Consider the following 144179-nt stretch of genomic DNA (forward strand, 5'->3'; position numbering starts at 1 on the left):
ATCCCACTGCAGAATTTAAAAACTGTCTGAGACCCCTGTAGTCACTCTTACGAAAGCAAAAGCCATTCCCTTTAGCCTTGATGGTAGTTACATCTTTAAGTAATTCCCATAATTGAACTATGATGCTACTAAAACACTGACTGAAATCGATAAAATGCTTTTATTAAACAAAAAATATAAAAATAAAATAAAAATACACATACTGACAGTATGTGTATTTTTATATGGCATTTTATTCTTGTTATATTGTTATATAACAAGAATAAAATGCCATATAATATACGCTAAAAAGATGTTTAAAATCACTAAAAACCACTAAAACTGGAGCTTTCGGCAGCAGTGGCCGCCTTCATCAGCAATAATGGTTGCAGGTTATCCGACAATCTATGTATGTACACATATATTTGTACGCCCCGACAGGTCCGCGACTCGAACTATGACACCTGCGCACGGTACATTTCTCGTGCTTTGGAACCGGAAATGGGACAAACCACTCTAAACCGTTCGTCTCTCGTTAGGATAAGGGCTTCAAAAAGTGGATGAATGCGACAGCCCTTATCCCTATCAAGACTATAGTGTTCAGACAAACATATCCTTAATCTCTCTCTGCCATTTCCGGTTCCTAAAGCCATGCGCTCTATCCATATAAGCTTTTGGAACGGGAAATGGCTAGAGAGGATGCCAAGTGCGTCGTATGTAATTAAATATTAGCAAACTGTTCTTTGGCTCCAGCTAAACTTGTTTCGTAAATATGTTGTGAGATGAAAAGTGTTCAGTGACTAAAAAGGTTTGGGAAACTTTTTTTAAAGGTTTCCCAACCCTTTTTAGTGTTATTGTTCCGTTCTCCATTGGCGCTGTAGGATATTGCTTATTTTGCCTATTCAGTATGGCAAAATACAGTAAGTTTTCCTTAAAACTCGGGTGTCCAGCAATCCTAGTCTAGTAGCATTTTGGGATTAGGTTAAACTGCGAGTTAGCATTTTCGGTCGCTAGGGGTGTTAATAGTGTGATGTTTGACTGTTGTGATGGAAATATAGAGGGATGAGATCGTAATTTTTTTTTTGCCATACTCCGTGTTGTTAACGATTATGCTATTTTCCTGTGGCCTTGTATGTTATTTTAATTTAAGGAAAAGTTAAACGAAGTTAATTGCGTAGGATATGAGTGATATTTAAAGAATGCTACTTATCATGTTTTGAAGAATGCAGTGGACAATGTGTATGAGGTTGTGCTTAGGTATAATCTTTGCCACCATGCCAGTGAAATGAATAATTAATATTTGTTGGTGGTTAAGGAAAAGAAAACAGCAGCAGGGAAAAACATGCTCTTTCATAAGAAATTGGCATTTCGGCCATTTGTCATATTTAGTAAACTCTTGGACCGTTCGTTTAGGTAAGCTTTCGAAAATATGATTGGGACTTGGGGGCCCTAAGAAAAGTTAAGTTTTTCGATTCTCACTTTTCTGTATAAATATGAAAATCTGGTACATCAGACAAATTTTTTGTCCCCTCAAAGCTTTTTGTTTTTTTCAACGTGTGGAGGCCCCAAGCACACGAATTGCGGTCGGTGAGAAGACACTCATCTCACTAATTGTAATAGGTAACACTACCACTCATCTCACTAATTGTAATAGGTAAGTTTTAGACTTTTAATTTGAGGGATACAATGCTAAAGGAATCAAAAGCGGTCCATGGCTGAAAAAATGTTTGTGTGATACTGCCCTAGGCCAAAGAATGCAGAGGCACCTCAGAATATGGATTTATAGATTTCCTCACAAATGCAAACAGTGAGCCATGGCTTGTGTCTAAATTTGGCACTGAGTTTATCATTGGTATTGCTAAGTATAATAAAGTTTAGTATAAATTTTTCCAAGGAGGGAAGCTTATACTGTACCCAGTCTTTTGTACCAACTTAGTCCTTATATAATACATGAGAACTAAGCTCTGCCACTCATTTGGAGAGATCTAGGTTTGATTGCTAGATCTCCACTGAAGAGACCTAGTCCACTTCAGTGGAGTGTTAGCTGTGTGTGGAAGGTCTTTTTTTTTTTGTTTTACTATTGATTTGTTTACTCAGTTATATGAGATAATTAGTAATAAAGAGAAGTGCCCTCAAACCTCTGATACCCACTTACGCTACCTGACTGCATGCGTCAGGTATCTAAATCAGAATTTTCCAGTATCTAAATCAGAATTTTCCTGGTACAGAGGGCGTTGTGATTTCCCTCAGTCCTGATAGAACCTAATTATGTTGGCAAGCCCGTGTCTGAGGCTATGAATAATTACAAACAATTATAATACCTTTGAAACAACTTTAATATATGTCATAATATATACAAGTACCCTATAATACATATTATAAATTTCATAAGTATAATATCTACAATTTCTTCTCAAAGTGAAGACAGTTCAAACACTATACCAGCAGATTCTAATCTGGTTTTAATATTGGGTTTACCTTCTCTTTGTGAACAACATAGGCATACTTTAACAATTCCACTATTTATTCTTGCCCTATAACATCACAGGTTAGGCTACCTTACCTAATATACATATAATTCATTCTGACATTATGGGAATCTTCTACTCTTGAAGCCATTTCAGTTCAGTTTAATACAAAATCCACTTATTCTATTTCTAAATACCCTTAAGATATTGGCTAGATGTGTGTAACAAGCTGTGATCTACTTTAATTTCTACCTTCGGTACAAAATACATTCTATAAGTGTCAGGTTTCTTAATTTATGTAAAATTTCCCTTTTATAAAGTATTAACTGTCTCTGCTCTCCCTAATGTTTGTCGCAACTTTACCTGATCCTTTTAATTAACACAAATTCATCGGGTTATGCTCAGATGCCTGACATAACCGTCTTCTTTTGTGTAAACCTGGCTTTAATCGTTTCTCTTAACATCTCATTCACTTAAGCACTCAATCTATTACTCAGGGATACAAGAGCTTTAATATATGCATATATATATATAACCATAAAAGTACCTTAGTTCTAGTACATTCACTTATGCTGTCTTACAATTTCCATTTTCGCTGCCACACTCCTTTTTTTTCTATACTGCCCAATTTCAGGCCCACACACGTGTGTGTATATATATATACATGTCCCGGAATTTACTTTATGGCTTATATAGCATGAAAGTAACAGTCCACTTACTGTATTTCTATCTTGCTATTTCCTTGTCCTAAGTTAGTGTTTCCATTGGGTATTCACTTCTGCTGCTTCCACCTTTCCAAAGAACCTCTGGTGATTGACAGTTATTTCATCTAAGAGATGGCCTTCATTTCAGTTTAGTAGGCTGTACTGCTGGCAGATTGTGGTAGACAAATAAGGGCTGGCTCCTCACTTCTCCCATAGATTCGACCTCTCCATAGGGATATCTCTTTACTTGTTGATTCTTTCTCACTGTAAGGCACATGATCATCTTAACTTTACACTCACTAACATTATTTTCTTTTACTTCTCTCACATCACCGATCTTGTTCCGACCTACACTCAAGACTACGACTTTGATTGTGCTCCAACATCTCTGTCTCACCCTCTCTCTTTTTCCCCCAAAATCACATGCTAATTTCTCTCTCATCTATTCATTCGTCATTCCTCGCCTGATCTCTTCCACCAATCACGTCAAATTCCTTTTTCTTAAATTTTATTTCCTGCCTATTTTCTTAATAAGAATAGCGTGTTCTTTATTACTATTTCTTATTGTTTTTAAATTTCCTTCCCTACAACCCTCCCAGAGAATCGCTTACAGTTAGCCCTCTTCCACAATTTGTCATGGGCTTTCACTGATTCGGTGTGACCACTAAGCCTTTCCTGTTGCTTGGTTTATGCCAGCCTCCTTACTTGCTCTTATTTCTGGTGTGGTGTCCCTTTGTCAATTTTAAGTGAACCTTTTAGTCACCATTATCTATGCCCAAGCTCTTAATTGCCCCTTTTGTCACTTAGAACACTTAAATTTATACTAACATTTTCGTTGATGCTAAATTAAACCTTCTTTAATTACACTTTCACTCGCCGAGACTCAAATACACCTGACCATGTAAGATCCACTCTTACATAGCCAATCTTAAGCTGGGAGAGTAGTTTTCTTCCCATATCTTATTCAGTGTGCACAATGTGAAAATTGGCCCAGAACATGCATTTTTTACAGACAAAAACATGTGCAGATATAAGCACGTGCACACACTTTTCCTTACTTTGATTTCTGATAATTTGTCCATTCCACTTAATTTATTGAGGAATAACATTCCTGGCTTATTTTGGAAAATGACTGTCGCTACCTTAAAACCCCTCATACTTTGGATCTTCAACTTGTCTCTCAGGCAGGGGAAGTATCCTAAGCACTTTAAACAGGTCAATATAGTTCCATTTTTCAAGAAAGGTGATAAAAACGTTGCAACTGATTACATATCGTTGCAAAACAGTCTGGCTAAACTCTTCGACACAGCAGCACACAAACATCTCTTCAAATTCTTCAGGCCTTTTATTGATTAGAACCAACATGGTTTCTGCAGTGGCAAGTCTGTAGTCACAAACATTCTTCCTTTCTTGCAATATACCTCTGAAGTTCTTGATAACTACCTTCAAGTTGATGCAGTCCACACGGATATATCTAAAGCATTTTATAAAGTACTGCACGAACAACTTCTGGAAAAACTTAAGCTATATGGTATCTGTGCCCTTTGCTCTCATGCCTATGCAGCTATATTATGCTCGTTCCTTGAGCGTTATCATTAATCAAGTGAACTCGTTGGACGTTTTATACCACTAAGTAGAGTACCTCAAGAATCTCCCTTAGGTCCTTTACTTTTCATTGTTTTCATAAATGATCTTCCTTTTTTCATCTGCACCTCCAATATTCAAGTTTCTCTCTATGCAGATGATCTTAAGATCTACTCAGCAGTGAAGGAGATAACTGTTTCTAAACAGCTTTAATGCACCCTCAATAAATTCTCTCAGTGGCTATCTCTGAATGAATTGTCTGCTAACCCCTCAAAGTGCAAAGTAATCTCTTTCTCATCCTGCAGATCTACACAACTAATAAATACGGAGTACACTATTAACTCTGCGATCATTGAAAGGTGTGACCAAGTTAACGACTTGGGAATTCTCTTCTTCAGCAGTGCGAAATTTGATGCCCATGTCCTTAAAATCACCAGCAAAGCATTCAAAGCACTGGAATTTATCAAACGGAACACCTACAAGTTCAAAAACTACAGATATGCTGTCATCCTTTATAAAACTATAGTTCTCCCAATCCTTGAATTCAGCTCACCCATCTGGAATCCTCACACGAAAACTTTAATTAAGAAAATTGAAGCAGTCCAAAAAAATTGTCTATTAACCTTACGTTCCGCAATCCTCTGTTTTATCACAGTGTACTATGCATCGCTGTGTGATTACTTTCATCTGAGGCCTCTGTGTAGTAGAAGAGTTATTGCTGACATCACCCTTCTAGACAAAGTAATCACTGGAACTTATGAAGCATCTGATATCTTTAGCAAAATCAACTTCGATGCTCCTTGTAGCCAAGTCAGTAACCTTACACCGTTTCGCCTTGACTATGCCACCACAGACTTTAAAGTTCAGTCCACTGAACAGAATCAACAAATGACTCTCTCATCTTTGACAACTTCCAATCACTGATGAGCTCCATCCACAAGTACGCCTGTTCCCTTGAACTACAAAATGACTAGCTCTCATTTGTTTATGTAGTTTACTATTATTATTTGTTTTATTATTTTTCTATTCTCTAACTAATTAATTTATTATTTGTTTTACCAGTAACTTAACTTAATGCAATCCGCTTTTGTACACATGATTTTAATTTTTAAATCTATATCAATTTATCTTCCTGTTGGATTTCATATAATTGTTAATCATATTAATGTTATCAAGCGTGCTCAACCCTTGAATGGGTTGAGCACACTGAATTCTGATGGGATCCTTCCACTTGTTCAGATTATGAACCTAGGGGGGCATAAATTCAAATTAAGAAAAGACAGATGTAGAATAGATGTGCTGAAATTTGCCTTTAGCCAGCGAGTGGTTAATTGCTGGAACAAACTTCCATCTGTCGTTGTGGAAGTTGTTAGGTTAAATAAATTTAAGGAGGAACTGGACAGGCATTTGGAGGGAATGGTGTGATTTTTTTGGCTGATGCTGCATAAGTCATACACTTGCTTTCTTGCATCACATGCCACTAATACTACTAATTGTGTTCATTGTTCTGCTCTCAGATATACCGTTAATGGTCACCTGTTGTGTATCTTGTTGTTAATAAATAAAATTTGCACTATCTACTTCTATAACTAAGCAGACTTTATTCCAACGATGAATTACCCACTGGCTGAAGACAAATTACTACATGTCTGTGCTGTCTGTCTTTTGCTTACCATTAATAACTTGGATGTCATTCCTCACCTTCCTCTTCCTGATTATTATGTGGGCTGACTTTGAATTGTTTGGTTGGAATCTAGCTGATTGTAATTGTCAATTAGCTGTTGAATTGGTATGCAGATTTCATTATCAGTTGCTTGAATTTGTTTTGAAAAGTGAAGAATTTTAGATCATCAGCATAGGAACTGAAGCTTGGATTTATTGCAAGGAATAGTTCTAGTAGAACTTCAAAGAGAGTGATCAGTATCATCCCACAATGGGGCATACCTCTCATTGTACAGATGGTTTTCTGGTGAGATATATTAGTATAATTAACTTTCTCTGCTGTAACAGCAGAGAAAGTTAGTTATACTCCAGGGTGCTGACTACTGGATATGATGGTTAGCATTAGTGGAGGCATTTGATGCAAGAAAGCAAGCTTATGCAGCATCAGCCAAAAAAAAAAAATAAAAATAAATAAATAAAAAATAACCACTTCCACTTCACCCCTCTGTTCGTTCGAAATACCTGTCCAGCTGAGCCTTAAACTTATTTAGGCTATCAACTTCCATGACAAGGGATGGAAGTCTGTTCCACCAACCAACCACCCGCTGGCTAAAGGCAAATTTCCTCACGTCTATCGTACATCTGTCCTTCCTCAATTTGAATTTATGCCCTCTCAGGTGATTATTCTGAGCAAGAGGAAGAATCCCATCAGCATTGAGCATGCTCAAATCATTCAAGGCTTTATACACCTCTATCAGATCACCTCGCTGGTGCCTAGTCTCCAGACACTGTAATTTTTTAAAACTTAAGCCTTTCTTCGTAAGAGCACCCCTTTGTTCTATTCACTAATCTTGTTGCCCTTCTCTGTACTCATTCCAGCATCTCTACATCCTTCTTGAAATGAGGCCTCCAGACCTGTATACAGTACTCTAGGTGTGGCCTGACCATTGCCTTATACAATGGAATAATCACCTCCTTATCCCTGCTGGAAAAATTCCTGTATATTATTGACAATACTCCATGGGCTACTCTTGCAGCCCGTCTGCACTGCTCAGAGAACTTCATATCTTCCTGCACAACCACCCCCAGGTCCCTTTCATTCTCTACCACTGTCAGTGTAGTACCACAGAGTTGATACGTTGCTCTGGGGTTGCTGTTTCCCATATGTAGTACTTTACATTTGTCAATGTTAAACTTCGTTTGCCACCTCTCAGCCCATCTGCTCAACCTTTCCAGATCCTGTTGCAGTAGCATAGTGTCAGCAGTGTCCTTGACAACCCTGCCAACCTTTGTATGGTCTGCAAACTTGGACATTAAGCTTGATATACCATCATCAATATCATTTATAAATACAGAAAACAATAATGGACCCAATACTGAACTCTGAGGGACTCCACTAATAACATTAGTCCACGATGAGCAGTGTCCATTGATCACCACTCTGTCTTCTCCCCCTCAACCACCCCTTTATTCATAGCAGCAATTTGCCTCCAATGCCACACTGCTCCAATTTGTGCGGCAGTCTTCCATGTGCAACAGTATCAAAAGCCTTTCTAAGATCCAAGTATATAATATCAAAGTTATTCCCTGCATCCAGTTCTTTTGTGACTGCATCATAGTATCCAATCAAATTGGTCAGGCAAGACTTCCCCTTAACAAAACCATGCTGTGTCTGAGCTATAACTGTGGTTTGAAGTATTCTCTTAAGACATACTGTGCTGCCAGTTTATTAGGTACACCTACCTAGTAGCGTGTTGAGCCTCCTTTAGCCTTCGAAACAGCCTGAATTTGTCTAGGCATGGATTGAACATGATGCTGAAAATGTTGTGCAGGAATGGAGTACCATGTGGACATGAGTCTGTCACGCAGTTCCTTGAGATTCAACAGAGGTGTAGGCTTGCAGCAAACAGCCCTTTCCAACTCATCCCAAAGACGTTCAATAGGACTGAGATCCAATGACTGAGTCGGCCACTGCAGCAAAGAAAAGGCATTGTCATGTTCCTGGAACCATTCCATAGTGATTCGGGCTTTGTGCACGCGCATTATCTTGCTGGAAGTAACCATCTGACTGAGGATAAACTGTCAACATGAATGGATGCACTTGGTCAGTAACGATGTTTAGGTACGATGTGGCATTCAGACGTGAATCTATGGGTATCTATGGGTATCCAATGTGTGCCAAGAAAGCACTCCCCACACCATAACATGTGGGTAAAGTGCCTGCCTGGCAACCCAAAGGTCGCGTGTTCGAATCCCGCCTCAGGCTTGGATCAAAGTACTGCAAAAACCTTGGGCAGTGCATTATTGCCACAGAAGCTGATGCGCCAACAACTACAAAAAAAAAAAAAAAAAACACCATAACATTGCCCCCACCACCTTGCACAGTAGTCGTCGGGACATGACGGGTCCGTGGATTCATGTTGTTTTCGCCAAATTCTGAGCCTTCCATCAACATGATGCATCAGGAACTTCAACTCTTCAGACCAAGCAACTGTTTTCCAATCCTTGATAGTCCAGTGCTGGTGTTGCTGTGCCCACAGGAGACGTGCTCTCTTGTTCTTCATCGATAACAAAGGTACACGATGTGGCTGTTGTAGCCCATTCGCGACAAAGTGCGACTAGTGGTCCGTTGTGATATTTTGTTCTGTGCGCCAAGGTTGTATTCTGACGTGAAGTGCAACATTGTGGCCCGTCTGTTTGCTTGCACAATTTAGCCATCCTCCTCTGACCTCTCTCATCAACAAGCAATTTTCTTCCGCAGGAGTGCCATTGAGAGGATGTTTTCTGTTTGTTGCACCATTCTCGATACACCCTTGAAACTGTGGTATGTGAAAAGTTCAGGAGAACTGCTGTTTCAGAGATGCTTTGTCCAGCATGTCTTGCACTTACTACCATGCCATGTTCGAAGTCCGTTAGAACACTCCTTTTCTCCATTCTTGCTGCAGTTTGTACGCTTAACTGATACTAGAAAGGTTGTTCTGCTGCATTTATATCCACAACTGTGGTCATGTGACTTGCAACATTGTGGGACAAACCATTTGTGTGCACAGCAGGGGTGTACCTAATAAAGTGGCAGCACAGTGTATATAAGAGTAGGAATGGAGACATTACCATTAGAGCAGATTTAATGTTGGAAAAGATATCTAGTTGAGCTCTGCCGTTTAAGGGTTTTGTGCTCTAAATAGGGAATCCACAAGATTTGAGATCATGGACCTGTGCTGCAGGACATTGTGGAAGTACAGTTGCTGCTGAGAAAAACAGTATTGAATAATTTCTGGATGAATAAATTTTTCAGACATTTTCAATAAGGAGCTTCCCATGAAGATTGGACAGAAGACATTATGAATCTTGGTTTCCAATTTTGGGGACTGGTTTAATGTAATAAGATCTCCAGAGTTTCAAGTATGATACCTATCTTCCAGCTGTTTATGGATACCCAGTATCTATAAGCATCTGGAAGCCATCTAGTCTGATTGTAATCCTATTGGGCAGGTTGTTTATCACATCTATTAGCCGTTGTTTAGATATTGTTGTATCTTCAGAACATTCATAGTTTCCTGAGCTCCACTAGGCAGGGTTGTAGATGTGATGGTTGCTTCATGATATGTGGGCCACCCATCAAATAGCTTTTCTTCCATGATAAAGTGATCATTGCAATTCAAGAATTTGCTCAGTAATTCTTACTTGTTTAGATGCAGTGATTATCGCTATACTTCCCAACTGTTCAGCTAGGGATTGAGTTGTTTTTTTTATGATAAAGCTAAATTATTCCAGTTAATGGAAAAGAGATGATTTATATCAGGTTTTGAGAATTTAATAGAGAATATTAGTTCAGAGTGGGAATCCAAATTGCAATTTACAATTAGCTTTCTTGATGCTATTGGAATAGAAAAGACACAGGGTGAAATGGGTGAGATCTGATAATGATGACACAGATGATAGGATCTGACAAAAATGAAAGAGTTGGGTAGGTTATTAGCATTGGAAAAGTTGTGGAAAACAACATCTGAATCATGACCTGCCCTCATCAGCAGTGTAATATGCCTTGTGAAGTCCAAAGAATTCAGGATTTAGTTAAATTTTGCAGAGTTGTTGAAATACCTAAAATACCTATATAAAAAAAAAAAAAAAAAATTCTGTTTATACTCCAGCACGACAACCAAGTCAGTGGAGTTTACAATAAATCGTCAATACATATATTTATCGTATTTAGTAATCACGGGTATGAACCCCGAGCCGCTCAAGGAACGCGTACAATGCACTCTCGCTCCTGACCACTGGGCTACGTCAGGCCAATATCATTAATAAATATCAAAAACTTTAAGAGGCTGGTGTCAAACTCTGTGTGGATCCCCCCCCCCAACTTATAATATTAGTCAATGAAGAACAGTAGCCATTTATGACTACTCTTTGTTTCCTACTACTGAACCTTCCCTTTGCACTATTATAATAATTATTCCAATGTCATATTGATCCAGTTTACTTAACAGTAATTTATTTTTGAGACAGGCTCACTTTTATGTAACATTGATTTCGTATGCATTACTATGCTATTGTCAATGTTGTATTTCTGATATGGATGGTATGTAGACTGCTGACACATAAGGGAGTGGAAGGTTATTTTTACAACATTGGATTTCATAAAAGGAAATTGGCTAAGGTAAAGAAAGCCAACATGAGAACGATGAGAAACGTCGGGTAACTTATGTGGAAAATTAGTTTCCCAACACCGGACTCTAGCGCTGCTTGCTCAGTAAACGGACGGTAGGTGTTATTGGTCTAGAGCCGAAATCGAGAAGGATATATTGATTGACAGGTGGGCGTGGCAAACGATGAAATGATTGGTGGTGGGCGCAACAGAGGACAAGCTACTGTGTAGTCATTGGTTGGCATTATAATGTGTATTTATGAGTAAAGAACGGTAAACAGGTAATAGTAGCGATGAATCTTTTAAAGATGGAAGAAATTTGTAAGGAAAATAAAATGTTGGTTGATTTTTTGATGAAAACTAAATTAATAAAAGCTATGTTCTGTTCATTTTTATGTTCTTCATTATGTTTTTTTCTCATTAAAAGCAGATTTGTGGAGTTCATGAGTGTTTTTACTATACTGTTGATTTAGGTTTGGTTACGAAAAAAGGAAAAGGTTTCTTTATTTTTCGTTATATTTCATAACCTGACCTTAAATGGTAGGTTAGGAAATAATAGAAACAATTTCCTTATATTTAGTGACCTAACTTTAAATGTTGGGTTAGAAAATAATATAAGAAAAGAGATTCTATATATGTATGTATAGTGAATAGGTGTTGATTGACGTTATGATACGCCGACCGGGCTAGCCAGGTGGGTAAAGTGCCTGCCTGGCAACCCAATGGTTGTGGGTTCGAATCCCGCCTCGGGCTTGGATCAGGGTAAAATGCAAAAGCTTTGGGAGGTGCATTATGGCCACAGAAGCCAATGTGCCAACAACTAAAAAAAAAAAAAAAAAAACGTTATAATATGTGTGTATCCACACAAGTGTCTTTAAAATTAAAAGTACATTAATAAAAAAATAATATATTGTTAATAAACAATTTATGCGCTAGTCCACATGATTCTAAAGATAAAATGTTAGGTTACCCCTCCATTTTGGGAGGGGGTAGAAGCTCTCATGGGATTCAAATGGAGGTAACCTGACCTTTTTTCACCATTAGGGCATATTGAACAAGAAAATAAAAAAAATGTATTTTTTTTATGAATGTATTTCTAAATATGACTGTGATTCTAAAGAAAAAAGGATAGTTTACCCCCTCCACTTCGGGAGGAGTACAAGCTCCCATGGGATTCAAGTGGAGGTAACCTGACCTTTTTTCACCATTGTGGAAAGCGTTCATTAGGGCAAGTTACCATTAGTGCTTCTGAGTGCTACTAAAATGATACCCAATATTATTGTGTGTTGCATTCACGCACCAATCAGCACATTGTTTGCCACGCCTACCTGTCAGTCAATGTATTGTTCTTGACTTTGCTCCAGACCGATAACACCTACCGTCTGTTTAACGAGTGAGCAGCGCTAGGGTGCCATGTCGGGGAAACTAATTTTCCGTGTAAGTTATCCGACGTTTCTCGTTGTTCTCATGTTGGCTTTCTTTACCTTCTCCAGGAAATTTTATGAATTTTTATTAATATCTGACTTTATTAAAAGTCAGAATATGTTAGGAATACTGTTTGATATTAATATAATCAATAAGTTTGTCACCAACAGGTAGCCCTCGTTTTTCACCAGTCTGATTTACGCTGATTTGCAATAGCACTGGTCACTTACCACAAGGCCATTTTTATTTATTTATTTTTTTGCAATTTTTTTTTATAAATTGAAAGTTTAAAATCATCAGACAATTTATCAGCATTGTACTGTACTATGTATAAATGCACTGTTCATGCGATCAAGAACAATCTGAGCCAGTTAGCATGTCCGTATCATTGCAAAACAGCGGGCAAGAAAGCTTCCCTCGTTCAAAGTAGCCTCTCATGAATGCAGTGGTAAAGGTCCACGTAGTGAAGCATTCAGTTGGTTTTTGTTTACGTCATTTACACGTATTGTAAATTTATTATGCTAACATTTTTTATTAATTGTGCTATTAATAAAATAAATAATAATTAATAATAGTGATTGCTGTGTGCCATTTTTGCCAATAGTTTTATAAAGTTTTTAATTTAATAGAATAAAGAGACACCATGTCTGGTAAAAGAAATTCAACGAATCCTAGTGCAAATGAAAGCATGAAAAAGGCACGTCAATCTATCACATTGGAAAATAAGATGGAGGTTATTCGGAGAATGGAAGCTGAAAGCTGCCCTGATGTGTGTAGCGCTATGAATATGCTTCCATCAACTATTACTACAGTTATGAAGAATGCTGATAAAATAAAACAATCGATGCAAAGTGCTACCAGAGTAAGTGCTACACAAGTTAGTTACAACATAAGTAAGCTTTTAGAAAAAATGGAGCAATTGCTGACACTTTGGGTTGATGATTTGAACCAAAAAAGGATTTTTTTTATTAAAATTTTATTATAAAATCACAGGTTTTGGTCACCATAATTAAAATTTCTGGTGCCTGGAACCTAACCCTGTGGTTTCTCATTGAATCTGTGATATAATGGGTTCCATTTGCACCTGTCCTCCCCAGGAACCTAATCCCAGTGTAAATTGAAGGCCACCTGTATTCATTATGCTTACTGATATTTATTGATCTAGCTTGTATAACTTGTAACATGTATGACTCTGAGAATACTATAAAGAGAAGTAAAAATGTGAAAAAAAATAGTTTTATGAATGACAGAGTTAAAAGGAATGGTGAAAGATGTGATGGGCAACTATAGACTAGTGAATTTGATTTCAGCAGTTGGAAATTATCATAAAGTCTGGGGTTAAAGACAATACAAAGCCATCTGGATAGGAATAGTATCTTTAATGGTCACAGCATGGATTCACGAAGGGGGAGACTTGGCTGACTAATCTTGACTTCTGTAAAGCTTTGGTACATTTCTCCACGAAAGGCTGTTATATAAACTGGAGAAAATTGGTATTAATGGCAAGATTACTCAAATGGACATACCACAGAGTGAACCACTGTAGCAAGTGGATTCCCCTCGGGATCACTATTACAGCAGGCCCTCGTTATAATGTGGTTCACTTTACACTGATTCACTATAACGCTATTCTTATATTATAACTTGTATCTGACTATAACACTGTCACAAATCCCTATAATGCTCTTTTACAGATTGCATTTTTGGCATATTTAACAAAATCGTTTCATTTGAAGGAGTTGATAGCTTGAAAATTAATAGCAAAACAGCATTAAAATGTTTCCCATGCCGACTTGAGAAATTTTCCCATGCTCAGTGAAATTTTCTCGCATGCTAATTTAATTGCAGTACAGTGACTTGTTACGTAGTTCTGAGATCAAAATTTAAAAAAATAATCAAGTATATTGCTTGTAATATTTGCGTTATATGCATTTATCCAAAGTCTAGTCATCACTCAGTACAGTATTAGACATTGTGCGTAACGGACAGTTTACTCAAACATCGTATCATAATTAATGCAACCAACACAGTTACATTTCCGAAGAGTTAATAATGGCGGATAAGAATGAAAAAGCAACAAAGTCTGGATGCAGTATGAATACTACAAATGTAAGAAAAAGACTGAATTTGAAAATTAAATGAGAGAGAGAGAGAGATTAGCCTATATGATGATTTGAAGAAAACTCACCTAAAAAAAAAAAAAAAAAAATGTGGAACCATTTAAAACTAGTAAGGGCTGGTTGAATAAATTTAAAATCCACCGAGAAGCTGCAAGTGCAGATCAAGGAGCCGAAACTTTCAAAAAAAGAACTTGTTAAAATTATTGAAGAGTGGCGTTATGTGTTATACTTCTCAACAAGTTTTTAACATAAATGAAGCAGGACTTTTTTGGAAACGAATGCCTAAAAGAATTTTCATATTGAAAGAAGAATAAAACAAAGCGACGAAGGATCGGATGACTTTATTGTTGGGTGGTAACACTGCAGGGGATTTAAAATTAAAACCCCTTTCAGTTTACCAGGAAGAGGGCCAAAGTACAACCCAAAATCGACACATTTTTCATGATTAAATTCATCAATTAAATTAAATCAATTAAATTTATGATTTTAATTGGAATTTTAAGTTTAATTTTGTTACGCAAGTAGTTACCACATAATTATATACTTATATTACAGAATATTTTATATGTACAAATATTTGAATATTAAATATTCTGACCGACATTTGTGCATCTTTTCACTACTGTTTGTTATTGATTAGGAAACATCCTATGGCACCCACCCCAACTCACAAATACATATGTTATCTTATGGGAATTCAGCGCTTGCTTAGCACGGATTCACTTAGTGCTCTGTTTTTCCGGAATGAATTATCAGTGTTAAGCGGGGGGTCACCTGTGTAGTCACTTGATATTTTGATGTGCAAAGAAAATATACTATGTCTATACTAAAAACAAATTCTCATTATGTTATTAATTTGAATCATTTTTTTTCTGGTCTGCAGACTAATTATTTTTTTTTTAATTATTTTTTTTATACTGAAGGTAAATGAACAAAATAAAGTTATATTTAAATTTTGCATATGTACTCTGTCCATGAAAATTATATCCATCCTCATGTTTTAGTGATCAGCCCTTCCTCCCCTCCGGTGGGTACATATCGTGGTGAGAAATGGTAAATGTGATATTGCAGGCTCCATGGCATGTTGGCCTTACAAAAGTACTTTGTCGATGTGATAGATGGATTTGATTTGAGAGACTTTGAAAAAGGGATGTTGTTGGGTACCATTTGAAGGGTGGTAGCGTTACAGAAACTGCAGATTTTGTGAGCTACTCATGGAGTGCTGTAGTTAAGGTGTTCCAAGAGTGGACAGAGCAGCAGTTACTGGGCCAGTGGCAGACCCCCCCCCACTCCTCATTAGTGGTTATGATAAACATCATCATCATCATCAGCCATTTTCAATCCACTGCAGGATGAAGGCCTCTCCAGCAACTTTCCAGTTCCTTCTGTTTTGAGCACTGGCCATCCATTTACTACTCGAAAACTCATGAATTTCATCTATCCATCTCCGCCTTTGTCTTCCAGGTTTTCTTCTAGCTCCTCTTGGGTACCATTCTGTTATTTTCTTAGTCCATCTGTCATCATGTCTTCGAGCTATGTGTCCTGCCCAAGACCATTTTAGTTCTTTAGTTTTAATAAGAATGTCCTTTACTTGAGTTTGCTGCCTAATCCATGTGTTTCTCTTCTTATCTAACAGTCTGATTCCCAATATGATTCGTTCCATTCTTCGCTGTGTAGTTCTCAGCGTCTCTTCCATTCTTTTGGTGAGTGCCCAAGTCTCACTTCCATAAGTCATGGTGGGGAGTATACATTGATTCATTATTTTACGTTTCAGACAAACTGGGATATTGCTCTTCAGTATGTGACTATATTTCCTGAATGCTATCCATCCAAAATTTATTCTTCTCTTGACTTCCAGCCATTTATCATTATTACAGCTAATAACTTGTCCCAGATAAGTATATGACTCCACCTTTTCAATTACTGCTCCTTCAATCATTATTTCCCTTTCCGTGGCATACTTGTTCATCATTACTTTTGTTTTAGCCATATTCATCTTTAGTCCAAAATCCTTACTAACTGTGCATAACTGATTAAGATTTTCCTCTAATTCTTTGGGATCGTGGCTTATGACCACAATGTCATCTGCAAATCGTAAATGGTTTAGGTACTCTCCGTTCACATTGACTCCTTTCTGCGACCAGTCTAATCTTCTGAAAGCTTCCTCAAGGGCAGCAGTAAACAGCTTCGGAGATATTATGTCTCCTTGTCGAACTCCTTTCTCGATTTTAAATTTGCTACTGTCTTTGTCTAGTCTAATAAAGGATGTAGCACTCTCATATATTTTCTTCAAAATCATAATATATGGAGTATCTCTGCCTTGTCTTTCCAGTGCCCGAAACATTGCCTTATGCTGTATGGAGTCAAATGCCTTTTCATAATCCACAAATGCCAGGCATAATGGTGTTTTATATTCATTTGCTTTCTCCATTAGCTGTGATATTACGTGAAGGTGATCCATAGTTGAGAATCCTGTCCTAAAGCCAGCTTGCTCTTTCGGTTGATTCTCATCAAGTATTCTTTCTAATCTGTTAGTAATGACCCTTGTGAACAACTTGTAGATATGGGATAACAAGCTAATTGGTCTATAATTTCCAATTTCTGATTTATCTCCTTTCTTATGCAGCAAAACTATGATTGCATTATTCCACTGCTTAGGCATCACACCTTTTCTAATGCACTTTGTGAAGAGCCTTGCCAGTTTTTGTGTTATGTCTCTTCCTCCCAATTTTAACAACTCTACAGTAACTTCATCTTCCCCCGGGGCTTTCCGATTCTTCATTTTCTTCAATGCATGTTCTACCTCATCAGGAAGAATATCGGGTATGTCGTATGTGTTGCTACTTTGCAATCCATCTTCCCCACTGCTGGTATCATTCCCTCGCTCCTTGTATAATTCTCTATAGTAGTCTTCTGCTATTTGAATTATGCCTTCTCTACTGTTTATAAGTACACCATCGCTATTCTTCAGTTTCAGTATCATTTGTCTTTCTGTATTACTGCTCATGGCTGCTGATTTAAATCCTTTGTTTTCCCTTAATGCTTGTTCTACTTTTCTTGTGTTAAATCTTCTTATGTCCTCTCTGAGTCTCTTTCTAATGGCTTTGCATAACTCAGTATACTCAATTTTCTCCCTGTCAGTGTTTTTCTTGCTCTTCATTTGTCGTCTTTGGTTCATCATGACAAGTGTTTCTTGACTAATTTTTTTTTCTTCTTTGGATTTCTGTTTCCCTATAGGTTTCTTGGGCTTTATCACTTTCAGAAAGTTGTAATATTCCTCCTCGATATCTTGGTCCCGAGCAGTCTGCAGAAGCTCAAACTTGTTCTTAAGTTCCAGTACATACTGCTTTTTCTCCTCCTCTGTTATTTCAAAGACCTTTGTATTATTTACTCGAGTCAGTTTTTTCCTTTCCTTTCCTACATCTATATCAAGTGTACATCTTACCATTCTGTGATCACTTCCAACATTTACCTTATTCAGGACGGTAACATCATTCATAATATATCTTCTGTTAGTGAGGATGAAGTCGATTTCATTAGTTGTTAATCCATTTGGACTCTTCCATGTCCACTTTCTGTTCACCCTTTTCTTGAAAAAAGTGTTCATTACTGACATTCCTTGAGATTCTGCAAATTCCACAAGTCTTTCACCTCTTTTATTTCTTTCACCAATTCCAAAATTTCCTATAGTTCCTCTTTCTGAGCTGTTTTGCCTTTTTCCAACCTTAGCATTGAAGTCCCCCATGATAATAGTGTAGTGGGTTTTCTGCTCATCTACAAGACTCTCAATTTCAGTGTACATTTCTTCAACCTCTTCATCATCATGGCTCGATGTTGGTGCATAAATCATTATAATCTTTAGCTTGTACCTCTTAGAAATCTTGAGTATTAGTCTTGACACCCTTGGTGATGTACTTTTGAATTCCAAAATGTTGTTTTTAAAATCTTTATGGACCAGAAACCCAACTCCACCTTCACTCCTTTCACTGTTTCCATTGGTGTACAGCAGATTTCCACTTGATAAACTTATAAGTGATTCATTTCTTCTTCTTGTTTCAGCCAAACCGATGATATTCCAATTCACATTTTCTAATTCCTTTTCCAGTTCTAATATCCTGTCTTCACCGATGAGTGATCGTACGTTATAACAGGCCAAGTTCAATTTCCGTGCATGGCAGCCTGGTCGTACCCAGAGATTCTTAGCACCCTCTGCTTCCACTCTGATCCTCTCGCTGCCGTAAGAGGGAGAGTTAAAGCTGCTGGGTACTGAGGGCCATTTGTATTGTTGTGCTCTCATTGCTGGAGGGTTTGGTCTTTTCCTCTTCACGCTGACCAGGCGTCTTGAAGAGAACCACTCTACACGTTCGTTGCCACCTAAGTGACGTAACAGGGCTTACCATCGAGAAGGTGTGCATGAGTGGATTTTAGGGAGGCAGGCCAACCGGACTTCTCCTAAATCTTCTGTAATAGAGAGATATTGGATCCATCAGTGTTTTAGGCTGAGTGTCTGATAACACACAGGATACCTGTTCCCCTCTAATATGGGACAACCCGGGACAGCCCGGGACTCGGACAAGATGGGACAGCCTATGATAAACATAGGCTGTCCCATCTTGTCCGAGCTAATAGAAAATGGTGGAATGGCTGATCATGGTCTTTAACCAGAGGTATTTCCAAGACCACAATTCAATGAACTCTTCTCTGTGTGCGTTAATGGAGTAGGCACTTGGTCAAGGTACTCATGCTTATATCCACCCATTGCCAGTGATGCCTAAAGTTTGCATCTGAATGTTCATTAGGCCTCTGATGACTAGAAGAAAGTTGCCTTTTCCGATGAATCATGTGTCTTGTTATGCCATGTGAACGGTAGATGGAGGGTATGGTGACAAATTGTAGAGCAGAATCACTTCAATTCCTCTCTGCAGTTTGTCGTTATATGTCAGAGAAATGAATACTTTTGATCTGATTATCAGTAGTGATTCTTCATGCATTAAGAATCTGCAGATAAAGGAACCACTAGGTGGCAGTGATCACAGTGTGCTGATGTGGGATTTACTCAAAGATGTAACTACCATCAGGGGTAAAGGGAAGGGATTTGCTTTCGTAAAGGTGACTACGGTGGTCTGAGAAAGTTTTTAAATTCTATACAGTGGGACTGACTGATGATTTTACCAAATGGGAAGCATTCAAAGAATTAATCTTGGACGCTACTAGGCTTTTCATACCAACTAAAAGTTTTTGTTCAAGGTTTAGGCATAAATCGATGTCAGATGAACTAATGAGACTTATGGCAGAGAAGAAAAACGCATGGAATGCATATAAATTTTCATTTGACACAGAAGCCTATATAAGTTGGTCTGTAATCAAGTCAGAGGAGGTTAGGCAGGAAAAGGTAGATTACTAGAAATCTCTGGCAAAGGGTGCAAAGAAGAACAGCAAAGAGTTCTTTACTTATGTAAACTCTAGAAGGAAGGGGATGAATCAGATTGGTCCACTTGATATCGATGGGTCGACTGTTGATGATCCTGCTTAGGTAACTGACAAACTGAATGAGTATTTTGAATATACATTCACACATGAGGAGTTATTCAGGGAGGGGATGCCAGAAATTTATCAAACTCTGGCAGGGAACTAAATGATTTTGTAATAACTGAGAGCAAAGTGGATGAGAAATTGTTGACATTAAACATAAAAAGAGGCACCTGGGGTGGATGGGATCTATCCAGTTATATTGAAGGAGGCAGCAAAGGAAGTAAGCAAACTCTTAGCCATAATTACGAGAGCTTCCTTGGGCTCAGGTAAGGCTCTCATGGACTGAAGATGTGCAAATATGATCCCAATATACAAAGGAGGATAAAAGGGTAACACAAGTAATTACAGACCTGTTAGTTTAACTTCTGTTCCGGGGAAATTAATGGAGGCACTGGCTAAAGAAGCACTGCAGAATCATCTAGACAAGACTGCAGGTATAGTTCAAACACAGGTTTGTTAAGGGGAAGTCTTGTCTGACCAATTTGATTGGATACTATGATGTGGTCACAAAGGAACTGGATGCAAAAAATAATTTTGATATCATATACTTGGATTTTAGGAAAGCTTTTGATACTGTTGCACTTGGGAGTAGTATGTCATTAAGGGTGAATTGTTGCTATGGATAAAGGGATGGTTGAGTGGGGGAAGACAGAGTGGTAATCAGTTGACCCTGCTCTTTGTGGACTAATGTTATTAGTGCAGTCTCCCAGGTTTCGGTGTTGGGTCCATTGTTGTTTTCTGTATTTATTAATGATATTGATGACCGTATATCAGGCTTAATGTCCAAGTTTATAGTCGATGCAAAGGTTGGCATGGTTGTTAATGACAGTACACTATTTGAACAGCAACCTTTACACTGACGATCTCTCTATTTCTTGCCATTCTCAGAACATGAGATCCATTGAACGGCAATTGCAGATATCCCTGAATGAAGTCTAAAGATGGGTGGTGTGCAATGACTATCATCTGTCATTCCAGAAAACTGTTGCAATCCACTTTTGCAATTACATATAGATCCTGAACTTCAGGTGTCAAACTTTACGATTCTAATGACTAACAACATCATATTCTTAGGATTAATCCTTGATAGGAAGTTAAATTTCTTTGAGCACATTAAATTTGTGCATACTACCTGCCTCAAAAAACTGAACGTACTAAAGGCTTTATCTGCCTTGTCTTGGGGAGCTCATCATTATTATTAGTGGTTTTTTTTGCTGATTCTAGGGTTCCCCCCCCCCATTTGTCACTTTATCATCTTGTGGTGAGGCAAGCACCATCGCCGGCTGTTTGTGTGTAGTGTTGGAATATGTCGTGTGATGGGTTTTTTTTTTTTTTTTTTATGTTATGGTGAGTGGCCGAATTTAGGCAATTTAGCATCCACGGGGTAACAAACATGAATTTGATTACCCCCTGTCTTACATCTCTAGCTGTGCAGAGGCAGGCCAGATTCATCTTTTAGCTCCTGCTGGGTGTCCCCAGAACTGATGGTATAGGGAAGCCCATGGAAATATAGGAAAGGAGAGTGAATGTATAGCAGGGAGAAGATGGGGAAGGAGGGACTGGGGGGAATATAGTGATAGAAAGATGGAGATGATAGTTAGAGGCATCCCCATAGAAGTAGGAAGGAGGAGTTGTTAGTTAAAGTGATAGGGTAGAGCACTAGACAGTAGGTTCAGGAATCCCACCCCTGAGTAGGGGCCAGCAGTGAATACCCCACCCCCAGGTGGTGGTCAGTAGCAAAAATCCCACCCCTCAGTAGGGGTCAGCAGGTAGCAAAGATTCCACCCCAGGTGAGGGTCAGCAACAAAGATCCCACTCTCAGTAGGGATCAGCAGGCAGTAATGCTGCTCTTGTATAGAGCATTGATCAGATCCTGTGTGGATTATGGTTCTCCAATCTATGATTCTGCCTGAAAGAGTACACTACACTGGCTGGATCCTATACATCATAGTGCATTGCATATTGCACTTGGTGCTTTCAGGACACATCCAACCCATAGTTTATATATTGAAGCTCACGAGCCTTCGCTTTGCCTCCGCAGAAAAACACTGCTTCTTAAGTATGCAGCCCAAATTCAAGGTTGCTGGCAGCATCCTATTAAGCCATATCTCTTTCATCGATCACTACAAAATCTATAGAAATAAACCCAGTAAAATAGGACCAGCAATCTTATGCCTTATTGAATTAACACAGAGTTGGAATGTTCCTATTTTCAATAGGCAACAAGCATTGAATTACTCTCAACTAAACTACCTTGGACTCACCCTCCTCAGTTAACCTGCAATACTTATCTTCATAAATGGGGGAAGGATCACCTACTAATAATCAACGTGAAACAACTCCATGCAACCCTTATTCAGAAATATGCCATTTTTTGCCAATATATACTACTTACTTTTGCCAATATATATATGATGGCTCCAAATCACATTCAGTCATTGCAGTATTTCGGCAGTATTTTCTTCTAATATCATTTCGGCTGTCCTTCCACCTGAGTATAGCAGCTTGTCAGCAGAACTGCTTGCAGTAAAATTAGCTCTAGAAAACCTGAATCACTACCCATTTCTAAAATACACAGTATACACAGACCCTCTCAGCTCATTACAGCAATGCAAAACTCCTCCTACAAGGTTCACCCTGTGTTAAATCAAATCGGAAGTCTCCTATTGCAAATTGAAGAACATTGTCAATCAGTGACTTTTTTGCTGAATCCCAGCATATTCGGGGATAAAGGGATACGAGCTCACTGACAAAACTGCTAAAAATCCATTAACTTTTGATTTAACCTCCATCCTGGTTCCAGAATCTGACTACAATCACATCGTATAAACAGCATGTCTTGCACAGTGGAAAGAGCTATGGCACACCCAAACCAATAATAAACCCTACCAGTTGAAACAGGAAACAAAGCTGTGGCACTCTAGCACCAAAACAGTGTGAAGAGAAGAAGTGGTACTTGCATGGGCATGAATAGGACATACGTGTTTGACTCACCTCCATCTACTCACATGAGAGGACTCTCCTCAGTGTCTGCACTGTTCAGCACATTTAACAGTGAAACATATCCTGATTGACTGCCCTTACTATTAACAGGACAGGACATCTGTCTTGTTTTCCCTGACAAATCTGCAAGAACTGATGACCTTAAAACATATTATTGGCAATGATGCAAATATCAATATATCTTTCTCTTATCTGAAAAAAATTGGAATGTATCATAAATCCTAAAAGATCTTCGTAATAAAAATGATGTTGTTACAACTGAATTTTGTTTTTTAACGTTTCCCTAAGAATAGATGCACTATAGCCCCAGCAGTTATGTGCCGTTAAACCTCCATAATAAACAAACTGCAACAGAATCTAGAAAAGTTGAGCAGATTGGTCTGAGAGGTGGCAGCTGAAGTTGCCACATTGACAAATTTTTTTGTCAAAGTTTGACAAAACGATTGACAAACTTTATATTGACAAATGTAAAGTACTGCATATGGGTAGCAGTAACCCCAGAGTAATGTATCAACTGTGTGGTACCACACTCAGAGTGGTAGAGAATGAAAAAGACCTGGTGGTAATTGTGCAGTCATATATCAAGTTTTCTGAGCAGTGCAGTCTGCAAAAGTAGCTCATGTTGTCATATACAGGAATTTTTCTTGCAAGGATAAGGTGATTATCCCTTTGTATAAGGCAATGCTCAGGCTACACCTTGAGTACTGTATACAGGCTGGAGGTCTCATTTTAGGAAGGATATAGAGCTTGAACGAGTACAGAGAAGGGTAACAAGATTGGTGAATGGAACAAAGGGTTGCTCTTACAAAGACCCTGCTGATGCTATTGAGGCAGTGTTAGGTGGGTCAGAAAACTGATAGCTTAGAGGGGGATACAAGGACTAATAGATTAATAGTAGCCACTGGCAGAAGTGAAAGTGATTCTTGCACTGCTATTGGAATGAGCAGCAGCCTAGAAAACAAGATGCAGAGTATTTCAGATACTGCTGGTAGTCATTGCGGTACAAGTAAACATATGGTTTGTGTTAAGGTAGCTAAGAATAGGAACAGGTGCATGTATACTTGCGTGTACACCAATTCTAGGAGTTTGGTAAATAAATTTGATGAATTTGAGGTATTGCTCAAAACATCAAAGGCAGATATTGTCAGGATATCAGAGATGTGGTGTCACACAGATATAAGGAATGCAGAACTCTAATTTGGGGTGAACAATGTGTACAGAAAGGATAGACAGGATAGGAATGGAGTAGGGGTTATGATATTAGTTAAGAAACACATAAAATCCAAGGAAGTGAAGCCAGTTGACATTGCTGGACAGTGCAGTGTTGAGTCAGTTTGGTTTGACACAAGCATTGGGAGATCAAAATTGAGAGTAGGAGTGTGCTATAGGCCTAATGACTCTGATGAGTATAATAAGAAACTGTACAGGGAAATAGTGGGCCAGTAAATCAGAGAGTCTTATAATGGGGGATTTTAATTTCCCAGATATTAACTGGAATTTGTGGGTTGGTCACTCACACATTAGCAAGGCTTTTGTGGATTTATTGGATGATTGTTTTCTACATCAGCATATTCAGGAGGCAACTACATGGAGTAATACTCTTGATCTGATTATCAGTAGTGATTCTTCATACATTAAGAATCTGCAGATAAAGGAACCACTAGGTGGCAGTGATAACAGTGTGCTGAAGTGGGATTTACTCAATTGGTTACAGACCAGCCAGGTAACTACCATCAGGGGTAAAAGGGTTTTTGCTTTCGTAAAGGCGACTACAATGGTCTGAGACAGTATTTAAATTCTATACAGTGGGACTAACTGATGATGTTACCAACAACAAATTCAAAATGGGAAGCATTCAAAGAATTTATCTTGGAAGCTACTAGGCTTTACATACCAGCTAAGAAATATGTTCAAGGTTTAGACATAAATGGATGTCAGATGAACTAATGAGACATATGGCAGAGAAGAAAAAATGCATGGGATACATATTAATTAATGGGTGACATGGAAGCCTATGATAGATATAAGCTGGTCTGTAACCAAGTCACAAAGGAGATTAGGCAGGCAAAGGCAGATTAAGAGAAATCCTTGGCAAAGGATGCAAAGAAAAACAGAAGAGTCCTTTACCTATGTAAACTCTAGAAGGAAAGGGATGAATCAGATTGGTCCACTGGATATTGATGGTTCAACTGTTGGTGATCCTGCTCAGGTGGCTAACAAACTGAGTATTTTGCATCTCCATTCACAAATGAGGAGTTATTCAGGAAGAGGAATGCCAGAGGTGAAGTGAACTCTGGCAGTGAACTAGATGATTTTGTAATAACTGAGAGGAAAGTGGAGGATAAACATAAAAAAGGCACCCATGGTGGATGGGATCTATCCAGTTATATTAAAGGAGGCAGCAAAGGAAGTAAGCAAACCCTTAGCCATAATTATGAGAGCTTTTTGGACTCAGGGGAGGTACGCATAGACTGGAGATGTGCAAATGTAACCCCAATTCATAAAGGAGGATCAAAGGCTGACACAAGTAATTATAACTTCTTCTTATAACTTCCTGTGAGTTAACTTCTGTTCCAGGAAAATTAATGGAGGCACTGGTTAAAGAAGCACTGCAGGATCATCTAGACAAGACTTCAGTTATAGCTTGGACACAGCATGGTTTTTGTTAAGGGGAACTCTTGCCTGACCAATTTGATTGGATACTCTGATGCAGTCCCAAAAGAACTGGATGCAGGGAATAACTTTGATATTATATATTTGGATCTTAGAAAGGATTTTGATACTGTTGCACATGGAAGACTGATGCACAAATTGGAGCAGTGTGGCATTGGAGGCAAATTGCTGCTATGGATAAAGGGATGGTTCAGGGGGAGAAGACGGAGAGTGGTAATCAATGGACACTGCTCATCGTGGACTAATGTTATTAGTGGAGTCCCTCAGGGTTTAGTGTTGGGTCCATTGTTGTTTTCTGTATTTATAAATGATATTGATGATGGTATATCAAGCTTAATGTTCAAGTTTGCAGATGATACAAATGTTAAGGACACTACTGATAGTATGCTGCTGCAACAGGATGTGGAAAGGTTGAGCAGATGGGCTGAAAGGTGGCAAATGAAGTTTAACATTGACAAATGTAAAGTACTACATATGGGAAACAGTAACCACAGAGTAACATATCAACTCTGTGGCAGTGACAGTGGTAGAGAATGGAAAGATCCTGGGGGTAATTGTGCAAGCAGATATGAAGTTTTCTGACAGTGCAAACAGGCTGCAAGAGTAGCTCATGGTGTCTTGTCGGTGATATACAGGAATTTTTCTAGCAAGGATAAGGAGGTGATTATTCCCTTGTATAATGGTCAGGCCACACCTTGAGTACTGTATACAGGTCTGGAGGCCTCATTTCAAGAAGGATGTAGAGCTGGTGGAATGAGTACAGAGAAGAGCAACAAGATTAGTGAATGGAACAAAGGGCTGCTCTTACGAAGAAAGGCTTAAGTTTTGCAAATTACAGTGTCTGGAGGCTAGGCACTTGTGAGGTGATCTGATTGAGGTGCATAAAGCCTTGAATGGTTTGAGCATGCTCAATGCTGATGGGATTCTTCCTCTTTCTCAGAATAATCACCTGAGAGGGCATAAATTCAAATTGAGGAAAGACAGATGTAGCATAAATGTGTGGAAGTTTGCCTTTAGCCAGTGTGTAGTTGGTTGGTGGAACAGACTTCTATCTTTGTTGTGGAAGTTGATAGCCTAAATAAATTTAAGCTTGAGCTGGACAAGTATTTGGAACGAATAGAGGGGTGAAATGGGAGCGTTTTTTTTTGGCTGATGCCGCATAAACTTGCTTTCTTGTATCATATGCCTCTATTAATGCTAACCTAGGTGCCTAGTCTCCAGACACAGCAGTTTGCAGTGTCTGGAGACTAGGCACCTGCGAGCTGATCTGATTGAGGTGTATAAGGCCTTGAATGATTTCAGCAAGCTTAATGCCAATAGGATTCTTTCTCTTGCCCAGATTAATTGCCTGAGGGGACATAAATTAAAATTGAGGAAGACAGTTGTAGAATAGATGTGTTGAAATTTGTCTTTAGCCAATGGATTGTTGGAACAAACTGCTATCTGTCATTGTAGAAGTTGACAGCTTAAATAAATTCGAGGCAGAACTAGACAAACGTTTGTACTGAATGGATGGGTGAAATGGGAAGCGTTTTTTTTTTTTTCTGATGCTGTTATAAGTTTGCTTTCCTGCATCAGCTTCTACTAATGCTACTGTCTGCAGCACGTTTGATGTCCTGGTTTACAGAAACAGGCAACAATTTGCAGCGTTTTAGTATGGGAGATGTTTTCCTGGTAATCTCTTGGTGCCCTCCTACCCCTAGACTGCACTCTCAAACACTAAAAACTACCTATTCATTGTGGCTAATCAGGTACAGTCCTTGATTGTGGCTGTCTTTTCAAATTGCACCAACACTAGTTACACATAGAGTAAAGAGCCCTGCCACATTGCCAGTATTGTTTGAGAGTGGTTTGCCAAACACAATAGTGACTTCTTGACAAACACAATAGTGACTGCTATCCTGGCCACTGAATTTACTGGATATGAATACCATAGAATATCTGTGAGATTATGTGGATCAACAGATCTGTTATATGGATCCTCCACTACAGATTATCACAAATCTACAGGGTGCAATCCTGGAAACACTGTACAATGTACCTACTGCAGCATTTAGAGGCCTTGTAGTGTCGATGCCTCACCATGTTGTAGTGGTACCGGCAGCAATTGGAAGGTATACCCACTATTAAGTAAGTGGTCATGATGTTTTTACTGGAAAGTGCACATTGTGGTGTTCTGTCAATTTTCTTTTACCAATTCCAGTGTTCGGTCATTTAAAAAAAGATTGGAAAACACTAACTTAAAACTTTGTCAGTGAACTCATTGTTCTTTGTTTTTAATGTGGAACCTCTGTGGAGTATAACTCTAGATCTATATTTTTTAAGATTATTTCAAATAACATACCCTTTTATATATGAAATGCCATGAAATTTTTCTTCTGTGTTGCTATCATCAGTTAGCTTGTTTCCACTAATATTAGACACAACTTTAATAGATGGCATCATGAAAATAGCTTTGAAAATAGGAGGATGAGGACATTACATCTGATTTTGGTATACAAAAGCTTAAAATTCTCTGGAACTGAGATCCGGAAGTTATGAAATTTGATTACATGATATATGAGTGATGGATGCAGAGGATGTTGTTGTTGCTTCTAAGAAGTAACAATAAGGTTCTTTTCCAATTTTTTTTTAAATTCTGGTTTAAATTTTGACAATTTTATTTTAGTGTTGGGCAGTCAAGCCAGAATAAGAAATTAATATTTAAAAGCATTTATGCAAGAAGTTTTCATTTTCGAAAAACTTCAAAATTTCATTACAAAACACTCTACAGAGCCCATCCACTATTGAAAACCCACTACAGGAATTCCGACTGTTTGGGGAAACTTGTGAAAGGTTGAAACAATAATGAACTTAATCAAGAATTATTTGGCAGCATATTATCAACTCATTTTAGGATGGAAGGTTCACAGAATTAAATGCAATTGTTATGCTTTTTTCACTCATTTGTGGAAGGAGTAAGACTTGAATTTTTGTCAACTGATGTGTGTATTGAGTGTTTTCTGTTGTATGTTAGATTTAAACTTGAGATTCTGGAGTTGTGAAGCGAATTTTTTGAAACAGAACTTTAATGAGATTATAATTAAATTTGAACTGTCACAAGGGTTTTTATTGTACTAATAAAACATTTTCATATTTGTAGCAGTATCAACAATGAAGTATTGAATAAAAAAAAGAGAGCTGACCACCTGTTCTTGACAGTTAGCAGTTTTAGGCAGTTGGTAAGAAGAACATTTCTCCTTTTTATTTTTTTAGTCACACACTTATAATCATGATCTATTTGACATATCTTTCAGTTAAGAATAATTATCAAGGCAGGTCTACCTATGTACACCACCAGCAGAATGATCTAGGCCAGTGGTGTGCAAACTTATTTCATTTGCGACCCCCTTTATTAAATATAAAATTGACGCGACCCCTCAATGTAAACCCTGAGGGAGAGTGACAAGATTTTTAGAGGAGAAAAATGGTATTTTATAAATTATGTAGTAGAAAATTGAGTAAAAAAAATATTTCCTTTTTAATTTACACATTAAAATAATTGTTTAATATTTTAATTGAATATAGCAAAAACAACAAATCAAATTCTTATTCTTCAGTTAAGATTACAAAACAATAAAAAATGAACAATTACAAAACAAAACAATGAGAAGGATGAGCCTGGATAACCAATAATATTTGGTCCATATTTGGATGCAATATTTGAAATTGTTAATGTCATGTCATCTTCTGGAACACTTTTGTTTTTATAGCTGTTAGTTTTGAGAAACTAACCTCATATAAATATGTAGTCTCGAAAGGTAGCTATTTTTGTATTGCCATTTTCGATAATTCTGGATACTCATCTCGAAGATAAAAAGCCAAAATTTTTCACAAGTAGTCTAGAAAACAACACGTAATGCTTCGTCAGAAAACAGGTTAATAAGATCTTCCTTTTGCTCAATGGTAATATCAGGACATGAAGAAATTTCAAAAGCAAAGGGATCACAAATCCAATACAACTTTTTTTTTCTGGATAAACATTAAATCGTTTGGAAAAATTCTTAATTAGCATTGTTAGGTGGGAGGCAATGATATCTCTAAATTGTAAAATGTCAATATTATTGCTATTAACAAAATCAGAAAAACATGGGAACATTTCAGTATTATTACGCTCAAATTCAGTTTTCCAATGGTTAAATTTATTTTTGAAAGCTTCTGATTATTAATATATTTGTTCCTTGTCCTGGAAGACTTAAATTTAAATCATTGTTTTTCGAATCTATCAACAAGGCAGCTAAGTTTTCAAAGCCATTTTTTATTTGTAAACAATTGAGCAAGGTTCTGATCTGTATCTGTTAAAAAAAAAAAAAAAAAAAAAAAACAAAACTTCATGTTAGAGGCTGAAAAAATGTCGCAACATTTTACCACTGGACAACCACCTCACTTTCATATATAAAAGAAGCATTTCATAAGTGGATCCCATTTCATTAAAAAGTATAGTGAAAAGCTTGCTATTTACTTTCAATTTACTTTATTGAAAGCTTTTACTTTCAATAAAGTTGATCACACTTACTACATCTTTCAAAACTTTGTGCAAATCAGTTTGCATTTCCTTCACTACTAATGCTTCCCTATGTATAACGCAATGATTAGAAACTATATTTGGAACAGTTTCCTTTATTTTGCCTTTTAAACCTTTATTTAATGTAGCCATCAGTACAAATCTCAAAATAGTTCCAAGTTGTTCCAAGTTAGATTATTTATTTGAAAGAAAATATTTATAATATCAATCTTCTGGCCCATCGTTCTTCCTTCCAAAGCTTTTTAAAATAGAAAATCCTCCAAAATATCCCCCTCGTAGCAGTATCTGACATATACAATAAGTTGAGCAAAGTTTGAAATATCTATGGATTCATCTTACTGTATTGCAAAAATTGTACTTTCTCTCAATCGATTTAATAAATTGAATTTTATTTTGTTCAATAACTGCAATATGCTGTGAGACTGTGTCTCTGGACAGAGGAATGGTTTTTAAATCATTGCTGTACTATTCTCCATGCATATTGCAATCATTTTTATTGCAGCAAGGAGAATGCACCGAATTACGAAGCAGAATAAAGCTTGCATGCTATATATACACAGTTGCTATGTATATTTACTGCTATTGCACATTCGCACCTCTGGCCTTTAGGCAATACAGTACAGGCAGTTTGAGAATTTGTGCTGTAGGAAGCGAATTAAGATCTAAAGGGATTACCATAAGGAATTAATTGAGTATTGCCTTTAGGCAATATTCTAAAATCAATACAATATTGATTCTAAAATCAATATGGGCAATTTAAGAATTTGGGATTACCATAAGGAATTAATTGAGTAGTACTTCTCAGTACTACTCAGCATTTGAGTAGTACTGATAAGTATTAATACATGCTGAGAAGTTGCACTAGTCAGCTGCTTTTTGTGTGTCCATAGCCAGTGAGCAAATTAAAGCATATTCCTGATGCGGTAGGTTTCATTCGCCTCTCAGACTTAGTTCGATTAGCAAGATCTCTACACCTACAGTATTGAAAAAGTAATTTTAACAAGGTTTTTAGCTTTTATGTACACAAAAAATAAATTTATTTAAAAATTTCCACATCCCTTTAATTTATCACGCGATTCCTCTGGGGGGGGGGGTCTCACCCCACAGTTTGTGCATCACTGATCTAGGCCAGCCAAACTACAGCCCACATGTAAAGTTAACTAAAACAGCATTTCAGGGAGTCTGTCATTGCGTGTACAGGCATGCAAGCATCGAGCTTGACTGTATCAAATGTGTACATTTAGTCTAGTGCAGTCATATATCCGCATCAATCTTTTCATATTGTGAAATTCTACTATTTTTGATATAATTTGTTTATTGTATTGAATTATTATTAATTTGTATTGAATTAAAAAATCATACTTAAAAATATTCCAAAAGAGGAAAGTCGATGTGTAGTGTTGTTTTTAATCAAATGTTGACTGAAGGCTATTTCTTCATTGAGTACAGTAATACCCCGAAGTTACGCGATAGGCGGGTCCGACGAAAATCGCGTAAGTCGAATTCGCGTAAGTCGGGGTACAACTTTGCATATAAATACATATAAATTTTGCTTAATTGGGACCAAGGACTAACAAAAACACTAGTTTAGAAGAAAAATATTAATAAAATTGCAGTTCTTTATACATATTAATACAAAATATGTATTAAAAAAACAAATGACTTACGTTAAAAAGTTATTTCGATGTCGATGGCTTCATAAAATCTAACAAATTCGTCTGACGACACAGCGCGTTCTTTTTTTCACGCAGAATTTCTTCGTAGCAAGCTAATAATTTTTTTTATTCCTTGCTTTGTAGCTATAACGCGTTCTTCGTTAGAGTCTATGTTTTCTAAAAATTTTAAGCCCTTTACAATTGAGCCCTTTTCAATTTTCAACCTGTCGAGTTTGCAATTGTCATATGCTTTTCGCCGTTGCTTCATTTAGGCCTGTAGCACGTGCAATATCACATGGTCTTTCATTTCGCTCAAAGCGTTTCACAATTTCATATTTTTTCTCTATCGACAGAGGCGGCTGGCCATAAGCCTTACCGGGGAAACCCCGGTGGGCCAGTGTGATTTTGGCCATAAACCATAGTATGAGGCCACTATAAATTTTCCTGGGTAAGAATTTTTGACCCAGTCCGCCTCTGTTTATCGTTAATTGCTTTTCTTTTTCTCTCAGAATCTGCAGTCTTCACCAGGACGCTTCCTTTTCACACCTTTTAATTAAGTATTTTACTCATTTTTAGGGAATAAAGCACAATTACAAAACGAGGAGGCACGCTTGATACGCATAAACAAAGCTGCGCGCATGTAGCAACTGAATAAACAACACCATAAAGGCAGAGATATGCTATTAACACCTCACATTTCTAGGGGTTACTACCATAAAACAATAAAAATCCAGTTGCGTTTCTGCTAGTGAAATCTGTTATAAACTGGTAGTAAACTCGATCTAATTGTATTTGCGATTATACCGATAGCTGGAATTGTGTTGGTTTTTACGTTATTATGGTGAAATGTGTTTCCCCTTCACTGATGTAAAAAACATAAAAGCAACAAAGTTGAATTTTGTTCATCTTTCGCTCTCATTCTCCGCTGTCGCACCGTATATCGATAACAAATGAAAAACGACCTTGAAGATAATGGGCGGCAGCGTTGCCAAACGAAAAAATCAAGAACCGCGTAACTCCAGGTTCGCGTAAGTCGGGGTAGCGTAAGTCGGGGTATTACTGTACAACGAAAGAGCAATGTGTTAGTTTTTAAAGAATATAATTTAAAAAGACACCAAGATTTCAAGCATAAACCTTATGATCTGTTGATCATAAGGTTTATGCTTGAAATAAAGGAGTGTTGTGAAAAGAAGTGTTCAAAATTACAAAATGAATTAAGAAAATAACAAAACACACTGAAAATATATCAGTAAAGAAATTTATCTGCTGTAAGTGCCAGTTATCAAATTGCACATTTGATCGCTTTTGAAAGTAAACTGTTCAGTGATGGCGAATTTTTTAAAAAGTTGTGGAAGAAATTTGTCCGGAGAAATGAACAATGATACAAGACATTACTTTGTCTCGACAAACAATTGTGCAAAGAGTAGAAGATATTGGAAAGAATTGGACCGAAAAACTGTTTGAAAACATAAAACAAATGAAAATATTTTAATGTGGTACTAGATGACAGTGCTGGTGTGACACAGCCCAACTCTTTATTTTCCTACATGGAATTAATCATAATTTTGTACTAGTTGAAGATTTAGCTGATCTACAGAGTATTCATGGAACAACTACAGGTGAAAATCTTATTGAAAATTTTTGTCAGTATATTGAAAAGTTAGGATTAAATATTAAAAACCTGTTAGGGGTCAACACTGATGGTGCAGAAGAATATGATTGGTAAAAACATTGGGCTTATGGGTAGAATAACAAGAAAATGATAGATATCAGAGCTGAACCTCCAATTGGAATGCATTGCATTATGCATCAAGAAGCTCTCTGTGGGAAAATATTGGATCTCCAACATGTTATGAATGTGGTTATTTCAATTGTAAATTTTATATGATCACATGGCCTTAATCACCATATGCTTAAACAGTTTCTTTCAGAATTAAGCTGAATATGAAGATGTAATTTTACATAGTGCAGTGAGATGGCTTAGTCATGATGAATTGTTATATTGTTTCTTTAAACTGTGATTGATATTTTCATGACAGAAAAAGGGAAATCAATAAACAACTTTCAAATATGGAGTGGCTGTTTGATCTTACAATTCTTACAGATATTTCTAGTCATTTAAATGCTCTTAATTTAAAACTATTACTAAAGGAAAGGAGCCGGCCGGGCTAGCCGAGTGGGTAAAGTACCTGCCCGGCAACCCAAAGGTTGCGGGTTCGATTCCCGCCTCGGGCTTGGATCACAGTACTGAAAAAACCTTGGGAGGTGCAATATGGCCACAGAAGCCGATGCGCCAACAACTACCAAATCAAAAAAAAAAAAAAAAAAAAAAAAAGGAAAGGAAAATTGGTTTCCAATTTGTAAGGTGACATTAAATCATTTCAAAATAAGTTATTATTTAAATCTCAAATTGAGCAAGACAATTTATTTTGCTTTGAATGTTGTTCCAAGCTAAAAGAGAAACATATTTCCAAATAATCATTGCCTCTTGTTATTACAATTACTTTTTGACGAGTTTGAAAGTTGATTTGCTGATATAAGATCCCATGAGATCTTATATCAGCAAAATTTCTGATATAATTTTAGAAGTAAATGGATTCTCAAACATAAACTTGTTTGAGAATCCATTTACTTCTATGGTTGGAAACTATAATTCTGGCTTGCAATTTGAAATTATTGATCTTCAAGCCAAAACATGATTCAAAAATAAGTATATGGACTTCAAAAATAAACTACTTGAATTCTACAAGACTCTCCCATCTGAAGATTTTCCTTTAATAAAAGAAAATGCCACGAAAGTGGCTGTTTTGTTCGGATATATATGTATGTTTGCAAGCAAATTTTTTCATGCATAAAATCAAATAAATATTTAAAAAAAAACAATAATAGATGAGCATCAGATTCTGCTGTTGGTATTCGTAGCGAGCAGACATGCCTATTAGAGCTCTTCATAGATACAGTACAGAAGTATAGATAACAGGGGATTACAGCAAGTAGACCAGGATTTCAAAGGTTATTTAGTATATTGTAAAGTTTATTTTAATAAGTTTTTTTTTTTTCCCTGTAATAGTTTGATTTTTTTTTAATATTATAAATATAATTATTTGAAAGTTTCTTTTATTAATAATTATTAAATTTCATAATGGTTGTTATTACAAGATCTGCCTTGAACACTTTGTCAAAGGGTACCATGACTCATACGGAAATAGCCAATGGTGATTCCCAGGTGAGTCATGATTTTCTCCCTTGCAGAACCTGTGGCATGTATTCCAAGATCAACCTAGTAGTTAAACCTAGCTCACTTGGAGATTCTTTTCTTTACCACCATTGTAAGGAGTACACCGATCTTAAGTTACAATTTGGTGCATTGCTAACACAATTTGAGTCACTGAAAAAATGGGTACTTGCCTCAAGAATAATGTAACTGGGAGCTCATCAGGGACTCAAGACTCTAGCAACATACCAAGTAATGCACTCCCTATTCGGGCCCCAGAACAGAATAACCAGGTGCCAACTACTCTGATTCGAAAGGACTTAATTTTATTAGGGGACTCCATTGTCAGGGAAACGGGAAATATTTTTTGTAATAAGGATAGGTGGACTAGAACCAGGGTATGTCTGCCAGGAGCAACTATTAATGATGTCACCAACAGATTGTCAGATTTTAAGGGGGTAAAGACAATATTATTATTCATGTGGGGACTAATGACATTAAACGTACAAGATCTAATGATTTGTTAGACAAATATAGGACCATGCTGAAGAAATACCACGAGTTAGGTCACAATGTCTGTGTCTGCGTCTGCAATTCTGCCCAGGCATGATAGGAGGGATTATATGCTGAAAGCCTTGTGGATTAACTCAAGACTTGAAGGACTCTGCAAGGCTTTTGGGGGGAAATTTCTATCAGCTTGGCCTGCATTTGTAAGTAGAAGGAATCTGTTTTGTAGAGACAGGATACATTTAAACAGAGGTGGTGCAAATTTTTTCCAGTATTATTGAGGATACCTTAAAGGTTCAGGGAAACTGCTAGTTTGGGGGGACAAGGGTAATATAGATACGCATTAATCTGATAATATTGGTCAAATTAACGCTTGTACATACCTCAAGAGTTCTTGTTTGTTGCCGCAACAGAACATATTAGCAAGATGTTCTGAGGGCAGAAACGTTTCAAATGAGTGGGCAGTAGGGCTTACAATACCGGTCAAAATCTTAATACCGGTATTTTTAATTTATGAAACCAGGATACCAGTATTAATACCAGTATTCCAAAAACAAACATTTTTCTCAATAAATTTTGATGACAGTTAGGTGCAATAAAGTAAGGAAAAAACAAGTACTGTAATTACTTGAATTCAAGTTTTAAATTAACATTTATTGCAATAATAAATATTTTGAAAAAAATTATTAAAAATACAGTTATTCTAAAAACAAAAAAAAATACATATTGTTACTGCAAAGTTTAGTTATGTTTAAGCATCCACACTATCTGTCTGAATAAAGTGAGCTCTTAAGAAACAAGCAATCAATAGTATGATCGTTTAAAACGGACCTAATTTTGGTACATTTTTGATTAGCGGCAGAAAACACCCTTTCAGATTCTATTCTGGTGCTATTGTACTGAGATAATCATAGATGATCTCATTCCATATTTTCTAGGCTTTGAACTTTTTTAGCAAAAATAGTTAAAAGTATTTCATTAATTTCCAACTCAAGTTCATCTTTTAAAATCTCATTGGAGTCAGGCAATTTCTTATTTTGGAAAGAATTTGCAGAACTCTGATGTTCTGTTCCATGTTGGTCTTCCATGGTTGAATTATGTTCATCATTTTCTGAAGGAGAAAGACATTTTATTCAGCGAAGTATAATTTTCACTATAGTATCTTTACTGAGTCTGGGAGAGAGCAAAGAGTGGGGATAAGAAATAAAGAGAGCAAAGAGGAATTTTTCACATATATAAATGCAAAGAAGAGAAGGACAAATCAAATTGGACGCATATGTAATTGCATGGGATAGTATTAGATACCCCCCAACTGATGTTGCAGATGAACTCGACAGTTACTTTGCATTGATATTTACAGAAGAAAAACCCTTCACGTCAATGAGAAATTATGGGAGTGAAGTTGAAAAAAATGTAATTAATGATGTTGCAATTTCACATGTTGATTTAATGAGAAAACTTTCGTGCCCACAGGCCAGTAAGGCTCCCGTGGTTGATGGCATATACCCTATAATCTTAAAGGAGGCGGCAAGTGAGTGCATTGAACCATTAAGGCTAGTTATGAGAGCATCACTGGACTCAGGAGAGATTCTGTTGGATTGGTATAAATTGGAACATAAAGTCGGTTCTAGGAGTGTAACGGGAAATTACCGACTGGCCAGTCTAACTTCAGTAGTAGGGAAAATCAGGGAGGCAATGATCAAGGGTGGAATTTAGGATCATTTAGATGGAAATGGAATTCTGTAGGATACACAGCATGGTTTTGTAAAGGGAAAATAATGTTTAACAAATCTGGTTAGCCATTTTGACAGGTCACTCGTGAGCTGGATTTATAAAATAATTTCGACATTTTTTATTTGGATTTCAGCAAAGCATTTGACTCAGTCCCACATGAGTGGTTACTTTATAAGTTGGAGCAGGCTGGAATTATAGGGAAAATCCTCAGATGGATAGCAAGATGGCTTGAGGGCACCAGGCAGGGGATTGTGATAAATGGTTATTCGTCAGATTGGATTAATTAAGAAGCGGGATTCCCCAAGGATCAGTATTGGGACCACTGTTGTTTTTGATTATCTTAAATGACATCTATGAAGGGATAGAGGGTGTGATGTCTAAACTTGCAGATGATATACAGATCAGTAGAGTAGTTAATGATCGCCGCTAAGCAGAGCTTCTTCAGAGTGACCTAGAAAGACATTCGGGATGGTCAGAAAAGTGGCAGCTGTATGCTTTAATTCAGCAAAATGCAAGGTCTTACACCCGGGGAACAGCAACCCCAAAATAATTTATACACTTGATGGAGTTGAACTAAAGTCAGTAGTGGAGGAACGGGATTTGGGAGTTACGATACGGTCAGACTTGTAGTTGTCCGAGAATTGTGGACAGGTTGCAATGTTGCATAGTGTCCTATCGATGATTTATCAAACATTTGCTAGTAGAGATAAGGACGTCATAATCACATAAAGGTGATTTTATAACCTTTATGTGATTAAATTATAAACTATTTTTTTTTAAAATTAGTACCGAAAAACCGGTATTTTTGTATCAATACCGGAAAAAAATGACCGGGATCCCGGTATCTCGGTATTGTAAGCCCTAGTGGGCAGCTAATACCAGGGAAGCGAGCTTAAATAACTTTAAGGGGTCTGTCAGGGTAGTTAACTCTACAAGAACACAGTCTTAATTGTTTAAACAGTAATGTCAGAAGTGTTATCAATAAAATGAGTGAATTCGAACTGCTGGTTAGGACAAGTAATGCTGACATAATAGGGCTTACGGAAATGTGGTGCCACTTGGAGATGGGGGATGACAAGTTTCAGTACAGTATGTATGATGTATTTATGAAGGATAGGGAAGATAGAAGGAATGGTGGGGTCATGCTTCTTATCAAAAGCAGGCTGAGAGGGTGCTGACTCTCTTTAAAAATTACAGCTGTGACTTGGAGGCTCCGAAAAAACGATAAGTGTTTGCCTTTTTATTTACATAATTGTTATTTTATATTGTACTTAATACGTAGTCTTATAGTTATAGTTATGCTGCTTATTTTTATTTTAATTTAGATAATTGAGTTTTTGTAGATATACGTAATACTTAATATACGTAAAACCATTATTTCGTTCGAATCTTGCAGTCATTGTTTTTGTATATAGTGGTAGGGAATTCAAATTTTTAAGTGAGGTAGTTAGGTAGCTGTAATGTATAATTTATAGAGTAATACGCTTCACTGTTTCTATTAGATAGCGTAGTATTGACATTTAATTAATTTAATTCATTGATTTTATTAATTTAAAATATCATGCCCCAAACTAGAGCAGCAAAGCAACGGGCACAAAGTGGCAGGAGTGCTGTGACTCGGAGGAGAACTGAGGGGGGGGGGGTGATTCTTTAACGCATCAGAGCCTAAAAAAATGTGCGACTTGTGAAATGTTTGTCGAAATCTCTGGAACAGAACATGATATTGCCATGGGGGATGTCTTTGTGTGTGCGCGATGTAAGGAAATCAGGCGACAACTCAGCGTTGTTATGGGCCTATATGAGAGTTTGAAGGACAGGGTGGATGCCCTCGAAAGATCTAAATTGAGGGGCCCATCAAGCTCTCAGCTGCCCACATCAATGCCAGAGCTTGCACTTGGTCATCACGCAACACAGCGGCAACCCCCCAAAGCAGAATGCGCTGGTCCCACAGGAACTATTAGTTGTTGGTGACTCTATTGTCAGGGAAACGGGAAACATGCTTTGTAAAAAGGATAGGTGGAACAGGACCAGGGTATGTCTGCCAGGGGCAAAGGTTGATGACGTTGTAGAGCGGATATCATCTTTTAAGGGCACAAAAGGTGATATAGTTGTACACGTTGGCACTAATGATGTTAAGAGTAGGAGACCGGCAGAATTACTTAACAAGCACAGGTCACTGTTGAACAAAAGCCGAGAATTAGGGTTGAATTTGAAAGTGTCTGCAATTCTGCCCAGACACGATAGAAGGGAGTATATGATGAGAGCCTTGTCGATCAATTCGGCCCTGGAAAGAATGTGCAAGGCTCAAGGGGTAGAATTTTTTTTTCAGCCTGGACTGTACTTGTTAACAGGAGAGACTGCTTCTATAGGGATGGGATACACTTAAATAGAAAGCGTGCAAGAATATTTGCTGATGCTATCGAGGCAGTGTTAGGTGGGGCGGAAAACTGATAGCTTGGGGGGGAAATAAGGACTAATAGTTTAACAGTAGCCGTAGGCAGAGGTGACGGTGATTCTTGCACAACTTCTATTAGAATAAGTAGCGACCTGGAGTGTTGGGGTGTTGGGGGTTTCAGGGACGGATGGCAGTCATCCTGAAATAGGTGGTATATGGGATGTGTTAGGGTAACTAGGAATAGGAGTAGGAGCATGTATGCTTGCATGTATACCAATGCTAGAAGTATAGTAAATAAATTTGACGAATTTGAAGTGTTGGTCAAGACATCAAAAGTGGATATTGTTGGGATAGCAGAGACGTGGTGTCACACAGATATAAGGAATGCTGAACTGGAATTTGGGGAGTACAATGTGTACAGAAAGGATAGACAGGATAGAAAGGGAGGAGGTCTTATGCTGTTAATTAATAAAAACATAAAATCAAAAGAAGTGCATCCAGTTGATATAGATGAACAGTGCACTGTTGAGTCAGTTTGGTGTGAAATAAGCACTGCGAAAGCAAAAATAAGAGTAGGAGTGTGTTATAGGCCTAATGACTCGAATGAGTACAATGAACAATTGTACAGAGAAATAGAGTGGGCTAGTAAATCGGAATGTCTTATAATGGGGGATTTTAGCTTCCCAGATATTGACTGGAACTTGTGGGTTGGTCACTCACACACTAGTCAGACTTTTGTGGATTTATTGGATGATTGTTTTCTGCAGCAGCATGAAAGGCACCTGGGGTGGATGGGATCTATCCAGTTATATTAAAGGAAGCGGCAAAGCAACTAAGCAAACCCTTAGCCATAATTATGAGAGCATCCTTGGATTCAGGGGAGGTCCCCATGGACTGGATATGTGCAAATGTATCCCCAATTCACAAAGGGGGATCGAAGGGTGACACGAGTAATTACATACCATTTAGTTTAACTTCTGTTCCGGGTAAAATAATGGAGTCACTGGTTAAAGATGCATTGCAGGATCATCTAGACAAGACTGCAGCAATAATTCCCTTAACAAACATGGGTTTGTTAAGGGAAAGTCTTGTCTGACAAATTTGATAGGATATTATGATGTGGTTACAAAGGAACTGGATGCAAAAAATAATTTTGATATCATATATTTGGATTTCAGGAAAGCTTTTGACACTGTTGCGCATGGAAGACTATTGTTCAAATTGGAGCAGAATGGTATTAAGGGTAAGTTACTACAATGGATAAAAGGATGGTTAAGTGGGAGAAGACAGAGGGTGGTAATCAATGGGTGTTGCTTTTCGTGGACTAATGTTATTAGTGGAGTCCCACAGGGTTCGGTGTTAGGTCCACTGTTGTTTTATATATTTATCAATGATATTGATGAAGGTATATCAGGCTTAATGTCGAAGTTTGCAGATGATACAAAGGTTGGCAGGGTTCTGCAACAGGATCTAGATAATTTTGGCAGATGGGCTAAGAAGTGGCAACTGAAGTTTAACCTTGACAAATGCAAAGTACTGCATATGGGTAGAAGTAACCCCAGAGAAATGTACCAACTGTGTGGTACTACACTTAAGGTGGTAGAAAATGAAAAAGACCTGGGAGTAATTGTGCAGTCAGATATGAAGTTTTCTGAGCAATGCAGACAGGCTGCGAGGGCAGGTCATGGGGTTTTGTCAATTATATTTAGGAATTTTGCTAGCAGGGAGAAGGAGGTGATTGTCCCTCTGTATAAGGCAATGGTCAGGCCACGCCTTGAATACTGTGTGTGTACAGGTCTGGAGGCCTCATTTTAGGAAGGATGTAGATTTACTTGAGCGTGTACATAGAAGGGCAACAAGATTGGTGAGGGGAATGAAGGGATCCTCTTACCAAGAGAAGCTTAAGTTCTGCAAATTACAGTGGCTGGAGACTAGGCACCTGCACAGTGATCTGATTGAGGTATATAAGGCCTTGAATGGGTTGAGCACGCTGAATTCTGATAGGATCCTTCGACTTGTTCAGATTACGAACCTAAGGGGGCATAAATTCAAATTAAGAAAAGACAGATGTAGAATAGATGTGCGGAAATTTGCCTTTAGCCAGCGAGTGGTTAATTGCTGGAACAAACTTCCATCTGTCTTTGTGGAAGTTGATAGGTTGAATAAATTTAAGGAGGAACTGGACAGGCATTTGGAGGGAATGGTGCGATTTTTATTTTTTTTGGCTGATGCTGCATAAGCTCATACACTTGCTTTCTTACATCACATGCCACTACTACTACTACTGCTACTAAAAGCCTTCCGGATTCAGACATTTTGCATGCTAATATAGAATCTGTATGGTGTGATATAGTTGGAAGCAAAGGTATAATGAGAGTGGGAGTAAAATATAGACCAGGTGATTGTGAAGATTATGATGAGAGCCCCTACATGCAAATGGAATGGGCAAGTAAGCATGAATGTCTTATTATGGGTGATTTTAATTTGCTTTCAATTGATTGGAGCAAATGAAAAATTTTTAAATCAACTAGATGATTGCTATTTGTATCAACATGTCAGGGAAAATACTAGGGAAAAGAATACTTTAGACCTCATCATCACCCATGAACCAGATGACATAATAGGGTTGACAGTACAAGAACCAGTACCAGGAAGTGATCACGGAGTTCTATGATGGACTATGAAGAGAGAAAGGTAACAGAAGTTAAAGGCAAAGGAATGGGTTATAGCTTCAGGAAATGAAATTACGATGGCTTAAGGTGCTATGTGGCCTCTATTAACCAGGTAGATATCTCACAGAGAGCGAATACAGTTGAACTATGGTATACCTTTAAAGCATTAATCACAGAAGCCTTGAATGCATATATACCATTAAAAAAATAATCCACAAGGAGGATTCCAAGTTGGATGAATAATGAAGTTGCCAGATTACTTGAGCTGAAAAGTTACAGAGCAATAAAAAGTACACAAGCCCACAACAGCTACAGATTGATTTGTAATAGTGCCACAGAAAAGGTGAGGCTGGCAAGGCAGATTATGAGAAATTGCTGACAAAAGGAGCAAAGAGGGAGGATATGGAATTATTCACATACATAAATGCAAACAAGAGAAGAACAAACCAGATTGGACCCTTATGTGATGGACGTGGAATAGTATTAGATACCCCAGCTGAAGTTGCAGATGAACTCAACAGTTACTTTGCATCGATATTTACAGAAGAAAAACCCTTTACGTCAATGAGAAATTATGGGAGTGAAGTTGTAAAAAATGTAATTAATGATGTTGAAATTTCACATGTTTATTTAATGAAAAAAACTTGAGTCTACAGGCAAGTAAGGCTCCTGGAGTTGATGGCATATACCCTATAATCTTAAGGGAGGCGGCAAGTGAGTGCATTGAACCATTGAGGCTAATTATGCAAGCATCACTGGACTCGGGAGTGATTCTGTTGGATTGGAAAAGTGCCAATGTGTCTCCAATACATAAGGGCCTTTCTAAGAGTGAAGTGGGAAATTACCGGCCGGTTAGTCTAACTTCAGTAGTAGGAAAAATCATGGAGACAATGATCAAAGTTGGATTCAGGATCATTTAGATAGAAATGGAATTCTGAAGGATACTCAGCATGGTTTTGTTAAGGGAAAATCGTGTTTAACTAATCTGGTTAGCTATTTTGACAAAGGTCACTCAAGAGCTGGACTTTGGCAATAATTTCGATATTGTTTATTTGGATTTCAGCAAAGCATTCGACTCAGTCCCACATGAGTGGTTACTTCATAAGCTGGAACAGGTTAGAATCACAGGGAAAATCCTTAAATGGATAGCTAGATGGCTTCAGGGCAGGAGGCCAGAGGGTTGTGATAAATGGTTATTCCTCAGATTTGGTTGATGTAAAATGTGGGGTTGCCCAAGGATCAGTTTTAGGACCTCTGTTGTTTTTGATTTTCATAAATGACATTGATGAAGGGATAGAGGGCGTGATGTCTAAATTTGCAGATGATGTAAAGATTGGTAGATTAGTTAATGATCGCCACCAAGCAGAGCTTATTCAGAATGACCTAGATAGACTTCAGGGATGATCAGAAAAATGGCAGCTATGCTTTAATCCAGCAAAGTGTAAGGTATTACACCTGGGGAACAGTAACCCCAAAATAACTTATACTCTTGGCAGAGTTGAACTAAAGCTGGTAGTGGAGGAAAGGGACTTGGGTGTTATGATACATCAGACTTTAAGTTCTCTGAGCATTGTACACAGGTTGCAAGGAAGGCCCATGGTGTCCTATCGAACAATTGCTAGTAGAGATAAGGACATCATAATCCCATTGTATAAGGCTATTGTTAGACCACACTTGGAATACTGTGTTCAGGTATGGAGACTGCACCTAAAGAAAGACACTGTGCTTCTTGAAAGGGTCCAGAGACGGATAACTCGCCTGGTGAGATCGGCAGAAAGGTGTCCATATGAGGAAAGATTTTGAATATGTAGGTTGCAGAGCTTGGAAACTAGGCACCTTAGAGGAGACTTGATTGAGGTGTTTAAGGGGCTGAGAGTCATAAGCAAAATGAATGAAAGCGAAATTTTCACAGTTATAAATGATTCTAGAAAAAGAGCCATAATTTCAAGTTATGGGGGGAGATGTTTAGACTGGATTGCAAGGAGTTTTATTTTAGGCGGTGAGTTATAAATTACTGGAATAAGTTGCCTACATGGGTGGTAGAGGCTGACAGTTTTTGGAGAAATTCAAAGGTCAGCTGGATAATTACCTATGGGAAGAGGGAAATGCTTAGGTTGTCCATTTCCTTTTCTCTTATTTATTAATTATTATTATTTTCTTCTTATTATTATTTTATTCTTATCATTTTATTTATTTTTTTGTTATTTTATTATTTTTGTTATTTATTTATTATTTTATTTTTATTTTATTATTTTATTTTTATTATTTTATTATTATCATTTATTTATTTTATTATTATTATTATTATTTTTTTTTTATTTAGGCTGGTGCAGCATAAGTTATAGGCTTTCTTGCACCATGTGGCCATTACTAATACTAATCTTCATTCCATATTGAGAATTGGCATCACAAATTTTCAACTAAATTTTGAACAGTTATCTAAAAATATCCAGCCTCAGTCATCTCATTTAATGTTAAGTTTTGTTCAGTAAATGTTATTGTGTATTGTACTTAATAAAATTTTGTATAATTTCAATTTTAGGTGTATCATTATTTATTTATTTGTTATTATTTATTTATTATTTATTTATTCACCTTAATATTGAAAAGCAGTGATCCTTTTCAGGTTGTAAATTTTCTAAACCATTTAAAAGCAAAAGTAAGGTATTTTTTAAAAAACAAAAGTAAATCATATTTTTGTAATTTTAATAAAATCTAAAAAATAAATCACTGACATAGATTTGTTGCACATAAAAGCGTTGGGAATTTGCATTTTTTATATATAGCCTGAAAATAAGAAATGGTAACACATAAATATAAACTTCCTTTTATATGTAATAAGATATGGAAAATATAACACACTAATTTTTCATGAATCACTCAGTGTGGCCCACGAAGCAAATCAAACTTTTAATATAGCCCCTGCACAGGAAAAGGTTGGACACCACTGATCTATTCAGTGGAATACTGATGGATCATAATGCTGCAGATAAGGATTAAGTTTTGCATCCCCCCCTTTATTTTCTTGTAAAAATTGATGGTAAAAGTTACTTTTAGCATACATATTAATTAAAAAAAATTGATTAACACTAATATATTGATTAAAACACAGCACAAAAATCATTTCAACTAAAGGATGCAAAAACAAAACACATGGCCAACACTGCTATTGGCTGAAAGGAAGGACCGTGTAGCCCAGTTGGAGACAATTATAAGCCCATCCCATTGTAAAGTGAATTAAGTGGATTTCATTTAACATGATTACTGGTTAGTGGAATCAACCACTTTAATTTAAAAAAAACCAATTGAAATCATTAAAATGCATTACACTTTTATCATTATCATATGTTCAGTTATAAGAATTAATTTTGAAAGCCTTTGTGATATTTTTCTAAAGCTCATTTCTGGAGGTCAGTACCATAAAACAATAAAAACAATTTGCAGTTTATGGTTTATTGGGCTTTTCTGTTAGTGCAATCTATTATAAATGGGTAGTAAACTCTATCTTCTTGCATTTTCGATAATACTGATAACTGGAATTCTGTGGATTTTTTTACATTATTTTAGTGTTTCCCCTTCCATGAAATCTTCAATCACATAAAAAACAAATAAATTTTCAGAATCTTCTTTTCATTCCTATTTTTTAAGATTCATAAACTTTTTACTCCATATCTCATGCATATAGTGTTAGTTGCAATTTGTGCATGCCATTTTCTTTATACCCCAAACTCTACATGTATCATCTAAATTTTTACACTGACTGTGTCTGCCACTATTACTGACCAGTCAGTATGTATAAAATATATGGTGTCCCTGAAATATGTGGACAGCTTAGGAGAGAAGGTTCAGGAGATAAAATGGAGTGAAAAGATCCTATCAGCGTAATGCGAAAAAGACTAAGAATTAAATGCAGTTAAAGAAATTACCAGTTACATATGTTGTTATCATACAAAAGTTGGCAGGGTGGTTAATGACAGTAATCAAGATACACTACTGCAACAAGATCTAGAGAAACTAGGCCGATGGGCTGAGAAATGGCTGTTGAAGCTTAACATTGGCAAATGCAACGTACTACATATGGGTAGCAATGATCCCAGATAAACATAACTGTGTAGTACTACACTAACCATAGTGGAAAATGAAAAAGACTTGGAGGTAATTGTGAAGTCAGATAAGAAGTACTCTGAGCAGTGCAGACAGGCCGCCAGGACAGCTCATGGGGTTTTTGTCAATGATATACAGGAACTTTGCTAGCAGGGATAAGGAGGTGATATTCCCTTTGTTAAAGGCCTTAGTTAGGCCACATCTGGGGTATTGTATACAGTTCTGGAGGCCTCATTTTGGGAAGGATGTAGATCTTGTGGAATGAGTACAGAGAAGGGCAACGAGACTGTGAAGGGAACAAAAGAATGCTCTTACCAGAAAGTCTTCAGTTCTGTAAATTAGCATTAGTAGAGGCATACGATGCAAGAAAGTAAGCTTATGTAGCATCAGCAAAAAAAACAACAAAAAAAAAAAACACTTCCATTTCACCCCCTCTGTTCATTCCAAATACCTGTCCAAGCTCAGCCTTAAATTTATTTAGGCTATCAACTTCCACAACAAAAGATGGAAGTCTGTTCCACCAATCAACTACCCACTGGCTAAAGTCAAACTTATGCACATCTATCCTAGAACTGTCTTTCCTCAATTTGAATTTATGCCCTCTCAGGTGATTATTCTGAGCAAGAGGAAGAATTCCATCAGCATTGAGCATGCTCAAACCATTCAAGGCTTTATACACCTCAATCAGATCACCTCACAGGTGCCTAGTCTCCAGACACTGTAATCTGCAAAACTTAAACATTTCTTAGTAAGAGCAACCCTTCGTTCCATTCACTAATCTTGTTGCCTTTTCTGTACTCGCCACATCTGGAGGCTAGACGTCTCTGTGAGGAGATTTAATTGAGATGTGTGAGGCTTTAAATGGGTTTAGTAAGCTCAATATTGATGGCATTCTTCCTCTTGCTGAGACCACACACACACACACGCACGTACACGTGAGGGCATAAATTCAAATTAAAGGATAGTTGCAGGATACTTCCATTTGTTGTTGTGGAAATGAGTAGTTCAAATAAATTCAAGGAAGAACCAGGCAAATTCTTGATGGATTACATGGATAGTTTTTTTTGGCTGATGCTCTATAAGCTTGCTTTTTTTTTTTTGCATCATTTGCTGCTACTAATACTGATACTAAACATATAACATTAATAAAATGTTTGAACAAGTGAATGAATATGGAAACAGATAGTCACTAACATGACTCATTGTTTATATAGTATATACTTAAAGATGTTTTATTTTTGTATTTTTCTTGAGTGAGTCAGGTTGAAGTTTGTTAAAATTAATGGAATCATCTACTCTCAGTGATAAACTCTTAATTCCTTTAGCCTTTCTTATTGTTCAGTGTGGAATGTGCAGGGGTGTTCCTAGGGTATTTGGGTCCAGGTGCCAGTAGCAATTTGGCACCCCCCTTCAAAAATATTTATATATTTTATTGTACTTTTATTCACATAATTATAATAACAAAAGTATTATAATTATTGACAACAAAATTTACATAATCAACTATTAAAATGTACAAATTGGAGCAGAATGGTATTAAGGGTAAGTTGCTACAATGGATAAAAGGATGGTTGAGTGGGAGAAGACAGAGGGTGATAATTAATGGGTGCTGCTCTTCGTGGACTAATGTTATTAATGGAGTCCCACAGGGTTCGGTGTTGGGTCTTCTGTTCTTTTGTAAATTTATCAATGATATTGATGAAGGTATATCAGGCTTAGTGTTGAAGTTTGCAGACGATACAAAGGGTGGCAGGATTCTTAATGACAGTAATGGCAGTGTGCTACTGAAACAGGATCTAGATAATTTGGGCAGATGGGCTAAGAAGTGACAACTGAAGTTTAACCTTGACAAATGCAAAGTACTGCATATGGGTAAAGTAATCCCAGAGAAATGTACCAACTTTTTTTTTTTTTTTTTTTTTTTTTATGTAATCCCCAAACACGAGAGGTATTAGAACCTATAGTATTTAGTACCGTGCTTGGGTTGGAGGTTGAGAGGACGAAAGAAGATATTTGTTGACATTGGACTTGAACTTCTGTAGACTGTAATTTTCAGGAAATAAGTATGAAGGAAGGTTGTTCCAGAAAACGGCAGTTGAATGAATAAATGAGGAAGATGAAAAGTTGGTTCTGTGAGTTTGAAGTTGGACAGTAAATGGCTGGTGGCGGCACGTTTTCGGACTGTTTTGAAAGAGAGTGCGGGAATTATAGAAGCCAATTCAGAAGAACAGTGCCCATGGAAGTATCTGTCGAAGAGGCATGCAGCAGAAACAGTACGTCTATGAGACAGCGAGTGGAGAGACTCTGTTAGAGATGGATCATTAATTAACCTAACTGCCCTCTTCTGAATGGAATCAAGAAGCCTGAGAGAGGTTTTGGGGGCACCACCCCAGATGTGGGAACAATATTCCATGGCAGGGCGGATTTGCGATTTATACAGAGTAAGCAGCTGTATGGAAGAAAAGTAACGCCGAGAGCGAAAGAGAAAACCAAGTTTTTTTGATGCAGAAGAAGCAATATTTGCAATGTGCTTGTGCCAAGAGAGATTAGAAGTCAGGGTAATCACCAAAAGAGATATATCATTTTGCCTAGAAATCGGAGTGTCACCAAAGATAAACATAGGAGCAGAAGAATCCTTTTGCGAGATATAAGACAAGACTGAGTTTTAGAAGGGTTGAAATCAATTAAGTTGTCTTTGCCCCACTGGAGAATTACCTGAAGATCAGCATTTAAGGAATTGGTAGCAGATTTTCGAGAAGTTGAAGCTGATTGAGCAGGACAAGGTTTCTCAAAATAGAAAGTGGAATGCAATGTGCTATCATCGGCAAAACTATCGATAGGATTTCCAGTCAATGGAAGAAGGTCATTAATATACAAGAGGGAAAGAACTGAACTTTGGGGGACATCGGCATTAGTGGAGAAGTTAGAAGAGAGAGAGCCATCTACCATCACCCTCAGTGAGCGATCAGAGAGAAAACAGGATAACCAATTACTAAAAACAGTTGGCAAACCATAAGATGGAAGCTTGTTTAGAAGACCTTTATGCAAAACACGATCAAAAGCCTTTGAGATGTCAAGAGCAACTACTTGTGTTTCACCGAACCTTTCCATTGAATTAGTCCATAAATGGGTAACATAAGCCAGAATATCACCAGTGGATCGACACTGACGGAATCCATACTGGTGATCGTTGATCAGACGGAAGGTTTCTAGGCGGTTAATTGATTTCTCCATTACTTTAGAAAGAGTAGAAGTAATTGCAATGGGACGATAATTGGATGGGAGGGATTTGTCACCCTTTTTAGGAACTGGCTGGATATGAGAAAATTTCCAAGTAGAAGGAAAAACACCTTTGGAATAAGAAAGTGAAAAAAGGCGGCAAAGAATAGGAGTAAGTTCAGGAGCACAGGTTTTGAGAACAAGTGGAAAAATACCATCGGGACCTGGAGCTTTCTTAGCATCAAGATTCGTCAAAATCCTTCTGACATCCTTTTGATGGAAGACCACAGGAGGCATTGAATGGAGCGTGTTGGGAATGGTAGGAGGTGTTTTACCAAGATCATTAATACATGAGGTGGAAGAAAAATGGGATGCTAGCAGGTCAGCTTTATCCTTGGCTGAAGTGACAACAGAACCATCTAGTTTGGACAGAGGTGGGAGCAGAGATGGGCAAAAGTTGCGGCAAGAGACCAGAATGCTCGGCTACCATTAGGGCAAGAAGCAAGTTTTCTACTCTTAGCCTGTTCAAACTATAGTTTGGACTGATTAATAACTGCTTTACAATTGCGGCAAGCTTTGGTGTAGACAGAAAATGAAACTGAAGAATTAGGAACAAGCCAATTTTGATATGCAACATTCTTCTTAGCACATTTATTGGAAAACCAAGGTGTAGATAAAGGATGAGGTTTTAAAGTGGAGTGTGGGATAGAGGATTCCATTCCTGCAAGAATAATTTCACTGACACAATCTGAGCAAATGTTGACATCAGAAGTTTTGAAACAGTAATCTGACCAAGGAAAAGAAGAAAAGAAGTCTCGCCAGTCATCCCATTTTGCATTCTTGTAATGCCAAACAACACGAGGTTGGGAATAGCCATGAGATAAAGGTTCCATTGGAGAAGAGACAATCACCAAGTTGTGATCTGAAGTACCTAAAGGACCTCTCACTTCGACCATGTAATTAGAAGGGTTGTTTGTGAGAAGAAGATCAAGCATATTGGCTGTATGATTAGGATTGTCTGGTATTCTTGTAGGTAAATGAACAATCTGTGCAAGGTCATTAGTAATTATAAAAGCCTCAGCATCTCGACCAGCTGGGTCAGTGTGACTAGAAAACGGAAGCCAGCTGGAGTTGTGAACATTAAAATCACCAAGGAAAATTACCTCACTGTTAGGAAAGTTGGACTGGAGAAAGTCAAGTTGCAAAGAGAGGAAGTCAAAGAGGTCCAAGTGATTAGTGGAGTTGGGAGAACGGTGCAGACAACAGATGAATTTGTCATAATGAGGTAGAGAGATTTTAAGCCAGAGAAGATCAAAGACAGGAGATTCCAAATTGCCGAGTCTCTGACAGGGAATATCAGAACGGACATATGCACAAGTACCACCTTTGAGGCAAAAAGGAATCATACAGCGAATAATTTGAGCATCTGAGATGAGCAGTATTTGAATCAACCGATAACTGAGATTCTGTCAGAAAAAGTACGTGCGGTTTGGCAGACTGCAAGTGGAAATGGACATCGTTGAGATTATAATTGAGACCACGTATATTTGTGAAATGAATTAGGAAGTGCTTGGGAGGTTTAGATCTTTTTGCAGATAAGCTTGCTCTATTAGTTTGACAATTAATGGTGTATTCAATAGTAAGAAAAAGTGGGTTGGACATGCTGCATGAAGTAATGAAATTTTTGGAAATGGCGTACACGTGGTAAGAATATACCCAGATTCTTGACATAACGTGGCCTTGACAATGCTCCCCGCATTTAGATCTTTTTGCAGATAAGCTTGCTCTATTAGTTTGACAATTCATGGTGTATTCAATAGTAAGAAAAAGTGGGTGGGACATACTGTGTGGTACTACACTTAAGGTGGTAGAATATGAAAAAGACCTGGGAGTAATTGTGTGCCAGGACAGGTCATGGGGTTTTGTCAATGATATATAGGAATTTTGCTAGCAGGGAAAAGGAGGTGATTGTCCCTCTGTATAAGGCAATGGTCAGGCCACGCCTTGAGTACTGCATACAGATCTGGAGGTCTCATTTTAGGAAGGATGTAGATTTGCTTGAACGTGTACAGAGAAGGGCAACAAGATTGGTGAGGGGAATGAAGGGATCCTCCTACCAAGAGAGGCTTAAGTTTTGCAAATTGCAGTGGCTGGAGACTAGGCACCTGCATGGTCATCAATTGAGGTGTATAAGGCCTTGAATGGGTTGAGCTTGCTGAATTCTGATGGGATCCTTCCACTTGTTCAGATTATGAACCTAAGGGGACATAAATTCAAATTAAGAAAAGACAGATGTAGAATAGATGTGCGGAAATTTGCCTTTAGCCAGCGGGTGGTTAATTGCTGGAACAAACTGCCATCTGTCGTGGAAGTTGATAGGTTAAATAAATTTAAGGAGGAACTGGACAGGCATTTGGACGGAATGGTGTGATATATTTTTTTTTTTTTTGGCTGATGCTGCATAAGCTCATACACTTCCTTTCTTGCATCACATGCTACTACTACTAATGTATAAATTAAAAATTAATTAGAAAATAAACAATGAAGTAAAGGTTATACGTACAAAATTATTATTTTAATACGTATAAATTATATAACAAAGAAGAATACAATAATATCACCGTATAAAACTAAATAATGTTTATTCTTGATTTTTCTTATTGAAAAATCGTTACCAATTTCAGAAATATTGAAACTGGAAACTATCTTTTTCAATACTAATGAGACTCAAATTTGTTAACTAACCTTCCTTGCATCATTGTTGATCTTAAATAGTTCTTTATCATTTTTAATTTGGAAAAAGCACGCCTTTGCCAAATTAAACACTACAGCAGTGGCTTGTGGTCATTTCCACAGGTAGAAGTCTCATAACTTAGCTTGTCTTATATAGCAAAGGGCAAGAATGAGCTACACTGTCTTCCTAAGTGGATTAGCTCCTCCTTGAAATTCCATTCATAAATGAATAAACTAATAGAATAAATGAATGAGTCCTGCATGATTTCCTAGAAAGGCAACAGTGTGAACAGTGTTTATGGAAATTTTTTGACCAAGAAAGTACAGCTGTGTAAAAACAAGCTGGAGTCCACCTGGACCTTGTGTGATTATTGGAGGGTTAATTTCTATAGTAAATTTTAGTAGACAAGCATTCTGCACACATCAAAAAAAGTTTAGTAACCTGTTAGTATTCAGAAAAATATGACATATTTAAAATTTTCTTCACATGTGTATGTAAGCTTCAGGTTTTCAGATGTCCCTTTAACGTTGATGGCTGGGTACAGTGCACTCCTGGCACACTCAGGATGGCCTGCTCCTGGGATTGTACACAAGTTAGCAAGAGTTTTTACTAGGGATGCACTGATAATCAAATTACCCATTACCAATTAATTGGTAATCAGCCGATAAGCTAAAGCTGTTGATCTGCAACCATATTCTTTGGTGTCAGACATTTGATTTCAAAAATTATTAAAGAAGATCTGTCCCAATTACTACATCGCAAGCAAAAAGTATTTTACTGAAAATATTATACCAGATATATTTCAAAAGTTCAAAAAAAAAAAAATTCAATTATCTCTTGAAAAAGTCAAGTACATTTCTTTAACAACAGATATTTGGACAGCTAGTGCAAACAATTCCCCTTTTCTCACACTCAAAAAAGGAGAAACAATTCCCCTTTCTTGAGTGTGACCTGGGGTAATTGTGCAGTCAGATATAAAGTTTTCTGAGCAATGCAGACAGGCTGCCAGAGCAGCTCATGGCATCTTGTCAACGATATAAAAGAATTTTGCTAGCAGGAATAAGGAGATGATTATCCCTTTATATAAGGCAATGGTCAGGCCACACCTTGAGTACTGCATAAGGTGTTTTTTTTTTTTGTAGTTGTTGGTGCATAGGCTTCTATGGCCATAATGCACCTCCCAAGGTTTTTGCAGTACTTTTGATCCAAGCCCGAGGCGGGAGTCGAACCCGCAACCTTTGGGTTACCAGGCAGGCACTTTACCCACCTGGCTCTGCATAAGGTCTGGAGACGTCATTTTAGGAAGGATGTAGAGCTGCTGGGACAAGTACAGAGAAGGGCAATGAGATTGGTAAGGAGAACAAAAGATTGTTCTTACCAAATAAGGCTTAAGTTCTGCAAATTGCAGCATCTGGAGACTAGGCACCTGCAAGGTGATCTCATCGAGGTGTATAAGGCCATGAATGGTTTCAGCAGGCTCATTGCTGATGCCATACTTCTGCTTGCTCAGTTCAAGAACCTGAGTGGGCATATATTCAAATTGAGGAAAGACAGTTGTAGAATAGATTTATAGATTTTGTTATTACAAAATCATTCAGCACCCTGTTACAATTTGATAACCTTATGGCATTTTCAAACCTTAATAACTCCTCATGTGTGAATAACTGAGAACAAAGTGGAGGAGAAATTGTTGAAGTTAAACATAAGAAAGGCACCTCGGGTGGATGGGATCTATCCAGTTATATTAAAGGAAGGCGGCAAATGAAGTAAGCAAACCCTTAGCCATAATTATGAGAGCATCCTTAGACTCAGGGGTGGTCCCCATGAACTGGAGATGTGCAAATGTGTCCCCCATTTCACAAAGGGGGATTGAACGGTGACGAGTAATTACAGACCAGTTAGTTTAACTCCTGATCCGGGTAAAATAATGGAGTCACTGGTTAAAGATGCATTTCAGGATATCTAGACAAGACTGCAGCAATAATTCAGACACAGCATGGGTTTGTTAAGGGAAAGTCTTGTCTGACAAATTTGATTGGTTATTATGATGTGGTTACGAAGGAACTGGATGCAAAAAATAATTTTGATATCATATACTTGGATTTTAGGAATGCTTTTGACACTGTTGCACATGGAAGACTACTGTACAAATTGGAGCTGTTTGTTGTTTGTTATTTTGGTTTTTAGGAGCATTAACAACTAAGGCCATATTGCTCCGGGATATGCGGTGGTCATTCCCTGACCTTTCCGCATCCTCCGTATTTGGTGGTGACGGGCTCGAACCCCGGTCTAATCAAGAAGCGTGTGCTACGCACTGCTGCTCCTTCCCACCTGGCTACGGAGGCGCCCACAAATTGGAGCAGAATGGTATTAAGGGTAAGTTGCTACAATGGATAAAAGGATGGTTAAGTGGGAGAAGGCAGAGGGTGGTAATCAATGGGTGCTTCTCTTCATGGACTAATGTTATTAGTGGAGTCCCACAAGCTTCGGTGTTGGGTCCACTGTTGTTTTGTGTACTGTTTTTATCAATGATATTGATGAAGGTATATCAGGTTTAGTATTGAAGTTTTCAGATGATACAAAGGTTGGCAGGGTTGTTATTGACAGTAATGGCAGTGTGTTACTGCAACAGGATCTAGAAAATTTGGGCAGATGGGCTGAGAAGTGGCAACTGAAGTTTATCATTGAAAAATACAAAGTACTGCATAGGGACAGAAGTAACCCTAGAGAAACATACCAACTGTGTGGTTCTACACTTAAGGTGGTAGAAAATGAAAAAGACCTGGGAGTAATTGTGCAGTCAGATATGAAGTTTTCTGAGCAATGCAGACAGGCTGCCAGGGCAGGTCATGGGGTGATGTCAATAATATACAGGAATTTTGCTAGCAGGGAAAAGGAGGTGATTGTCCCTCTGTATAAGGCAATGGTCAGGCTACGCCTTGAGTACTGCATGCAGGTCTGGAGGTCTCATTTTAGGAAGGATGTAGATTTGTTTGAGTGTGTACAGAGAAGAGCAACAAGATTGGTGAGGGGAATGAAGGGATCTGCTTACCAGGAGAGGCTTAAGTTCTGCAAATTGCAGCAGCTGGAGACTAGGCACCTGCAAGGTGATCTGATTGAGGTGTATAAGGCCTTGAATGGGTTGAGCACGCTGAATTCTGATGCGATTCTTCCACTTGTTCAGATTACGAACCCAAGGGGGCATAAATTGAAATTGAGGAAGGACAGATGTGGAATAGATGTGTGGAAATTGCCTTTAGCTAGCAGGTGGTTAATTGCTGGAACAAACTTTCATCTGTCGCTGTGGAAGTTGATAGGTTAAATAAATTGAAGGAAGAAATGGACAAACATTTAGAGGGGATTGTTTTGTAATTTTTTTTTTGGGTGATGCTGCATAAGCTCATACACTTGCTTTCTTGCATCACATGCCACTCCTACTACTACTAGATGTGCAGAAGTTTGCCTTTAGCCAGCGGGTAGTTGATTGCTGTCACAGACTTCCATATGTTGTTGTGGAAGTTGATAGCTTAAATAAATTTAAGGCTGAACTAGACAAACATTTGGGTGAAATGGGAAGGTTGTTTTTTTTTTTTTGACTGATGCTGTATAAGCTTGCTTTCTTGCATCATATGCCTCAACTGATGCTAATACTAATATAAAGGAATTTAATCCCTGTGAACATCAAGGTCCTGCTGTATAACAACAATATTGATGTATACAACATTAAGTAAAATACTCCATCCCATTTATAGAATATGGGAAAACAGAAATAACAAATACCTCCAAAATAGAATAAAACAAAGTCTTAATTACAGCATAAAACAAAGTCTTAATTTCGTAGATGAAACCAGTATATTAACATTTTACTGAGTAAAAGTATTTTTGAGAATGATTTTTGAGTACAGTTGTCATGTGTTGTGTGTGCATAATTCATTTGAATATGTTTTCCTGAATAAACAGAAAATATACAAGGCCATTGTGCAGGAGATAAATGATCCATCTACAAGCATAAGGCTTCTCAGGCTTCGATTAGAAGACCCTGACTTTACATTCAAAGCAGGACAATGGTATGTGCTGGTAAGTTTTGCATGATTGTTATTTTTTATTATTTATATTAATGTTATTGTGCTCTCCCTTACTTAATTTTCTGATAGTTGTGACAAAAATTTAGTTTCCCATGTTTTATTTTTCTCATAAGTCTGAGGATATTGAAGTTCCATACGTATACTGAAGTTAGTGATAAATGCATGTCTGCAAGTGGTGTTTGGCCCAGGAGAAAATCCTAGGCCATAGAGCAGGGTTTCAAGAATTTGAGTCAGTTTGACAGTCATAAGAATTTTTATATAGCATATATAACATACATTTATATAACATAGTATATAACATTCTTATCAAAACTAAAGAACTGAAATGGACGTGAGCAGGACACAGCTCGAAGACAATGATGGCAAATGGACTAAGAAAATAGCAGAATGGTACCAAAGAGGAGCTAAAAAAAACTTGGAAGACAATGGAGATGGAAGGACGAAATTCAAGAGTTTGTTGTAAATGGATGGCCATTGCACAAACAGTAGGAACTGGAAAGTTGCTGGAGAGGCCTTCATCCTGCAGTGAATTGAAAAAGGTTGACGATGATGATATAAGAATTTTTAACCATTTGTTATTCCCAAGGTCAGTGATGAATTCAAGGAGCATCTGAATTGTTCAGTACTGTAAATATAGGATTATCCTATTAAAATGAACCATGTTTGCAAAAAAAATTTTGTTGAAAACAAATAGAGAATTTAATTAAAGCAGTTGCAGAAATGCTAGAACAGGGGTGGGGAACCTTTTTACATTGGAAGCATGCTGAGAATTAAATATATACAAAAAAAATTAAATTTTTGTAGACATATTTACAATTTTCATTACAACCTGTTATTGTATGAGAAATTTAAACAGAAAAATTAGCAAAGACATTTATTTGTTTAGCAAAGATGATAACAAAACTAAAAATGGACAAATTTAGACAACAAACCATTTAATGACTTTTTTTGTAAATGCTTAATGCCAGATAGTAGTCTGATATTTGGTTCCAACATCATTGAGTGTAGTTTTAATTGGTCCTCCAAGTGAATATCCGTCATCTTATAACTCAAGCTTGTGTTTATTTGTCATATATGAAAATGTTAATTCACAACAGCAGGTTGTGCCAAAACAAGATAGCATTCGACAAGCATGTTGACGCTGACGTGGGTGTTCAGCAGCATTTTTTCATATTTAAAATTTGATGCAAAAAATCCTTTTTTGCATCAAATAGAGACTTCAGAATATTATCTTCTGAGAGTTCAATTAATTCCATCTTTAAGTCATCAGGTGCTTTGGAGACATCAATCAGGTGTGATTGAAAAGCTGGTTTCAGTGTGAGATGTTTCTCAAAATCAGCAAACCTTTCATTGTATTCTTCAATCAGGGAGTCTAGAACAGCTATGATTTCTTTCATGTTGAATTTCCTTAATGATTTGTCTGTGTCCTGTTCATTAATTACTTTTGCCAGTTCAGGAAAGTGTTCAGCAGAAGGTTCCAGTTGGTTAAGCAAGATTTTGAAAAAGGTCAGCTTTTTCTGAAATGCCTGTATTTTAAGCCACATATCATATTCAGATTTGGTTTTACCTTGCAAAAAAATATTCAGATCATTTTGCTTTGACAAACAAAAATGCAATATATCTGCAGAATTCGACTTTTGACATTTCACACTGTTGATTCAGTCTCTCAAAAAAAGTTTGTGATTTGTTTTTGCAAAGATAAAAGTTTGACAAGTATTTTTCCTTGGGACAACCAGTGCACTTTAAAATGACATGACAGGTCCAAGCTGAAGGTTTCATCAAGCTGTTAATAGGAGAGACTGCTACTACAGGGATGGGATACACTTAAGTAGAAAGGGTGCAAGAATATTTGCTGATGCTATCAAGGCAGTGTTAGGTGGGTTGGAAAACTACTAGCTTGGGGGGGGGGGATACAAGGACTAATAGATTAACAGTGGCACTGGCTGAGGTGAAAGTGATTCTTGCACTGCTTCTATTCGAATGAGCAGCAGCCTGGAAAAAAAGATGCAGGATATTTCAGAGACTGCTGGGAATCATTGTGGTACAAGTAAACACATGTGTTAGGGTAGCTAAGAATAGGAACAGGTGCATGTATACTTGCATATACACCAATGCTAGGAGTTTGGTAAATAAATTCCAAGGTATTGCTCAAAACATCAGACAGATATTGTTGGAATATCAGAGACATGGTGTCACACAGATATAAGGAATGCAGAACTGGAATTTAGGGAGTACAATGTGTACAGGAAGGATAGGGAGGGAGGAGGGGTTATGCTATTAGTTAAGAAAAACATAAAATCCAAGGAAGTGAAGCCAGTCGACATCGCTGGACAGTGCAGTGTCGAGTCAGTTTGGTGTGACATAAGCATTAGGAGATCAAAATTGAGAGTAGGAGTGTTATAGGCCTAATGACTCTGAGGAGTATAATAAACAACTGTACAGAGAAATAGTCGGCCAGTAAATCAGAGAGTCTTATAATGGGGGAATTTTAATTTCCCAGTTATTAACTGGAATTTGTGGGTTGGTCACTCGCACATTAGCAAGGCTTTTGTGGATTTATTGGATGATTGCTATCTACATCAGCATGTTCAGGAGGCAACTAGAGGGAGTAATACTCTTGATCTGATTATCAGTAGTGATTCTTCATGCATTAAGAATCTGAAGATAAAGGAACCACTAGGTGGCAGTGATCACAGTGTGCTGAAGTGGGATTTACTCAAAGAGGTAACTACCATTAGGGGTAAAGGGAAGGGTTTTTGCTTTCGTAAAGGCAACTACGATAGTCTGAGATAGTATTTAAATTCTATACGGTGGGACCAACTGATGACGTTACCAACAGCAAATTCAAAATGGGAAGTATCCAAAGAATTTATTTTGCAAGCTACTGGGCTTTACATACCAACTAGGAAATATTGTTCAAGGTTTAGACATAAATGGATGTCAGATGAACTAATGAGACATATGGCAGAGAAGAAAAATGCATGGGATACATATAAATTAATGGGTGACATAGAAGCCTCTGATAGATATAAGCTGGTCTGTAACCAAGTCACAAAGGAGATTAGGCAGGCAAAGGCAGATTATAAGAAATCTTTGGCAAAGGATGCAAAGAAAAACAGCAAAGAGTTCTTTACCTATGTAAATTCTAGAAGGAAAGGGATGAATCAGATTGGTCCACTGGATATTGATGGTTCAACTGTTGATATTCCTGCTCAGGTGGCTAACAAACTAAATGAGTATTTTGCATCTACATTCACACACGCGAGGAGTTATTCAGGGAGGGGAATGCCAGAGGTGAAGTGAACTCTGGCAGTGAGCTAGATGATTTTGTAATAACTGAGAGGAAAGTGGAGGAGAAATTGTTGAAGATAAACATAAAAAATGCACCTGGGGTGGATGGGATCTATCCAGTTATATTAAAGGAGGCAGCAAAGGAAGTAAGCAAACCCTTAGCTATAATTATGAGAGCTTCTTTGGAGTCAGGGGAAGTACCCATGAATTGGAGATGTGCAAATGTGACCCCATTTCACAAAGGAGGATCAAAGGCTGACACAAGTAATTATAACTTCTTCTTATAACTTCCTGTGAGTTTAATTTCTGCTCCAGGAAAATTAATGGAGGCACTGGTTAAAGAAGCACTGCAGGATCATCTAGACAAGACATGGTTTTGTTGAGGGGAACTCTTGCCTGACCATTTTGATTGGATACTATGATGTGGTCACAAAAGAACTGGATGCAGGGAACAACTTCAATATCATATATTTGGATCTTAGAAAGACTTTTGATACTGTTGCACATGAAAGACTGCTGAACAAATTGGAGCAGTGTGGCATTGGTGGCAAATTGCTGCTATGGATAAAGGGATGGTTGAGTGGGAGAACACAGAGTGGTAATCAATGGACACTGCTCATTGTGGGCCAATGTTATTAGTGGAGTCCCTCAGGGTTCAGTGTTGGGTCTATTGTTGTTTTCTGTATTTATAAATGATATTGATGATCGTATATCAAGCTTAATGTCCAAGTTTGCAGACAATATGAAGGTTGACAGGGCTGTTAATGACACTAATTACAGTATGCTGCTGTAACAGGATCTGCAGCATGCCCATCTGCTGAAAAGTTCAGCAGATGGGCTGAGAGGTGGCAAATGAAGTTTAACGTTGACAAATGTAAAGTACTACATATGGGAAGCAGTAACCTCAGAGTAATGTATCAACTCTGTGGTACTATACTGTGGTAGAGAACGAAAAGGACCTGGGGTAATTGTGCAGGTAGATATGAAGTTTTCTGGGCAGTGCAGATGGTCTGCAAGAGTAGCTCATGGAGTCCTGTCAATGATATACAGGAATTTTTCTAGAAGGGATAAGGAGGTGATATCCCCTTGTATAAGGCAATGGTCAGGCTACACCTTGAGTACTGTATACAGGTCTGGAGGCCTCATTTTAAGAAGGATGTACAGCTGTTGGAACGAGTACAGAGAAGAGCAACAAGATTAGTGAATGGAACAAAGGGCTGCTCTTACGAAGAAAGGCTTAAGTTTTGCAAATTACAGTGTCTGCAGACTAGGCACCTACGAGGTGATCTGATTGAGGTGCATAAAGCCTTGAATGGTTTGAGCATGCTCAGTGCTGATGGGATTCTTCCTCTTTCTCAGAATAATCACCTGAAAGGGCATAAATTCAAATTGAAGAAATACAGACGTAGGATATATGTGCGGAAGTTTGCCTTTAGTTGGTTGGTTTGCCCTCAGTGGATAGTTGGTTGGTGGAACAGACTTCTATCCTTTGTTGGGGAAGTTGATAGCCTAAATAAATTTAAGGCTGAGCTGGACAGGTATTTGGAACGAACGGAGGGGTGAAATGGGAGAGTTTTTTTTTTTTTTTTTGGCTGATGCTGCATAAGCTTGCTTTCTTGCATCATATGCCTCTGCTAATGCTAAAGCTGACGCATGTTCTGAAATTGGTGGTGATGTGATGTATTTTCTCGAATGTAGTGTACATTACCTACAATTTTATTTAATGTTTCACTTAAAGTGGTAGATTTGGCACACAGATTCTGCTGATGAAGAATACAGTGAAAGGAAATCAAAGTGTCTGGATCTGGCAATTCTTTCTGTAGTAGTAGCAGTGGCATGTGATGCAAGAAAGCAAGTCTATGAGCTTATGCAGCATCAGCCAAAAAAAAAAAAAAAAAAAAATCACACCATTCCCTCCAAATGCCTGTCCAGTTCCGCCTTAAATTTATTTAACCTATCAACTTTCACGACAGATGGAAGTTTGTTCCAGCAATTAACCACCTGCTGGCTAAAGGCAAATTTCTGCACATCTATTCTACATCTGTCTTTTCTTAATTTGAATTTATGCCCCCTTAGGTTCGTAATCTGAATAAGTGGAAGGATTCCATCAGAATTCAGCGTGCTCAATCCATTCAAGACCTTATACACCTCAATCAGATCACCTTGCAGGTGCCTAGTCTCCAGCTGCTGCAATTTGCAGAACTTAAGCCTCTCTTGGTAAGAGGATCCCTTCATTTCCCTCACCAATCTTGTTGCCCTTCTCTGTACATGCTCAAGCAAATCTACATCCTTCCTAAAATGAGGCCTCCAGACCTGTACACAGTACTCAAGGTTTGGCCTGACCATTGCCTTATACAGCGGGACAATCACCTCCTTTTCCCTGCTAGCAAAATTCTTATATATCATTGACAAAACTCCATGACCTGCCCTTTCAGCCTGTCTGCATTGCTCCGAAAACTTCATATCTGTCTGCACCATTACTCCCAGGTCTTTTTCATTTTCTACCATCTTAAGTGTAGTACCACACAGTTAGTACCTTTCTCTGGGGTTACTTCTACCCATCTGTCCAAATTATCTAGATCCTGTTGTAGTAGCACATTGCCATTACTGTCATTAACAACCCTGCCAACCTTTGTATCATCTGCAAACTTCGACACTAAACCTGATATACCTTCATCAATATCATTGATAAATATACAAAACAACAGAGGACCCAACACCGAACCCTGTGGGACTCCACTAATAATATTAGTCCACGAAGAGCAGCACCCATTAATTACCACCTTCTGTCTTCTCCCACCCATCCATCCTTTTATCCATTGTAGCAACTTACTCTTAATACCATTCTGCTCCAATTTGTACAATAGTCTTCCATGCACAACAGTGTCAAAAGCTTTTCTGAAATCCAAATATATGATATCAAAATAATTTTTAGCATCCAGTTCCTTTGTAACCACCTCATAATATCCTATCAAATTTGTCAGACAAGACTTTCCCTTAACAAACCCATGCTGTGTCTGAATTATTGCTGCGATTATTGTCTAGATGATCCTGCAATGCATCTTTAACCAGCGACTCCATTATTTTATCCGGAACAGAAGTTAAACTAACTGGTCTGTAATTACTCGTGACCCTTCGATCCCCCTTTGTGAATTGGGGATACATTTGCACATCTCCAGTCCGTGGGGACCTCCCCTGAGTCCAAGGATGCTCTCATAATTATGGTTAAGGGTTTGCTTAGTTCCTTTGCTGCCTCCTTTAATATAACTGGATAGATCCCATCCACCCCAGATGCCTTTCTTATGTTTAACTTCAACAATTTCTCCTCCACTTTGCTCTCAGTTATTACAAGATCATTAAGCACTCTGCTACAATTTGATAACCTTCTGCCATTTAGTAACGCAACAAATCCTTCATGTTTTCCTCTCATGGAAGGTGTGCCATCTGTGCATACACTTACTAAATTACATAAATTCAGTTTCGCTTCACGGCATTTTTCTTTGAAATTGGTGAAGATGTCAATTCTACTTTTCCTGCAGTAAGGGTACCCAAAGTCAGTAATCCCTCATGGCAATGAAAATCTGCAATTATAACACATAAAAAATAACACATGTGCTGAGTCAGTAATGTTAGTGGATTCATCCAAGATGATCGAATAATAAATGGCTTTGCTTTGGCATATTGCATGAAATTGTTCTGTTATATTATGGGCTAATTCATGCTGCTGATCAGTTATCGTCCTCCCTGAAAGAGTTAGTTGTTTGTACTTCATAACCTTAGCTGAATATAAACATCCTAAAACTTCAATAATGCATACTTTTATGATTTCCATATTTCTAAATAGCTTACCTCTTCTTCAAAGTGCTACTTTGTGTTGCTTCAGTGATGTTATCCCTTGTCCTGACAGTTTTGAATACTTGTTGCTGCTGCTTTCCATCTTTCATTTTCTTTAGTGCAGTCTTTCGAGTTCCTCCTTCTAGTGTAGCACATTTGTTGTCCTTATGAGTTGCATAATGCTGATATTCATTGTATTTCTTGACTGTTGCCAATATGGTCGCAGAGCAAACACATCATTTTATTGTTTAATGCAACAATGCAATACTGCAATTCCCATTCTTCATTGAATACTCTCTTTTCTTCCTTTAATGCTCTTTTCTTATTTCTTGACATAATCAAGTAACCAGTAAAAATTAAAAATGAAATACACATATTGATTGAAGATTCAGTTTTAAAGCAAACACTGGAAACCGATGGCACTGGGGAGAATGACCGGAATGTCAACTGATACTTACAGCAGTCAGCAAGATGAGTCATCACTAATAAGAAAGGTAATGTTGCCAAATGAAGTTCAGTTTCAAGTGGAAGTAATGCCATATCATCTACATGGGGAAACAATAATATTCTGTAAAAATTAGTGAATTAGAATAAATGCTTTATTTTGTATTTACTTTAATATATATAATTCATTATTATTTTCCTTAACTAGAAAAGGCAATGTATACATTTTATTTAATGCATACATTTTATTTAACATGTTACAGTTCTTTCTTAAGAAGCTCTCAGGCCTGTGATGCAAATCACTGGGTGGTTTGCCACTTACTGAGTTGCCACTGACAAGCCTCTCACTAATTACACAATTATCGATATTAATAATTTTACCTCTTCACTTTGTTTTGTCCTCTATCAATCTATCCAATGTTTTTATGCCTTTTGCTAATGTACAGCATAAATGTACACTAATTTATATAAGGAGAATAACGATAAATAAAACTTTACCTTAAAAATATTTTGAGTTTGGTGTTATGTCATGAAATAAATTTCGTATTTTGCATTTGAGAGAAATAGACAAAAGTCTGCAACTGGTACCCAAAAGGCTGCAGGTTTCCACCCCCCACCCCCCCAACTTAGATCAAATAGGGCAGAAAATGTTAAAAAATCCATGAAAGAAAAGAGGATGATCCAAGGTCTGGTCATACAAAGCAATCAATTCTGAAACAATTTCCATTGTTGAAGAAAAAATTTTAGAAAACAAGAATTAGTGTTTGAACTTTAAAAATTTAAAAAATACTTATTACCCATGGAAGCATTTTAACAATAATGCATGAGCATTTGTAAATGTCCAAAGTTTGTGCATGATGGATTTTGAGAAACAGTTCTATTAATGAGAAACATCAGAGTTTGGAATAGTCAAAGAGAATTTAAAATTAGTTACTTGCTAACCCAAATTGATTTTCATCCCATTTGGTGATGAAACTTGGTTACATTTTTGTAATCGTGAGTCCAAATTAGAAAGTATGTAGTGGAACAACAAGGGATCTCCAACTCCGAAAAAATTTTGAACACAATCATCAGCTGGAAAAGTATTGGCCTCAATTTTCTGGGATGCAAAAGGATCTTTGCAATTTGGGAAAGAAGATGAGGAAAGTTGGTTATTGGGTTTTGCTTCTCTATGCACAATGCCTGGGTTGCACAGACTGAAATTCATGAAAGTGGATTTGAACAGTTAACACCCCGCTAACAGTTCAGATCTGGCTCTGAATGATTATTATTTGTTCAGGAACTTCAAGTCTCATCTTTGTCGAACTCATTTTAAAGATAAATAGCTAAAACCAGCTGTGAAAAGGTTTGATGCCCAACCTGAGGAATTTTTTTTGAAGGATTAAGCTCTTTGCAGATTAAATACAATAAGTGTGTTGAATTTCGGAATGAATACATTGAAAAATAAAAAATTGTACCTATGTGTTTTATATTCCATTTATACTCAGAACTTTTTTCGCCATCCCTTATAAATGGATAAATTATTGTAAATTTTGGGTTCTAAATTAAACTTGTAAATATGCCCTTCATAACTGTCACTATAAATGACCAAAAGTATTTGGAAACCCCTCCATGAATACTTTGTATTGGGCAAGAATTCCTCCCCACATGTGTATTGGCTTAGAAATAACAGTATAGATCTTGTGGGTCTGCCTATGTAGCAGCAGTATGTTAGAAGCCAGTATGGATTGCAAGTTAAGACGTTCAAGGTGATGGCATCCCAAACCTTCATTGCAAGTAATTGCAACCTGTGTGAACCTCCCAAACTTTCATTCTGGTGAATGTTATTCAGAAGCAGAAGACTAGGTGTAGATACCTCAACAAAAAATACAAAACTGAAATAATTTACTTTGTGTGAATTATTGACTTAGATTCAGATCACTTGCAGTCCAGATGCTGACTGCAGTCTGATAATCAGTGATCCGTGATACATAGTGATTTTATACTTGATGGTTTTGTGTTTTTGACTAATATTTACATTTTTCCTGGATGTATTTTGGACTCATTTTGCAAATCTTTGAAAGTTTACATTTTTCTAGAGGTGTATTTTGGACTTGTTTTGTAACTCTCTGAAGATTACTGCATTTGTTATACAGTAATGAGTATAAAACAGAATTATTGTGCTCAATGTGTTCTACATTGTATTTCACTATTTAGAGGAATAAGAGAAATTTACCTCAATATGGTCCATAGAACACTTCAGTACGGCACTCTCCAGAATTTAAATGGATATAAAATTACATCAAATGAATTCTCACACCCATAGAAACACCAATGATTCGACGCACCCAGAATCAAAGACTAAAGCTCCCTCAACCCAACCCCAAAATACATCAAACCACAAACACACAACTATATGAGTGAAAGATGTTATGTCCCTTAATAAAATCAAATGAAGAATGATTACGATAATGAAATAAAATAAAATTGTTTTAGAGAAAATTTAAAAAACAAGTTTCCTTCCTAAAGCAGACAGGGCTTTTCGACAATGAGTTTTGATCACAAGATAGAAATAATGCGGAGTGTGTCAAAATATTAAATAAAGAGATTATTTTATGTCCACACATGCACTAGGACATAAAGTAATCTCTTTATTTAATAAACAATAAAAATAAAATAAAATAAATATTAATTTACATTACTGTATAACTATTTAGAGGAATAAGTGAAATTTACCCCGATATGGTTGTAGAACACTTCAGTACGAAACTCACCAGAATTGAAATGGAAATAAAACTATCTTATTTTATTTCATTATTGTAATCATTCTTCATTTGATTTTATTAAGGGACATAATGTCTTCTTTCACCTATAGTTGCGTGTGTGTGGTTTGATGTATTTTGGGGTCGGGTTGGGGAGCCTTAGTCTTCGATTCCAGGTGTGTCGAATCATTGTTGTTCTATGGGTGTGAGAATTCTTTTGATGTAATTTTATATCCATTTAAATTCTGGTGAGTGTTGTACTGAAGTGTTCTACAGACCACATTGAGATAATTTCTCTTATTCCTCTAAATTGTTATACAGTAATGTAAATTAATATTTATTTTATTTGCTTTTTATTATGCCTTATAAATGATCAATAAATGCTGAAAGTGAATGTGTATGTACACCTGGTTCCCTCACCTTTTTCTTTTCTTGTTTTGTTTTTTATTGTATTGTTGGCCTTATCATTTTTATGTTGTGTAAATGGAAAATAAAATTTATTGTATTTTTTTTGCATAAATTTATCCAAATGCTCTGCTTTCAGGAACATATTCCCTGCAGTGGTGAGGAATTTTTATAGTTACAAAACTAGTGGCGTCTGAGCCTCAGATTTTCCTTTGAATTATACTTGGTTATACCAATTTGTGTGGACCTCTGAACTTTAGCCAATCTTGAGTACACATCTGACAAAGAGACATCAGAGTCTGAGCTCTTTACTTATGATGATTTGAATGACATCGTTAGAGATCTGTCCCTCTCCACAGATAAAGTTGAATTTCTTGCCTCAAGACTAAAGCAGAAATATTTGGTTAGGAAGAATATTTAGTGTCTCACTGCCTTGGCCTGCTCTGCTATTGTCATGATGTCAATGGCATTTTGTGGATTTTTGTCACAGGTACACATTATGTTTGAATGGTGCTTCTTCATCAACTCCTCACAGCAAAGTTTGAAAGAAGTGCTCATATATAATGGGAACTTAAAGGCATTCATCCCCATTGCCCACTCTGTTTACCTAAAGGAGACATACCATTGTTAAGACACTACCAAAGCAAAATAACCCCACATTCATCGATGGAATACCTCTGGTGACACAAGGAGCATTAAAATATTGTTTCTTCTTATGCAACCACCATTCTACTACAAACCATTGCATCAGATGTGACTGGCCGCAAAGAAGCACATATGAGCCAAGAGTGAATAGTGTATGGTGTGTTCCTTCCTTTAGTCTCCGAGTTCCCAACCTGTGGGTCGCGACCCCCAAGGGGGTCGCAAAGTGTTTTCTGGGGGATCACTGCAATTATTTTAGTTGCAATTATTTTTATAGGAAATTTCACCACGAAGGTTTTCAACACTTATTTATTTCAATATGGCTACACTGCAATATTCTACTAGTGGTTGTAACATTGATTTTTGATAAATGAAAGGAAGTGATTTAAGGTTCACTGCAGTGGATACTTAAAAAATATTAAAAGCCCGCCGTGTTCATACATATTAAATATTTTATATTATTTTAATTATTTGCTATGGCAGGCCTTTAATATTTTTTCAAATTTTCACTGCAGCAGACCTTGATTCACTCCCTAAAAATAAAATATACAAATGCAGTGTTATCATTAGAATAAAATTCTGTGTTACAAATAGTAAACTGAAAAAAATATTCACCATGATGTAAAATTCAATATCAAAATTCATTTTTAATCAGTGTCTCGATGTTTGAATAACAGACTGTTGAATACGGACCATCGAATAAAGGTGAGTTGCTCTCTTAACGCAGTTGAAGATCACCCCATATATTTTGCTTATACTACCATTGCAATGATGTAATTCAATAATGTCCATGATGGGCCGGATGCAGGATGTGCATATGCAAACTAGTGCGAACTTAGTTCGCCAGTAGTCAACAACCTTTAGTTGGCGCCATGATAGAAACCAGCCACTCACTGTCGAACGTGGGTTAGCTACTCCTTGCACTTTCTAAAATCTAAAGAGGTCAGTAGGTCATTTTTTCACGAAAAAGAATTAATTTTTATTTATATTTTCAGAAATCCATACCCATGGAGAAAAAATGTAAATATTACTAGAAGACTATCTAAAATTTGGCTTTACCACCTTGATCAACAATGGTGTAGAGAAGCCACAATGTGTTTTGTGCACTGTTGTTCTCAGTGCTGAATCTATGAAACCTTCAAAACTGAACCGTCACTTAGAGACAAGGCATTCAGAATATACTAAAAAGTACAAACATCACATTAAATATTAGGTTAGAATTATATTCTGAAAAATCTATTTTTAATGTATTTTCTTTACCCTATTAAAAATGCCTTTTTATGCAAATGTGGCAGGGGTAGCAGGTTGCTTGCCTGTTATAAAAGGGGTCGTGACTCGACAAAGGTTTTTTGTGGCCACATAGATTCATACTACAGTCAACTCAAACATGTGTGCAACTATAGTTCTGTGATAAGTGATGTTTATGATTAATGGCATAAAAGTAAAGTATTGTATGCTAGAAAGCATGTATTAATGAGTTTTGTTTATATACTTTACATATTGTATCATTTGTACTCTCTAGAGCAAAGTTTCCAGCATCCCCCTCCCCCCATACTTCTCCCTCAATCCATGCATGGTACTAAGTACTATAGGTTTTGATACCTTTCGTGTTTGGGGATTTCATAAAAAAAAACAAAAAAAAAAAACAAATACAGTTGTGCCCCCGTATCTGCTGATTCAGTTACCCGCGGTTAACCATGGAAAAAAAAATTAAAAAACTTAACACTTACTACTCGCCTCGCATGTCCAACATGATGCTTCCCTTTATTTTTTACGATATCGCGTATGGTTTGGTCACCAACATTATAATGGTTCTTTAGAGACTTAATGGATGCACAGTTTTCAAACTTTTCAATAATTTCAAGTTTTTGTTTAATTTGAAAGCATAACTCTAGTGTGTGTCTATCATTTTCGTGATTTTTCTCTTTTTTTATTTCTTTTTTTTTTTCTTTCTCTTTTTTCTCTCTTTCTTTCTTTCTTTTTTTTTTTTTTTTTTTTTTTTGAGCAATAGGTGTGAAGACAGAAGGAGTTGCAAGATAATAGGTACACTAATCTCCCAATGAAGACTTATAATGCCGGTTCTTGTTGCTCATTTATGACTTGCAAAATATATGTTTATACCTATTCTAGTTATTACTTGAATTTTATGATTTCTGGTTGTGTTTTTTTTTTTTTTTTTTTAATTGGGAGTTGAAGTGTCCTGGTTAAAAACCAATCCCGGTAAATTGAGAGTCTGCTGTACTTTATTATTACCGTATTTAATGTTGGTAATGTCTTACCATGTGTTTAATTTATCAATTAAACTTTATTATACATATGTATGTACAAGAAAATCACGTTATATATGTATGGGGTCAGCAGGTGTTTGCTTATATCCACGGTTTCAGCCATCTACAGTAGGTTTTGGAACGTATCCCCGCGGATAAGGGGTGTTACTGTATAATTATCATTGGCTACTTTATGAATGTATTATAAGTGATAATACATTTAGTATTATCACTTTAAATCATTAATGATAGCAGTTGACTATTCAATTAATATATTTCCACTTAGCATAACGGTTTTAAGAATGTAACGTACGTTAAGAAGATGCTACTTGTATATATATGTATTGGTAAAAGCAATAAACAATACTAGGTTGAAAATGTATAGTAATAAAATTATTCTATTAACGTGTGAAGAGTATGGTAGTGTTCTTCATGTTGACTACATACTTTGCACTGACCCGTTTAGTTTTTTAATTGTCTGGAGTTGGTCTGTAGAATCTCTTGTACCTTTATTTTTCCTGTACTCATGTAATACAGTACTGTAGTTTAGTTTTGTTATTTTTATCAGAATATTTATAGTATCTTGTTGTTATATTATTAAAGTGTATTATGTTGTTAATATGAAGAATTTTGGCTGCTATTTCACCTAGGCTGTACCACTTTATCCATGAGGAAGCTAAGAACTACGGGGGGGATTAGTATCATTTATGTGACACTACTCAGTGCACGTGTGATTTTGGTGTCATGCAAAGTGATTGTTGATTTCTCTGTGAACATTCTGTAGTGATTGTAAATGGCTGTTGTTTCCACATCTCATTATAAACAAAAGTATTAGAAAGTACTTCACAATGAAAGGAAAATCCAAATGTGGCATACAATTGCCTTATAGAGTGGGATTATGACCTACCTAATTTTAATTATGTTTGTAGGTGAGGCCATGAAAAGGACTGCCTTGCTGCAGGACTGTCAGAAGCAAAAATTAAATGGATTAGTAAAAGAACGTTTTAGTTATGATACCTGAGAGATGAATTAAAGCCACTGCTTGAAGATTGAAATATTCGAATAGAAAAAATTTATCAAGGTGGATGATTTTATAGGCAATTTTTTCACACATTATTCAAGGTTTTTATACCCAAAAAGATGCCAACTGTAAATAAAATATTGCTAATTAATTACTTATACGTTATTATAAGTAACATTTGACGTTACTTATAATAATGGAATTATATGACTTAAGAAAAATTTACTTAGTTTGCCCAATTCCTTCTGATAATTGAGGCCATGAAACACTAGATAAATGGGCTGAGAAGTGGCAAATGAGGTTTAACATTGAAAAATATAATGTACTGCATATGGGTAATTGCAGAATAACATACCAGTTGGGTATGTTATTCTGCAATTGAGCAGTGACAGTGTTCTGTTAGTGATATACAGGAATTTTGTTAGCAGGGACAAGGAGGTGATTGATCTGTTGTTTAAGGCAATAATTAGGTCACATCTTCAACACACATCTGGAAGCCTTGGCAAGGTGGGGGGGTAACTTTTTGCTGTTACCCCCCACCTAACATTTTATTTTTATTGCTTAAATTGGGTAGAAAGTGTAAATTTTTCATTGAGAAACAAATCTGTTGTCAATGGCTTGAAAGAAAAAATGAATTTAAAAGTAATAAATTTGTATAATTTCAAAACCTTGATCAAAGACTTAATTATAACATTAGACTTAATCATATCCTTTGTCAGTTTTGAGAAATAATGCTCTTTACTTCTAAATCATTGCTAGTATTAATATAAAATACAGTACTAGAGTAATGTCATAAGCTGATTTATGCCATAAAACATGCTATATTAAGTACTTACCTCTTTTAGGGTGGACTTCTTTGTTGAAAATATTGAACAGGTAGCAGGATTCAGCCTTACATCATCTCCTAAATTAGCTGTTGAAGATGGACTAATTGATCTAAGTGTGAAATATACAAGTTACCCTCCAACAAACTGGATCCACAAAAAGGTATTTAAATGCGATTTAATTTTGTGTCACCTTTCAGATTCTGTTTGATTCACGTCACATGTTACCTTTGAGTAACATGAGACATGAATCAACCAGGCTGTACAGAAAAATATATATTCTTTTGGATATCCATATATTATTCATATTTACCTACAAACATACTTTTGGCAGATTAAGATTAAGTGGATCATATGGTCCACTATCCCTAAAAAAAAAAAAAAACCTATCACTAAAAAATTTGGAAGACTCAAAAAAAATCAGAATAAAATATATTGCTAATTCATCAGTTTTGATGTTGACTCAATATCTACAGTATTTTTTTTAGCTTGGTGAAGTGCAAATAGAATATAGAACCCTGGAAAGGGGGAGGAAGAACTAAGTTCTAAAAGTAATCATGGAATATTAAAAGTTTAGCTAATTTATTTCTCAAAACCCATGGGTAAAGAGAGTTGGAAGGAGGATACAAGCAGAACTGTTTTAAGCACCACTGCACTAGATGTCAAAGTAATTTTAAAGAAAATATTCATGAAATTCTTTCATCCACACACATGCATACCTCTGCATTTATGAATTTTTAGAAATGATTGACCCCTCTGCAAGTCAACCATATTTATCAAATGCAATAATATGCTTTCATATGAGAAATCTGCTTTACCTTTTTTTCATTTCAACTGGAAGAATTTCTTAAAAGGCCTTTATACTTGGGACTAAAGACATCTGGTTTCAGGTGGAGGTGTACCGTTCTTATCTTGGAAATACAGGCAACCCCATATAACACTGTACTTCTACAACACAGTTTCGCTCTAACACGATTGATAAATTGCGGCAATCCTCGCACAACACAGTACTTATATAAAGCGGTTTCACTCTAACATGGTTAGAGAATTTGCGCAAACCACACATAAAGTGGTATTTTTGAGCTTTTGTGTGGGGAGGGGGGGGAAACCTGCTATTATGTTGGATATAATTTTTCAATATTTGCATTCTTTTTTGTGAATCCCTGCTGTTGACTCACTAGTCATTATGCAAAAAAAAAAAAAAAAAAAAATAATAATAATTATTGGGAAATCGCTGTATTTTATTTTGTTGGGAAATCCGCATGTTACGTTCTGTGCTATTGAACTTGGCTTGTTTGAGACCATAAAAATTTGTGACTTCGAATCATGGAGTTGGTAACTCGGAAGGTTTTTGTTAAGGTTATTTTGGTTTTTTTTTCCGGGTATATATTACTAAACTTTGTCCTTAAGAAGCGTATTGGAATAATTTTTTTTGATGTGAATTAAATTCCAGCCCTAAATTATGGCTGAGGAAATTGGGTATAATTTGGGTTACTGCTGATTTATTTAAAGAATGGATTCTAAATTGTTTTTTGCCAGCTGTGGAATACTATTTAAAACAGAAAAATCTGGATTTCAAAGTTTTATTGCTATTGGATAGCATGCAGGCCATCCAAAATGTTGAAGTAATGTTCCTACCACCCAATACAACTTCTTTAATTCAGCCATTGGATCAAGGCATTATATCTACCTTTAAAACTCATTACATCACAAAATCATTACAATGGATTTTGGAAAAAATTTATTCCAAATCTATTGAAGTGATTGAGGCATGGAAAAATTTTTCAATTATGGATTATCAGAATCATTGCCTTATCATTCAACGAAGTAAATCCATCCACACGTGTGTGTGTTGGAAAAATGTATGGCCAGAGCCAGTTCATTCAGGAAATATGGTCCAACTGGCTGAAAACAGAATTGCCGTGATAGTAGAATTTGCTAAGTCAGTAGGAGGATCAGGTTTTAATGATATGATTACTGAAGACGTTGAAGAATTACTGGTAGAAAAGAAGCTGGCAAAGTGGATTTGGTGGAAATGGTATTGGAGGTAAACCAAATGAATTCAAAGGATGATAGCTCAGATGAAAATTCTGAAGTTCCAAATTTTGCACTAAAAAGCATACGGCAAGGCATAAACTTAGCCTAGCAATTAGAATCTTATTTTTTGAATGCAAATCCTTAGGAACACAACATTCAAAAGGGAGCTTCAAAAATGCTTAGCTCCATACTATGTAATTTACAAAAATCTATCAAGCAAAAGCCAACAATTCCAGAATACTGATATTTTAAAGAGAGCAGAAGATAAATGAAATCTAGATGCTGCAGAAGAAAGTTCAGAAGGTGAAGATATTCTGAAACAGAAAAAACGTTCTTGTTTGTGCTTAGGAGCAATGTAGAGGAGGAAAATTAAATGAACGTACATTAACTGACATATTACGCATCACGGTTTGTAAGACATTTGTTCAGTTATTATTATTTTTAATAAAAATTAATTTACCGATAGTTATAAAAAATGTATTTTTTGTTAGCTTTTCGAACATAACCGCCCTTTTTGTATTGGTTCTTAGTCTTGTATAACACAGTTTCACACTGCATGAGATTTTATAGGAACCCAACTACGGTGTTATACGAGGGTTACCTGTCTAGGTATTACAGAAGACATGATGCTGATCTCTCATGGCCTTTGTTGTTTCAGTGCTTACCCACCTGAGTTCTTTTTTAGCAGATATTATATACTCTGAATATCTATATTCCATATTCTTATTAAATTTCATTTGTCATTTGATTCCCTTGGTACACGGTTCAATAAATACTGTAATATATGTTTTACAACTGATATAATGTTTAATAAATATTGTGATGGCATTAATGTGATCTGAAACTCTTTTTGTAATTCTCTGTTTTCTTTATTTTTATCACTTATTTCATATGTTTAAATACATAGGATCGGCCTGCATTTTGACTTGTCTACCAGGAGATACCTATAGCTACCTACCTATATAGCTACTTATCAATTTTTCCTATTCATTATACTAGTTACCAACCCATCTTTCTTATCCATAATTTCCTTGTTATATTGCTAACATTGGTTATAACTGATATACCTGCTTGCTACTAAAATTTACCATATTATAACTATTAGTAGGAATGTCTTATATTTAGCCTATGGTTGACCTTTGTTCTGTTATACTGTATTAGGTTACCTTAAATTCTAATTATTAATATTATGAGCTATTATACTACAAATAATAATAAGATACTATGTTGGTTGCGTAGGATAAACTGTACTGCAGATCCCACTGAGGCTGTGGGTGGGCTGATAAGTAATGCAACTAGCCATACAGCATTTAATGCTTTAAGTTCTCAGGAAGACTCTAATAATGAGACACACTCAATTACAGATAATATTGAGACATGCCAATCTACAGATAAAAAATTTAATTCAAATTTTGAAAGTAGACCATTGCTTCATGCAGCTCAGCAAAAGCAGCATAATAGTCACAGTTTTCTAAAATTTAATTCCTGTGGAAATCACTTTTGTCTAACCTGTCCAGTCATGTACCCATTGCATAAAACACTGAATGCAGATTATCCAGTTTTTTGCCACACTAGTGGGGTAGTTTACCTTATTAAATGTAATGAATGCAAAGCTAAATATATAGGACAAACTGGTGGGCAGTTACACTTAAGAATATAGATGTCATATAAAAACTTTCATTGATAAAAAAAGACATAGAATTGCAGCATTTTCAAGTTCATAGTTTCAACAATATATCTATTACTATTTTAGCCATAGAAAATAATACTGTTAAAAGATTGGGTTTAGAAAACCTCAACATTTCAAAGTATAAATCACTTTATCTTTATGGGCTCAACAACAAATTCAGTGGACAGTGTTTACCAGCAACAAACAAGGCCAATGTGTTTACAAAATTTTCCAATTGGTAAAAAGACCAGCACTAAGATAGATGCACATGTCAGAAATACTGTCAAAAATACTGATAAAAAAACACATACAGCTAGTAAAATAGGTAAATTTTCAGAACTATTAAACTCATGGGAAGTCCAGTTATAAATATGAAACATATCTATGACATTGTTTTTGGTTTAAAAAATACTATGCTAAGAGCCTTATCAAAATTAAGTATCACATATAGCTATAATAATCAACACTTAAATCATTTATTGAAAGATATATTCAAATTCAAATTGGGTAAGGTATCATTAGGCACCAAAGGATATCTCAGCTTCAACTTTTAAACTTAGTTAGGGACAATATTCATACTGGACATATTATCAACCAATTTAGTTTTGCTCTGCCTATTTCTAGCTCATGTATCAGTATACATTTTGGAAACCAATAGGACTAACTGTTTGTAATTACAAACAAGTAGCTAATAATCTTACGAACAGTGATTATGAAGCAGAATGCTTATGTCGTCTTCCTAAATATCAAGCATTTTTGGATGAACACATTAAACATATTATAAATGGAGATTTAGCAATTGTTCCTCACACTGAATTAAGAAAATTGTTATCCTATGGAATCAAATCTAGACCATCTACAAAAATAAGCTTAAGTCTAATTAAAAAATAAATGAGAACAGACATGATACAATTTACTTTAAAACTGGCATGCAAGTATAATACACTTTTGGAGGCTTTCCAAAGGTGGATTGCACTTGCCTATGAAGCTTTAGAAAAGCAAATAGGCTATATGTTCAAAAGTAATAGTAATAGAGGCATGTGATGCAAGAAAACAAGCATATGAGCTTATGTAGCATCAGCCAAAAAAAAAAAAAAAAAAATTAATTAAAAAAAAATTCACACAACTATTCCCTCTAAAAGTTTGTGCAGTTCCTCCTTAAATTTATTTAAGCTATCACCTTCCACAACAACAGATGGAAGTTTGTTCCAGCAATTAACCAGCCGCTGGCCAAAGGCAAATTTCTGCACATCTCTTCTACAACTGTCTTCATTCAGTTTGAATTTATGCTCCCTTAGGTTCATAATCTGAGCAATTGGAAGAATCTCATCAGAATTCAGTGTGCTCAACCCATTCAAGGCCTTGTACACCCCAAGCAGATCACCTCGCAGGTGCCAAGTCTCCAGCCACTGCAATTTGCAGCACTTAAGCCTCTCTTGATAAGAGGATCCCTTCATTCCCTCCACCAATCTTATTGCACTTCTCTGTACACACTCAAGCAAGCAAATCTATATCCTTCCTAAAATGAGGCCTCCAGACCTGTATGCTGTACACAAGGCATGGCCTGACCATTGCCTTATACAAAGGGATGATCACCTTTTCCCTACTAGCAAAATTCCTGTACATCATTGACAAAAAACCCATGACCTGCCCTTGCAGCCTGTCTGCATTGCTTAGAAAACTTCATATCTGACTGCACAATTACTCCCAGGTGTTTTTCATTTTCTACCACCCTAAATGTAGTACCACACAGTTGGTACGCTCCTCTGGGGTTACTTCTACCCATATGCAGTACTTTGCATTTGTCAGTGTTAAACTTCCATTGCCACTTCTCAGCCCATGTGCCCAAATTTTCTAGATCCTGTTGCAGTAGCACACTGCCATTACTGTCATTAACAACCCTGCCAACCTTTGTATCATCTGTAAACTTTGTCATACTGAAGTCCTCTCTACCCTCTCAGTGTCGCCCCCTGGCGGCCACTTTTGTTGGATAAAATTATTTTCTTCTGTTTCTGCTCTTTGGTATTACTTTCTTATCGTCAGAATGGCTGCTTCTGGTGGTAAAACAGTTCCTTCTCCTTCGTCTTCTGTTGCAGACTCTACTTTGCCGCCTGTTCCTCCGGATTCTGAGAGGTTTCCTTTGGATACTGCTGAAAATGTGTTAAAAGCTTTTGATTTTGCCAAGACTCAGTTTAATACGATTCTTAACAAAACAGTTCTTAAGCCAAAGGTCTTAGCTAAGGCTTTGCGCCTTTTTGGCAATTTCGATAATATTATTCAGGGGGTTGCTTCCTCCCTGGATGATTGCTTAAAGGAGATTGCAAAACTCAAGGAGTCTGATGGGCAAAAGGTCGCTTGTACTAGGGAGAGTCTTGCTTTGGTTGAGCTGTCGAGATCAAAGCTTGGTGAGGCAATTTTACGTAATACTGAGTTGTCTGAAGAACTTGACCGGAAAAATGCTTTAATTTCTGATTTACAGGCCAAATTGGCCTCTGACTCTCATTCTCAAGACTTACAACGCTTAACAGACTTGGTTTCTTCTAAGGAACTTCAAATCTCCGATCTTCTCTCTAAAATTACTATCCTGGAGGAAAAAGTACAGAGACAGGCTTCACCGTTGCCTTCTTGCATTGATAATATCCCAACTTTGGAATTACATTCTAAATTGGATCTTATTGCGCAGCATTTAGAACTAATTGACGTCAATCTGAAATCACTCCATTTACCTGTAGTCTCTTCGCCCCCTTCGGTTGACGCGAAGGAAATTTCCTTGTCGTCTTCTCAGGCCGGGGTCTCACCTTCTAGTTCTAACAAACACGTTATTTTGGTTAAAACAGATGAAAATTGTCCTCTAATAACTGGTGAGGAAGTTCGTGATACTCTTATTAAGGACTTCAAAGTGGAATTCAAGGATGTGCAGATTAAATCTATTAAAACTATAAGGGACCGTGGTGTGATCATAGAAACTGCTTCCTCAAAGGACATAGCTTTCCTTCAAAATTGTAAAAAGTTGCGTGACCTTCACCTTAAGACGTCTTTACCTCTGAAAAAGAATCCTACTATGGTATTGTATGATGTGCCAAGAAATACTACATTGGATTACCTTCTGGAGGACATTTATGCAAGGAATTCCTTTAGTTCTGAACTTTCTCGTACTGACTTCAACAAGGAGATCAAACTTCGCTTTTCGATAAAGGCCAAAAACAAGGGCAACTTACACTGGGTCCTGGAAGTCTCTCCTCGCTTAAGACGTTCTTTCCTTGACCGTAGCGGCCGAATCTTCTTTGAGTATGCCTTGCATACGATCAAAGACTTCTACATAACTACTCGATGTACAAACTGTCTGCAGTATGGACATATTGCCAAATACTGCAGACAAAAATCTCCAACTTGTGGACACTGTGGTCTTCCGGGGCACCAGGCTTCTTCATGTCCCACTCCAGCTGTTCCTGTATCTTGTCCGAACTGTACTCTTAGGAAAAAGGATGGAAATCATTCCTTCAGAGACCGGAGGTGTCCAGTGTACTTAGCTGCTTTAGACTCTGTCAGGGCCAAAACTAATATTTGCGTTGCGTAATTGTAAGCCAACCTTTTCTCATTTGTACATTTGTACAGTAATGTTTTGTTCTGTTTAGTAAGCCTTTTCTTTAGATTTTACTAAAACTATAATTCTGTTATTAATAGATCAGTTATCATTTTGGTTGGATTGGATTTAGAAATTATGTCTCATATGGTTTGTCTAGTACTATCTTACTTAAAACTTTTATAATATTTTAACTTAAATTAAGATTAATTGCAAGTCATTTAGCGTGGTTTTGTTAACTATATTGTTCTCTCCCTGAGGTTGACACTATTAAATTAATCGATAGTAATTGGGTTTCTTGGCTGGCGCTTGATAAGTTAAGATCATATTGTATACGTAGATTTAATACATGTTTGTTCTCCTTGACAGGGGTTTAGCCATCTGGGACTTGGTTCCCCCTGGTTGAGGAGGTTAGTTAAGTCTCTGTTGCAGGTTTTAATAGTTGTATATTGTATGAAATCATCGTAAGTATATCTTCCACAAGTTTGTTGGAAGTTTTTGCCTAGGGTGTAGCCATTCAGGACTTGGTTCCCTGTTGATTAATTCAAATTCCTAGTTCCTGCTTGCAGATTTATACTTGTAATGTATATTTTAATTTTGTTTTCAAGTGCCAGCTGTTTAATATACATAATGTGTTTCTTTCCCACAGGTTGTGGGATGGTTTATTGACTTAGTGTACTATATTGCTTGTTTGCTTAGTGTTTTTTCTCAGGGAGCTTTTACGTTGGTATAATTGGACTACCAATGGTTAGTGTTTTATTTTCTTATATGTTTTTATATTATCTTTATGTTCCCGCTATTGGCATAACTCTTAAGTTTACTTTAACTTGCTGTTCTTTTCCCTGTTAAACTTTCCCTAACTTTCCTTACTTAAAACTTACTTTATCCAATCCTAATTTTCTTACTATCTTATTTTATTGCTTTCCTAATAATATCGTTTATTTAAAACTAATGTGGTTTAATGAGCTCTATTTGGACCAATTTGGTTCACTTTACTTCTAAGTTTTCGTTTCTGTTTCGGCTCTTAATCTCAACTTTTAAATCACTATACTAATTTATGCCCTTTACTGTTTCTCTCCCCTACTTACTTAAAACTTACTTAGTTTAAACTTTGTAGTTCTTTTCTGTCGACTCCTCAGTAAAAATCGCTTTATTTAAAACCTTTTGTTCTAAAAACATTCTTAATACTTACTACTTTTTCCTTCTAGCTAGTCAAAAAGTTATTCATCCTATGTAGTCTTCTGATAGTAGTTCCTGGCTGCCTCCTCGTGGCTAGGGACGGGAGTGGGGGGTTGGAGCATCTCTTCGCTCTCGACCCCCTGCTGCAAAAGCCAGGCGCCGGCATTCATAACAACATAACCCAACACTACACAACACTAGTTACACGATCTATCTTTCTTTTCTCTGTTTTTCTTAAAATTCTCTCTCTTTTTTTTTTTTTTTTTTTTTTTTCATGCCGGCAATTGGCGCACTCGCCTAAAATCCGACGGGTATAAGGGAAACCTTGGTGACCGTCATTAACCTCACACAAATACCTTGAATACCTTGTAAACTTTGTCACTAAGCCTGATATACCTTCATCAATATCATTGATAAATATACAGAACAACAGTGGGTCCAACACTGAATCATGTGGGACTCCACTAATAACATTAGTCCACGAAGAGCAGCATCCATTGATTACTACCCTCTGTCTTTTCCCACTCAACCACCCTTTTATCCATTGTAGCAACTTACCCTTAATACCATTCTGCTCCAGTTTGTACTGTAGTCTTCCATGTGCAACAGTGTCAAAAGCTTTTCTAAAATCCAAGTATAGTCAGTCCTCATATAACATGTGTTTACACTACACGAATTCGATCCTACACGATTTATAAATAGGGGAACGATATCTTATATAACATGAACCGAATTCGCTTATGCATGATTTGCCTTTGTGTTTACAAGAAATGGCAGTCGAATGCAGAATAACCCCAACCGAATGCAACACGATAGGAATGAAGAGAAGATTCTGAAAATGTATTTATGTTTTTTATATTAGTGAAGAGGAAACACATTTCACCTTAATAACGTAAAAACCCACACAATTCCAGCTATCGGTATAATCGCAAATGCAATTAGATCGAGTTTATAACAGATTCCACTAGCAGAAACGCAATTGGAAATTGTTTTTATTGTTTTATGGTAGTAACCCCTAGAAATGTGCTTTAGTAAAATGTGAGGTGTTAATAATGTATTTCTGCCTTTACGGTGTTGTTTATTCAGTTGCTACTGCTTTGTTTATGTGTATCAAGCGTGCCTCCTCGTTTTGTAATTGTGCTTTATTCACTAAAAATGAGAAAATACTTAAAAGATGTGAAAAGGAAGCGTCCTGGTGAAGACACTGCAGATTCAGAGAGAAAAAGAAAAGCAATATCGATAAACAGAGGCGGACTGGGTCAAAAATTCTTATCCGGGAAAATTTATAGTGGCCTCATACTATGGTTTATGGTCAAAATCACAGCGGCCTCCGGCCCACCGGGGTTTCCTCAGTAAGGCTTATAGCCAGTCCGCCTCTGTCGATAGAGAAAAAATATGAAATTATGAAACGCTTTGAGATAGATGAAAGACCATGTGGTATTGCACGTGCTACAGTCCTAAATGAGGCAACGCCGAGAATTACAAAGAATGCAGAGAAAATAAAATCAACTTTAATAGCAGGAACAACTCAAAGTGTAATTAAAATCCATTAGATTAAGACACAAAGAATTGGAAGAGATGGAACGGTTGTTATCTGTTTGGATAGAAAATCAAACAAAAAACAAGTTTGCTTACGATAGAAGCAAAAGCATTAGCAATATTTTATTACGATTATTTATTGTGTTTGGTAATGTTTTGGTTACAAATGTGTGTTCAATCTTGGGTGGTCGGCAATTAGATCACCTAACCCTATTTTTCCCATAGGGCCTGCTGTTTATATTGCACAATTTTGCATTGCACGAGGGTTTCTAGGAACACAACTATCGTGTTATACGAGGACTAACTGTATATGATATCAAAATTATTTTTTGCGTCCAGTTCCTTTGTAACCACATCATAGTATCCAATCAAATTTGTCAGATAAGACTTTCCCTTAACAAACCCTTGCTGTGTCTGAATTATTGCTGCAGTCTTGTCTAGATAATCCTGCAATGCATCTTTAACCAGTGACTCCATTATTTTACCCGGATCAGGAGTTAAACTAATTGGTCTTTAATTACTCATGTCACCCTTCAATCCCCTTTGTGAATTGGGGATACATTTGCACATTTCCAGTCCGTGGGGACCTCCCTTGGGTCCAAGGATGCTCTCATGATTATGGCTAAGGGTTTGCTTAGTTCCTTTTCCACCTCCTTTAATATAACTGGTTTTAAGTATAAAACCAGCCAAGATATTTGATTTATTCTTAATCAAACAACAGTTATTAGATTTGCAATCTAAGTTTATAATTACTACCATTGATAAAGCAGCCAATAATTATAGTATAATATGCAAAAAATTTTATACCTCAAATTTATTAAATGAACTGAATAATAGCACTACCTATAAAATTGAAACATCAAATAGTAGCATTATCATTAAGAAATTACTGGTCATTTGCAGAAAGTTAAAATTAAGTAACCCTAATACTAAATTTCCTTATGTGCACAAAGCACCTATAGATTTTAGATTCATTGCATCATGCAGAAAAAGCTATGCTAAGTTACCCCACAAAAAATTAGAATTGCCACTCAATATCATCAAAGGAAATATAGGAGAATCAAAAATTATTAGGAACAACACCCCAGTAATAGATTATTTAAATGATAACACCAAAGATATAAACCATATAAGCACATTTGACTTTAAAAACTTATTTACTGGTATATCTCATAATAACTTGAAATATATCTTTAACTGCTATTATAATGAGTATCATAGTATATTACCCTGTGACCAGTATTATTGGAATAGTATCATAAATTTATGTATTTGTAAAGTAATAAGAGGAGTTTACCTCAATATAGTACGTAGAACACTTCCATATGATACTCTCCAGAAATTAAACGAAAAAATCGAAAAACTTACATTTCTGGAGAGTATCATATGGAAGTGTTCTGCGTACTATATTGAGGTAAACTCCTCTTATTATTTTACAAGTATTAATATCAATGTAGAACGTATTGAGCATTACAACTCTGATTCATACTACATAAATTTATGTTTATTCAACTGCTACATCTTTAATAGTAATGTATATAAACAGCATATAAGAATAGCTATGGGACATGTAGTTCTTGCATAGTAGCAAACCTATACCTACATTATTATGAAAGAAGCCTAAATAAAAACTTAATACTGTATCGCTACATTTATGATCTTATTGTAATAAATGAACCCTACAATCAGAAAGATATTGCATTGCATTATCCTCCTGAGTTACAACTAGAATGTACCAATAAAGATAGTACTAGGCTACATCATATCTAGATATAGATATATATAAAATTGATAATAAATGGTATACCAAAGTATATGACAAAGGTAAAGACTTTAACTTTGAAGCTATTAGTTTAATGCACTGGCATTCCAATATCTCAAAAAGAATTCTTAGTAATATTATTATTTCGCAGCATTTTAGATTAATAAACATAAGTAATAATATCAAAAGTATTATAGAATCACTAAAAGAATTAAAAGCTAAGCTGATTAGGAATGAATTCCCAGAAACGTTTATTGCTAAATATCTAAACAGGGCTATAATTATTGCAACTAATAAATGGCATGGAAATATTGACCCTAGAATAGTTATAGCTGAAGTACAGTAAATCCCCACTATTTGCAGGGGTTACGTTCCTGAGAAATGGCGTGATACTGAGTTATGGCACCCATAGTAATAAAAGGGTTCCATTCCAAAGTATGAAATATATAAGAAAAACTAGTCTAAAATTTTGTCTATGTATGTATTATATGGTGCTGATTCAGATACCAGTAGAGGTATGGAGTAGTCTGGAAGAAGGGATCGATATCCTATGGGACTTGGTGGAAAAACTGTGGCAGCAGGAGAGGATACCCGATGAGTGGAGGGAAAGTATGCTTGTGCCAATCTTTAAAGGAAAGGGTGATGTGCAGGAATGTGGGGACTACAGGGGAATAAAGTTAATGTCTCATTCGATGAAGATCTGGGAAAGAATTCTGGAAGGAAGGTTAAGGAAGGAGACGGAAATAGGAGAGGAACAGTTTGGTTTCATGCCGGGAAGAGGAGCAACAGATGCGGTCTTGCTCTAAGGCAAGTGATGGAAAGATACAGGGAGATGCAAGTAGAGTTGCACATAGTGTTTATAGACCTGGAAAAAGCATATGATAGAGTGCCCAGACAAGAGGTATGGAGATGTATGAGGGAGAAGGGTACATCGGAAAAGTACGTAAGGCTTGTGAAGGATATGTACGAGGGAGCGATGACTCAGGTTAAGAGCAGTGTAGGTATGACTGAGGAGTTCTCTGTAGAAGTTGGACTGCACCAGGGATCAGCTCTCAGCCCATATCTGTTTGATCTGGTAATGGATGTGTTGGTGAGAGAAGTGAAGAGTAGAGCACCATGGAGTATGCTGTTCGCAGATGATATTGTACTATGCGAATCATCCCAAGGAAAGGCAGAGAAGAAATTGGAGGAATGGAGGAAAGCATTGGAAGATAATGGCATGAGGATAAGTAGAACAAAGACAGAATATATGGTATTGAATGGAGAAGTTGAGAGTTCTATAAAACTGCAGGAGGAAAGCTACCATCTATTTTGAAATTTAAGTATCTGGGATTGAACGTTGAGAGGGATGGAGGGATTGAGTGCAGAAATACAGCACAGAGTGCAATGTGGATGGCTAAACTGGAGTAAGATGAGTGGGGAGCCATGGGATAAGAAAGTTAATTGTAGAATAAAGGGAAGAGTGTATAAAACTGTGGTTAGACCCGCATTGATGTATGGTGCTGAGACATGGGCGATTACAAGTGTCCAGGAGAAGAAGATGGAAGTGGTGGAGATGAGGATGCTAAGATGGATGTGTGGTGTGATGAGAAAGGACAGGTTAAGAAATGACTACATTAGAGGTACGGTTAAGGTGGGCCTCTGAGTGAAAAAATACAGGAATCTAGGTTGAGGTGGCTTGGTCATGTGGAACGAAGAAGTGAGGAGTATGTAGGGAAGAGGTGTGAAAAGCTGGAGGTGATAGGGAAGAGGAAGAGGGGGAGACCTAAGCTGAGATGGAAGGACAAGGTGGCAGAGGATTTGAAAGAGAGAGGAAGGCCTGGTTAGAAAGGAATGGAGGAAGAGAATTAAGGAAGGGAATGCCGACCCCATATGAATGTGGGAAGAAGGCGAGGACAAAGAATAAGAAGAAGATGTATTATATGTACTGTACCTACATAATATTATAGTGAAATACAAGCATAAGGTATCCTGGGGTGTCTGATCATGCATGGACTAAGAGAATTGAACACATTTAATGAATTTTAACGAAGTTTATGCAATTTTAAATCATTTTAAAATCGTATTTAAATAAGTTGGTTTTGGAGAGTTGTGTATTAAAGTCACCCTATGAAGAAATATTGAGGTAGCTCTTTTGTAATTTTTAAATTTGATTAAAACAGAATATATTGGGCTTTTGTTGCTCTTAGTTTTATCGTTATAAAAAATAATTGAAAATTAGAAGTTTGGAATTCATTGCTAAGAGCAAACACTTAGAGCTGTAAATCAGAACAGGTGTTAAAATTTTATAAAGAGTTTATTCTTGGACATAAACTGACATCAGCACAAGCAAAGAACAAATAAAACTCTGTGCTAAGTTGATAAACAAAAGCAAAGTATTGCTTAAATACTTTGATCAATGTATTAGTCTTGAATTTTATGTGCCTTTACATATATGTAACTCATTGTCTGACTGCTTAAGAATAACTCTTCATATGCACTATGGCACAGTGCTTGGGCATCTTTTGAGCTTATGTGTGTTGTGGCACATCATAATAGTGCCATTTTACACTTATGTGGATAAAGGTTGTAAATTATGTACATTAGTTTATTGGTATGCAAAAGGCAAATGGTTCATATAGACCCAAAGCAGTCCCAGTAACAATAAAATTGGCTACAATTCTGATTTCAATATTGAAATCCACCTTCAGGCCTGGGTTTTTGGGTTTCTTTTAAATTATGTATATAGAGAAGTTAAAGGTTGACAATACATGACCCAGTTCTATAGTTAATAGAATTTAAAATTAAATTCTCAGCATCCTTAATTATTAAACATATCTGCTGTGCTAGACAGGATGTACAGAGGTTTATGCAATGTAATATGTGCTACTTGGGAAATTCTTTAACTGGACTTTAAAACATGATACATAAGTACATAAGGTTTTAAAGAACTGGCAAACCATGCTGTTAGGAATAAGTCAGCTCATGTACTTATTGGAAGGAGAGTTCTTACTCTTTTCATCCAAATAGTACTTTTTTTCTATTTTAGAGATGTCTTCCACATGCTCACTGTTTAAATTTCAAAAATAAAATTTATAAATTATGACAGAAAGGTTGCATAACACCTGATAAAGGTTATTTGTGATACTCATTCATAATTAAAGTACAGTAAACCCCCGCTATTTGCGGGGGTTACGTTCCTGAGAAATGCCGCGAATGCCGAAAACGCGAATACTGAGTTATTGCTCCCATAGTAGTAAAGGGGTTCCGTTCCAAAGTATGGAATATATAAGAAAAACTAGTCTAAAATTTTGTCTATGTATGTATTATATGTACCTTCATAATATGACTATGTACATAGACCGTACACAGTGAATTGCAAGCATTAGCATTAGTAGAGGCATTTGATGCAAGAAAGCAAGCTTATGCAGCATCAGCCAAAAAAAAAAAAAAAAAAAAAACTCACTTCCACTTCACCCCTCTGTTCGTTCAAAATACCTGTCCAGCTGAGCCTTAAACTTATTTAGGCTATCAACCTCCACCACAAGGGATGGAAGTCTGTTCCACCAACCAACCACCCGCTGGCTAAAGGCAAATTTACGCACGTCTATCCTACATCTGTCTTTCCTCAATTTGAATTTATGCCCTCTCAGGTGATTATTCTGAGCTAGAGGAAGAATCCCATCAGCATTGAGCATGCTCAAACCATTCAAGGCTTTATACACCTCTATCAGATCACCTCGCTGGTGCCTAGTCTCCAGACACTGTAATTTGCAAAACTTAAGCCTTTCTTCGTAAGAGAACCCCTTTGTTCCATTCACTAATCTTGTTGCCCTTCTCTGTACTCGTTCCAGCAGCTCTACATCCTTCTTGAAATGAGGCCTCCAGACCTGTATACAGTACTCTAGGTGTGGCCTGACCATTGCCTTATACAATGGAATAATCACCTCCTTATCCCTGCTGGAAAAATTCCTGTATATTATTGACAATACTCCATGGGCTACTCTTGCAGCCCGTCTGCACTGCTCAGAGAACTTCATATCTGCCTGCACAACCACCCCCAAGTCCCTTTCATTCTCTACTACTGTCAGTGTAGTACCACAGAGTTGATACGTTGCTCTGGGGTTGCTGTTTCCCATGTGTAGTACTTTACATTTGTCAATGTTAAACTTCATTTGCCACCTCTCAGCCCATCTGCTCAACTTTTCCAGATCCTGTTGCAGCAGCATAGTGTCAGTAGTGTCCTTGACAACCCTGCCAACCTTTGTATCGTCTGCAAACTTGGACATTAAGCTTGATATACCATCATCAATATCATTTATAAATACAGAAAACAATAATGGACCCAACACTGAGCCCTGAGGGACTCCACTAATAACATTAGTCCACGATGAGCAGTGTCCATTGATTACCACTCTCTGTCTTCTCCCTCTCAATCACCCCTTTATCCATTGCAGCAATTTGCCTCCAATGTCACACTGCTCCAATTTGTGTAGCAGTCTTCCATGTGCAACAGTATCAAAAGCCTTTCTAAGATCCAAGTATATAATATCAAAGCTATTCCCTGCATCCAGTTCTTTTGTGACTGCATCATAGTATCCAATCAAATTGGTCAGGCAAGACTTCCCCTTTAACAAAACCATGCTGTGTCCTAGCTATAACTGAAGTCTTGTCTAAATGATCCTGCAGTGCTTTAACCAGTGCCTCCATTAATTTTCCTGGAACAGAAGTTAAGCCCACAGGTCTATAATTATTTGTGTCAGCCTTTGATCCTCCTTTGTGAATTGGGGTCACATTTGCACATTTCCAGTCTATGGGTACCTCCCCTGAGTCCAAGGAAGCTCTCATTATTATGGCTAAGGGTTTGCTTACTTCCTTTGCTGCCTCCTTTAATATAACTGGATAGATCCCATCCACCCCGGGTGCCTTTCTTGTGTTTATCTTCAACAATTTCTCCTCCACTTTACTCCCAGTTATTTCAAGATTCTGTAGCTTACTGCTAGAGTTGAATATACCTGTGGCATTCCCATCGCTGAATAACTCCTCATGTGTAAATGTCGATGCAAAATATTCATTTAGTTTGTTAGCTACCTGAGCAGGATCATCAACAGTTGACCCATCAATATCAAGTGGTCCAATCTGATTCATCCCCTTCCTTCTAGAGTTTACATAAGTAAAGAACTCTTTGCTGTTTTTCTTTGCATCCCTTGCCAAGGATTTCTCGTAATCTGCCTTCGCCTGCCTAACCTCCTTTGTAACTTGGTTGCATATCAACTTGTATCTATCATAGGCTTCTGTGTCATGTGTTAATTTGTAAGTATCCCATGCATTTTTCTTCTCTGCCATATGCCTCATTAGTTCATCTGATATCCATTTTGGCCTAAACCTTGAACAGTATTTCTTAGTTGGTATGTAAAGCCTAGTAGCTGCCAAGATAAGTTCTTTGAATGCTTCCTATTTTGAATTTGCTGTTGGTAACATCATCAGTTGGTCCCACTGTATAGAATTTAAATACTGTCTCAGTCCATCATAGTCGCCTTTATGGAAGCAATAACCCTTCCCTTTACCCCTAATGGTAGTTACCTCTTTGAGTAAATCCCACTTCAGCACACTGTGATCACTGCCACCTAGTGGTTCATTTATCTGCAGATTCTTAATGCCTGAAGAATCACTGCTGATAATCAAATCAAGAGTATTACTCCCTCTAGTTGCCTTCCGAACATGCTGATGTAGAAAACAATCATCCAATAAATCCACAAAAGCCCTGCTAGTGTGTGAGTGACCAGCGCCCAAATTCCAGTCAATATCTGGGAAATTAAAATCTCCCATTATAAGACTCTCTGATTTACTGGCCCACTCTATTTCCCTGTACAGTGTCTTATTATACTCATCAGAGTCATTAGGCCTATAGCACACTCCTACTCTCAATTTTGATCTCCCAATGCTTATGTCACACCAAACTGCCTCAACACTGCACTGTCCAGCGATGTCGACTGGCTTCACTTCCTTGGTTTTTATGTGTTTCTTAACTAATAGCATAACCCCTCCCCCCTTTCTATCCTGTCTATCCTTTCTGTAGATGTTGTACTCCCCAAATTCCAGTTCTGCATCCCTTATATCTGTGTGACACCACGTCTCTGATATCCCAACAATATCTGCCTTTGATGTTTTGAGCAATACCTCAAATTCATCAAATTTATTTACTAAACTCCTAGCATTGGTGTACACGCAAGTATACCTGCACCTGTTTCTATTCTTAGCTACCCTAACACAACCCATGTGTTTACTTGTACCGCAATGGCTCCCAGCAGTCTCTGAAATATCATGCATCTTGTTTTTTTCAGGCTTCTGCTCATTCTAATAGAAGCAGTGCAAGAATCTCTTTCACCTCTGCCAGTGGCTACTGTCAATCAATTGGTCTTTGTCTCCCACCAAGCTAGCAGTTTTCCGACCCACCTAACACTGCCTCGATAGCATCAGCAAATATTCTTGCACCATTTCTATTTAAGTGTATCCCATCCCTGTAGAAGCAATCTCTCCTGTTAACAAGTACAGTCCAGGCTGAAAAAAATTCTACCCCTTGAGCCTTGCACAATCTTTCCAGGGCCGAATTGATCGACAAGGCTCTCATCATATACTCCCTCCTATCGTGTCTTGGCAGAATTGCAGACACTTTCAAATTCAACCCTAATTCTCGGCTTTTGTTCAACAGTGACCTGTACTTGTTAAGTAATTCTGCCGGTCTCCTACTCTTAATATCATTAGTGCCAACGTGTACAACTATATCACATACCCTGGTCCTGTTCCACCTATCAAATAGCATATGGCATCGAAATGAAAATAAGAAACAATTTAATATTAAATGTAATATTTATTAGAAATTTCAAACAAATCTTTCAAACCAGCGCCTTTGTTAGCAAAAAAACTTATCCCGCCAGTGCTATCACCAGTTCCGCTAAAGTGTTAATAAAGGAGTTTTGCCTTTTCACGAATGATGAGTGAACTTAATGGAATTTTATTTTGAGTTAGGTCTTCTATCCACAGATTTAAAGCTTTTTCCATTTTTTTAAAATTTAACATCATGAGTTACAGAGCAAATTTTTGAAGCAATTAGCGCGTTTTCACGGACACTACAGCGGATTTTTTCTTCCGACTTTTTGATTGATCGACTGTTGATTCATTGATTTTATAATGTTTTGCCACTTAGGAGACACTTTCACCATTAGAAATTTTGTCTAATAACTCAGTTTTATTCGCTAATGTCATCACCTTTGATATTTTCACATTTCCCTTGTTATTCTAGCCATATTTTTGTACAGGTTAGAAAGAACTTGTCCACAATAAAGTTACTTTCTTCCGTTAACACACTCGAAAAAGTCTGTTTTACACTGCAAAACGGTACTTTTGTAAGCATATAAATTTATAAATTGATAAATTTATTCAATTTATAAGCATATAAATTAAAAGCAAACGACGAAAACTTCCATGAAAAGCGCATAACACATACTGAACAAGGATTAGCGAGAAACATCCATGCTCGTGATTTTGTCACCCCTCTCCCCCACCCACTGAGCGCTGTTTTGACCAGGAAAGATAATTTTAGCCACGCCCATGTTTTTTTATGCCGAAAAATTTCACGGCGCTTTAAAATTCACATTTTTTTAGGTTTCATTTTATATTAAATCGGCGACCGCGAATACAGATACCGCGAATAGCTGGTATTTACTGTATTTTCTTTAATTACTTTAGTTCTAGTGATTTGGTATTGTTCCTTGGTATAATTTTGTATAAAACTGAAATTTGATAACAAAATTTTCATACTTTCTTTTAAGTGCAAAGTAGGAGACTTTGTAAGTGTTCGTGTAGGTGGAGACTTCTATTATAATCCACAGCCTGGATCACCAAAGTGGACTTATGATATGATTCTAGTTGGAGGAGGTGTGGGTATCAATCCTATGGTATCCATAGTGAAACATTATTATGACATAGTATCAACAAAATGTAAGGCTGATGTGGGTCATCCTGGAAAATTAAAGCTACTTTACAGTGCAAAAGCTGAAGAAGAACTTATTTTTAAGGTAAGTACAAACTTAAATTGCTATATGTGTGTTGGTTATTTGAATCCTTAAAGGAAAAATTCTTTTTTTTTTTTTTTTTTATCTATTTTATAATTCATGCTGTTTTGCATTATTTTTCATGACTTAGATGCTTCCAAAATTTAGAACATTACTTTTAGAAAGAATCTGTCTTATTTGTTGAAATGTATTAGTATGAACATTGTTTGTAATTAGGAAATATGAAAGTTCAGTTTGTGTTAATCATAACTGAATTTTGATCAAGTGACTTCTTCCAAATTTTATGTTATTCAGAAAGTATTAGTAACGGCCGCATGGTGCAAGAACGCCTGTGGCTTATGCTGCACCAGCCAAAAAAAAAAAATCCGAACATAACAATGATAAAAACAAAAAATAAATAAAATAAATAACTAAATAATAATAATTAATAAATAAATTAAATAAAATATAAATAAAAAGGAAATTAAACCTATCATCCTATGCGCTTCCCTTACCCGAAAGTACTATCCAGATGACCTTTGAATTTCCCCAAACTGTCGGCCTCTACCACCCATGAAGGCAACTTATTCCAGTAATTTATAACTCGCTGGCTAAAATAAAACTTCCTGCAGTCCAATCTGAACATTTCCCCCTGTAACTTGAATTTATGTCCCCTAGTTCTAGCATCATTTATAATCTTGAAAATTTTGTCCTCATTCATTTTACTGATGCCTCTCAGAGCCTTAAACACTTCAATCAAATCTCCTCTAAGATGTCTAGTTTCCAAACTCTGCAACCCACATATTCGAAGTCTTTCTTCATAAGGACGCCCTTTTGCCGATCTCACCAGGCGAGTTACCCTTCTTTGCACCCTTTCAAGAAGCTCAATGTCTTTCTTTAGGTGCGGTCTCCACACTTGAACACAGCATTCCAAGTGTGGTCTAACATAAGCCTTATATAATGGGATTATCACGTCCCTATCTCTACTTGCAAAAGTTCGATAGATCATCGATAGGACACCATGGGCCTTCCTTGCAAAGGTTGAGATTTGAATCTCTTAAGTGACATAAGGACCTTTAGGCATTTTCAAGGGGAATGAATGAGTCATTCTCATTTGTAGAGTGGTTTACTCAGATTTCTCATCTTGCAAATAGGTGGCGTTTCATCAGACAGTGGATGGCTTCTGTTATCAAAGTTATGCCAAATGATGTATCAAGTCTAAATGACTTAGATGCTTCCAAAATTTAGAACATTACTTTTAGAAAGAATCTAAAGCAAGTGATGGAAGAAAAACTTCTAGTTAAACATGTAATGAAAATTGTGCTTTCTTAATCTCTTGATAATAAAGTGAGCATAACTTGAAACCTTAATGATGGCACTGGAAAAATCATCAGTTCTCTAAGTCTGAAAATGGAATGTAAAGATGCATACTACAGGTGAAACCCATTATATAATGCAATGCTTAGAGAACAAAGAATCACATTGCGACATAAGCGGGATCATGTTCAAAAATTCTAGCCATTTTTCGGCATTCAAACTTCATATGTATTATCAATTTTGCTCTTCTCTTTTTTTGTGTGTGATAATTGCAATACTATGTCTAAGAAAAATCATGCAAAGAATAATAATGATAATAATATGCAGTTGCATTGCTTCAATATTTTATTGATGCACCGTAAATAAAGTATTTTCGAAAACCAATATTCATGTTGTTAAATACAGTTTAACCTGGTTATAACGAGCATCAAGGGACTGACAAAATTTCCTCGTTATAACTGTTACTATATCAGTGATGAGTTAAATCTGCCTCCTATTTTTTTTTAATTCTCGATAACTTGATAAAAAGGTAGATTCAAAAAACCAAAAGAAATATTAGAGAGAAAAAAATAATACAGTATTAGTATATGCCTACATATTATTTGTATTAATATGCTTGTATTTGGTTTTTAAATCAATCCAGCCAACCACTGTTACATACAAAATCGTCATATTCAAATTGTTTAGCAAATATTTCTGCTTGGGCCTCCAAGATCTGATCATCTATTGAAAATTCAGCACTCCTTTGTGTAGTGAACCATCGAAGCAATGCTTCATCGGTGTTTGTAACCTCGCAATTTCTAAATTTTTATTTTTTTATTTTTTGGTTATTTTCTTTACCAGTGCCGATATGTAAACATGTTTATTCTTCCACAATGTTATTATTGTTAAAGAGGATAAAAACTTTTTACACACTTCAACATTTTTTATTCCACATTTTAACTCATGAATAATTTCGACTTTTTTGCGAATCAAGAGACACTTTATTTTGTTAGTAAGCATGTTTCTGAAGGAAGGGTTCGTTTCAAATTTTATTTAAAATGACAGTAAAGTGATCTGCATACAAATTTCTTAGAAGTCCCAAAATAAATTTATGGTTCAGTGAATACAAGACAATCTGTAAATAGGGTAATGCGACAAGTAGAACGCTAATGCACTATTGTATAGCCCCTGTCCCCAAAAGGACAAGATCTTAAACTGGTCCCTAATCTGATGCAGTGCTGGTGGTCATAAAAGCTAAGTTTCCCATTTCATTTTTGTCTATTCCAAGAATTGGGTTTTTTCAACCCCAAGCAATTAAGAATGCATAGTTACCAAAATTTGTACAGTATATCCGTGTAGTATGCTCGTTATAACAATGAGTGATTGTATGGGAATATGCATAAATTAAAATCATTATGGCTTTTTGCTTGTTACAGTTGTGATCTCATTATTTCCGTGCTCGTTATAACCAAGTTCGACTTTATCCATAAAACACGATAAACACACATCTCTTGTCACAAAAAAAAATTCTGCCTTTGTGTTTTCTGTTTCAAGAACTTCAAACCTTTTCTGTTTCAAGAAATTTAAGTGTTGTTTTTCCAATCAGCAGGTGCCTCCCTGATCTTAGGTGGTGGCTCTGGCTCCTCATCTTCGGTTGCATCTGGATCATGATTTTCATTTGTAATGTTTTCGATTATTTCCGAGTCAGTTGTGCTCATATATATGACAGTTGTTGTCCCCATCTGCCCAACAATCCAGTTTGGCCCCTCTTTCTATATTGACTAACTGTGCCAGTATTCATTCAGCATTGGCAGTGTTACCTTTTGTCAGGCCTTCATTAGTATTTTTCCAAGGACTGGTCAGCAGCTGCGATATCTTCCTCTATAAAGCCCTCAAAGTCATTCTCTTCATCACTGTCACTGGCTACTTGGGAATTATTTTATTTATTTTTTCTGGCTGATACTATATAAGCTTGCTTTTTTGCATCATATGCCTCTACTAATGCTATTGCTATCCAGGATCAGACTCGCACCTAATATGTTTTTCCAGCATTTTGAAATACACCTTTTCATTGTGGTTTCCCATGCTTCGCCACCAGTGTTAACTTCCTATAAGTTTAGCTTCTTTAAAAATGATCTTATTTTTAAAGAAGCCTCACTAGTGATTACTTGCTGTATCAGAGTCTTTCAGAAGTTCATTTTAAACGTTGATATAATACTTTGATCCAGAGGCTATATCTTTGATGTGGTGTTTTTTGATAAGTAGCTAACTCAGATTTTACCATCTCTGCTTGTTAGATTACTGGCAGGAGGATGGGTAAGTTATCCAGCAACAAGAGAGCATTGGTATTCATTCCTTGTTTCCGTAAGTGTTTACGTACATCAGGTACAAATTGCTTATGAAACCAGATTTCAAAAATACTGGAAGTCATCCATGCATTTTTGCTAAAGTCATAGGCAAATGGCATAGAGGCCATGATGGAAACACTGTGGTTATTTAAACTTTCCTATGCAAAGTGGCTTCAGTTTGTGATTTCCTATTTGGTTTACACAGAAAAGTACAGTCACTCTGTCTTTCAGAGTGACTCTACTTTTTGCTTCAAGCCTTGTGGTCTCTGAACGTTGTTCTTACAGGCCAGAGTGGCATTGGGTAACATTTTTTAAACAAAGTTCGGCCTCATTGCAGTATAGCTACCACCTTCAATTATTTTCTGAAGCTGAGCAGGATACGAGCATGCAGCTTCATCATCAGCTGAACATATCTCATCTGATATAGTGGTTTTGGTTATTCCATTCTGCTTTTTAAAATGTATTTAGCCATTCATTACTTGCAGTGGATGCTGTGCACTCACTTCCATCAAGATCATTGTAGAATTTTTTAGCTTGGGTTTGCAGTTGAAGTTCGGATAGGGGTGTGCCTTCAGATTGTTCTTGAACAAACCACTGAACCATAGCTTTATACAATTGTTCGTCTTGTAGCTGCAAGAGTTTTTGTTGCAATCCATTGCTTGTTTCCATAGACTTGGCTGCATCACAAAGTTTCTCCTCTTCTTTCTTCCCTCCACACACTGTAGATTCTTTCACTCCAAGGTCTCCAACCACTTGAATTTACTGGACTCTAGACTTGATTCTATTAAGAGCAGCATGCAAGAAAGTGATGCAAGAAAGCCATCTTATACAGCATCAGCCAAAAAAAAAAAAAACCATTTCACACATTCATTTGCTCTAAAAGTTTGTCCAGTTCTTCCTTGAATGTTTTTAAGCTAGAAGCTTCCACAAGAACGGATGGAAGTTTGTTCCAGCAATCAACCTTCTGGTTAAAAGCAAATTTTCACACATCTATTCTACAACTGTCTTTTTTCAATTTGAATTTATTCCCCCTCAAGTTCATAATCCGAGCAAGAGGAAGAACCCCATCAGTATTGAGCCTGTTCAACACATTCATGGCCTTTATACACCTTAGTCAGATCACCTCACAGGTGCCTGGTCTCCAGATGCTGCAGTTTGCAGAACTTATGCCTTTCTTGGTACGAGGACCCCTTCATTCTCTTCACCAATCTTATTGCCCTTCTCTGTATTCACTCAAGCAACTCTACATTTTTCCTAAAATGAGGCCTCTAGACCTGTATGCAGTACTCAGAGCATGACCATTGCCTTATACAAAGGGATAATCATCTTTTCCCTACTGGAAAAATTCCTGTATATCATTGACAACACCCCATGACCTGCTCTGGCAGCCTGTCTTCATTGCTCAGAAAACTTCATATCTGACTGCACAATTACTCCCAGGTATTTTTCATTTTCTACCACCCTAAGTGTAGTACCACACAGTTGGTACATTACTCCGGGGTTACTTCTACCCATACGCAGTACTTTGCATTTGTCAGTGTTGAACTTCATTTGCTACTTCTCAGCCCATGTGCCCAAATTTGCTAGATCCTGTTGCAGTAGCACACTGCCATTACTGTCATTAACAACCCTGCCGATCTTTGTATCATCTGCAAATTGGACATTAAGCCTGATATACCTTCATCAATATCATTTATAAAAATGCAAAATGCACTGAACTGTTAAGGACTCCACTAATAACATTAGTCCACGAAGAGTAGCGTCCATTGATCACTACTCTCTGTCTTCTCCCATTCAACCATTCTTTTATCCATTGTAGCAACTTGCCCTTAATACCATACTGCTTCAATTTGTACAGTAGTCAACAGTATCAAAAGTTCAATGGTATCAAAAGCTTTCTGAAATCCAAGTATATGATATCAAAATTATTTTTTTCCATCCAGTTCCTTTGTAACCACATCATAGTATCCAATCAAATTTGTTAGTCAAGACTTTCCCTTAACAAACCCATGCTCTGTCTGAATTATTACTGCAGTCTTGTCTAGATGATCCTGCAATGCTCCTTTAACCAATGACTACATTATTTTCCCCAGAACAGAATTTAAACTAACAGGTCTGTAATTACTTGTGCCACCCTTTGATCCCCTTTGTGAATTGTGGATACATTTGTACATCTCCAGTCCATGGGAACTTCCCTGAGTCGAAGGATGCTCTCATAATTATGACTAATGGTTTGCTTACTTCCTTTTCCACCTCCTTTAATATAACTAGATAGATCCTACCCACCCCAGATGCCTATTTTATGTTTAACTTCAACAATTTCTCCTCCACTTTGCTCTCATTTATAACAAAATCATTATTCTCCCCCTTAGAGTTCCTCATGTATGAATTTAGATGCAAAATACTCATTCAGTTTGTCAGCTATCTGAGCAGGATTATCAACAGTTGAACGATTGATATCAAGGAACCAATCTGATTCATTCATTTTCATCTAGAATTTATATAAGTAAAGTCGCCCTTCCTGTTTTTCTTAGCATCCTTTGCCAAAGATTTCTCATAATCTGTCTTCACTTGCCTAACCTCCTTTGTGACTTAACTTATGTGTACCATTGGCTTCTGTGTCTCCTGAATATGCATCCCGTCCATTTTTCTTTGCCACACTTCTCATTAGTTCGTCTGACCTCCATTTAGGCCTAAACTTTGAACCGTATTTCTTAATCAGTATGAAAAGCCTAGTAGCTTCCACGATTAATTCTTTGAATGCTTTCCATTTAGAATTTGCTGTTGGTAATATCACCAGTTGGTCCCACTGTACGGAATTTAAAGAATCTCTGAGACCACTGTAGTCATCTTTACAAAAGCAAAAACCCTTTCCTTTACCCCTCATGGTAGTTACATCTTTAAGAAAATCCCACATCAGTACACTGTGATCACTGCTACCTAGTGGTTCCTTTGTCTGCAAGTTCCTAATGCATGAACATTTCTTTAAATTTATACTGTATTTTAAAAATACAACTTACAATTTGAAAATCAAGAAAAATTGACAGTTGGTGATTGAACTTGTGTGATGAATGTTTTTCCCACACGAAAACCCAACTTATTTCCCTATTATTTGCATATCACCGCCTAACTAATTTGTAGAGATCCAATCCCTATATTATTTCTTTAACATGTTCTTCTCATACGTTACTAACACACAACTTTTTTTTTCGTTACCAGAGAACCCTTTCACCTTCTGCCATAAGACCCCCTACTGACTATAATACTTTTGAACTACACTGAGCCACCTTTCCCAAAAATGACTAAATGCTGCGTCTTACATGGTGGTATAATAGAGGGATTAAATTGATATTGACTACCTGCCTGAGCTCCCTTTAAATCCATGGTCTTTCTGCTTTACTACTTTGCTTTGGCTATTTTTCCTACAGGCCCACTCCCACCAACTGAAAGCCGACCGGGCTAGCCGAGTGGGTAAAGTACCTGCCTGGCAACCCAAAGGTCGCGGGTTCGATTCCCGCCTCGGGCTTGGATCAAAGTACTGTAAAAACCTTGGGAGGTGCAATATGGCCACAGAAGCCGATGCGCCAACAACTACCAAATCAATCAAATCAATCAACCCACCAACTGAAATATTTCTGAAATGAAATTATTTTATTTTCACATACTTTTCTTGTCTAGAGAAATTGGTGTTTGTAAGGCTTTGTGTCTTACAAACGTTTTAGGCGCCTCCGTAGCCAGGTGGGAAGGAGCAGCAGTGCGTAGCACATGCTTCTTGATTAGACCGGGGTTAGAGCCCGTCACCACCAAATACGGAGGATGCGGAAAAGGTCAGGGAATGACCACCGCATATTCCCGGAGCAATATCGCCTTACTTGCTAATGCTCCTAAAAATCAAAATAACAAGCAAACAAACAAACTTTTTAAAAATATATATTGTACGTTCAAACACTTTGCAGTAAAGTTACAAGTCGTTTATTATTGTTCTTGTGGAAATCAAAGGATAATGTGTATTGTGGATTCGCATTAAACTGAAAATATCGCCACATGTTCACAAGGAATCCAAAATGTTGACCTTCAGCGACTAAAAACATGTTTCAACTGACGAAAAATGGGAGCTATGCTTGCATTGTAACGAGTCACATTTTAATGGATTTCAGCTGTATTATTAAATTATTCAGTGCCTATGCTGAAATATTAGTGGTGGCAAATTATGCAAAAAAGCAAGCACATATAGTATCAGCCAAGAAAAAAAAAATTCCCCTTTCACCTATCCATCAACTGCTCATTGGCTGAAGGCAAACTTTTGTACATCTATTCTGTAGCCATCCTTCCTCAATTTGAATTTGTCCCCTCGTGTGCATAGTCTGTGCAAGAAGAAGAATCCCATCAGCATTGAGTTTACTTAAGTCATTCAAAGCCTTAAACACCTCAGAGTGTAACTCCACGACCTTTAGTAATTTGCTGTGTAGGGGCAGTGCAGAATTATATTAGAGGTTAAATACTCACATAACTTTTCTGTGTTTAATTGGAAGGTTTCCTTTCATATAGCTCTTTGCTGCTCATTTACAAGGGGTGTGTTATTTTTCAATATACAGTGTCACGATTTGTGGAGTCTTATTTGCATGATTTTGAAATAACGCATCCTTATAATATAAGTAATAATAATAAATAAATCTTATAATATGCTTAAAAATTAAAATAACATGTTATATGTTGACATAGGGTCAAAATAAATACTTATGAAAATGACCACTAACTAAAAAAATCATGTCACAGTGAGTGAAATTCCAGATTTAAGGTGTTTTTTTTTTTTTTTTAACTGTTACTATACAAGTAATTTTCAGTAAAATTTTTTATGAAATAATTTTTTTTGCATACAATACATGAAAATTTTCATTACAAATTTAATTTAATTTTATTTTATGTTAATTATAAAAAATTTTATTAATTTTGATTTATCTGCATAAAATAATCCAAAAAATTGTTACATTAGTGACTGTTTATGCATCCGCAGAATGCATCCCCATGAATTTTAATGTATTTCCCTGGTATAATGGGTGTTAATTTGTGTGAATTCTTTTTTTTATGTAGGAATGCATCCCACGCATAAATTATAAGCATCCTTTGTCTTCTTGTAGTTCTCCGCAGTTATACTTATTCCAGTACACACTTGTTCTAGCAGTGCTGCAATACGGCTACCACACTCTTGTGGAATGATTCAGTTCATCAGCTCCTGAAAAAATGCATTCGTTGCTTATATAACCCCTTGATTTGTTATGAATTTTGATTCACCAGATCTGGACCTATCAAACAAGTTTTGATAGGTTCAGATCTGGTGAATGAAAAGATTGCACTATTTCATGGATTGCTGATTACCAGTCTGCCATCTTTGCATCACATATTGGACCACTGTTTTCTTGGCAATTGTTGGTTGATAACTGCAAGAGTTAGCTCTCTCTCTCTCTCTCTGAGTTCTGCTGCCCATTTTCTTTTTGCCATGGCACATATTAGAGCAGATTATATCCGAAGTATGTATTGTATTATGGATTTCTTTTTTCCATTAAATTCTTCTACTGCTTATGTGTGTTATGGTAGTACAGTGTTCAGATTTGCTCATTATCTGAAGAAATGAAAACTAACTTCAACCAGTCCTCAAGCAAAACATAAGTTATGAACCTATATACCTTTGTTTATTGAGCCCATTATTCCCCCATTCAGCATAAGTTTGCTAATAGAGGCCACCTACTGTCTGGTGTGAGTCCAGTAATTCTTGAAATGGCTTGAAACAATGGTGACTTAGTTTTATATGTATAGCAAATTCACTTTTTTTGGTGATGCTGTTTAATTTAAAATGATACTGTCAGTTTATGTTGACTTGTGAATGAAAATTTCATTTCTAAAGTGAGCATAAGCCCAAGCCTAGTAGATGTTGTTTGAAGGGACCAGAAGTGTTGCTGAGACAAAAAATGTAATCCAGAAATGTGCACTTCTATTAAAGTGCAGCATCATTCTTAAGAAATGTCCTTTTTATGGTAGATTACTACCAATGCAAAAAAGTAAGAATTAAGAGTACTGCCATCAATATTAAAAACATAGTATTTAGATGGCAAGGATAGAGTGAGAATTGCTGTGAAGATTTTAATTTTGTTGCTTACTTTTGGAAACAATATCAATAGATTTACAACCAGAAATGCTTCTAGTTACTGTGTTACTATCATAATAAAATAGATAATAAGATCTCCATAACATAAGTAACTTGCCTCCACTAGCAAGATAAGTTAGTTGCATTAAGGAAGTCTTACTGTTTATCTTGGAAACAATTACATAATTGATATTTCTCATTATAGGATGTGTTCCAGCAATTAGCAGACAAATGTATCTTGATTGAACCAAAATTTTTTATAACACGTTCAGAACAGCTTCTTGTGCCTCCCTTTCAAGATAATATACTACGTAAGTACAAATAACAGTACATTCTGTTACTGAGATATGTATATTTTGTGACATGAGAGAGAAAAACTTATCGAGTCAATCTGGGAAGCTTCTTTCTCCTTACACATTTTGTCAAATAATTTTATTTATTTATTTATTATTATTATTATTTTTTTTTTGTTGCATGGTTTACTGATCATAGGTACTGAGAGCAGCTAAGTTCTTTTAGCAAGCTTAAGTAGCTACGCCATTCCAGAAATAATGGGTTTACTACACTACAGTTTCAGATTAATTCAAGGTGGTAGATGACTTTCATCAACCGGTGAAATACCACCACTTTGCTTATTGGAGGCTTGAAGTGGTGAAACCCATGTTTAGTCTCTAGAGCAAAGTTTCCGGCATCCCCCCCCTCCCCTCCATACTTCACCTTCAACCCATGCACGGTACTAAGTACTATAGGTTTTGATACCTTTCGTGTTTGGGGTTTTCATAAAAAAAAAAAAAAAAAAACTGCCAGTTGAATCATTCCCTTTCCTATCAAAAGAATAGAGATCATGCTATACAATATTGATAACATGGTCATCACATCTTTCATTTAAGGGACAATCATTGGAGCTGTAATAATAAATAACCAGTTAACATATAAGAAATATATTGAAGCAAAACCTCTCTAAAGTGGGCTCCACTGGGTTGAGGAAAGTATCCACAATAGGAAGGTGTCTGCTTTGCAGAGGTTAGTGTAGCAAGTTTCAATATGTTTCAATTAATACTTTTAGTAAATAACAACTTTTATTAAACACATAATTAAATTTTAGTAAAAATGAATATAAATGACTTTGTTTAAAGCATTTCATAATTAGATCACTTGCTAGTTTTAGTCAATTTTCATTGTTTTTGCTCACACAAAGTTTATGTAATGGATGCAATACCCCCCCCCCCAAATGGATCAGAATACTTCCCTTCTTAAAATTGCTATGTACGGTCCTGCTGCAAAACAGCAAGAAATTTCATTTCTTGATTGAACCTGTCATCCCTCAGTCAAAAAGCTGGACATTGCTGTTGCCAAAGTAGTTATGAAAGTAATATCACGTGTCACAATGATTTTATCAAATAGGCAGGAATATCAAATGTAGTGGGTGTCCACAAACCTTTAAAAAACTAAAATATTATTGTGTAAATAGGGTGCACTGCATGATACAAATCTGAAACCACTTCCACGTGATAGAGGATATCTTCAAGTTTTTATTCCCCAATCAGAAAATGTGCATTCGGCAATAGATGGCAGCATAATTGCAAAACTGTAATCGTGGAGAAATTTACTTATAACGTTCTGTCCTCTTGATTTTGTTGTTCACCAGTAGCTTCTCTATGAACCGTAACTTATACAGTTTCATCCTCTGACAGTGATATAACATATTATGCACTGTTGATGTCGACATGTTAAACTCAACTCCACTTTGTCCTCACTGATTTTTGTTTTGCCACTACCTCTCAGAATGATTGCATAAACAGGCATTCTTTATAAATTTTTTGAACCATTGTAGGATTGTAGTTCTATTCAGTGACATCTTTTTAAACCGTGTTTGAAACTCATGTATAACAGCAATGGTAGACTTCAACTCATTACACTAAAACAGGGGTCACCAACTCCATGCTGATGAGCTATTTTTGGTATTAATGAAATTGTTGCCAGCACCAAAGAAAACTGCATTTGTTAGTGGGTTGACATTAAAAGATTTAAACTAGAAAATCAATACATTTATTATATAGCCTGTTGTACATAATATTATTATATGGTTCAACTTATTTAAATAATAAAATAAAATATTAATTAAAAGTAATGTGATTGCACTTTTGCAGTTATAGAATGAAAATATGGATTATAAGATGAATACTCCACTTGCAGACGATCAATTAGATGTATATTTGTAAGTCTGCTTATATTCTCTGATTTTATGAACCTTCATGCAAGAAAATAATGATTCACAGAGGAAACCTATTGTTGTCAAAAAGATTCAAGAAGTCATTATCTTTTTTATGATTTTAAAGCAATGTTGCTTTTAAGGTTAACAGTTTTTAGTTGAATTTCTGCAAAGTCTGTTTTAAATAAGTTTCCATTTAATACTGAAATCTCAGAAAAACCTACCCTACTGCATTAAAGGGATTTACTGCATAATTTACAATTGGTTTAATTTTCTTGAATTCTTGGAAGCACCATCTGAATTCTTGCTTTAGCCCTTCAAAATGTTCCACAAAAGGTTGAAATAGCAAAACTCTTTTCAGTGGCAGTTTTAATAATAAACGTTTTGAAATAAGGAAACGTGTCAGAGACTTTTTTCTTATGTCAGGTTCCCACAAGTTTTTACCTTTTGAATGCACCGGTTAAACTAATTAGTTCAGCAATATTTTTGTCTTTTCCCCGAAGATCATCATTTAATACATTGAGTTTCAGACTGTTAAAAATGCTAAATCTAGTAACCATGTGTGGCCATTAAGTTATTGTTAGTATTCCTCATTTCTAGATTTGAGAAATGCTCAAATTTTGGGAAGTAACTTGCAAAATCTTTCCAGAATCTTTCCTCTGTTTAACCATTGGGCTTTGGTATGTAATATCAAGTCTGAATACTCAGATTCAACTTCTTCCAAGAAAGATTTAAAAAGCCTATTGCAAGCTTAATGAGCAGATGAAATTTATAAGTTTTGTTACCACATTCATCACATGCTTAAAATGAACCACTTTGCACAGAGTACTTCTTGTTGGTTAATACAGTGGTATTGTAATAAATGCTGGAAATGATGTATCTTTCTTACAAAGACTAATGAATCCATTCTTGGTACCTACCATTGCAGGTGCACTAGCTTATGGAGAGGAATTTTGTTTTTGGAAGCATAATCTTTAAATGCTCGATAAAAATTTTCTCCTCTAGTTTTGCCTTTCAACAAAAGAATTATTAGAAGCTCCTCTTTCACCAAGTTATGTCTGTGTAATGAATAGTATGCACAGTTGTGAAGGTCACCCATCAACTGTGACTTTAAATATTTTGAAATTCTCTCTATCCTCCTTTTGGTATTAGCAGATAGTTGCAAATCTTGAATCGACAAAATAATAGCCACCCTATAGCTGAAATATATGAAAAGAGAATCTGCAGCAGATAACATTGCTTCCTTAACTAGTTCTCCTTACTCAAAATAGCTTTTTTCTTTTCGCGAGAACATAAGCAGTTTTAAAAGATGATATTGTTACATTTGAAGACTTTCGAGTATTCTTAGTGAAAAATGACTTTGAATTGAAATTTCAGATTTTAGTGCACAAACTATTTTTCATTCACAAAACCATATGTGAATGGAACGTGCCACAGAGGTTTTGTGATTTATTTTTAAAATGCCTCAATGTTATGCTTCTTGGCTACTGCTACAGAATTATGACACAATAAACAAACACACTTTCTATTACATATGATGAAGCAGAATTGTTCTTTCCATTACTATTGAAATGATGTGATTTTTTCCCTTTTTCTTTTTCAGCTCATATCAAGCCACTCTTTGTTGGGATCTACCTAAAAATAAGATATAAAAAATTATACCAAGGACGAATACCTGTTGATTTTATTTTAGCATATAAAACTGCTAAATTTACACAAATGCCCAATTATATAGAACAAAATAAAATTAAATCTAGAAAGCAGTGAGAGACAAGAGAAATCTGAAGATGGGAGGTTGCATTGCGGTTTAAAAACTGATCATAGACTACACTAGACTGGACTGGCTACTTGATGCTAATAAAAAAGAATATACCGAATTTATTCTTATTAAATCAATGGGATTTTGATTTCATACTTACAAAGAAACAGATGATGAAGAGTGTTGTGAAACAGATCCAAGCAGAATAAAGGCAATAAATAGAAGACAATCAAAAAGTAATGAAGAATGATCTAAATTAAATCTTTGAATGAGGGCATAGTACTAGCCACAAATGTTCACTTTGATTTAATTTCTCAATTTACATTCTGGAAACATGTAGCTCATTGTAGTAGATAATGGAAATAGAGTTCTTCTTTCTGAAAGAACACTATTTTGTAGAAGAAGCATAATCTTTTGTTCTTGTCGCCTTTCATTCTGACATAGGCTAAAGTGTTCCAGTTTTATATAAAATGACTGACATCTGATGAGAATCAGTAGGGATTGACTAATCAGCTGCTTTGAGCTAATTAAGACAACGAATTTGTTTTACAGTTCCAAGAGCAATTTTATCTTCAATACAAGTAGGTTATAAGTGAGTTTAGTAAATTATTTCATTCTTTGCATACTCTTATTTTAAAATATGAGTATTTTTCACTCAGACATCTGAAAACCCTTCAACGGGCACCAAGGTTGCAATCCCTGTGCTTTGTTGGGCTTGGTAGAGTCTGCCATAATTAGTTTTGCAATTATGCTACTATCTACTGCAGAGTACACTTTTCCTGTTGGTAATTAAAAACTTAAAGATGTCCTTGTCACCTGGAAATGGTTTCAGTTTGTACCATGTTTGTACCTCTTTACACAATATTTTAGTTATGTAAAGGAGGTTTGTGGATACCCTGTGTTTGTGGGTGAGAAAAATCCTCTTGAGCTAATGGTCAAAATTATCAATGCATATCCCATTGGTAGTGTTTTTTTTTTTTTAAATCTTGAAGCATCTCTTAGGTAATTGTATTACATTGCTAAGTAATGCACAACAGTGGAACTGCATTGGACAGTCCGAATAAGTTTGTAAACATTCCTTAACAGCAGTGGTGAGCTTATTAACTGCATATCGCATCATCTACTCAGTCATCACAAGCCTAATTAGTATTACTGTAGGGTGCCTCTAGCCAGGTGGGAAGGAGCAGCAGTGCGTAGCACACGCTTCTTGATTAGACCGGGGTTAGAGCCCGTCACCACCAAATACGGAGGATGCGGAAAAGGTCAGGGAATGACCACCGCATATTCCCAGAGCAATATGGTCTTAGTTGCTAATGCTCCTAAAAACCAGATAACAAACAATAACAGTATTACTGTAATGACCTTCACTTTCCTTCATTGCAGATGCCATTGACCAATGAAAATGAATGAGTGTGTGTGTGTGTTAGTTACCCTTGAAAGTGATCTGTCTGGAGAAGTGAAAAATGCCAAAAGGACACCTATTAAAGTGCCCACATTCATATTAGAGTGTCTTTTTTGGATGGGTTGTCAACACAATTTCTAATACTTCTGGCTGGGATCCAAGCTTGAGTGTCCACAACAAGAGGCATCCCTTTTAGAAATGTGTCTGTTAAGGGAGGTTTCATTGTATTTTATTGTAGTTTCAATAATACATGCTCAGACATCAAACAGTAAGCTGTTCCTTCAGTCCTTTGTACCTACACTTTCTCCACAACAGAAGCTTATGTAATCCAGCTTAAACAGAAGCTTATGTAATCCAGTCACAGGATATGTTATATTAAATATTTTATTTCCTCATCAAATACAAACGGAAAAAAAAAGTTGCTGTTCTGATGACATTTACAAAATGACAGTCTAAAGGTAATTTACAACATTTAGAATACATTATAATCAGTCGATTTCTCTGTTTAAGAACTTCATGACTAAATAACCCTTGAGTTCTCCAGCTTAATTATCACAACCACTGGTCCTACACACTGAGTGGCCACTTCATCAACAAATACTTGATCAACATTCAGAAATCCACCACTCCATCAGAAACAGCATCACATATTATTATAGGCTGTATAAAGCAGGCAATCAGATACTGAGTGATTGTGGGGCACATGCATGCTTGCAATTCAGTATGGCCGACCGGGCTAGCCGAGTGGGTAAAGTACCTGCCCGGCAGCCCAAAGGTCGCGGGTTCGATTCCCGCCTCGGGCTTGGATCAAAGTACTGCAAAAACCTTGGGAGGTGCAATATGGCCACAGAAGCCGATGCGCCAACAACTACCAAATCAAAAAAAAAAAAAAATCAATCAAAATCAATTCAGTATGCATGCATAATAATTACTAGTAGACAAACAAATACAGTTGTGCCCCCATATCTGTTGAATCAGTTACCCAGTGTTAACCCCAGAAAAAAAACGAAAACACTTGGCACATACTACTCATGTGTCCAATACAATGCTTCCCTTTATTTTTTACAATGTTGATTTTAAATCGAATAGCTTCCCTTTATTTTTTACAATGTCGCGTGTAGTTTGGTCATCAGCATTATAATGGTTCTTTAGAGATTTAACGGATACACAGTTTTCAAACTTTTGAATAATTTCAAATTTTTGTTTAATTTGAAAACACAACTCTTGCATTTGCCTAACTTTTGCGATTTCTAAACAAAAAAAAAAAAAAAAAAAATAGTTACTATAAAAAACAAAATTCCGACATCCCTGGCATAAATAAAGAAACAAACTAAACATTTGGTCTCTTTTTTTTTTTTTTTTTTTTGAGCGGTAGGTGTGAAGACAGCGGGGGTTGCAAGCTAAATTTTTTTTTTTTTTTTTTTTTCTTTCCCGTTAGTTGTTGGCACATCGGCTTCTGTGGCCATATTGCACCCCCCAAGTTTTTGTATTTTCTACTCTGATCCAAGCCCGAGGCGGGATTCGAACCTGCGACCTTTGGGTTGCCAGGCAGGCACTTTACCCACTCAGCTAGCCCTGTCAGCTTGCAAGCTAATAGATACACTAATTTCCCAATGATGTATAACGCTGGTTCTTGTCGCTTATTTACGACTTGCAAGATATCTGTTTATGCCTATTCTAGTTACTACTTGAATTTTATGATTTCCGGTTGATTTATTTTTTTTTATTTGGAGTCTGTACTTTATTATTACCGTATTTAATGTTGGTAATGTTTTACTGTGTATTTCATTTATCAATTAAACTTTATTATACATATGTATGTACAAGAAAATCATGTTATTTATGGGGTCAGCAGGTATTCACTTATATCCGCGGTTTCAGCCATCCACGGTAGGTGGATGGCTGAAACCGCAGATCCCACATATCCCACGCAGATACAGGATCTTACTGTATTGCCATTCTACTGGGGTTTTCACACACAACAGTGTCTTGAGTGTACCAAGAATGGTCCAACAGCCAGTGAACTTCCATCCCATAGCACTCTTTTAGCTTGAAACAGCTGGTTTTATTTTGAAAGACTTACAGATGTCCAGAAGGATTTAGCAGTCTAACAGCTGTGCCATAATTGGTCAAATAAATGTGCAGTACAGCAGTGGCAAAGGAGAGATATATTAGAATGAACAACATGTTGGACCTATTGTGAATTGGGCATAGCAGCAGGCAGTTTCACTAAACTCTGCTCTTGTCAGCTGAATACAAGCAGCTACAGGTATGGTACGGCGGGCATTTTTGGAGTAGATACAAGTTGCATGGTCTGATGAAACGCCTGTTTTTTTCATCTGTTCCATTTTGTTGACAGGAAGACTAGACATGGTGAGAGCAGCATGTACCAATGGATCCATTGTGTCAGGTGTTATCACTGTAGGGGGGTGGTGATGGCAGTGATGTAGGAAGTGGTTTTTTTTTTTTTTTTTTTTTTTTTAACTTTATGTCCCTAATACCATTTGATCAACATCTTAGTTCTACAACCTATTTGAGCATTGTTACAAGTGTATACCTTCCTTTTTTGGTTTATTCACCCTAATTTAACCTCATGTAGGATAACTTTGTGGTACTTCATTGGCTTGCTCAGTGACCAAATCTCAACTGACTTTGCATTTGTGAGATGAGGTGGAAGAAGTTTTGTTGCAGAGATATGCTTGTGTCTGATGGAAACTATCAGATTGAGTATGAATGGGACAATGCACTGTGGACTGCTTTGGGCACCTCTTGAACTCCTTGGCCCAACAAATTGTGGGACTTTTGTGAGCTAAAGGTGTTGCTTGCTGTTAGGTTAGTGTACCTAGTAAACTAATTATTCAGCATATATTGGTTACAAAAAACAGTTACAATGAAGTTATAAACTTCATTGTAATTGTTTTTTGTGCGGGGCACAAAAAACAGTTACAATGTATGTATATCTCATCATGTATGTATATTAATAAAATTCTGCTGACATAATTATCAGGCTTACCTTAACAGTGTATACTTCATTAATATCATTTTTGGAAATTGTATTTATATTTAAAGTACTTTATAGTTGGAAGCCATCCAATTAATACCATATTCAAAACTTTTTACGTTGCATACACCAATCAAAAGTACTTTGTACCTTTTAGATAATTTATCTGTTAGTAAATTGTGGTATTTATAGAATTTTGCTCTTTTGCTGCTCCTTCTGGTTATATCAAGGTTTGTTTTTATATCCCCACTGTTTTTAAACTAATCATATGTAGAAGCAAAAATTTGTAACATGGTATAATAGTAAATTATACTATATTTGCAACAATATAATTTTCAGTTGTTAGTTCGATGGAATTAAACTGATCTATTATTATGCTATTTTGCCTTGCTTTCCGTTGTGTCTTTTATGCCTGTTTAACATTGGTTAAACACACGCAGGCAACAATATGATAAATCACTTTATTGTATTGTTCTGTCTGTCTCTGTGTGTGTGCGTGCACTTGTGCTTCCCACTCTTGATGGTTGCTTGGACAGAGTTGGTGAAAAGTGCACAACGGTTTAAAAAAAAAAAAATGCCCAAGTACAGGCACTCCTCTACTTATATACAACTCGCAGATACATACAAAGCTGTTGCTATGTTTGGTTATAAGAATCAGTTTTGAACACCTTTGTGATATTTTTCTAAAGCAGATTTCTGGAGGTTACCACCATAAAACAATAAAAACAGTTAGTAGTTTCCAGTTTATTCGGCTTTTCTGTTAATGCAATGTAATTATATACTGGTAGTAAACTCGATCTTACAATGATACCGATAGCTGGAATTCTGTGGAATTTTACGTTATTATGGTGAAATGTGCTTCCCCTTCACTGAAATCTTAAATCATATAAAAAGCATAAATAAATTTTCAGAATCTTCTCTTCATTCCTGTTTTTTGAGCTTCATAAAGGTGTTACTCTGTGTCTCACTTGCGCGTATCGTGTGTTCTTTGTTATTGATTGCTTATTTTCTTACTGTTTTAAATTTTACGACAAAAAAAATGTTAGTGAACAGAAATATCAATTAGTTACACTATTAATTAAGCTATGTATGTAAGCATAAATTTATTTTTATTTTGCTAACCTGTGGGAAATATTCTTCCGATTTTCATGCATCATTTAATTTTGCTAATTAGAGGAAGTAAAGTGTAAATTTGTGCTCTATATCTTTACTTTTATAGCCTGTGGATGATATTTCTCCTATTTTCGCTTATTAGAATAGCCATTTAATACAATTAAAATTCAGTTTGCAAATGTGATCACAATGACCGGCGCTTACTACATATCAAATAGTGAACAGTATTTTATTTTGGAGAGTCCACCGTAAAGTGATTTGATTGTAAAATTAAATTAAATTACTTATTGTACTTAGATTAAATTAGTTTTGGATAAATACTGTACTCTACATTATTATGTTTCATTGTATGTTTTTTCAGCCTCCTTTAACTCAGTTACAAATCGTAAAATGCTGTACATGATGAAGTTTGTTGGAGGTTATAATCTCAGTGTTGTTGTACTGTACTGTACATGTATTTTGTATCTAAAAGACTGAAGGTTGGACTTACGTACAAAATGAACTCACATACGTGAAAAAAACCGATTAAGTGCTTAACTGAAGGAGTGCCTTTACTACATAAATGGATTTTCATGAAATTTCATTAAAATTGAGCAAAATTTCATAACTTTCAGGAATCAGAACTTTGTATTTATTTTTATACATAGACCTATCTGATTATTTTTATACTTAATATGGTAGCTTGGAATATATTCAGTGAATTTCACAGTATGTCTGTTTAGAATGCTATGTAAAAGATGATTGGATGAAAATAATTAAACTACTAATTTGAGGAGCTTGTTTTTTTAAAAACATAACATGTCAGGATGTAAGACTTTTGAAGAAGAGAGGCGAATAACTTACCTGTGCTTCTAAAACAGGGCTTGTGATACAGTGAACACCGACAACGCCTAATCCGTTCCCCCACACATGCACATTTTGAAGAGAACAAATCTATAAGGAGCATATGAAAACACACGCATGGAACTTATCCCAAAACAGTTTTGTGGATATGTTACATATTTTGGGGAGAAGAGACCTCCACAATTAAATAAATTTGAATAGCATAATTTACGTACATAAGTTTTCAAAGGAAATAAATAGCCTCTTTTACTTTATAATTATAAAGAATATAAATAGCAATTACCATACATCACACATTTGATACCTTTTTACGTACTCTTTTCAGCTGAAAATAGGCAGCTAAGGGTATTTAATAAATAAAGGCCAAATAAATAAATACATTTCCAAATTGTCCTCAATTAATTTAATTTTTAGACTATAGGCACATTAGCATTAGTAGTGGCATATGATGCAAGAAAGCAAGCTTATATAGCATCACCCAAAAAAAAACAAAAAAAAAAAATCCCATTTCACCTATCGATTCTCTCCAAAAGTTTATTCAGTTCTTTCTTGAATCTATTTAAGCCATCAACATCCATAACGACAGATGGAAGTTTGTTCCAGCAATTAACTATTCACTGGCTGAGAGCAGAGACACATCTATTCTGCAGTTGTCTTTCCTCAATTTGAATTTATGTCCCTCCCCCCTTTAAAATGCGTAATCTGAGCATGAGGAAGAATTCGATCAGTGTAAAGTTATATTGAAATGTGCGGTCCAGCAATAATTCCAATTTTTTTTTTTAACCAACACATGGAAATATTCACAGTAATAGTATTCTCACTTGATTTGTGATGATAGATCTTAAGCTGGCTATCTTGCAAAAAGAAGTTTGTGAAACTTGCCCAAGCATGCATGGACTGCTTTGAAAGATAGCAATAGAGGCATGTGTTGCAAGAATGCAAGCATATGAGCTTATGTAGCATCAGCCAAAAAAAAAAAATAAAAAATTACACAACTATTCCCTCTAAAAGTTTGTCCAGTTCCTCTTTCAATTTATTTAAGCTATCAACATCTACAATGACAGATGGAAGTTTGTTCCAGCAATTAACCACCCGCTGGCTAAAGGCAAATTTCCGCACATCTATTCTACAACTGTCGTTCTTCAATTTGAATTTATGCCGCTTAGGTTCGTAATCTGGGCAAGTGGAAGAATCCCATCAGAATTCAGCATGCTCAACCCATTCAAGGCCTTATACACCTCGATCGGATCACCTTGCAGGTCCCTAGTCTCCAGCCATTGCAATTTGCAGAACTTAAGCCTCTCTTGGTAAGAGAATATCTTCATTCCCCTCACCAATCTTATTTCCCTTCTCTGTACATGCTCAAGCAAATCTACATCCAGGCACCTCCGTTGCCAGGTAGGCAGGAGCAGCAGTGCATAGCACACGCTTCTTGATTAGACCGGGGTTCGAGACCGTGACCACCAAATACGGAGGATGTGGAAAGGTCAGGGAATGACCACCGCATATCCCCAGAGCAATATGGCCTTAGTTGCTAATGCTCCTAAAAACCAAATAACAAACAAATAAACAAATCTACATCCTTCCTAAAATGAGGTCTCCAGACCTGTAAGCTGTACACAAGGTGTGGCCTGACCATTACCTTATACTAAGGGATAATCACCTCCTTTTCGCTGCTAGCAAAATTCCTATATATCATTGACAAAACCCCATGACTTGCTCTTGCAGCCTGTCTGCATTTCTCAGAAAACTTCATATCTGACTGTACAATTACTCCCAGGTCTTTTTCATTTTCTACCACCCTAAGTGTAGTACCACACAGTTCGTATGTTCCTCCGGGGTTACTTCTACCCATATGCAGTACTTTGCATTTGTCAATGTAAAACTTCAGTTGCCACTTCTCAGCCCATGTGCCCAAATTTTATAGATCCTGTAGTAGTTTGTTATTTGGTTTTTAGGAGCATTAGCAACTAAGGCCATATTGCTCCGAGGATATGCGGTGGTCATTCCCTGACCTTTCCGCATCCTCCGTATTTGGTGGTGACGGGCTCGAACCCCGGTCTAATCAAGAAGCGTGTGCTACGCACTGCTGCTCCTTCCCACCTTCCTGTAGTAGTAGTAGTAGTAGTAGTGGCATGTGATGCAAGAAAGCAAGTGTATGAGCTTATGCAGCATCAGCCAAAAAAAATAAATAAATAAAAAAAAATGAAAAAAAAATCACACTATTCCCTCCAAATGCCTGTCCAGTTCCTCCTCAAATTTATTCAACCTATCAACTTCCACAACGACAGATGGAAGTTTGTTTCAGCAATTAACCACCCTCTGGCTAAAGGCAAATTTCCGCACATCTATTCTACATCTGTTTTTTTCTTGATTTGAATTTATGCCCCCTTAGGTTCGTAATCTGAACAAGTGGAAGGATCCCATCAGAATTCAGCGTGCTTAACCCATTCAAGGCCTTATACACCTCAATCAGATCATCGTGCAGGTGCCTAGTCTCCAGCTGCTGCAATTTGCACAACTTAAGCCTCTCTTGGTAGTAAGAGGATCCTTTCATTCCCCTCATCAATCTGTTATTAACAACCCTGCCAGCCTATGTATCATCTGCAAACTTCAACATTAAGTGTGATATACCTTCATCGATATCATTGATAAATAAACAAAACAACAGTTGGCCCAACAGCGAACCCTGTGGGACTCCACTAATAACATTAGTCCACGAAGAGTCGTGTCCATTGATTACCACTCTGTCTTCTCCCACTGAACCACCCTTTTATCCATTATAGCAACTTACCCTTAATACCATTCTGCTCCAATTTGTACAGTAGTCTTCTATGCGCAACCATGTCAAAAGCTTTCCTGAAATCCAAGTATATGATATCAAAATTATTTTTTGCATCCAGTTCCTTTGTAACTACATCATAGTATCCAATCAGATTTCTCAGACAAAACTTTCCCTTAACAAATCCATGCTGTGTCTGAATTATTGCTGCAGTCTTGTCTAGATGATCCTGCAATGCATCTTTAACCAGTGACTCCATTATTTTACCTGGAACAGAAGTTAAACTAACTGGTCTTTAATTACTCATGTCACCCTTCGAACCCCCTTTGTGAGTTGGGGTTACATTTGCACATCTCCAGTGGTGGGGACTTCCCCTGAGCCCAAGGATGCTCTCATAATTATGGCTAAGGGTTTGCTTAGTTCCTTTGCCACCTCCTTTAATGTAACTGGATAGATCCCATCCACCCCAGGTGCCTTTCTTATGTTTAACTTCAACAATTTTTGCTCCACTTTGCTCTCAGTTATTATAAAATCATAAAGCACCCTGTTACAATTTAATAAACTTGTGGCATTTTCCTTCCTTAATAACTGCTCATGTGTGAATGTAGATGCAAAATACTCATTCAGTTTGTTTTCTATCTGAGCAAGATCATTATCAGTCGAACCATTGATATCAAGTGGACCAATCTTATTCATCCTCTTCCGTTTAGAATTTATATAAGTAAAGCAGTCCTTGCTGTTTTTCACAGCATCCTTTCCCAAAGATGTCTCGTAATCTGCCTTCGTTTGCCTAATCTCCTTTGTGACTTGATTACAGACTAGCTTATATCTGACATAGGCTTCTGTGTCACCTGATAATTTATATACATCCCATGCATTTTTCTTCTCTGCCACGAGTCTCATTAGTTCATTTGACAACCATTTAGGCCTAAACCTTGAATAGTATTTCTTAATAGGTAAGAAAAGTCTAGTAGCTTTCATGATTAATTCCTTGAATGCTTTTTACTTAGAATTTGCTGTTGGTAACATCATTAGTTGGTCCCACTGTACACAATTTAAATTGTCTGCGACCACTGTACTCACCTTTACGGAAGCAAAAACCCTTTTCTTTACCCCTGATGGTAATTATATCTTTAAGTAAATCCAACATCAGTACACTGTGATCACTGCCAACTAGTGGTTCCTTTATCTGCAAATTCTTAATACATGAATAATTACTGTTGATAACAAAACCATTTCAAGAGTATTATCCTCTCTGGTTGCCTCTCAAACATGCTACTGCAGAAAACGATCATCCAAAGATCGTTTGTTGGGCGCCTCCGTTGCCAGGTGGGAAGGAGCAGCAGTGCGTAGCACACGCTTCTTGATTAGACCTCGGTTCGAGCCCATCACCACCAAATACGGAAAGGTCAGGGAATGACCACCGCATATTCTCGGAACAATATGGGCTTAGTTGCTAATGCTCCTAAAAACCAAACAACAAACAAACGATCGTTTGTTAGAAGCTAGACTGTACACCCAGTGTTCGATGATCCTGTATACAGATGCAATATTAGTAACTTTAATATTGTCAATGTGATTGCAAGGAAGCAAAGTGTATATAGCACCAGCCAAAAAAATAAAATAAATAATTTTCCCATTCCTTCTAATAATTTGTCCAGACCTTTAAATTTATTCAAAACTACCCATGTCCACAATACTAGGTGGAAGTTCATTCCAACAGTCAAGTACTATTTGGCAGAATTCAAATTCCCACACATCTGTGCTGCATCCATCTGTTTTCAATTTAAATTTGTGTCCCTTACACACTTCGGTTTGATCACCTTGCATTTGCCTAGTTTCCAGAGATTGCAGTTTGTAGAACCCTAGTCTTTCTTGGTAACAGTCCTCAACTAATCTTGTTACTGTACTTTTTCTCCTTGTGGCTTAAACAATGCCTTATACAACAGAATAATCATACCTTTATCCATGCTGGAAAAGTTCTGAATATCATTGATGTTTGCAATGATAAGCTGTTTGTACTGTTCAGAGGGCTTCATGTCAGACTATACATTTACCCCCTGGGTCTTTCTCTTTATCAACTACCTTGAGTTTGGTACTACCCAAATGATATGTTATTGCAAGATTACAGCTACTCAAATATATAATGGTGTAGTATAACAGTGTTAAACTACAATTGCCATTTTTCAAGCAACTGTGTAATTAATTAATCTTGAAGTAACATACTCTGATTGCTCTTATTAATCACATGCCTGGCCTTTGAGCAAACTGAGACATCAAAACTATATAAGTATATCAATATCAAACAAAATAACTGTATCAAATGAAATAATTATACGAATATCATTAATAAATATTGAAAGTATTGTTATTGTTATTATTTGGTTTTTAGGAGCATTAGCAACTAAGGCCATATTGCTCCGGGATATGCGGTGGTCATTCCCTGACCTTTCCGCATCCTCCGTATTTGGTGGTGACGGGCTTGAACCCCGGTCTAATCAAGAAGCGTGTGCTACGCACTGCTGCTCCTTCCCACCTGGCTACGGAGGCGCCCCTTTGAAAGTATTGGGTCCAGCACTGACCACTGTGGAACTCCACTTGTGAAATTAGTCCTTGAAGAGCAGTGGTCATTTATAACCACTCTATCTCTTACCGCTTAACCATCTCTTTATGTATAGTAGTAACTTATCTCTAATGCCACATTACTCTTATTTATACAACTTGTAGATATGATACAGTGTCAAATATTACCGACATGTGAATATAAAATATATATAGAACATACCTTACACAAATTGTAGAACTACATTTTATTCGGAAGAATCCCAGTTCATGCAAAAATTCGGGGATTCATTTGAAATCAAACTTGAACAAACTGTACAATTGCTGTACTGCTCTCGGGCTCATTTTCACAAGTGTTTGTCAAGGAGGGAAATTAGCAAAAGCTGCCGCATTCTCATGCCAAGCGCACGCACGCGCTCGTGCACGTGTGTGTGTGTGTGTGTGTTTAGTTGTATTGCTTCTGAAATGAAAGAAAGTGTATGTTTGGGGAGGGGATCTCCAGCGTGGGTACCTTCTCCAAGTAACAGATTCTCGAAAATAAAAGAAAGAATGCATACAACAAGGGAAATATGCATAATTTTTAGAAAATTATATCTGTCCCAGTATTTTCTTTCTGAATTGCATGAATTTGCATGGCCCTTCACTTTTGTTTTAAATATAGTATTTAATAAAATTCCAAGGTTCGTTCAGGCCCCCACCCTGTATATGATGTCCAAGCTATGGCCAGCTGTGATCTGCCTTAATCCCTCGAACCTGTCTGGATATATTTACGATAAAATATAAAGGTGGATAAAAATTTTGTGAATGTGGCCAAATCATGCAACCAGCTTCTGTTATGTGTAAAGGGCCCTAGTTATTACAATTTCAAAACTTTTTATGTTGAGTGCTGTACTTAAAAGATTTTTAAAATTAAATTTGGTGGAATGTTCAAACAGGGAACTTTCATTTAGTACCATGTTTTATAAACTGATCTAATTATTCTGATTTTAAAAGTTATTAAAATACAGTTCACTCAAATTTTGAGCAAGCTGCATTTGAAAATTTTTATTTAAAATAATTTTTTAGGTTGTGTGCATTTTAATTCTATAACTATCTAATTCTAATAGGTGGTTTTATTTCAGATAGAAGAATTACATCTGATGATTTGAAATATTCTCTTGATGATCTTCACCTCCAAAATACTCTGTGCTATATATGTGGCCCTTCATCCATGATTAGTGAAGTAGAGTCTCATTTTTTGAACTTTGGAATTAAAAAGGAAAACATCATGTTTGAAAAATGGTGGTAAACTGATATGGAATCAGCAGGAGATTTTATAATAAAGTATAAGTAGAAAAATTATATTATGTAATTGTATATGACAGTAATTTAGTTAACCTTTTTTTTTCTTTTCTGAATATATAAACTGGATTTCTTGCCTACTAAAAGATTGAGTACATTGTATGATGAAAAAAGACAATTATAACTTAAATATCAGATAATTTGATATCAGCCAACCCATAACTAGTTGATTTTGTGATCTGTTCAAAGATAGAATTTTTCATCCCTTTATTCTTAATTAATAAAATATCGTCATAACTAATGAGAGGGAACAGGTCTGTGTCCTATCATCAGTTCTGCCGTAAGTACCCAGCTGCCAACTCTCTGGGCTTATCACAGAGAATTTATCTTTTCTGACATGATTGGCCCATTTTCAATCCACAGTTTGTGATATAGTTCATAATACAGAGTTTCTTTATCTTTTCACAAAAAATATAACTATACTGAAATTACAATTTTTTTTTTTTTAAAATACTACAACTTTATTCTTATTTTCAATGTTGAATATTACCATTATAAACACTGAATAATAGTTTTCTGTAATTGTTTACTTAGGCATAAAAAGAAACTTGATTTTGTAGATTTTTCATTTACAGTGCAACACTTACAGAATGGCCCAGAGATGATACCTTCTCTCAAGTTGGAAAGCAATAAAGATTAAAAAAAAGAACTTAGGAAGTTTATTAAAAATTAATATCATTAAAGAGATTTTCAGAAAAAAAAACCTCTTTGGTGCAGGCTTAGTATCATACTTAAAAACAAAGCCAGCAAACCAAGTCATTTGTTGTAGCATTAAATAATATATAAAAGATCATTTTTATATGAATGCAACAATATTTTAAACTCCTATCTTATTACTTCAGAATAGTAATATTTGATATGATATATAGCATTGCTTAATATTCTAAATGCTCACGTTTTTCAGGCTGTCTCTTGTTATAATCAAAACTACCTAATGTGAAATGGCACAAAAATTTTGTATTTTTATTATTTTTTGAATTTCAATTGTGGATTTATTTACAGCCAAAGGTAATCCATGGTACATATTAGTAATGTGCTATAATTAGCACAAGAATTTATTATACAAATTAAAGTACACAGCAGCTTGTACTGATAAGCATATAATTATGGACAGTACATAGAAAAGTTAGGAGTCTGCTTTTTAATAAAAAAAAATCTGTAATTTTTTTTGGACTATGTTGGCAGTAACCTTCCTGCACAGATTTTTCTAAGCCATCCACCATTTTGATATGAACTTCTCCTGTTTTTTTTTTTTTTTTTGCTCCGAAAAAACATGGTTCACACTGAGCGTCACAGATATATTCAGGGATAGGTTTGGACAACACTCATACCTTCATTTTCTCTATCTATAATATTGTCTATTATTCACAATGTTCACAATATTCTTTTAAAAATGATGTGGCAGTACCAACATCTACTGCAATGTGTAATCATTTAGTGTGGTGTTCAAAAAACTCAAAACGTGGTATGCACATAAATTACTACAGATAATTTATGTAATAGTGAAGTTCTAAAACAATAAATCATAATCTGATTGCTCTTACTTTCCCAATTGCCAAAAAAAGAATAGCCTTCCAAAGGTAAACTCCAATGAGATCCAGCCTTCTGTTATGAAGATTTTATATTTGTGCTTCGGGGGGCACAAATAAAATCAAACCACACGTGCTCAAACAATGTAGCAAACTGTTCAAGGCCATGCATTCACAGGTATGCTGTAGTGCATGTGTAGGCATTTGTGGAATGATATGTTTACAACTACAGCTGAAATATTCACACTTGCTGTAAGATATTATTACCTGTTCTTTGTTAAGTGGATGTTTTCCTCACTTTAATAATTATTTTCACTACCTGTGCTTCCATATAGTGGCCTTGGTAATACTGCCATACCTAAGATGTCAACTGGCACTAGGTTGCAAGAGAATTACTTTGTAGTCCATGATCATTCTTGAGTGACTGACAAAGTCACTGCTATCTTTGAGTGTTTATCATCTGGAGAAACTGGCATGACTGTGTTGAAAGAATACTACTGTGTTAATCACACTAGATAATGCAGTAGTATCAGTTCACCTTCATTATCTTAGACCTCAGTATAGTAGAATTAGTTATCTGAATACCAGTTATGTGAAATTTTGATTATCCAAAATATGTTGCTTTTATTTTAAAATAGACTTGGCTGTCTCTTTTTGGGTATGCATGGCTGGCTTTATGTATGTCATCACTGTATTGCTGTTAGAGGTTGCATGAATAAACTACTCAGCTGCTTGGCTTTTTTCATAACACATCATACTTCTTAGTTCCTATTTTTTATATGCCTTGTTCTTTACATATTTATTTGTGTAGTCCCTTGATTTAGCCTTCCATAAACAGGGGTTTTCTATGTATAGTTCAATGAACTCTTTGATGATCTTTAGACTTTTTAACAGCAGTACCCAGAATTGGAGGCAAAAGCATGAACTGAGTGTTAGCCATAGTTTATTTTTGCAATGATTCATGTTAACAATTTTTTTGAGAGATGAGGAAATAGTGGCATCATTAAATACTAATCTGAACCAGACAAAAGTTATAAAACGAAGAGAATACATCGTGATGAATATATATACCATGGAAGCCAAACAAAACATTTAATGCCCTTCTAATTGCTACTAAATGGACCAAGTCGCATGAAAAATTGAACTAGAACCAATTGGCATGTTTGATGATACAGAATTGTGCAGCAGAGAAAAAAAAAGACTTAACATCTTTCTAGCGGTAAAACATTATCAGTTATTTTAAAGAGGTATAAGTATGTAAAATATATAATGTGTAAATAAGAAATAAAAATATTACTGTAATTTTCTTTCATTAATTTTTTTTTTATGCTTCCAATTTATACTGTAGATAAGGGCAGCATTTAAAATTGACTATCTGAAATATTGCCTCAGACGGTCACAGTTATCATATAACTGGTATTTTGCCATATTCGATACGGTATGAACAAGAAAAATCCAGAATGATGAAAACAGCTCACAGAATAAGGTTACTTGCTGTTTGCAAAAATTTACAACTGAATGTATTGCAACTGACAAATACAGTAGCTGGTTCTTCTCTCAGAGTTAAATGTTCAGTTTTGCAAGTGTCCTTATGTGCAGTTAATGTTTCACTGATATATTTTTTATTGCATCTCTAATTGAGGTGAGACAGGAGAAACTGAACATCTATAGTAATTACTCTAAAATAACTACCGTTTATAAAAAAATTAATCATCTAATTGAGGAAATGAATATACTGCAGAAGAGATTAAATAGCTCAGTGGTCTACACTTTGGAAACCATTGCAGTAGCTGGCTCCCCTCTGTTAGGTATATAGTCTATTGTGTGAAATTCATGCTCTGCTATAAACTGTATTTTATTTATGTCCTTCTTGGGAGACATGATCACACTTGCATCATATTCAAAACTGTGGCATAACCAGATGCATTATATCAAGATTGCACTGTATTTAAATTTGGGTGGGTGGGTGAACTAGCTGCAACAGTATGCCTACTGCAGGGTTAAATACTAGCTTCTTTATCTTGAAACCACTTCAGCCATACAGGATTAGACTGGAACCCAATTCCCAACTTGATTTGCATATCTGCCCTTTACTATCAGAATAGATCTAGAAATTGGAGCATTTTATGCTCTTGCTTTGTTAAACCTTTGTTGATCAGTACAGCTTTGTTGCTTGCTTTGTTGATCAGTACAGCTTCTAAAATTATGCATATGCAGTTTCTTGTGGTTATGGCTTGAATTTTCTTCTTAGCTGACTTTTGTTCATGTTTTTTTTTTATAAATGTTTGAATTGGCATTCTAAACTCTGCAGTTTTCGATGTATCACTACCAACTGTTTGCATACTTGCCAACGTTTCCAGTTTAGTCGGAATTCTTCTGATAATTGAGAGTATCTTTCAATATGTTTTGTTTTCTTCTGATTTTTAGTCAAGTTTATAATTTTTCAAATTTTCAGATATATTAGAGTTTTCAATTATGACCATACCAAATTTAATGATGAATGATTAAAATGCATACTCGATTGCTCTTCTCATGTTTAACTTAAGTATAGCAACCACATGTTGGTATTTGTGTAGAACATAGGATTAAAAATATATTTAGGCTTTGTGTATCATTTGATTTTTATAATAAAGATTTACATTTTAATACTTGTTTTTAATTCTTAATTTTAATGCTTGTTTTTGTAAGTAATAACTGAAACAGTTTAGTGCACATCATTGTTACTGGGCATTGGTAATATGTTCTGTGTGCTAGTTTAAATGTGCAATGTTTTTTAAGAGTAATTGTGAAGGAAGATTAAATTACTTTGAATTTTTTGAGCAATGTGACTGCTGTGATAGTTAATTGATGAGCATTAGCGTTAGTAGAGGCATTTGATGCAAGAAAGCAAGCTTATGCAGCATCAGCCAAAAAAAAAAAAAAAAAACCACTTCCACTTCACCCCTCTGTTTGTTCGAAATACCTGTCCAGCTGAGCCTTAAACTTATTTAGGCTATCAACTTCCACGACAAGGGATGGAAGTCTGTTCCACCAACCAACCACCCACTGGCTAAAGGCAAATTTCCGCATGTCTATCCTACATCTGTTTTTCCTCAATTTCAATTTATGCCCTCTCAGGTGATTATTCTGAGCAAGAGGAAGAATCCCATCAGCATTGAGCATGCTCAAACCATTCAAGGCTTTATACACCTCTATCAGATCACCTCGCTGGTGCCTAGTCTCCAGACACTGTAATTTGCAAAACTTAAGCCTTTCTTCGTAAGAGCAACCCTTTGTTCTATTCACTAATCTTGTTGCCCTTTTCTGTACTTGTTCCGACAACTCTACATCCTTCTTAAAATGAGGCCTCCAGACCTCTAGGTGTGGCCTGACCATTGCCTTATACAAGGGAATAATCACCTCCTTATCCCTGCTAGAAAAATTCCTATATATCATTGACAATACACCATGAGCTACTCTTGCAGCCCATCTGCACTGCTCAGAGAACTTCATATCTGCCTGCACAACCACACCCAGGTCCCTTTCATTCTCTACCACTGTCAGTGTAGTACCACAGAGTTGATACGATGCTTGGGGTTGCTGTTTCCCATATGTAGTACTTTACATTTGTCAATGTTAAACTTCATTTGCCACCTCTCGGCCCATCTGCTCAACCTTTCCAGATCCTGTTGCAGCAGCATAGTGTCAGTAGTGTCCTTGACAACCCTGCCAACCTTTGTATCGTCTGCAAACTTGGACATTAAGCTTGATATACCATCATCAATATCATTTATAAATACAGAAAACAATAATGGACCCAACACTGAACCCTGAGGGACTCTGCTGATAACATTAGTCCACGATGAGCGGTATCCATTGATTACCACTCTCTGTCTTCTCCCCCTCAGCCACCCCTTTATCCATAGCAGCAATTTGCCTCCAATGTCACACTGTTTCAATTTGTGCAGCAGTCTTCCATGTGCAACAGTATCAAAAGCCTTTCTAAAATCCAAGTATATAATATCAAAGTTATTTTCTGCATCCAGTTCTTTTGTGACTGCATTATAGTATCCAATCAAATTGGTCAGGCAAGAGTTCCCCTTAACAAAACCATGCTGTGTCCGAGCTATAACTGAAGTCTTGTCTAGATGATCCTGCAGTGCTTCTTTAACCAGTGCCTCCATTAATTTTCTTGGAACAGAAGTTAAACTCACAGGTCTATAATTACTTGTGTCAGCCTTTGATCCTCCTTTGTGAATTGTGGTGACATTTGCACATCTCCAGTCTGTGGGTACCTCCCATGAGTCCAAGGAAGCTCTCATAATTATGGCTAAATGAGGATTGATAAGTTGCCATGGTGCTCTATAAATTTAACTTCAACAGCTTGTGGAATATAAAGATTTTGAAATAGCCAATATACTGTGTAAATAGTATTAGAATGACTGAATAGTGCAAGGAAGATGATTTTCTGCATCTGCCATAAAAAAATATATATATAATAAAATCTCCATCACTCATTTTCCCCATTCTCCAGAAATTTACTATACAACTCCACTTTGATTTTAACAAACTTTTCACCTCAACCACCTTGTCATGTAATTTGTTCAAATGACAATATGCTACCTGAAAGGGTAAATTTCACGGGATCCAGCATTAAGATTTTATATTTTTTCTCCCCTGATTCTTGTTTCTCCTACTAGTGTATGAGAATACAGTACTAAGAATACACCTACTAGTCTACTAAGAATACACCTACTAGTCTACTAAGATTATACCTTTCTCATTCATTTTACTGATATCCCTCATTGCCTTATGCACCTTAATTAAGGCCCTCCCCCACAAATATGTCTAGTTGAAAAGCTTTGCAGACTGCACCTTTAAGCCTTTATATGAATGACTTGTCTTTTTTTTCAGGTGTGGCTTCTAGACCTGAATATAATATTCCAAATGCATTTTCACCATCTTACGTAGGATAACATAATTGAACACAGCAAAAAATAAATAAATAGGGTAAACAACTTTAAAATAGTTTATTGCATTTCATGACAGTATCTGTAATTTAACCACTGCTGCAAATGATATGCATTAATTAATTAGTTACCCTGCATTTGGAAATACAGTTTGCAACATAGTTTGGAATATTCCAGATAAAATTGGAGCTCTGTTAAAAATCTTCAGTTTTTTTTTATCTTTTTAAGGTAGGCAAGTAGTAGTAGTGGCATGTGATGCAAGAAAGCAAGTGTATGAGCTTATGCAGCATCAGCCAAAAAAAAAAAAAAATCACACAATTCCCTCCAAATGCCTGTCCAGTTCCTCCTTCAGTTTATTTAACCTATCAGCTTCCACAATGACAGATGGAAGCATTCCAGCAATTAACCACCCGCTGGCTAAAGGCAAATTTCCAAACATCTATTCTACATCTGACTTTCCTTAATTTGAATATATGTCCCCTTAGGTTCATAATCTGAACAAGTGGAAGAATCCCTTCAGAATTCAGCATGCTTAACCCATTCAAGGCCTTATACACCTCAGTCAGATCACCACACAGGTGCCTAGTCTCCAGCCATTGCAATTTGCAGAACTTAAGCCTCTTTTGGTAAGAGGATTCCTTCATTCCCCTCACCAACCTTGTTGCCCTTCTCTGTACACACTCAAGCAAATCTATATCCTTCCTAAAATGAGGCCTCCAGACCTGTACGCAATACTCAAGGTGTGGCCTGACCAGTGCCTTATACAGAGGGACAATCGCCTCCTTTTCCCTGCTAGGAAAATTCCTATATATCATTGACAAAACCCCATGACCTGCTCTGGCAGCTTGTCTGCATTGCTCAAAAAACTTCATATCTGACTGCACAATTACTCCCAGGTCTTTTTCATTTTCTACCACCTTATGTGTAGTACCACACAGTTGGTACGTTTCTCTGGGGTTACTTCTACCCATATGCAGTACTTTGCATTTGTCAAGGTTAAACTTCAGTTGCCACATCTCAGCCCATCTGCCCAAATTTTCTAGATCCTGTTGCAGTAGCACACTGCCATTACTGTCATTAACAACCCTGCCAACCTTTGTATCACCTGCAAACTTCGACACTAAGCCTGATATATCTTCATCAATATCATTGATAAATATACAAAACAACAGTGGACCCAACACCGAAGCTTGTGGGACTCCACTAATAACATTAGTCCACGAAGAGCAGCACCCATTGATTACCATCCTCTGTCTTCTGCCACTCAACCATCCTTTTATTGATCGTAGCAACTTACCCATAATACCATTCTGGTCCAGTTTGTACAGTAGCCTTCCATGCATAACAGTTTCAAATGCTTTCTGAAATCCAAGTATATGATATCAAAATTATTTTTTGCATCCAGTTTCTTTGTAACCACATCATAATATCCTATCAAATTTGTCAGACAAGACTTAACAAACCCATGCTGTGTCTGAATTATTGCTGCAGTCTTGTCTAGATGATCCTGCAATGCATCTTTAACCAGTGACTCCATTATTTTACCCAAACAGAAATTAAACTAACTGGTCTGTAATTACTCATGTCACCCTTCGATTCCCCTTTGTGAATTGGGGATATATTTGCACATCTCCAGTCTGTGGGGACCTCCCCTGAGTCCAAGGATGCTCTCATAATTATGGCTAAGGGTTTGCTTACTTCCTTTGCCGCCTCCTTTAATATAACTGGATAGATCCCATCACCCCAGGGATATCAACAATTTCTCCTCCACTTTGCTCTCAGTTATTACAAAATCATTAAGCACTCTGCTACAATTTGATAACCTTCTGGCATTTTCAAACCTTAATAACTCCTCATGTGTGAATGTAGATGCAAAATACTCATTCAGTTTGTTTGCTATCCGAACAGGATCATCAACAGTCGAACCATCGATATCAAGTGGACCAATCAGAATCCTCGCCTTCCTTTTAGAGTTTATATAAGTAAAGAAATCCTTGATGTTTTTCTTAGCATCTTTTGCCAAAGATTTCTCATAATCTGCCTTCGCCTGCCTAACCTCCTTTGTGACTTGATTACATACTAGCTCATATGTTCCATAGGCTTCTGTGTCGCCTGATAATTTATATGCATCCCATGCATTTTTCTTCTCTGCCACAAGTCTCATTAGTTCATTTGATAACCATTTAGGCCTAAACCTTGAACAATATTTCCTAATAGGTATGAAACTTTTAGTAGCTTCCATGATTAATTCCTTGAATGTTTCTCACTTAGAATTTGTTGTTGATAACATCATCAGTTGATCCCACTGTGCAGAATTTAAAAACTGTCTGAGACCACTGTACTCACCTTTACGGAAGCAAAAACCCTTTCCTTTACCCCTGATGGTAATTATATCTTTAAGTAAATCCCACATCAGTACACTGTGATCACTACCACCTAGTGGTTCCTTTATCTGCAAAATCTTAATACACGAATGATCACTGCTGATTACCAGATCAAGAGTATTTATCCTCTCTGGTTGCCTCTCGAACATGCTGCTGCAGAAAACAATCATCCAATAAATCCACAGAAGTCTTACTTGTGTGCGAGAGACCAATCTACAAGTTCCAGTCAATATCTGAGAAGTTAAAATCCCCCATTATAAGACATTCTGATTTACTAGTCCACTCTATTTCTCTGTACAATAGTTCATTGAACTCATTTCAGTAATTAGGCCTATAACACGCACACACTCCTACTCTCATTTTTGCTTTCGCTGTGCTTATATCACACCAAACTGACTAAACAGTGCACTGTTCATCTGTATCAGCTGGATGCACTTCTTTTGATTTTGTTTTTCTTAATTAACAGCATAACACCTCCTCCCTTCCTATCCTGTCTATCCTTTCTGTACACATTGTGCTTGTCAAATTCCAATTCTGCATTCCTAATATCTGTGTGACACCACGTCTCTGATATCCAATAATATCCGCCTTTGATGTCTTGTCCAACACTTCAAATTCATCCAATTTAATTACTATGCTTTACTATACTAGCATTGATATACATGCACATATTCTTATTCTTAGTTACCCTAACACATCCCACATACCCACCTGTTTGTTGGAGCCCTATGCTATATTAATCAAGTGTATTATGCTTTAAGGCATAATACACTTACCTAATATAGATTACTGTGCTATATATAATTTTTGAAAAGATATATAGAGGTGCAAATTTAAATTGTTCCAGTAAGTACCTGTAACAAAGATTTCATAGACTCCATTTCATCATATATTCCTTCTTTTTCACCGTGACATTAGCATGTTATAGTAACAATAGCTGATGTGCAAGTAATAACCAAAACAACATCCACCACTACCAAATAAGGTTTGTTTTTCAAACCTTATTTAGTGATTTGAAAAACAATTATTGCAACAAAAATAATTCCTTATAATACTATGATTATTTGTTTATTATTTGTATATTTGCTCTTAAATTTGATTTTTTGAGCAGTTTTTTTTTCACAATCAGACATGTTAAAATATTTCCTGAACTGCAACAAGTAAAATAATATTGTTACCATTAATTCCACTTCCATCATATTAAGAGTCATCCTGTTTCATTCATTTTGTCATGTGTTCTGCATCAAACTAAAGATTCTCCTAATCATGGCATTAAAATGTGCAGTTGACAGAATTAATTTATTTAATTTAATCAAATTAACCAATAATATTTCAGCCAATAAAGTCAAAAGCAGGATTAAGAGTCAACCTATTTCATTCACTATGCCATGTGTTCTGCATCAAACTAAAGATTCTCTCTGTCATGGCATTAAAATGTGGAATTGATAGAATTCAGTTAATTAAATCAAATGAACTGATAATTTTAAAGTCAAAAGCAGGATTTTTGAGTGGTACAGTCCTGATTTACATTGTAAATCAGGACTGTACCACTCAAATCAGGATGGCTGGCAACCCTAGCACATCAGCTATGAGTAGTCATTTTTTGATAGCAGTGATCTCTGTGGAATGAATTTCTTTATGGAATTTTTAAGTTTTTTAAAATTGAATGCTTTAAAACTGGCAGTAGTGGCAGGTGAACTGACAGGTGATCCTCAAATAACGTTCCTGTGTAAATCAGATTTTTAATCATCGTAATCACTGATTAGGAATCTGAAATTTTTTCTACCTTTCTAAATACAGTCAAATTTTACTGCAATAGTTTCTAAGGTGTTTTTTATTTATTTTTTTATATAGTTTTTGTACAGAAATTGTTAAATGTAAGAATCTCTGAGGTGACCTGCCACTATCATTGTAACTATTTGTTTTTTGCATGAAGAATAGCATGGTACTGGACAAGTGCTGATGCTGTGTTTATTTAAAGTTTGAGGTTACTTGTTTTTCTTTTCCCACTAGTTTAATAAACATCTACAGTCTTACTATAGTTGTTTTTGAAAGATTTATTGTTTTCACAGAGTAAAAATGGGAAAACGAAAGCTGATATTCTCTCCAAATGGCCATTACACTACAGGAAGTAGGATATGTAGTTTCAAATTTCATGTACTGTGAAGTACACGAAATTTAAAATAAAAAATTTGAAATAAACCTGAAAATGGAAGTAACTAAAAGTATCAAATATACTTTTTTTAATAATATTTATATACTTAATAATCAGGAACGTATGCACACATTGGAAATTTCATGCACTTAACGGTCTTTTAAACTGGAAAATGTTTTAGGCCCAAGTCAGATTCAGCACATCCTCCATCATAGAAAGTTTACAATAAATTTGGAATGACAATTCTGACCCTTTTAAAATTTTAGAATATTCTTAGATTTTTTAATCAAATTTTATGTCAAAGTTTTTCATGTTGCACAGTAAAACAAAAATGTTTCTGTGCATTTTAAGTAAAAACTATTTTTTTTAAATTGTATATTACAGTTAAAAAAAAAAAAAAAAAAGCTAAACAAAAATATTCCTTTTCTGCTGTTTTTAAGCCAGAATAGCATTAGCAAAGGCATGTGATACAAGAAAGCAAGCTTATACAGCATCAGCCAATCCTTATTTCACCCATCCTCTCGCGCCAGATGTTTGTCAAGTTCTGCCTTGAATCTGTTTAAACTATCAACTTCTATGACAGATGGAAGTTTGTTCCAACAATCAACTACCCGTTGGCTAAAGGCAAACTTCTGCACATCTATCCTACAACCGTCTTTCCTCAATTTGAATCTATGCCTTCTCAGGCAATTATTCTGAGCAAGAGTAAGAATCCCATCAGCATTGAGCATGCTAAAACCATTCAAGGTTTTATACACCTCAATCAAATAACACATCGCAGGTGCCTAGTCTCCAGACACTAATTTGCAAAACTTAAGCCTTCCTTCATAAGAGCAACCGTTTGTTCCATTCACTAATCTTGTTGCTCTTCTCTGTACTTGTTCCAACAGCTCTACATCCTTCTTAAAATTAGGCCTCCAGACCTGTATACAGTACTCAAGGTATGGCCTGACCATTGCCTTATACAAGGGGATAATCACCTCCTTATCCCTGCTAGAAAAATTCCTGTATATCATTGATAAGACACCATGAGCTACTCTTGCAGACCATCTGCACTGCTCAGAAACTTCATATCTGCCTGCAGAATTAACCCCGGGTCCTTTTCTTTCTCTACTACTGTCAGTGTAGTACCACAGAGTTGATACATTACTCTGAGGTTACTGCTTCCCATATGTAATACTTTACATTTGTCAATGTTAAACTTCATTTGCCACCTCTCAGCCCATCTGCTCAACTTTTCTAGATCCTGTTGCAGCAGCGTACCTGCCAACCTTCGTATCGTCTACAAAATTGGACATTAAGTCTGATATACCATCATCAATATCATTTATAAATACAGAAAACAACAATGGACCCAACACTGGACCCTGAGGGACTCCATTAATGACATTAGTCCACGAAGAGCAGTGTCTATTGATTACCACTCTCTGACTTCTCCCACTCAACCATCCCTTTATCGATAGCAGCAATTTGCCTCCAATGCCACACTGCTCCAATTTGTGCAGCAGTCTTCCATGTGCAACAGTATCAAAGGCCTTTCTGAGATCCAAATATATGATATCAAAGTTATTCTTTGCATCCAGTTCCTTTGTGACTACATCAGAGTATCCAATCAAATTGGTCAGACAAGACTTCCCCTTAACAAACCAATGCTGTGTCCGAGCTATAACTGAAGTCTTGTCTAAATGTTCCTGCAATGCTTATTTAACCAGTGCCTCCATTAGTTTCCCTGGAATAGAAGTTAAACTAACAGGTCTGTAATTACTTGTGTCTCCCTTTGATCCTCCTTTGTGGATTGGAGTCACATTTGCACATCTCCAATCCATGGGTACTTCCCCTGAGTCCAAGGAAGCTCTCATAATTATGACTAAGGGTTTGCTTACTTCCTTTGCCACCTCCTGTAATATAACTGGATAGATTCCATCCACCCCAGGTGCCTTTCTTATGTTTATCTTCAACAATTTCTCCTCCACTTTACTCTCAGTTATTACAAGATTATCTAGCTTACTGCCAGAGTTTAATACACCTCTGACATTCCCCTCCCTGAATAACTCCTCATGTGTGAATGTAGATTCAAAATATTCATTTAATTTGTTAGCTACATGAGCAGGATCATGAACAGTTGAACCATCGATTTCAATTCGACCAATCTGATTCATCCCCCTTCCTTCTAGAGTTTACATAAGTAAAGAACTTTTTGCTGTTATTCTTTCATCCTTTGCCAAAGATTTCTCGTAATCTGTCTTCGCCTGCCTAACCTCCTTTGTGACTTGGTTAAAGACCAGCTTATATCTATCATAGGCTTCTGTGTCACCTGTTATTTTATATGTATCCCATGCATTTTTCTTCTCTTTCACATGTCTAATTAGTTCATCTGATTTCGATCTAGGCCTAAATCTTGAACAATATTTCTTAGTCGGTATGAAAACCTAGTAGATTCCAAGATTAATTCTTTGAATGCTTCAAATTTTGAATTTGCTGTTGGTAACATCATCAGTTGGTCCCACCATATAGAATTTAAATACTGTCTCAGCCCACTGTAGTCACCTTTATGAAAGCAATAACCCTTCCCTTTACCCTTGATACCTCTTTGAGTAAATCCCACTTCAGCACACCGTGATCACTGCCACCTAGTGGTTCCTTTATCTGCAGATTCTTAATGCATGAAGAATCACTACTGATAATCAGATCAAGAGTATTACTCCCTCTAGTTGCCTCCTGATCATGCTGCTGTAGAAAACAATCATCCAATAAATCCACAAAAGCCTTGCTAGTGTGTGTGTGTGTGTGTGTGTGAGACCAACCCACAAAATCCAGTCAATCTCTGGGAAATTAAAATTCCCCATTATAAGGCACTCTGATTTACTGGCCCACTCTTTTTCTCTGCACAATTTCTCATTATACTCATCAGATTCTTAGGCCTATAACACACACCTACTCTCAATTTTCCTTTCCAAGTGCTTATGGCGCCTCCGTAGCCAGGTGGGCAGGAGCAGCAGTGCGCAGCACGCTTCTTGATTAGACCGGCGTTCGAGCCCATGACCACCAAATATGGAGGTTGCGGAAAGGTCAGAGAATGACCACCGCATATCCCTAGAGCAATATGGCCTTAGTTGCTAATGCTCCTAAAAACCAAATAACAAACAACAACAAACAACCAAGTGCTTATGTCACACCAAACAGACTCAACATTGCATTGTCCACCAACATCAATTGGATGCACTTCCTTAGATTGTGTATCTTAACTACCAGCATAACCCCCCCCCTGTCCTGTCTATCCTTTCTGTACACATTGTACTCCCCAAATTCTAATTCTTCACTGCTTATGTCTGTGTGACACCATGTCTCTGATATCCCAACAATATATGCCTTTGATGTCTTGACTAGCACTTCAAGCTCATCGAATTTATTAACTTTAGCATTGGTGTACATGCAAGTATACATGCACCTGTTTCTACTCTTAGTTACCCTAACACAGCCCATGTATTTACTTGTTCCGCTATGACTCCCAGCAGTCCTGGAAATCCCCATTGCCTTGCTTTCCAGGCTGCTGCTCAATTGCATTTCAATAGTAGTAGTGCAAGAATCACTTTCACTTCTGCCAGCGGCTACTGTTAATCTATTAGTCTGTGTATCCTCCCACGCTACCTGTTTTCCGACCCACCTAACTCTGCCTCGATAGCATCAGCAAATATTCTTGCACCCTTTCTATTTAAGTGTATCCCATCCCTGTAGAAGCAGTCTCTCCTGTTAACAAGCAGAGACCAGGCTGAGAAAAATTCTCTACCTTGAGCCTTGCACAATCTCTCTAGGGCCGAATTGATCGACAAGGCTCTCATTATATACTCCTTCCTATCGTGTCTGGGCAGAATTGCAGACACTTTCAAATTCAACCCTAATTCGGCTTTTTTTTTTCAGTATTGAGTTGTACTTGTTAAGTAATTCTGCCTGTCTCCTACTCTTAATATCATTAGTGCCAATGTGTACAACAATATCACCCTTTGTTCTCTTAAAAGATATCTTCTCTACAACGTCATTAACCTTTCCTCCTGGCAGATATATCCTGGTCCTGTTCCATCTATCCTTTTTTTGCACAGTATGTTCCCCGTTCCCCTGACAGTACAGTCATCTACAACAACTAGTTTCTTCAGGACCAGTGCATTCTGTCTTGGGGGATGCTGCTGTGTTGCGTGATGTTCAAGTGCAAGCTCTGGCATTGATGTGGGCTGCTGACAGCTTGATGGTCCCCTCAATTTAAATCCTTCGAGGGCATCCACCCGGTCCTTCAAGCTGTCATATAAGCCCACAACAATGCTGAGTTGGTGCCTGATTTCCTCACACTCCTTACATTGCGCGCACACACACAGTATCATGGCAGTATCATGTCCCGTTCCCCTTGGCAGTATCATGTCCCATTCCTGATTGCTCCACAAATATCAAACAAGCAGTGCATTTCAATAGACTGTGATTCGGAGGACAACCGCCCCCCCCCTCAGTTCTCCCCTGAACTACAGCACTTTCATTAGTTTGAGCCTTTTGCTTTGCTGCTCTGGTCTGAGTCATGATTTCTATTCAAGTTCAATATATCAAATATTATCTCTGAGTTACGTTATATTACTTTCTTATCCCCTGTCAACTTATATGTATTAATTTATGATGTTATGTATGTAAAAACTAGGTCACTATATTTATTTAGTTAAAAAATTACAATTCAATTGACAATGAAATGTAATAAGATTAATAAATTTTACTGAATAATTGATACTACTATACTCGCTATCTAGTTTTCCGTTAAACCTTATGCTATTTAGTTCGGTGCACACGTATCGTATAACAATGGTGGCAAGTTACGAACGGTTAATCTACAGACACAATGTATTATTTACTTTCCAAATCGCGCTATCTAAATTCAAAATTAACCACAGAGCTTGACTAGGTCTATAAGCTACTTATAGAGATAATTTAATCTAACAATTAAGTCAAAGCGGCTAAATATAATTAAAAGCTTTGTGTTGCTCGAGCTGCAGAACTTGTCCAACACTTGGATTTGATACCCTTGTCGATACTAAGTAATAACCTACAAATAAAGCAACTCTAAAAAATAAATTAATATGCCAATTTAAGTCAATAAAAAAGTAAAAACTTCTCTATTAGCTGGAAAAACTTTGCCTGTTCACGTGTACTCTCGCACCCACACTCCTTTCCCCAACACAAAACACAAAATCCTTTCCTCCCAACCTCTTACTAAGAGGTGGGGAAGGATTGGCATTCGTATATGATCCCTCATTGATTGGCATTCATACATGATTCCTCCATTTTTCCTACTTGCTCAACATTTAATGGAAATTTCATCAGTTTTCAATAGAAAAATTAAAGAACTTTTTTATAAAAATAGGTGCATGGAATGGGTGTCTTATCAACTCTGTCATCCAATGTGCCTGTGTACCAGCTGGTTGAGAAGTTTGTTTTTTGTTGTCTTTTTTTGTTTGAATCTATATGCATACAGTGTAGTTGAATAGTCATCCTTTTTAATGTTCTGTAATTTCACAAAAATATGCACATTCTTAAGCATTTTAATTTTTTGAACGAACAGAGGGGTGAAGTGGAAGTGGGTTTTTTTTTTTTTTTTTTTTTTTGGCTGATGCTGCATAAGCTTGCTTTCTTGCATCAAATGCCTCTACTAATGCTAAATGCTAATGCTAATACCAGTGTGGTGTTTTTAAACAGGTTTTGTCTGCATAAATATTAAAAATCTGTAAATTAATACTATTCCTCTTGTTAGAAGATAAGGATTAATTTTCCTTTTTCTTATAACAAATGGTTCCATTAAAAGATAGGTCCATTAGTTTTAAGGGGAAACATTATATTTGCAATTTATACATTCTGCACTTTATAACTAAGGTTTTTGGCAGTAAAGCCAAGGTATTTCAATAGGAACTGTTCAGTGAAGTCGTCTGTACAGTTTCAGTTGCTTAAGATAAAGTTCAGCACAATGGGCCATACCCAACTTGTTATGACCTGGTTTTGAATATTTACAGTGGTTTTTATACCCCTGCCACATTACCAAACATCCAGGGTACTGTATGATTATGGTAATGATTGTAAGAAAGAAGCACCTTTAATCATTGAAAATAATCGGAATGGAGTTAAATAAATTAACATTTGTGAATAATCCTTCTCTAAAATAAAGACAAGTACCAACTGTAAGAAAGTAGTTTTGAATCTGGTAAAGTTTTAAAGGAGATTTGTGAAATATTTGCTCACTGTTTGTGAACATTAATTTAGCCTGGTCCCATAATGTACTATACTATATATTGTATGTTGCCAATTGTACCCATTGTTAAAAAAATTTTGAATAAATTTTGATTTTTTAAATTTTGTTAGTTATCCTTTTTTATATTTAATTCTTAAATTCATGAAAGTTATCACTCACCGGTGTTTGTTGAACTAGCTGCCATGTTGTATCGATAAGAAATAGCGTAACGTATATATCTTAAACTGATAGCGTAATATGAAGCACTGTATTAGGAATCTATTAGCCTAGTATAGTTTTATCAATTAATCAAAAATATTTATTAATCTTATTAAATTTCATTGGTAATTAAATTGTATTTAAACGGAAATCATGACCCAGACTAGAGCTGTGAAGCGATGTTCACAGACTAGCAAGAGTGCTGTGGCTCGGGGGAGAAACAAAGGGGCGATTCTCAAACGCATCACAGTCTCAAAAAATGTGCAAAATGTGAAATGTTTGCAGACCTTTCTAAAACAGGACATGGTCTAGCCAAGGAGGATGTCTTTGTGTGTGTGCTAGGTGCCTAGAGTGTCAAGAAATTAGGCGCCAACTCAGCATTCTGATGGGCATCTCTGAGAACTTGAAGTGTAGTGTAAATCTCCCGAAGAAATTAATATGAGGGCCCCATCAAGCTCTCAGCTCTATGGCAGAGCTCTCCTGTGCATCAGGCAACAGAGAGGCAATCTCCAAGGCAGAATGAGCTGGTCCCACCAGGAACTAGTTATTGCAGGTGACTCTATTGTCAGGAAGATGGGAAATATACTATTCAAGAAGGATAGGTGAAACAAGACCAGGGTATGTCTGCCAGGGGCAAAAGTTGTTGACATTGTAGAGCAGATATCATCTTTTAAAGGCACAAAAGGCGATATTTTTGTACACATTAGAACTAATAACATAGTAAGAGACCTGCAAATTTACTGAAGTACAGGTCAATGTTGAAAAAAAGTTGTAAGTTTGGGTTGAATGTGAAAGTGTGCAATTCTGCCCAGACATGACAGCAGGGAGTATATAATGAGAGCCTTATCAATCAATACGGCCCTGGAGAGATTGTGCAAGGCTCATGGGAAAGAGTATTTTTCAGCGGGGTCTGTGCTTGTTGACAGGAGAGACTGCTTCTACAGGGATGGGATACACTTAAATAGAAAAGGTTTAAGAATATTTACTGATGCTATCGAGGCAGTGTTAGGTGGGTTGTAAAACTGCTAGCTTGTGGGGGGATACACAGACTAAAAGATTAACAGTGGGTGCAGGCAAAGGCAAAAGTGATTCTTGCACTGCTTCTATTAGAATGAGCAGCAGCCTGGAAAGCAAGGTGCTGGAGATTTCCAGCAGTCATAGTGGAACAAGTAAATACATAGGCTGTGTTAGGGTAACTAAGAGTAGAAACAGGTGCATGTATACCAATGTTAATAAATTTGATGAGTTTGAAGTGCTTGGTCAAGACATCAAAGGCGGATATTGTTGGGATATCAGAGACGTGGTGTCACACAGATATAAGCAGTGCAGAATTGGAATTTGGGGAGTACAATGTGTACAGGAAGAGTAAACAGGACAGGAAGGGAGGAGGGGTTATGCTGTTAGTTAAGAAACACAAAATCTAAGGAAGTGCATCCAATTGACATTGGTGGATAATGCAATGTTGAGTCGTTTGATGTGACATAAGCACTGGGAAAGAGAAAATGAGAGTAGGTGTGTGTTTTATGCCTAATGAATCTGATGAGTGTAATGAGCAATTGTGCAGAGAAATAGAGTGGGCCAGTAAATCAGAATGTCTTATAATCGGGAATTTTAACTTTCCAGATATTGACTGGAACTTGTGAGTTGGTAACTTGCACAATAGCATGACTTTTGTGGATTTATTGGATGACTGTTTTCTACAACAACATGTTTGAGAGGCAACCAGAGGAAGTAATACTCTTGATCTGATAATCAGCAGTGATTATTCATGCATTAAGAATTTACAAATAAAGGAACCTCTGGGTGACAGTGATCGCAACGTACTGATGTGGGATTTACTTAAAAGATATAACTGCCATCAAGGGTAAAGGGAAGGGCTTTTGTAAAAGTGACTACAGAGTCTCAGACAGTTTTTAAAATTCTATACAGTGGGATCAACTGATGATGTTACCAACATTGAATTCTAAATGGGAAGCCTTCAATGACTTAATCTTGGAGGCTACTGGGCCTTTCATACTGACTAAGAAATACTATTTAAGGTTTAGGCCTAGATGGATGTCAGATGAAGTAATGAGGCTTGTGGCAGAGAAGAAAAATGCATGGGATGCATATAAATTATCAGGCAACAGAGAAGCCTATGGCAGATATAAACTAGTCTGTAACCAAGTCACAAAGGAGGTTAGGTAGGCAAGGCAGATTAGGAGAAATCTTTGGCAAAGGATGCAAAGAAAAACAGCAGCTTTACTTATGTGAACTCTAAAAGGGATGAATCAGATTGGACCACTTAACATAGATGGGTTGACTATTAATGATCATGCTCAGGTAGCTGATAAACTGAATGAGTATTTTGCATCTACATTCACGCATGAGAAGTTATACAAAAAGGGGAATGCTAGAAGTTTAACAAACTAACAGGGAGCTAAGTGATTTTGTAATAACTGAGAGCAAAGTGGAGGAGAAATTGTTGAAGTTAAACATAAGGAAGGCACCTGAGGTGGATGGGATCTATCCAGTTATATTAAAGGAGGCAGCAAAGGAAGTAAGCAAACCCTTAGCCATAATTATGAGAGCTTCCTGACTCAGGGGAGTTCCTCATCGACCAGAGGTGTCCAAATGTATCACCATTTCACAATGGGGGTTCAAAAGGTGACACAAGTAACTATAAACCTGTTAGTTTAACTTGTGTTCCCGCGAGTCACTGGGTGCAGAACCATTGCAGGATCATCTAGACAAGACTGCAGTAATATTTTAGCATTAGCATTAGTAGAGGCATTTGATGCAAGAAAGCAAGCTTATGCAGCATCAGCCAAAAAAAAAAAAAAAAAAAAAAAACCCACTTCCACTTCACCCCTCTGTTCGTTCAAAATACCTGTCCAGCTGAGCCTTAAACTTATTTAGGCTATCAACCTCCACCACAAGGGATGGAAGTCTGTTCCACCAACCAACCACCCACTGGCTAAAGGCAAATTTCCGCACGTCTATCCTACATCTGTCTTTCCTCAATTTGAATTTATGCCCTCTCAGGTGATTTTTCTGAGCTAGAGGAAGAATCCCATCAGCATTGAGCATGCTTAAACTATTCAAGGCTTTATACACCTCTATCAGATCACCTCGCTGGTGCCTAGTCTCCAGACACTGTAATTTGCAAAACTTAAGCCTTTCTTCGTAAGAGCACCCCTTTGTTCCATTCACTAATCTTGTTGCCCTTCTCTGTACTCGTTCCAGCAGCTCTACATCCTTCTTGAAATGAGGCCTCCAGACCTGTATACAGTACTCTAGGTGTGGCCTGACCATTGCCTTATACAATGGAATAATCACCTCCTTATCCCTGCTGGAAAAATTCCTGTATATTATTGACAATACTCCATGAGCTACTCTTGCAGCCCGTCTGCACTGCTCAGAGAACTTCATATCTGCCTGCACAACCACCCCCAAGTCCCTTTCATTCTCTACCACTGTCAGTGTAGTACCACAGAGTTGATACGTTGCTCTGGGGTTGCTGTTTCCCATGTGTAGTACTTTACATTTGTCAATGTTAAACTTCATTTGCCACCTCTCAGCCCATCTGCTCAACCTTTCCAGATCCTGTTGCAGCAGCATAGTGTCAGTAGTGTCCTTGACAACCCTGCCAACCTTTGTATCGTCTGCAAACTTGGACATTAAGCTTAATATACCATCATCAATATCATTTATAAATACAGAAAACAATAATGGACCCAACACTGAGCCCTGAGGGACTCCACTAATAACATTAGTCCACGATGAGCAGTGTCCATTGATTACCACTCTCTGTCTTCTCCCCCTCAACCACCCCTTTATCCATAGCAGCAATTTGCCTCCAATGTCACACTGCTCCAATTTGTGTAGCAGTCTTCCATGTGCAACAGTATCAAAAGCCTTTCTAAGATCCAAGTATATAATATCAAAGTTATTCCCTGCATCCAGTTCCTTTGTGACTGCATCATAGTATCCAATCAAGTTGGTCAGGCAAGACTTCCCCTTAACAAAACCATGCTGTGTCTGAGCTATAACTGAAGTCTTGTCTAAATGATCCTGCAGTGCTTCTTTAACCAGTGCCTCCATTAATTTTCCTGGAACAGAAGTTAAGCTCACAGGTCTATAATTACTTGTGTCAGCCTTTGATCCTCCTTTGTGAATTGGGGTCACATTTGCACATTTCCAGTCTATGGGTACCTCCCCTGAGTCCAAGGAAGCTCTCATAATTATGGCTAAGGGTTTGCTTACTTCCTTTGCTGCCTCCTTTAATATAACTGGATAGATCCCATCCACCCCGGGTGCCTTTCTTGTGTTTATCTTCAACAGTTTCTCCCCCACTTTACTCCCAGTTATTTCAAGATTCTGTAACTTACTGCTAGAGTTGAATACACCTCTGGCATTCTCCTTGCTGAATAACTCCTCATGTGTGAATGTCGATGCAAAATATTCATTTAGTTTGTTAGCTACCTGAGCAGGATCATCAACAGTTGACCCATCAATATCAAGTGGACCAATCTGATTCATCCCCTTCCTTCTAGAGTTTACATAAGTAAAGAACTCTTTGCTGTTTTTCTTTGCATCCCTTGCCAAGGATTTCTCGTAATCTGCCTTCGCCTGCCTAACCTCCTTTGTAACTTGGTTGCATATCAACTTGTATCTATCATAGGCTTCTGTGTCATGTGTTAATTTGTAAGTATCCCATGCATTTTTCTTCTCTGCCATATGCCTCATTAGTTCATCTGACATCTATTTTGGCCTAAACCTTGAACAATATTTCTTAGTTGGTATGTAAAGCCTAGTAGCTTCCAAGATAAGTTCTTTGAATGCTTCCCATTTTGAATTTGCTGTTGGTAACATCATCAGTTGGTCCCACTGTATAGAATTTAAATACTGTCTCAGTCCATCGTAGTCGCCTTTACGGAAGCAATAACCCTTCCCTTTACCCCTAATGGTAGTTACCTCTTTGAGTAAATCCCACTTCAGCACACTGTGATCACTGCCACCTAGTGGTTCATTTATCTGCAGATTCTTAATGCATGAAGAATCACTGCTGATAATCAAATCAAGAGTATTACTCCCTCTAGTTGCCTCCCGAACATGCTGATGTAGAAAACAATCATCCAATAAATCCACAAAAGCCCTGCTAGTGCGTGAGTAACCAGCCCCCAAATTCCAGTCAATATCTGGGAAATTAAAATCTCCCATTATAAGACTCTCTGATTTACTGGCCCACTCTATTTCCCTGTACAGTTCCTTATTATACTCATCAGAGTCATTAGGCCTATAGCACACTCCTACTCTCAATTTTGATCTCCCAATGCTTATGTCACACCAAACTGACTCAACACTGCACTGTCCAGCGATGTCGACTGGCTTCACTTCCTTGGTTTTTATGTGTTTCTTAACTAATAGCATAACCCCTCCCCCCTTCCTATCCTGTCTATCCTTTCTGTAGACGTTGTACTCCCCAAGTTGCAGTTCTGCATCCCTTATATCTGTGTGACACCACGTCTCTGATATCCCAACAATATCTGCCTTTGATGTTTTGAGCAATACCTCAAATTCATCAAATTTATTTACTAAACTCCTAGCATTGGTGTACACACAAGTATACCTGCACCTGTTTCTATTCTTAGCTACCCTAACACAACCCATGTGTTTACTTGTACCGCAATGGCTCCCAGCAGTCTCTGAAATACCATGCATCTTGTTTTTCAGGCTTCTGCTCATTCTAATAGAAGCAGTGCAAGAATCTCTTTCACCTCTGCCAGTGGCTACTGTCAATCTATTGGTCTTTGTCTCCCCCCCAAGCTAGCAGTTTTCCGACCCACCTAACACTGCCTCGATAGCATCAGCAAATATTCTTGCACCCTTTCTATTTAAGTGTATCCCATCCCTGTAGAAGCAATCTCTCCTGTTAACAAGTACAGTCCAGGCTGAAAAAAATTCTACCCCTTGAGCCTTGCACAATCTTTCCAGGGCCGAATTGATCGACAAGGCTCTCATCATATTCTCCCTCCTATCGTGTCTGGGCAGAATTGCAGACACTTTCAAATTCAACCCTAATTCTCGGCTTTTGTTCAGCAGTGACCTGTACTTGTTAAGTAATTCTGCTGGTCTCCTACTCTTAATATTATTAGTGCCAACGTGTACAACTATATCACCTTTTGTGCCCTTAAAAGATGATATTCGCTCTACAACGTCATCAACCTTTGCCCCTGGGAGCAAAGGTTGGTCCTGTTCCACCTACCCTGGTCCTGTTCCACCTATCTGTTTTTACAAAGCATGTTCCCCGTTTCCCTGACAATAGAGTCACCAACAACTACTAGTTCCTTCGGGACCAGCACATTCTGCCTTGGGGGTTGCCTCTGTGTCACGCGATGCCCAAGTGCAAGCTGTGGCGTTGATGTGGGCAGCTGAGAGTTTGATGGGCCCCTCAATTTAGTTTCTTCGAGGGCATCCGCCCTGTCCTTCAAGCTCTCATATAGGCCCACAAGAACGCCGAGTTGTTGCCTGATATCGATACACTTCTTGCATCGCGCACACACAAAGACATCCCCCATGGCAGTATCATGTCCCGTACCCGATTGCTCTGCAAACATCAAGCAAACAGTGCATTTTATAAGGCTGTGAGTCAGAGGACAACTGCCCCCCTCAGTTCTGCTCTGAGCCACAGCACTTCCATTAGCTTGAGCCTTTTGCTTTAAGACACAGCATGGGTTTGTTAAAGGGAGGTCTTCTCTGACCAATTTGGTTGGATACTATGATGTGGTCACAAAGGAACTGGATGCAAAAAAATAAATTTGATATCATATACTTGGACTTCCGGAAAGCTTTTGATACTGTTGTACCTGGAAGACTGCTGTACAGATTTGAGTGGTATGGCATTAAGGGTAAGTTTCTACAATGGATAAAGAGATGGTTGAGTGGGAGAAGACAGAGAGTGACAATCAACGGACACTACTCTTCGTGGACGAATGTTATTAGTGGAGTTCCCCAGGGTTTGGTGCTGGGCCCATTGTTGTTTTGTGGGTTCATCAATGATATTGATGAAGATATATCAGGCTTAATGTCCAAAATTGCAGATGATACAAAGATTGGCAGGGTTGTTAATGACAATAATGGCAGTGTAATACTGCAACAGGATCTCAAAAATTTCGTCAAATGGGCTGAGAAGTGGCAACTGAAGTTTAACATTGACAAATGCAAAGTACTGCATATGGGTAGAAGTAACCCCAGAGAAAGGTACCAACTGTGTGGTACTACACTCAGGGAAGTAGAAAGTGAAAAAGACCTGAGGGTAATTATACAGTCATGTATGAAGTTCGCTGAGTAGTGCAGATGCTGCCAGGGCAGGTCGTGGAGTCTTGTTAATGATATATTGGAATTTTGCTAGCAGGGACAGGGAGGTGATTATCCCATTGTAAAATGCATCCTCCACACCTTGAGGTCTGGAGGCTTCATTTTAGGAAGGATGTAGAATTGCTAGAACATGTACAAGGAAGTGTAACAAGATTGGTGAGGGGGAACAAAAGTGTGCCGTTACCGAGAAAGGCTTAAGTTCTGCAAATTACAATGCCTGGAGAGTAGGCACATGCAAGGGGTCCTGATTGAGGTGTATAAGGCCTTGAATGGAATGAGCAAGCTGAATGCAGATAGGATTCTTCCTCTTGCTCAGATTAAGAACCTGAGGGAGCATAAATTGAAATTTAGGAAAGACAGTTGGAGAACAGATGTGCAGAAATTTATTGATGGAACAGACTTCCATCTCTTGTTGTGGAAGTTGATAGCCTTAAATAAAATTAAGGCTGAGCTGGACAGGCATTTGGAATGAATTAAGGGGTGAAATGGGAGGGTTTTTTTTTTTTTTTGGCTAATGCTACATAAGCTTGCTTTCTTGCATTGTTTGTCTCTACTAATGGTAATGCTAATAAAGT

The 144179-nt window shown here is 36.8% G+C and overlaps 1 protein-coding gene across 1 annotated transcript; it reads left to right on the forward strand.

Moving 5' to 3' along the window:
* Positions 1-1074: 1074 nt before the first annotated feature.
* LOC150091060 (oxidoreductase NAD-binding domain-containing protein 1-like) lies at positions 1075-118705 on the forward strand. Its single transcript, XM_090381493.1, has 7 exons — positions 1075-1392; positions 28941-29019; positions 56557-56663; positions 72172-72313; positions 91731-91976; positions 101947-102052; positions 118537-118705. The coding sequence occupies exons 1-7, from the start codon at positions 1322-1324 to the stop codon at positions 118701-118703; spliced, it is 918 nt and encodes a 305-aa protein (XP_090237619.1). The 5' UTR covers positions 1075-1321; the 3' UTR covers positions 118704-118705.
* The last annotated feature ends 25474 nt before the right edge of the window (positions 118706-144179 follow it).

This window comes from Mastigoproctus giganteus, chromosome 1, assembly GCF_048544385.1.
Source record: "Mastigoproctus giganteus isolate SK-2022 chromosome 1, ASM4854438v1, whole genome shotgun sequence".
NCBI classification, from domain to species: domain Eukaryota; kingdom Metazoa; phylum Arthropoda; class Arachnida; order Uropygi; family Thelyphonidae; genus Mastigoproctus; species Mastigoproctus giganteus.

Coding starts and splice junctions, on each gene's coding strand:
- LOC150091060 (XM_090381493.1), top strand. CDS start 1,322: ATGCTCTTTCATAAGAAATTGGCATTTCGGCCATTTGTCATATTTAGT. Junction 91,977..101,946: donor AAGAAGAACTTATTTTTAAG/GTAAGTACAAAC, acceptor TTCTCATTATAG/GATGTGTTCCAGCAATTAGC. Junction 102,053..118,536: donor CTTTCAAGATAATATACTAC/GTAAGTACAAAT, acceptor GTTTTATTTCAG/ATAGAAGAATTACATCTGAT.